Source organism: Thamnophis elegans, chromosome 1 (assembly GCF_009769535.1).
Source record: "Thamnophis elegans isolate rThaEle1 chromosome 1, rThaEle1.pri, whole genome shotgun sequence".
Classification (NCBI taxonomy): domain Eukaryota; kingdom Metazoa; phylum Chordata; class Lepidosauria; order Squamata; family Colubridae; genus Thamnophis; species Thamnophis elegans.
In genome coordinates, this window is record NC_045541.1 from 68695858 (window position 1) to 68840036 (window position 144179).

Here is a 144179-nt window from a genome sequence, read left to right on the forward strand (position 1 = left end):
TTGGCTTGGGGCCCCAGTGGTGGAACAGCACAGTGACGGTGGTTGATCAAGTAACAACAGATCCCACCTCTTCCCACACTGCCCCCACCCTCCCCACATTTCCTTTGGTATTAATGTTTGATTTTAATTTATTTATGCTTTAATTGTAGATGTATAAATATATTTTATGACTGTAAGCCATTGAAAGTTACCTTATACTGAGATGAGTGGCCAGTACATTTTAAAAATAAATAAATATGACAAGGCTGTCATCAGTTCATGGCCAGCCCAGAAGTTCAACCCTCCTTGAATTCTTTTGATTCTTATCTACTGCCAAGTTGTCTCGATCCTCATAGTGATCTAGCATGGATTTAACTTGTACTCATTTGAACAACCTTGGTTCCTGATTTCTTGCATCTCATATGGCAATGTGGAAAGAGGTGGCACAACTTTGCAATTCATGTCCTTAAGAGACTTAAATTTTATTTTTAAAGTTTTGAATAAAAATCAATATACTGTCAATTAAATGAAGAAATTTATCAAGTATTTTTCTTTTGGGTAAAGCAGGAATTGAAATTAGTCTCACTACAATCAGGAAGTGAATGTAAGAGAGTCAGAAGAACAAACTGCTTCAATTCAAATTCCAGTAAAATTCTTCTGCAAGAAATCCAATATACTTTTATAAAGACACATGAAATTCCAAATTAACTTATAACCTCTCAGCTTGTAATGCTTCCATTTTTAATTAGACATTATAGTAAAAAGAATGGAAGAGAAAATTAGTGCAGTTTGAACCATATATGTCTTATACTGTAGTCTTCAACCAAACTGAATGAGACAGAGTATTTGCCAGCATTTGGTGCCATAGGCAAAACCTATGCCATGGGCAAAATCAATTCCCCATACCAAATCCTAAAGTAAATATACTTTACATTTTAAAGTTGTAGATTACTTTTTGTGGAGTTCTTGATGCTCTCTGAACTTAATAGTTTGCTGTATCTATTATCTTACCCAGATAGGTAATATGATCAGTGCAAGTGAGTGTGTGATATTGGTTTCATCCAGTGGCGGGATCCTGCCGGTTTAACAACTGGTTCAGAAATTGTATGCATGCGCAGTTTTAGGAAAACTTTCCTTGCACGTTACTGCTGGGGAGTAACACAGCTGGAGTGCATCAATCCTCTGTGCTGCGCGAATCAGCCGAGAAGATATAGGTCAGTAAAGTGCAGGGGCAGGCAGGCAGGCCCACCTGATCATCAGAGCGAACTGGTTTGTTCCCAGCTGATCGTCGGAGCTACCAGTTTGCCCAAACTGGTCCAAACCAGTAGAATCCCACCCCTGGCTTCATCTTTATATGCAGTAACCTGCTCTGCCAGATTTGGTGGAGTGTAGTTTCCTCCTTGTTGTTCTATAATTAGAGTATTGTTTTTAGCCTGATTGTTTGCAATGGATGGAATTAATCAAGGAGAGAAACAATCTAGAACTAAAGAGAAATTTCCTGACAGAACAATTAATCAGTGGAACAACTTGTCTCTGAAAGTTGTGGGTGCTCTGCTCCAACACCATAGGTTTTAAAGAAGAGATTGGACAACCATTTGTCTGAACTATTATAGGTTTTGTACTTGAGCAGGGGGTTGGACTAGAAGACCTCCAAGGTCCCTTCCAACTCTGTTATTATCTTTGGTGCTGATCCTTGCTTATCTGAATGTGGATTGTTGTAGTTTTTTTTTATTGCCTCTTTTGAATGGTATGAAATCTAATCAGGGATCCACCAAAGAGAAACATACATTCCCACCAAAACTGGTGGGAGAAAGTAGTACATAGAAACAATGAGTAAACTTCACATTTGTTCATAATGATGATGTTACCTTCTTGAGTAAGGAAATGCCTGCAAGCAAACAATCAAGCTCACAGAGTACCAGAACTACACAGATCAACCACAAGATATGGATATTGTCTTCTATTGGAGATTTTATTTTTCTTGAAATTTGATAGCTCACTTAACTAGGCACCAAAGGTGATTGCCTGATTTGCCTATATAAACATACCACTGTATGATACGGATATGGACATTCATTTCTTCCAGGTACCAAATTAAATTATGAGGTGTTCTAAAGAATGCTGCAATAAGGCTTTTGTTTTGGTCTTCTCTGAAAGTTCATCCCACAATGTGAAGTGCGTTATTAAAAGATCTCAGGTTGACTGAGGTCAGTTATAGAATCCCACCACACTTTGTTAAGCAAATAAGGAGTTGATAACCTGTGACAAAATGCAACTCAGAACCCCAGGTAACATGGGCAACATTAAGAGATGCTGGGAGTTGTTCAGCAATTACCTGAAGGATTCAAAATTACTTCCTTCTGTGATAATGCTAATCCAAAAGTGGTTTTGAGTGTATAATAACGTTATAGATAAATTAAGATTCAAGTCCGAGATGAAACCATTTTTTTATGACCTTCCTTAAAGCCTGCTTGATATCCTTGTTCCTCAGGGTGTAGATCAAGGGGTTCAGGAAGGGAGTGACAAAGGTATATATAAGAGCAAGTTTCTTATCCTCATCCTCCAAAGTGCTGGACTTGGGACGTAGATACACAAGGCTGCAGACACCATACTGTAGGAATACAACTGTCAGGTGGGAGGAACAGGTGGAGAAGGCTTTGTGCCTCCCAGATGAGGACTTAATTCGAAGAATGGCAGCCACAATGTAGACATAGGAGATGCATATTAGAACAAATGGAATTGTTAAAACAATGAAGACAACACCATACAGTGCAGTTTGGTGGAGATGGGTGTCAGCACATGCCACCTGTAGAACAGGTGGTACATCACAAAAGAAATGATTGATCTTGGGTTTGTTACCACAGAAAGGCAAGGTGAAAACCAAGGCAGTTAGCTGCAGACACAGCACTATGGCAAGGATCAGGGAGCCAATCACTAGCCACATGCAAACCCGCCAGGTCATGAGGAGGGTGTAGTGAAGTGGGTGGCAGATGGCTACGTAGCGATCATACGCCATGACAGCCAACATAAAAGAGTCAGTGCTCCCTAGGGTTGTAAAAAAGAACATCTGGATGGCACAGTTCGCCAGTGGGATTGTTCTGTGGAAATCAGAAATGCTAGCAAGCATTTGAGGCACTATTACAGTGATATAACAGATCTCCAAAAGAGAGAGGCTAGCCAGGAAGAAATACATGGGGGTATGCAAGGAATTGACCATGCAGACAATTGAAAGGATGGAGATATTACCAGAAAGAATTATGAGGTAGAGCAAAAGAAAGAAAGTGAAAATAAGATGTTGTATCTCAGGAACAGTGGAGAATGCCTGGAAGATGAACTCATGGGCCATGGACTGATTATCCCAGATTGATCCTGCCAGATACATCTCATCTATAAACTGTAGAAAAAAGGCAAGAAGAAAAGCCAATTAAACAGTAATGTGTATTTCTATACATTTCAAAGTAAAATCCTGTGGACTGTATGATACTGAGGTCAGTCATTCGTGAAATCTCAGTGTTTAATCCTAAACTCTTCATTCCTCTTCATCTCCTAAATTAAACTGTACCCTAGCAAATCCCAACACTTCCAGCATCTTTAGATGCATTACAATATCAATTATCCAAAACTGTCCAAATAGATATGAAAGCTGGTATTTACAGAACTTGTATTATCAATAGGATACAAGCATCTCACCTGTGTTTTTCCTCCTGAAAAGAAGTTCCTACTACTATCAGGAAGGTGAAATCTTTGAATGTAAAAGAATCACTTAAAAGGCAGAAATGAGTTCTGGTCCTACAGATGAATGAGACCAGATATTCATTTAAGTTCAGTTGTGTGAGTTCCCAGGAGAGCATAGACATGGGTATATTTTCAGCTGCTTTGGTGTAAGAAGGTTTAAGACCCAAGAAAACAAAGAGTCGCTGAGTTGAAGGGAAGGCTGAAAATACCTGAACTTTGTCTGAGATGAGTGAAACAGCTGGCATTTCTGTGCTGAATAACATTACATTTCACAGCACTTGATAGTTCCAATGATGAGCCGTAGTGGTGCAGGGGTTTGAGTGCAGTACTGCAGGCTACTTCTGCTGAGGACCAGCTGCCTGCAACTTGGAAGTTTGAATCTCACCAGGCTCAAGGATGACTCAGCCTTCCATCCTTCCAAGATGGGTAGAAAGAGGACCCAGATTGTTGGAGGCAATATGCTGACCCTGTAAACTGCTTAGAGAGAGCTGTAAAGCCCTCTAAAATGGTATATAAGTCTAAGTGTTATTGCTATTGCTATTCAGGTCTGGTCAAACCTCTTAGTTCTACTGATAGTTTTAATATAATATTGCTTGTCTTGCCAAGGAAGCTCCTTTCTCACTTCCTGCTTTGGCCCCTTGTAGTGTTGCCCAATTTGAGTCTGTGACAAGGAAGCAAGTTGAGGAGCAACTACTGGCTTTCCTTCCTAGGCAATTCAGCTGTCCAGGCTGCAGTACTGATTATTGTTACTATCACTGATGCCATAGTAGAAACCTGCAAGGGATTGGCTAATGTTTTTTTTTTTTTGATAAATAGAACAGGGGTACATAAGATGGGACCAGGGAAAATGTATTTACACTTAGACAATTTTAGGGTTAAAATAAGAACGAATATGGATAAAGTGTACTATGGTTTGTCTTTGTCATTTAACAGACAAGTTGCCCTAAATCACAATATGCTTTACCTGTTATTTGTAGAATCAGCCTTAAGGGCTGCTTTCATATTTAGAAGTGCTCATATAGCACAAAAATAGTCTACTTTGAATGGAGCGGAGGTCCAGGTAATTTCATAGAAACAACCAGGTCATTTTCTCAGCAAGAGAAGAAAAGTGGTTTGCCACTGCCTTCTGGATGTTTATAACTTTTGACTCACCCTAGTTTCAGATCCTGACTTGATATATAGCATTCTATTCAGAAGTCCTTCATTGCAACCGTTCCATTCTGATTTTTGACTATGGCCAGAAAAATGAATACCATTCTGCAATTCCACTTTAAAACGCAGGTGGAATGATTCTGAATTGTTTTGATTCCTTGTGGCTTCTTGAAACTCCCCAGCCCCCAGGCGCACTAGTCTAGGCAGTGAGTGAGTCCTGAGGAGAAATTGGCAAGATTTCCATATCTTTTTTTATTCTGGGGGAGGAGTGGGGGGGGAATTCTCTGATGCAAAGGACCAAGTTGCTGCTAATTTATTTTTAAGATGCTGTCTTGTGGATGGCAGGAGGGAATGCTAACAGATTCTTGCTTGCTGAATAGGAATGCACAATTACGGTATCAGCTTTTTTCAGGACCACCTCTATTCCCTGCAACTCGAACCTACTTCCCTGACAACCTTCAAAATTCTGTTCCTGGTGATTGATTGTAGGCATTGTTTTAAATGTCTTTTCTTCCTTCCTCCACAGCAACCACACGGAGCTATGTTATGGTCTCCACTTGTATATTGTAGCATCTTGTAGAGCCATCATTGTTCCAAAATAACTGCAATATAGACAGTCTTTATATTGCCTCAGTAATGGCTGGATGGTAGTAGGCAGAAATAATTTGCCTATGTGTTCAGCTACTGAAAGAAACAATTGGTTGTAAAATTGGAGCATGATATATTTTCATCACCACAGCTAGCAATAGATCTTAAATGCAAGGAGGAATATTTAGGAACTCTAGCATTTCTTATGAAGTTGGGATGAGTTCACAGCCGAAACTATGAAGACCTGAAGTAGTGAAGACTTATTAGCACATGGAAAATGTCTTAATGTTCTTTTATTTTGCTTCCAACATTACACTGGAGCAGCTTTTCCCAATCTATTGCCCTCCAAATGTGTTAGAGGTCAAACCAGCAGGTTCAAGGGAGCTACAGAGATTAAAATCCAACAACTAGGAGTGCAACAGATACCGTATTGATAGTTATGTTTGCTTCAAAAGTACTGGATACACATGAAAATCTAGCAAAGGTGAATAGAAGGGTAACTTTCACCCTGGTTTGTATTCTCATCTCTCAGGCCATCTTACCATGCAAATGGCGATGACGTTGAATTTAAGGATGGGTGGCATAGAAATTTAATAAATAACAAATGAATAAAAATTAGAAAACAGAAGAACAGGGAATGGTGCAAAACGAGAAACTTACCAAGGATGATTAGTGGCAGCTTCACTGTTCTTGTTCTGATTTCTGTCTGTATTTGGACTGCGAAAAAGAGGAATGGAAGTTTTCCTCAAAAAAGAGCTGCATAGATAGGTTAAAACAGCCAAGGTCTTATTCCCTTGCTAAAGAAAGTGGACCTGCTTGAGAATAGGTGTGTTCCCTGCCTGTGAAGTGCTATCAATCTCTGGACACATTAGCCAGACTTTTCTGTCTTGTTCTTTGTGGAATCCCTAGAGTGCAGTTTCTTAATCCAGATGATTTATGATATGTGGCCCAGCTCATACACCTCCATGGAATATTTACAGATACTTCTCAGGGTGGTTGTATACTAGTTTGATTACTAGTACCAGGTAATATCTGCACCTGATGCAATTTTGCTAATTATGTTCTTCACATGTAACTGGGTGTTAAATTCAATGTAGAGTCTATTCTGGGAGGAATTTATACATCTTTTACAGCTATAATTAAGTACAGCTATAATTGGGTAATTGTGGGTCTTAAACATTATTCTTTATTTGCAAGACAAGAAAAAATGACAAATTGGACTCTGAAGAGCATGCCTGATCAAGGAAACCTTTCTTTTAATAAAATTAGTATTCATTTCTGAAAGTATGTAATGCATGGCCCTCATTCTGAGAAGGCCTATCAACAAATATGTCTTTGTTCTTTTCTCTTTATAAATATGGGTGGTCTGTGTGGTTTTTACATTTTATATGTTTTTATGGAGTTTTCAATTTGGTACACTGCCAAGAATCAATTATAAATTTGAATAAAAAATATGGGTGATGGGACATTTCCCCCCAATGTTTTTCATTTTCCTTGATTTGATTATTGTTTTCGCCTGATTGTTTATCTGGTGCTGATCATTTCCTATCTAAAGGTGGGCTGTTGTAGTCTTTTCATTTCCTCCTAGGTTTTTTTCCCTCTCTTTTGAATGGTGTGTAATGTTCAACACTGAGCTAAATATATTTTCCTGTGTTGGAGATTTTTCTAATAATAATTTGATACCTTCTTTAACCCGGTACCCTATGTGATTGCCTAATTTGCCTATGCTTTGAGCAATAATATATTAATTATTAAATTATTAAATGTGGTTAATAATATTAACAACAATAATAAACACTGCCCTTGGCTACAGATATGGAAATTCATTTCTTCCCAGTACAGATGGGGTCAGGACTGTCTCAAAGAATGCTTTTGTTTTGGTATCTTGTGTAAGATCATTCCTCAACCTGATGTCCATTTTAAAAAGATCTCTGGCTAACACATATCTATTAGATATCTATAAGGTAAAGGTAAAGGTTCCCCTCACATATATGTGCTAGTCGTTCTGGACTCTAGGGGGTGGTGCTCATTTCTGTTTCAAAGTCGAAGAGCCAGCGCTGTCCGAAGACGTCTCTGTGGTCATGTGGCCAGCATGACTAAACACTGAAGGCGCACAAAACGCTGTTACCTTCCTACCAAAGTGGTCCCAATTTTTCTACTTGCATTTTTACATGTTTTCAAATTGCTAGGTTGGCAGAAGCTGGGACAAGCAATGGAAGCTCACTCCATTACGCGGCACTAGGGATTCAAACACCGAACTGCTGACCTTTCTGATCGACAAGCTCTGCGTCTTAGCCACTGAGCCACCATGTCCCTCTCATTAGATATCTATACCATAGTGTAATTAATTAAGCAGATAAGAAGTAGAGAACCAGTGACAACCCAGAATGCCAGATAACATGGACAACATTAAGAGATGCTGGGAGATGTTCAGCAATCACTTGAAGAGTTCAAGGTTAGTTCCTTCTGTGATAATGTTAATCCAAAACTGGCTTAGAGGGTATAATAATGTTATAGATAAATTGAGACTCAAGTCTGAGATGTAACCATTTTCTTCAAGACCTTCCTTAAAGCCTGCTTGATATCTTTGTTCCTAAGGGTGTATATCAAGGGGTTCAGGAGGGGAGTGACAAAAATATATATAAGAGCTAATTTTCTATCCTCATCTTCTGAAGCGCTGGACTTGGGACGCAGATACACAAGGCTGCAGACTCCGTACTGTAGGATCACAACTGTCAGGTGGGAGGAGCAGGTGGAGAAGGCCTGGTGTCGCCCAGATGTGGACTTAATGCGGAGAATGGCAGCCACAATATAGACATATGAGATGCATATCAGAAGAAAGGGAATTGTTAAAACCATGATGCCAACACCGTAGAGCACAGTTTGGTGAATTTGCGTATCAGCACATGCCAGCTGTAGCACAGGTGGTACGTCACATAGGAAATGATTGATCTTGGGTTGGTAACCACAAAAAGGCAAGTTGAAAACCAAGACGGTTAGCTGCAGACACAGCACTATGGCAAGGATCAGGGAGCCAATCACTAGCCACATGCATACCTTCCAGGTCATGATGAGGGCATAGCGAAGTGGGTGGCAGATGGCTACGTAGCGATCATACGCCATGGCAGCCAACATAAAACAGTCAGTGCCACCTAGGGATGTAAAGAAGAACATCTGGATGGCACAGTTCACCAATGGGATTGTTCTGTGGAAATCAGAAATGCTAGCAAGCATTTGAGGTACTACCACAGTGGTATAACAAATTTCCAGAAAAGATAGGCTGGCCAGGAAGAAATACATTGGGGTGTGCAAGGAACGGAGAGTATAGATAATCCAAAGGATAGAGATATTACCAAAAAGAATTATGAGATAGAGCAAAAGAAAGAATGTGAAGATGAGATATTGTATCTCAGGATCAGTGGAGAATGTCTGGAAGAGGAACTCATAGGCAATGGATTGATTAGCCCAGTTTGTAATTGTCAGATACATCTCCTCTATCACTGCAAAAAAGAAAAAGAAAAAAAAACTTAAATAATTATGTACAGTATATTTCTATAAGTTTCAGAGTCAAAATTGTATGATATTGAGTTCTGATACGTGAAATTTCAATGGTTAATCCTAGGTTTTTTTTATTTCCCTGCATCTCACAATTAGGCTCGGCCCAAGCAAATTCTAACACTTCCAGGGTATTATTTTAGATGTATTACAATAGTAATGGTCCAAAACTGACCAAGTAGATACGAAAGCTGATATTTACAGAACTTCTGTTATCAATGGGATATAAGCACTTCACCCTTGTCCCTACTATGTCAGGAGAGGGCAACCTTTGAAAACAAGGAACTACATTAAAAGGCAAGAGATGAGTCCAGGTCCCACAGAAGATTGAGATTAGACTTTGGTTTAAATTCAGTTGTGTGAGTTTCCCATCTCCCAATAGAAGACAGAGAGAAATATATTTTCAGTTGCTCTGATGTAAGAAGGTTAAGACCTATGAAAACAAGGGGTTGAAGAGTTGAAGTTGATTGAGATTATTTAATAAAACAGCTGGCATTCCTGTACATGTATAGTTCTCATAAGACTTACTGCCATCAAAGAATCGGATTCTACTGATGTTCTTAGTATAATACTTCCTTGTCTTCCCCCCAAAAATTGCTTTCTCACTTCCAGTTTCCAGCTTTCACCCATTGCAGTATTGCCCACTTTCAACCTGTGGGCAAGGAAACAAAGTGGGGAAAATGAGAAGGCATCCCTCTGCATAAATATTTGGAGTGTGGGAAAAGGCCCAGAATGCCAAATGCAAATAGTAGGGCAATACATTAGTAGCATTCTTCTGGAACCAGCAACATTTATGAATTAAGTCATTATATAATGACAGCTGGTTTTAGTGGGAGGGGGAAGGGAAATTGCTGGGGGATGTATACTGGAATGGATTGGCCTTAAGGCCACAGTTTTATTCACTCTTTTTGAAAGACAGTTTCACTGAATAGAGAGAGTTATTTTTCTTACACAACGTTAGAGTTAGAATATCAACAAATATAGAAGTCTACTACGGTTTGTCTATCTTTGTCATTAAATGGGTTTACTTTATCTGCTATTTATCTGCTATTCTTTGAATAAACCTTAAGGCTGCTTTCATATTTAACAGTGCTCATGAAGCACAAAAATAAAGTCTCCTTTGAATAGAGCTCAAGTCCAGGTAATTTCATGGAAGTAATTTTCTCAGCAAGGGAGTAAAAGTGGTTTGCCACTGACTTCTAGATGTTTATAGCTTTCTCTAGTTGAGCCTTGATTCTGATTAGTGGAATCCCATTATAGTACTAATCAATTTAGCCTGCTTAGCTTCCCAAACCAAATAGGTTCATACATGTCAAAAGCAAAAAGCACAATTATAGAATACAGACCTAGCTTTTGTGTAAGTTTTCAGGAGTTTATAGATATTATCGATTGAAATCTTTCAAGAGCTGCCAATATTTGTTTTTCAAATAAAATTAGTTTTAAGTGCTGTGACATCTAAAATTTTAACTATTGTTTTAAAAAAATGATACATTTATTGATTACACAACAAATAGACCTAAAACCAGAATTATTCTTATCAGGCATACTATGGGGGAAATACAATAAAAGAATTATATATTTAATGTTACACATAATAACAGTGGCTAGAATTACATATGCACAAAATTGGAAAAATGGAAGCACATCTACAGATGAAATAGTAATAAAGAAAATATTAGAATGTGCCAAAATGGACATGGTAATGATGGATCTTAAAGATAGATAAATAAAATTTTAACTATTGTTTTAAAAAATGATACCTTTATTGTTGATTTCTATTGTTCAAGTTTCAGGGAAAAATGAAAAGTCTGATAGAGGAAAAAATTGTTTGAATGAACAGAAATGCAAAGCTGAAAAATATTTATAAGGCAAAGTATAGCATTTACTGAAAAGGGAGTAATTTCTGAATTAAAACAGTCTCCACTCCATCACTCTGCAAGATTAGATGGGATGCATTGTCATATTCTCAGTTAATCTTTGCAGCATTCTCGTTTTAAAGGTAAATTATTTGATGTAAAAATAGTATTGTTTCTAGGAAAATACAGTCTGTACGTTATCCCACATGTACAGTATTCCTAGATCACTTTCTCTCATAAACAAATAGCTACAGAAACTGATATCATCCATTCCAATTATCCCTTTCTCACTGTTATAACTGATTTTAACAGTGCCCAGAATGTCTTCAATAATCCCAACTATGGTCTTGAATTGGTGCATTTTCATTTGCATTCTGCAGTCCAAGACCGTAATTGTGAAAATTGTTCTGAATGTCAGCAGAATCAATCCTGATTTGGGGAAGAAAAACATTTAATCAATTGTCATCTGTTAAAATCTTTCAATTTTTGCTCACTGCCAACTGCAAACCCAATGCAGGAGAAGGAATAAAAGGGAAATGAACATGAGGCAAAAGACCCCCCCCATCTCTAAATAAAACTTGAAAAAAATCTCTGGCTGAAATCCAGAGGAGTGCCAAACAGTCCAGTCAACACCCCCCCCCCCATCATCATCAAAAAAATCAACATCAGACAAAGGATCTAACTAAGCTCACCAATGCACTCTTACCTTGTAAAATGCCTCTGATCCAGGATTACAAAACAAAAGGGGAGCTCTCTTCTTGGTGCTGTTTTCTGTCTCAAAAGATGAAAGGGGAATGAAACATCTATGAACAGGATGGTGAGTTTTCTTGGTGGATTATCTGTGAGTCCTTTTCTGAGATGAATCCAGTTTACAGTACTTGTTAGATTGAATATAGCCATTCACTGAATCAATACAGGAATGCAAACAAAGGTAGCCACTTACTCAGCTATCTTTTCTCCAGCCAATCAGGGTAGTCTTTATCTTCTTTGCAAGGATTTATATCCAGGAGACATGTCAAGTATTTATTATTTAAAAAGAAAAGGAATCCCAGTGTCATAAAATTTTTAAAAAGTAATTAAAACTTTAAAGGCCAAAAGCTTGCAATGTGTAGAACGTTTTGGACAAACTGTGGCCAAGTCAGATGGCAGGATTCAGCTAAAACTTTCAAAAACCTTGAATGCTCTAGAAGCTAATGCATTATGTTCAAAATTAATTTTGCAAAGCATTATAAAGAAGAAGCTATCAACTTCATTGATGAGTTATATCATTTCTGAACAATCATTTGGTCCTGGGGATGCTCTTCTCTCTCCTCATCCTTATTTATGATTATATTAATAGTCAGGAACTGCTATTGCCACATTGCAGATGCATTGAAAATGCACGTGGATATTCAGTGTGTCTATAAATAGCTTCAAGTCTCTAGTCATGGAAAAAGGTCTATTCTATTCTATTCTATTCTATTCTATTCTATTCTAGGTTTAGCTACTATGTTTCAGGCAACCATGCTCTAGTTTCTATTTTTAAATAGTTTGGGGTTCAAAGAATTCGACTTAGCCCCTTTCACATTTTTTAATGTGAATAGGAAAACACATTGAACAAAGATACCATTTGTTTGATGTCAGGTGGCATTGGTTTATGGGTCCAACTATTTTAATCTATGAATTATAGTTTGTGTTCAAAGATGGTATGCAAATTAGGCAATGATAATTTATTCAAGAAACTATAGTTAAAGATCCAATTTATTGTAATGGTTAGGGCATCATGCTAAAAAACCTGGAGACTGAATTCTAGTCCTGTGTTAGACCTAAAGCCAGCTGAGCATCTCTGTGCCAGTCCATTTTTGAAAACATTACCAAAGAAACTGCAGGGACTTGTCCAGGTATTTGCCAGGAGTCAAATCAGATTTGAAGATACTAATTTCCATTAAAAAAAAGTTAAAATGCAGCATAATGTGAGAACACTGGACTCTGTATAAATAAAATGAGCTCATTCCAGGGTTGTTATGAAATATCTCTGCCAATTTTCCTATCTGTTCTGCCATGATAAGGATGCATGCATGTAGCATGTCATAAAAAGAACACAACTGCATCCCTTTGAGGATTTTATTGAACTGTTCTTACTTGGTGGCAAACTCATTTCATGAAAACTGGCAAATATAAAACCTTTGCCATTTATTTTTACAGGGCGAATTCATTTTTACAATTACCATTTTTATACATGATTTGTAAGATAGAAAGATTGTTTAATAGAGCTTCTGCTCATCCACCCAGATTGACTAATTACATTTGAATAAACTTTGAAGGAAGCTTGAAATGAATGAATCACTCCAAACCATTTATTGCATGCTTATGCCTTGTTATTTTTATTTATTTGATTTTATTCTTCCTGCTTTTTATTGTTATTTACTGCACAGAATGATATACTCTGTTTTTAATTTTTATCTTATCTCTAAAATAAAACAAAAAAAATGCCTTTACTGCACCTCAGCAAAAAGATTGCTTTGTTCTGCTGCTGGGTAACAATTGATGGTTTCCTGCTGTCTTTTCCCTTCCTTATTTGCAACGGTATGCTTCAAAACTTTCAGCAAAAAACATTGTTATGTTTTTTCAGCAAATAACATAGCAATATCAATTATCCAAAACTGTCCAAATAGATATGAAAGCTGGTAATTACAGAACTTGTATTATCAATAGGATACAAGCATCTCACCTGTGTTTTTCCTCCTGAAAAGAAGTTCCTACTATTATCAGGAAGGTGAAATCTTTGAATGTAAAGGAATCACTTAAAAGGCAGAAATGAGTCCTGGTCCTACAGATGAATGAGACCAGATATTCATTTAAGTTCAGTTGTGTGAGTTCCCAAGAGAGCATGGACATGGGTATATTTTCAGCTGCTTTGGTGTAAGAAGGTTTAAGACCCAAGAAAACAAAGAGTCGCTGAGTTGAAGGGAAGGCTGAAAATACCTGAACTTTGTCTGAGATGAGTGAAACAGCTGGCATTTCTGTGCTGAATAACATTACATTTCACAGCACTTGATAGTTCCAATGATGAGCCGTAGTGGTGCAGTGGTTAGAGTGCAGTACTGCAGGCTACTTCTGCTGAGGACCAGCTGCCTGCAACTTGGAAGTTTGAATCTCACCAGGCTCAAGGTTGACTCAGCCTTCCATCCTTCCAAGGTGGGTAGAATGAGGACCCAGATTGTTGGAGACAATATGCTGACCCTGTAAACCACTTAGAGAGGGCTGTAAAGCCCTCTAAAATGGTATATAAGTCTAATTGTTATTGCTATTGCTATTCAGGTCTGGTCAGACCTCTTAGTTCTACTGATAGTTTTAATATAATATTGCTTGTCTTGCCAAGGAAGCTCCTTTCTCACTTCCTGCTTTGGCCCCTTGTAGTGTTGCCCAATTTGAGCCTGTGACAAGGAAGCAAGTTGAGGAGCAACTACTGGCTTTCCTTCCTAGGCAATTCAGCTGTCCAGGCTGCAGTACTGATTATTTTTACTATCACTGATGCCATAGTAGAAACCTGCAAGGGATTGGCTAATGTTTTTTTTTTAGATAAATATAACAGGGGCACATAAGAGGAGACCAGGGAAAATGTATTTACACTTAGACAATTTTAGGGTTAAAATAAGAATGACTATGGATAAAGTGTACTATGGCTAGTCTTTCTCTATCATTAAACTGACAAGTTGCCCTAAATCATAATATGCTTTACCAGTTATTTGTAGAATCAGCCTTAAGGGCTGCTTTCATATTTAGAAGTGCTCATATAGCACAAAAATAGTCTACTTTGAATGGAGCGGAGGTCCAGGTAATTTCATAGAAACAACCAGGTCATTTTCTCAGCAAGAGAAGAAAAGTGGTTTGCCACTGCCTTCTGGATGTTTATAACTTCCTTGATTCTATTTAGTGAAATCCCATACAAATACTGATCATGCTTAGCCCTGCTTACCTTCCCACAGTAGATAGGCTCATACATGCCAAAAAAAAAACCCCAAAACATGATTATAGAAAAAAATCTAGCTCGTGTGTTACATATTGTTTTAGGAGATTATAAATTAAATTTCTCAACATCTGTACTGCCAATTTTTGTCCTTAGGCTCAAAATCATTTTAAGATGTGTGTGAAATCAAAAACGTTTATCTACTTCTTTAAAAGATGATAGTTTTGATCTACGATTCTACTATTTTGTTTCAGGGAAAAATAAAAAAAATCTGGTAGAAGAAAGAAGTGATTGGATGTGAAGCTTAAAAATATTTCCACCCCATAATTCTGAAAGATTAAAGAATAACCATAGTCATATTATCAGCTAAACTTTGTAGCTTTGTCTTTTTAAAGATAAATTATTTATATAAACATAATATTGCTTCCAAATAAATATAACTGCAGACTCAATGCTGGGGAAAGAACAAAAAGGAATTGAAAATGAGTTAAAAGTTATACTCTTGCATCTCTGAATGAAGCTGGAAAATCTCTGGCTGAGATCCTGGGGACTCCTAGACATTCAGAATCCACTCAACTCTCCCAGAAAGAAAGGATCTAGCAAAGCTAAATAACTTCCTCTTCTTACCTTGTAAGATGCCTTTGATCCTGGACTAGAAAACAAAGAGAAATTCTCTTCTTCTTGACAATGTTTTCTGGCTTAAAAGATGAAAGAGGAATGAAATTTCATCAAATTATATGAACAGGTGAGTGATTTCTGGCACAGCTTTCTAGGTGAGTTATCTGTGAATAACTCATCCTTTTCTAGGATGAGTCTAGCTTACTTACTAGATTGAGTATAGTTGTCAGGTTCCTCCCAATTCACTGAATCAGAAATGGAAGGCAAGCAAAGGTAGCCATCTATTCATAGCCACTATCTTTTCTCCAACCAATCAGGGTAGTCTTTGTCTTGTTGCAAGATATTATCCCCAGTAGACATACTAAGTGTTTGTTATTTAAAAAAAAAAACAGTTTTCCTGTGGAATCCCAGTGTAGCAAAATTTTAAAGAAGCAATAAAAACTTCAGAGGTCAAAAGCTTGTAAGAAATTCATTTCAATGTTCTGTGTAGAAAGTTTTCGACCATCTGTGATCCAGAGGTAGAAGAACAATAGGATGCAGTTAATGTAGCTGCTTTACATCATTTCTTTGTTGTCCATCCTGTCCCCAATATTTTAAGTGTAGTAATTTTGATAGTGAAAAGCCTATTCTGTCTTTTCTCTGTCTCAAAGAGTCAATAGCCAGGGTCCATATAACTGGTTGAGATGCCTTGAGTACTTTAAAAGTTAGTAGTGCAACATGTTCAGAATTAGCTTTGCAAAGCATTATAATGAAGAAACTATCAATGTAAACAATATTTCTGAACTATCTTTTTGTGCTGAGAACCACCACGTGATATTGCTAAAGAATGAGAAAACAAAAAAATATTTGAACCATTGAATTGCACTACCATTGACATCTAAGTAACCTTGACAGCAGTCATGTGTGAAAACACCACTGTCATGTCCAAAAGGATGCAAGGCATTGATACGTGGCCACCAAAATATTCAGAATTCGTGGAAATGCTTTTGAATGGCTTGTACCAAATTCTGATTGATATGGGCATTATCATGCTGAATATCAGTACTGAATTAATTACTCTTACATTCAGTGGCTAGGCCAGCTCAATTCTATTACAAGTAGGGACCTATGAGTAGGTTATTCTACCTGGTTTTTTTTCTTTTTACATCTTTCCCCAGTTGAGGAAGGGAGAAATGGGGAGATGTAAATAATGGGTTTTAATGAAGAAATTATTCTAGGTGAGAGGAATTATATTGATTAAACAAAATTCAGAAAAGTATATGGCCAATAGATCAGAGCAAGAGAGGAAGCAATGGTATCTAAGCAGCAGGTTCTAAAATTGGGAGAATGTATACATATCCCAACCTCATCTTGTCCAGGGGAGGTTACTCCTGGTCTATCTGACCTACATGATTTGTGGCAACACAAGCTGGGAAACATAGACCGCTCTTTGCAGTTTGGGGAATTGACTGCCTTGTGAGGCCAACCCTAGTAAGAACTTATGTAAAGGCAAGTGCAATCCATTATCTAGGAAATTCCTCATGATGATTGTAGAAAAAGATGGCGTATCTTTGCAATTCAATGCTGTTAGAAACTTAAATTTTATTGTTTAAATGTAAGTATTTGAATAACAATCAACATACTGTGAATTAATTGAAGAAATTAATCAAATACTTTTTTCTTCTGGGTAAAGCAGAAATTGAAATTAGTCTTACTACAATCAGGGTATGAATATGACAAAGTCAGAAGTACAGATTGCTTCATTTCAAACTCCAGGAAAATTCTACTGCAAGACATCCCAACATTCCTCTAAGGCGTACATTTTACGTATTATTCTTGCCAAAAGCAAAAAAGCACACTCACACAATACAGACCTAGCCTATCTGTACAAAATAGTGTTCAGACGTTTAGGTGTAGTACAGATTTCAATCACTCAGCATCTGTGGTGGCAGCTTTTGTGTTTTGGGTAGAATTCATGTCAACATGTGTGAGACCTCTAAAATGTAACCATTCTTTAAAAGACGATAGCTTTATTATAGGTTTCTAACGTTCTTGTCTCAGAAAAAAATGAAAAATCTGGTAGAAGAAATAGCAATAGCAGTAGACTTATATACTGCTTCACAGGGCTTTCAGCCCTCTCTAAGCGGTTTACAGAGAGTCAGCATATTGCCCCCAACAATCTGGGTCCTCATTTTACCCACCTCGGAAGGATGGAAGGCTGAGTCAACCCTGAGCCGGTGAGATTTGAACCGCTGAACTGCTGATCTAGCAGTAGCCTGCAGTGCTGCATTTAACCAGTGCGCCACCTCGGTTGAACAGAAATGCAATGCTGAAAATTTTTTAAAAAGAAAAGGATAGCATTCCATTTACTGAAAAGGGAATAATTCCTGAATTAAAACAGATTCCACCCTTATCACTCTGAAAGATTAGACAGCACCTACTATCATATCGTCAGTTAATCTTTGTAGCTTTCTCCTTTTAAAGGTAAATTTGTTCTCATAAATGTATAGTTACAGAAACTGGTTATATTAACCATTTCAATTCTCCCTTTCTCAGAGTCATAACTGAATTTTGCAGGACTCAGAATGTCTTCAGTAATCACAACTAATTACTTGTGACTCGCTACCCTTTCCAGCCAAAACAAAGGATGATGCATTAATCATGCAGTCTTGCACATCCCATTACAGTCTTATCTTAGCTTCTGTGGTCATTTTGTGTATTTTTGCACCTTTTTTCATCAGTACAGGTAAAGTGAAGATTTTTATTTAATTTTATTTAAGTAAGTATTAATTTTTAGATTAATTTCTAGTGTAAAGTAATCTATCTTTTTACATATTGCCTTAAAAATGTGGATTGTCTTTGGAACACATGAAATGTATTTATATTATTCCTTATGGGGAAAAATAGTTTGATACTTGTCATTTTTGGTACTCATCATGCCTCCAGGAACCAATTAATGACGAGTACTGAGGTACCACTATAATAATGTGACTGATGGATTGAGACTCAAATCTGAGATGCAACCATTTAGTTTATGACCTTCCTTAAAGCCTGCTTAATATCCTTGTTCCTCAGGGTGTAGATCAAGGGGTTCAGGAAGGGAGTGACAAAGGTATATATAAGAGCAAGTTTCTTATCCTCATCCTCCAAAGTGCTGGACTTGGGACGTAGATACACAAGGCTGCAGACACCATACTGTAGGAATACAACTGTCAGGTGGGAGGAACAGGTGGAGAAAGCTTTGTGCCTCCCAGATGAGGACTTAATTCGAAGAATGGCAGCCACAATGTAGACATAGGAGATGTATATAAGAACAAATGGAACTGTTAAAATAATAGTGACAACACTGTACAGCACAGTTTGATGGAGATGGGTTTTGGCACATGCCACCTGTAGAACAGGTGATACATCACAAAAGAAATGATTGATCTTGGGTTTGTTACCACAGAAAGGCAAGCTGAAAACCAAGGCAGTTAGCTGCAGACACAGCACTATGGCAAGGATCAGGGAGCCAATCACTAGCCACATGCAAACCCGCCAGGTCATGACGAGGGTGTAGTGAAGTGGGTGGCAGATTGCTATGTAGCGATCATATTCCATGACAGCCAACATAAAACAGTCAGTGCTCCCTAGGGTTGTAAAAAAGAACATCTGGATGGCACAGTTCACCAGTGGGATTGTTCTGTGGAAATCAGAAATGCTAGCAAGCATTTGAGGCACTATTACAGTGATATAACAGATCTCCAAAAGAGAGAGGCTAGCCAGGAATAAATACATGGGGGTGTGCAAGGAATTGACAATGCAGACAATTGAAAGGATGGAGATATTAGCAGAAAAAATTATGAGGTAGAGCAAAAGAAAGAAAGTGAAAATAAGATGTTGTATCTCAGGAACAGTGGAGAATGCCTGGAAGATGAACTCATGGCCCATGGACTGATTGTCCCAGATTGATCCTGCCAGATGCATCTCATCTATCACTGTAGAAAAAAGGCAAGAAGAAAAGCCAATTAAATAGTAATGTGTATTTCTATACATTTCAAAGTAAAATCCTGTGGACTGTATGATACTGAGGTCAGTCGTTCGTGAAATCTCAGTGTTCTCAGTGTAAACTCTTCATTCCTCTTCATCTCCTAAATTAAACTGCACCCAAGCAAATCCCAACACTTCCAGCATCTTTAGATGCATTACAATATCAATTATCCAAAATGGTCCAAATAGATATAAAAGCTGGTATTTACAGAACATGTATTATCAATAGGATACAAGCATCTCACCTGTGTTTTTCCTCCTGAAAAGAAGTTCCTACTATTATCAGGAAGGTGAAAATGAGTCCTGGCCCCACAGATGGGTAAGACCAGACTTTGGTTTAAGCTCAGTTGTGTGAGTTCCCAAGAGAGCATGGACATGGGTATATTTTCAGCTGCTTTGGTATAAGAAGGTTTAAGACCCAAGAAAACAAAGGGTCACAAAGTTTAAGGGAAGGCTGAAAATACCTCAACTTTGTTTGAGATGAGTGAAACAGCTGGCATTTCTGTGCTGAAATCACAGCACTTTACAATTCCAATGATTCAGTTCTGGCCAGACGTCTTGGTTCTACTGATAGTTTTAATATAATATTGCTTGTCTTGCCAAGTATTTGTTCTGTGGAATCCCAGTGTAGCAAAAGAAGCAATAAAAACCTCAGAAGCCAAAAGCTTGCAAGAAATTCATTTCAGTATGCTGTGTAGAAAGTTTTAGACCATCTGTGATCAAGGTACAGAAGAACAATAAGATGCAGTTAACGTAGCTCCTTCACATCATTTCTTTGTTGTCGATCCTGTCCCCAATATTTTGAGAGCAATAATTTTGGAAGTCTAAAGTATATTCTAGCTGCCCTTTCTCTGTCTCAAAAAGTCAATTGCCAGGGTCTATATAACTAATAATGGTAACTAATTCAAAAGCCTACTCTAGAAGATAATGCAACATGTTCAGAATTAGCTTTGCAACTTACAAGTAGGAATATTTAAGTGGCTTCAGCCAGACGTGGGTTCCTACCGGTTCGGACAGGTTTGGCCGAACCGGTAGTGGTTTGGCGGCCTGGGTCATTGGAACCGGCAGTGACCTAGGCCTGCCACCCACTGAACCAGTTTTCCAGGTGGCGGCATAGGTGTTGCCATCTTGTTTTTTGCTTCTGCGCACACACAGACCAATTTTTATTGCACTGCGGATGCGCATGCAGCATACATGCACATGTAGCCTGCATCATGCAGGTGCAGTGCATGTCAAGTGCGCGTAGGTGGCATGGCCTCAAGCAAACCAGCAGTATTAGCTGCCGGAACCCACCCCAAACTTCAGCCCAGGTCAAACGTGGGAGATTGAGGCTCCACTATGAGAATATGCCCATGGCAAACAGGAAATGGAACATCTTTATATCATATTAAGCAAGCTAGGTGAATTGACTTTGGTTTTATTTTATTCATAATTTATATGAAACAAATAGAAGTTGTGTGAATTTAATATTTCAACAACTTCCTGAAGAATGCCATCATGCACTTTGTGACTGCTCTGATTTTATTAGAATATCTAGTGATTTATTCTGCTTTTATATTTAATTTTTACATTTGTTCTCTTATTAATACTAAATTATTGCATTTTTCTTTATCTTTCATTCCTATGTTTATTTTTTAGATAAATTTGTCCTGTTAAAGCCAACCTTAATAGTAACATAGTAGAAATCTTAACTTATTTTTATGCTAATCAACATCAACCAGATTTACATGTAAAATACTGTAGTTTAAAAAATCAAACACACAACATTTCATGACCAACGAGAAAATAAAATTTATTCTTCTTTATATATTGTTTAATTGTTTACAAGCAAGATAATGAAAACAAAGACATTTTTCATCATAGTGTGTATGAAACCTAAGAAGATAAAAATTCAAATAATCTGGCAAGGGATTTCAAAACATTTATATAAAAGATACCTTAATGGAACACTGCTGCCAGAGCCATTCAGAATGAGCAGGATTGGATGGCAAGATGTAAGTGGTGTAGCACAGGGAGAAGTACACCAATTCAATATCATTTACTTCACAGACTATATTTGCATCGAGGGTGCAATTTTGCACAAGTCTAACATTAAAAAGCCACTGATTTCAAGATGCATTGGCATATCTTTCCCTTGTCAACTAAATAAAATTTTAAATGAGATTATCCTACTCAGAACAGTTTTATCCACCCTGACCAGGAAGTAAGCTCAAGTGGCTTTTGAAAAGAAAATTCTGCAATTTGGAGCATATTTACTTAAAGACATCATAGATCTCTGTTATTCGTTACAAAAATTATTGAAATAATGAAAGATATTTCTGCAGATGAATATGTGTTAGTTAAAAAACTAACTTGTTCTTATCAGCTGAAATAAACACCTCAAAAACATTTACATATATATGCGCTTAATACCGGTATTTGTAAAAAAAACAACCAGATCTCCAGATAATGAATTCTAGCAAAGTTATTTAAATTCAACACAAAAGCTACATACATAACAGTTGGTTAATTTGAAAACATTAAAGTATAATAGTGTGTTACAATATTGGCCAAATTACCATATTTGTTATTATATTTAATGTTGCTTAATTTTGTGGGTTTTTTTACTCAAGAGAAAATCTCAGGAAGCTCTATACACCAAGGAAGTGTCCTGGATTGCAGTCTTATTTTTTGTTTTGCAATAACGTTCTTGGGGAAAGTAATGTTTCTCATACTTTTAAGTTAAACGAAGAGTTTTTTAAAGCAAGAGTGACAGTAGGTTTTACCATTTTGCTCCTGAAAAATACCATTGTGCAACTGAGTAAGGCAAAAGGCACAAACAAAGTGCTCTGGGTGAAATTTGTGCCCCATGGCACTGACACACCGTCCAACAATAGGTTTTCCACAACCATGGCACACTGTTCCCTGATGATGATGGTAGTGAAGCTCACAGTATGGCTGACCGTTCAGTTCAAAGAAAGAACCATCAGTAAAACTGCAGAAACAATCCTGAAAATAGAGGAAAGGCACCTGTGTCATGATACAAAAATATTTCTGAGATTGGCATATGGTTAGATTTTTCCCAGTGCTGCATTGGGCAAAAGTACCCTGGTCTAGTCCATTACTATTTAAAATAAATAACTTTGGCTGGTTTTTTCCTAATTCTTTATTTTGTTCTTGGGATTATGTTTGAAACATAAACCCATCCAGAATAGAATCTTACAAAAATAGCTAATCCGGCCCAAGGTTTTCCAATGCAGGTATCCAGGTCAACATAAGGACACTCAAGAATGGGCCCAGCTTTTGCTAATATGAGAGTTCAAACCGTGTTGCAATGTTGTCTTCCACTTTTAACAAAATTAACATGCTGCCATCAATATTTGGATAGTGTATTTATATGTGTGTATGTATGCATGTAGTGTACACACACACAAAAATAGACACATTGTTTATAGCACGGGTTTAATATCAGATTTTAATATTTTTAGTTTGGGATACTTCCCTATATCAAGATATAAATAACAAATTAATTAGCTGGCATTTAAGAAGTCTAATTATATGCAGGGTAATGACCAAAATCTATCTGGAGCCTCTTAAATATTGGCTGTACCACTAACCAAATCCCACCACATAAAAGCTCCATAACTGCCAGCTACCCAAACATGTACTAACTGGGTGATTCTACATACTTACTCTGCACACAAAACATTCAGGATGCCATACGGCATTCAGAGCTGACAAATATTGATTCATCACATGACGATCACAGCCTCTGCATTTGGGAGAAAAAATGTTCTGGAAATCTTTCTGGCAGTATGGCTTTCCATCTTTCACCTGGAAACCTACAGGAGGAGGTTTGGAAACATAATAATTAAAAACATTCAGTTCGTCCCACAAACACAAAGGCATGCTTTCTCTTTGCAGTAGGAAAGGAGAGGCTCTTTTATTAGGGTCCCTAATCTTCAGGCTAGTTCAACGTTGATCTGTTAAAGATCTTGGTTCTCAAAGCGAGAAATATTTGACGTGCATTTCTTTTATGAGTTCTTACAAATTCCAGGAGTGAATTTTTTGCCATAAAGGCAGGAAGAAACAGGGTGGAGACAGGAAGAGAAGGATAGGGAGATGGGGACTTAAGGGACTGGTAGAAAGGAATCTGTAATTAATGTTTTTCTGTAATTAATGGTTTTCTATTAGCTTCCATACAAGAAATGCAGTAGAAGATATTACGTCACTGCCATTTAACTCTAACTAGATTAGCATAAATGTTTCATAGTCATTCATCAAATTGTTATAGGGCTTGGAATCAGAAAGGATCATTGTTTTCAGTGTGGTAAACTTGTAAAAAGGTGGTGAATTATTGGAAGATGCTATTTAAAGTTAAAATAATAACTAAACAAAAAGTTGAATGCATTCAAGAGTTGTGATTATTACATATTTTTGAGGGTGATAACTCTAAATAAGTATTCTTACTCCTGGCGGCAGAATTGAAAATTGCTCAAAACTGAAATTTCTAGATAGCCTGTCATTGAATAATTGGCATGCAAAAAGCATGGCCAATTGTTCTTATGGAAAAAGTGACTGATAAAATTTTAATCCTGTCTTCTCTAAGTGATGCATCACATTTTTATTGGTTCTGGAAAGATTATATACAGTAAGTTGTGCTTCTAATAATAACTCTTCTACTGATAAATTGAATGTTATGTAACCTATGATTGAATGTTGACAGTTTAGCATTGTTATTTTATATTCTTGTTTCTTTTTGCTTTACAGACTATTAAACATTAAAAAATTAAAAATAGATTGTGGCATTATACAATATATAATAAAGGAAGCAATGCATGTTTAATGCATGCATGAATGACTTATACATTAAAACGTCTAGTTCTAAAAATAACACCTATAGTGGAATAGCTGTGTCTAGCAAAGATGAATTGAGACATGTGGGTAAAGAATTTGGTCATAGGTTGGATATAATATTGTGACTATGACCACATGTGCTCTATTTGTTTGCTGGAGGTTTTGAATCATGGTAGCTTGATGGCTTCCTGGGAAGAACATGTCAAAAATGGCCACATATGATTAGGACTGATAAGGACTGAGATTCTCAGCAAAAGGCAGCCAGGAATATCCAGCTAGAATCTACCTTGGATGTTACCCACTGTATACCAGAAATAGATAGATGATAGATAAATAGATAGATAGATGATAGATAGATAGATAGATAGATAGATAGATAGATAGATAGATAGATAGATAGATAGATAGATAGACTAAATATTTCTGTTGGTTTCTAAGGTTTAAAGACTTAATTATAATATTACATAACACAGAATAACAGAGTTGGAAAGGACCTTGGAAGTCTTCTAATCCAAGTCTTAAATGACGTTATTAATTATTGTTGATTAATAATAACAAATGATTTCTTAATAATTATTAATTATGTATTATTTTATTGCATAGTTTAATAAAAGAAATATTATTATAATCCAGTTCTCTGGAGTAGCTTTTACAATGCAACATAAAAGGTGGAATAAAATGGCAAAAAGTGACAGCCCAGATCTCTATGGAGCAATATAACTCAGGATGTTCTGAGATCTCATTTTTGCCAATCTATGTAGAATGTGTGTAATATACATAAACTCAGTGTGGAGGGATTTCTATACATTCTATGAATTGGTGACCAAGCTGGACAAAGAAAATGATGCCCATATGCTTTCCTGCACCCTTGTGAGTATGGTGGAGCTTTATATTTTCTACAAAAAAAAGCAGCCCCCCTTTTACAAGCCAATTCTGCTCTATATTAAAGTTTTACATTATACTAGAATGAAATACTTTGTTTGAACATAAAATGCAAGCATGCTGTGAATCTATTAATGCATATGTTAATATGCAAAAACTATAATAATGAAAGTGCATTCACAAGAAGTTATGTGACAAATATTTTCAACAGGGGGCTCTAAGATCAGAGTTGGTGCTTTTCATGAGCTGACTATATCAGAGAGTTTAAGAGGAAAGTTACTGGGCCAATAAGTAAAGACTAAAAGATTTGCTGTTATGACCACAAGAGGATTCCACGAAGTGAATCCAAAGAACAGATCTATTATCAGTGCAGATGAACCATTCTAGACAGAATTCTGGAACATTAAGTTCTTCCCCCTTATCTTTCACACAAAACAGATAAACATGAACATTTAGATTTTTAGATTTGCTCTGTTTCAAGAAAGCCTAAGATTCCCCACGTAGCTTAAAGAAAGAAAAAAATCACCCCAGGCACCACAGTAAAGTCAAATCGCTGTGATGTAGAAAAATGGAGGATTAAAAAAAAAACATTTTGAAGCAAAAATAAGGATGAGTTTCAAATGAGGTCATTAAAGATAGAGCTTGATATTGGGAACATGTGCAATTTGATTTCCTCTAAATTTTACTAGTGGTGAAGTGCAATGCCTGGCTGAACTTGTCTAACAAATATCAGTATGGTTAATATTTGAATGAGAAGCTACACAGATATCCCAGGCCTCAAAACTGCAAGAATACAGTCATCAAGAGTTCAACTCAATTTGCTAAATATTTACTTTTTAGATCAAATTGAGAAGTTGAAGGATATTCTAAGAGGCAGTGACAACTATATTTTGGTAATGACACTGTCAAGAAAAATGCATGGCTGTTTCCATGTAGATCAACTCAAGGATATATTTATCTAAACTTCCTTATATAGAATTTTATTAGATAATAAATCTATAAATCTATAATTTATAATATATATTGATTATATTAGTATCTATTTTATTAGATGATAAATCTATAAATTTATTAGTTTAGTTTTTTTTAGTTTTATTAAACATTTATAGGCCGCCCTTTTCCCTGAGGGGACTCAGGGCGGCTTACAATAATAGGGGAGGGGAGTGCAGGACAAAACACAAAAAGAAAATGTGAGTAAAAATAATTAGCGGTAAAAACACAACATTCATTCAACATTCGGGAGGGGCGAGAGTAAAGTCTTATCCCCAGGCCTGACGGGATAGCCAGATCTTGAGGGCTGTGCGGAAGGCCTGGACGGTGGTGAGGGTGTGGATCTCCACGGGGAGATTGTTCCATAGCGTCGGAGCTGCAGCTGAGAAGGCTCTCCTTCACGTAGTCGCCAGTCGGCACTGACTGGCGGATGGAATTCGGAGGAGGCCTACTCTATGCGATCTGATGGGACGGAGGGAGGTAATTGGCAGAAGGCGGTCTCTCAAATAGCCAGATCCACTACCATGGAGTGCTTTATGAATGGTAATTAGGACCTTGAAGTGCACCCGGAGATCAACAGGTAGCCAGCGCAGCTCATGGAGGATCGGTGTTATGTGGGCGAACCGTGGTGCGCCCACAATCACTCGCGCGGCTGCGTTCTGGACTAGCTGAAGTCGCCGGATGCTCTTCAAGGGCAGCCCCATGTAGAGCACATTGCAGTATTCCAGCCTAGGGATCACAAGGGCTCGAGTGACTGTTGTGAGGGCCTCCCGGTTCAGGTAGGGCCGCAACTGGCGCACCAGGCGGACCTGGGCAAATGCCCCCCTGGTGACAGCTGACAAGTGATGGTCGAAACTCAGCTGTGGGTCCAGGAGGACTCCCAAGTTGCAGACCCTGTCTGAGGGGTATAAATTTTGACCCCCCAGCCTGAGTGATGGAACGTCGGCCAAATTGTTGGGAGGAAAACACAACAGCCACTCGGTCTTGCCCGGGTTGAGTACCAGTTTGTTAGCTCTCATCCAGTCTTTAACAGCCTCAAGACCCCGGTTCATCACGTCCACCGCTTCATTGAGTTGGCACGGGGCGGACAGATACAACTGTGTATTGTCCGCATATTGGTGGTATTTTATCCCGTGCCTCCGAATGATCTCGCCCAGCGGTTTCATGTATATGTTAAATAGTAGGGGGGATAAGACCGAACCCTGCGGCACCCCATAAGTTAGGGGCCTCGGGGACGATCTCTGCCCCCCTACCAACACCGACTGCGACCTGTCCGAGAGGTAGGAGGAGAACCACTGCAGAACAGTGCCGCCCACCCCCACCTCCCGCAGTCGTCGCAGAAGGATACCATGGTCGATGGTATCGAAAGCCGCTGAGAGGTCAAGGAGAACCAGGATGGACCCATGGCCTCCATCTCTGGCTCTCCAGAGATCATTGGTCAATGCGACCAAAGCGGTTTCTGTGCTGTAACTGGGCCTGAAGCCGGACTGGAATGGGTCAAGGTAGTTAGCTTCCTCCAAGGTACGCTGAAGCTGGAAGGCCTCCACCTTCTCAACAACCTTCCCCACGAAGGGGAGGTTGGAGACTGGACGGTAGTTGTTAAGAACGGCTGGATCCAAGGATGGTTTCTTCAGGAGGGGGTCTCACCACCGCCACCTTGAGCGCAGTGGGGAAGTGCCCCTCCCGAAGAGAGGCGGTAACAACCGCCTGGATCCAGCCTCGTGTCACCTCGCTGCTGTTGGCAACCAGCCAGGAGGGACACGGGTCCAGTATACAGGTGGAGGCACTCACAGCTCGCATAGCCTTGTCCACATCCTCGGAGGCAACATCCTGAAACTCAACCCAGAGATGGTCTGCCAAGTCATTCCCTTGTGTCTCGGCTGGATCTGCGGGAGTGGAGTCCAGGTCCGACCGAAACCGAGCAACTTTGTCCGCCAAGAACTGAACATACTCCTCAGCCCTACCCTGTAAGGGGTCCCCCGTCTCCCTCCTATTTAGGAGGGAGCGGGTTATCCTAAACAGGGCGGCTGGGCGGGACTCGGCGGACGCTATCAAGGTGGCAATGTGTGTTCTTTTAGCTGTTCTTAATGCCCGGATGTATTCCTTGGTGCATGCTGTCAAAAGTGCCCGGTTCGGTTCGGACCTATCGGATCTCCACTGGTGCTCTAGGCATCTCCTCCGGCGCTTTATCTCCCGGAGCTCCTCGGTAAACCAAGGAGGCCTCCGGGAGCCGCTGACCCGGAGGGGCCGTAATAATTTATTAGATATATATTTATCTAAACTTCCTTAATAGAAGTGTAAGCTACAGGCTGCCGCTAACAAAAGGAAATTGTTTTGTTTATTACCAATCTTACCTACTTAAATGCTTGGGATATTTTATAGCACAAGTTATTTGCAGATACTATAACGTGGAATTTTTTTTTAGGTAGATAATAGTTAATAATGCTTCTTTTGGACTCCACATTCTCCAGAAAGGCATCTATACACTATTTCCAGTGAATTTGCTTAGTCTTCCTATACTGACCTCATCCTTGATAAATATTTTCTATTGTCTTCAGAAAAATTATAGAATATTTTTATAAGGTTAGAGTGAGCAAGTTTCCCTCAGTTACTAAGACTGTGCAGTGCAAATAACAACAACAACCTTGATTTCAGATGACTTTATGAATATGTGTACTGAGTTTTCTTGGCAGCACTATGGAAATGGATTGTCATTATCTTTTTCCAGGATTGATTGATTGATTGATTGGTCAGTTGATTACTTCTCTGTCTGGTCTATAGACCTCAGCTTTCCAGCTGGTCTTTTACAGAAGTACTAACCAGGTCTGAACATCCTTAGATGAGTAGTTTACTCAATTGCATTAGAAGTTATGACGGAGATATTCATGAAGGAAACAACGGGATATAAAATGTACTTGTTATGGCAAGAAAAGGTCTCTCTATTAGACTTTATAATGACTTGAGCAAAGCAACAAAATATGGTATAAGAACACTATCCAAAAAGACAATCATTCTGACTATTTTGTAGGCCATATGGGATGCCAAGATTTTTGCCAAATTAGATATTGCCAAGGGTTTTTGGTAATTACTGTAAATCTCCAAGCACCAAAATTCAGTTATCTGGCAATCTTTACCACATACTATCAATGTTATCCCTTGCAGTGTTTCTAGTACTTCTGAGGTTTTCAGCACTAATGGTGGAAGAAGAAACAGTATAGAATCCTCAGTTCTAAGGCTAAATGACATACGGTAGTTTTAACATTGTGGGTCTGATGTACATTGCTAACAGTGCTACATATAACAAACTTCAGGCTATGCATAGGAATAGAGAATATATTATTATTTAAACTTCGTTGAATTCTTCCTTTGTCAGGGTTATCTGGAGGAGAGGTAAAAAGAGGGATGGATCAGTTTACTTATGTAACCTCAAAACGAACTGTGTCCAGTCTGCTTTGATTGCAGTTGAACCTTATTTAGCTTTAACCAGGTGCAGACTGTTAGTTGAGAACATTTCAATGCATAGGCATCTAGCCATAAATCGGTTAAATTGAATGCTCATATGTGGACCTGGTTTCTTATGCCTGACAATTCCAATGTTGAAGACGGTACTTTTAATTTAGCAACTTTTCAAAAAATATAATGGAGCGTATATTTTAATTGACTACAGTATGGCATATCTATGTGGAATGAAAATTCAGCAGAATATCCAATTGTATTGGCTTTATTGGAAATTTTTTTGCTCATTTCCTTTCAGATCCTTTTAAATGCTGGGACAGATAATACAGTTGAAAGGTTGTTTTGTTTCTGGGACTGTGAGCTACTAGATATGTTGTAGCTCTGTTGGGTTGTAGTCTGGATTTTTATGTTGAGGCCCATTAATATTTAGAAAAATAGCATTATTTATGGAATGATTTTATTTCAAAAACGGGGTCCAAAAAAATCTATTGGACATTGTGAGCAGAAAGTGGAGAACAGATAAATTAAATCAATTATCGCAATGACTATTTTAAGGACTTTCCTTGACTTCAAATATAATTTTTTTGGACTAAAGTGTTTTTCTTTTTTATATTTTCTTTTCTTTTCTCCATTTTTCTGTACAGGTAATTTCTCAACTTACAACAATTCAGTTAGTGACTGTTTGAAGTTAAAGTGGCATTGGAAAAAGTGATTTATGATCATTCCCCACACTTACAGCCATTGTCGCATCCTCATAGTCATGTGATCAAAATCAGAGACTTGGCAACTGTTTAATATATTTATGACCGTTGCAGTGTCAAGCAAAGTCAATGGGGGAAGCTAGGTTTATTTAACAACTATGCTACAACTGTGGCAAGAAAGGTCGTAAAATGGGGCAAAACTCACTTAACAACTATCTCGCTTAACAACAGAACTTTTGAGCTCAATTATTGTCCTAAGTCAAGGACTACCTTATTTCTCTTTATAAAACATGTTACGATAAAGTAAATAGACTTGATTAATAAAAAGAATCAGAATTAACAATCTAGTCGAAGTGAGCTGCTAGAGCCACGAAGAGAAGGATAATGGTTTAGACAAATGAAGCCTGCTTATGCCACTAGCCAGCTTGCTACTGTTCATACTGAGTAAAAATATAAATCGGTTCACCGTAGGGTCAGCTAGTGCTTTGCTAAACTTCTGCAATTTTTACATGTTTCAAGAACAATCCATAATTGCACAAAGCGGTTATTGCATTGGAATCTGAGTCACCACACCAAAGAGGAAGAAACTGCTGTCAATGCAATAAAGTTCTGAAAGTTGCTTCTAAAAGCATGAAGCAATAACAGTGCTCAGTGCTCAGGGGAAATTCTCCCACATGGCCAAGAGAGAAAGAATAGTACCCTTGGGTTTGCCTAAAAGACTTAATTTAGTTAGAATCCAGCTCATCTTTAAATTGACCTGTAAAACTTTTTGCATTTTAGTTCTAATTAGGAGCTTGGGGACCCGAGTTTCCTCGATATGGGCTCAGAGATCCACTAGGAGCTAATTACTAGTCCTCAATTCCTGGTGTCCTATTAGTGCTCGCCTGTGATCAAATCCCACTGTGAATGTGCTGATGCTTTTCTGATTGTTGATTGTCAAGGAGAAAAAAAAAACCAATTATTTGTAGCATGCTACCCTGGAAAAATGAAATTGAAACACTTTAATCAATGCTCCCTTCTGATGCTCTGTGTATCAACTTACACTCGGGAGAGATAAAACACATTCAAAGAAAATTATGATACTGGCATTCATTAGAAGACAACTGCTATTACCAGAGTGACCATACATACATGCATACATGTCATGCTATTTCCTTAGAAAGTAGACAATATGGTGGAGTCCTTGGTATTCTCTGAGCTTGGTAGTTTTCTTGCAGACGTTTCATCATTCAATGAGGTAACGTCATCAGTGCTTTATCTAGTTTGATAATGAAATGTCTGCAAGAAAACAACCAAGCTCAGAGAGCACCTAGGACCTCACAGTTCAAGTCCAAGCTACAAATGTTCTCTTCTATCAGCAGACAACATGATATGACGTGAAGAAAAAGCACATGAAATAGTAAACAAATTAAATGCATGAGATAAATGAAAGGAAACAAGTTGCAGCCAATTTATACTGACATCATTTATGAAGCCTTCACACTTTCTAGTCTTGTGAACTTTCTGTCCTTCCATCAAGTCTATGCTCAACTTCAGCCATTACTTTTTGTTCTTCAAGGATTCTGTCTCCTCTTCAGAAATACTTATTAACTCCATTCAACCACACCTTTTTCTTACTTCTCCTTTTCTCAGTGCAGTCACTCTTTCCGAGGTGGTGCAGTGGTTAGGGTGCAGTATTGAAGGCCACTACAGCTGACTGTTATCTGCAGTTCAGCGGTTCTAATCTCACCGGCTCAAGGTTAACTCAGCCTTCCATCCTTCCGAGGTGGGTGAAATGAGGACCCAGACTGTGGGGGTGATATGCTCACTCTGTAAACCGCTTAGAGAGGGCTGAAAGCCCTATGAAGCGGTATATAAGTCTAACTGCTATTGCTATTGCTATTTCTTCACATATTTGCTTTACAGTTCAGCTCCCATTCTATCTCCCTGTATAACTGAACCACCTAAGGTACTGCTTTAGTCCTCTCATTTTTGAACCCAATTCACATTCATTAAGCACCCAATGGCTCATTCATTCATTCTTCCTTCATCCTACCTTTTCTTGATTTCTTGTAGATGTAAATACCCCCTTTTCTCTGCATCCATCATTTATATATTTCTCCTGATATACCAAATACCGATTTCTATATAACAAATGCAGCCAGAAGCATACATTTATCCACAGCTGTTTCTGCATTTTTCAACAAGATTCCTTACTCCATCCTACTGATGGAAAATGCCTTTTTAATGGCATTTTCCATCTTTAAAAATTATCCATCCATTTTCTCATTTGTAAATTCATATACAGCACCTCCTTGAATTTTTCTTTGCTTGTGTATAATATTGAATCACTTCCCACAGAGTTGGAATGAGACATTTGGGGCTAAGAATACTTCCACTTGGAAATGTTTCATATTCATCTACCTAGATTATATTCATACCAATAGATAAAGACATTAAACAAGCTTGTAAAAGCTAAGCCAGGAACTTTGAGAAATAATGACTCACCATCATCGCCAAAAACAGTCCCACAATGTGTACAAAAGAAATGCTCAGGGTGCCAAGTCTGATCCATAGCTGTTAGGATTTTCTGCAAAGAAAACAAGAAGCTTTACTGGAATAATCTTATATATGATGAATATATCTTTGGTACATGGAACAGGAAGGGTGGCATCATTTTGTCTTTAGCCTCAGATAGCTAATGTTTGGGACCAGTTATGAAGGCAGTTGATTACCAGAAGGCAGAAACAGTGATACATACCTCCTGGATGGGTGCAGTACAGTAAGCACAACGAGGAGAGAAGAGCTGATGGTAGTCTTCTTGGCAGTAAGCTTGGTTGTCCCGCTCAAAGAATGGCCTAGAACCTACTTCTTTTCCACAATGGGCGCATGTGAAGTGTTCAGGATGCCATATCTTTCCCAGAGCTGTAACCACCTAGAATTCATTAAAAGATTAGTTGAAGCCATTGGATAAAGATGAACCACTCTCTACAGTGAAGACTCTCTCAAACAGAAGCTACATATTCTCAAAGATGCTCTGTTTCACATCAAGCTCCCCTCATTGGCTAAGTGAGCAACGGAAGCTCTTTAGGCTAAGACATAAAGATTCTCAGTGATAAAATTGCAAAAGAAGAATTTGGATTTGGATTTTGGATTTTATTTCATTTATTTATATTATAAGAAACTCTAATTTGCCTTCTTAATTATAGATGCCATGTAGTTTAAATGTGTGACAAATATGCAATTGATCGTAGCAACCTCGATGAGACTGAGAATGGTAGAAAGAGCAGATAGCTAGATCCACAGTTCCCATCCCCCATGCTTACCTTTCCAGCAATAGGTTTCTGGCAAGAGGCACAGTTACCCTTAGGCACAGTAGCAACGCCAAGGTCCTGCATATCATGAGTCAAACTCTTCAACATGCTGTCTAGGTTGTCAGTGGTGTTCCCTTCTGCTGATGTTGACTTGCCAGAAGTGGCCAAGTCATCTGCGACCTACCAGAGAATAAATAATTTGCAATCTCTATCATTTTGTGTAGCTTTCTCTGCTTCCAGGACAGGTATTTATTGATCTATTAATCTGCAAGATTTTCCCACTTTTGTAAAACATTTCCAATGACATATTACTCTCACATACATCCCCCATATATTTTCTTTCCTGAAAAAAAAAATGTTTGGAACAAACAGAATCATGCTTTTCTATTTGAATGGCAAATTTAAGAACCCTTAATTATGTAATACTGTAAGGACATGGTTCTTAACCATGTTCTTTTTTATTTTATACATTCATCTGCACAAGGCTTTTATCTCCCCTAACTTCCTATGCTCAAACTACATCCCCAAACGATATTATGAAAACCTTGTCCCACAGCTTGTTTCCACTTCTGAAACATAGGCAGTCAGGGAGGCTGCAGAGTGATCAAAGATGGAGGACCAAGAAAAAAGAAAGAGCCAAGAACCACATGCAATCATAAAATAAAGTAGATAAACACAGAAGCATATGATAATATAATATACACAACCACTGTGAGAAATAATAAGACATCCAGAACAATAGTATTCATGATAGCCTCCATTCTTAATTCCTAAGTATTTTTAAACCCCATACTCTCCCTTTATGTTTTTTTCCTGTCAATGTGGGTGCTTTGCAAATGGTGTGTCTGTGTCTGTGTGTGTGTGTGTGTGTGTGTGTGAGAGAGAGAGAGAGAGAGAGAGAGAGAGAGAGAGAGACTTTAATGTAGACAAGCTCCATCTTTCCTTAATTTATTTATCAGTGTTTTTCAACCTTGGCAACTTCAGTATGTGTGGACTTCAACTCCTAGAATTGGAAGTTTATTATACTCTGTATAAACAATCCGTTTTCATTTCAAAAGGTATTTAAGTTACAATCCGAATAGAATAGAATAACAGAGTTGGAAGGGACCTTGAAGGTCTTCTAGTCCAACCCTTGCTTAGGCAGGAAACCCTACACCATTTCAGACAAACGGCTATCCAATATCTTCTTAAAAACATCTAGTGTTGGAGCTTTGACAACTTCTGGAGGCAAGTTGTTCCACTGTTTTAACTGTCAGGAAATTTCTCTTTAGTTCTAAGTTGCTTCTCTGCTTGATTAGTTTCCACCCATTGCTTCCTGTCCTACCCTCAAATGCTTTGGAGAATAGTTTGACTCCCTCTTTATTCACCTTGGACTGGATTGTTCCTAAGCAAGCCAAAATATCATCCAGTTCCTGAGCAACTGAGGTAGTAGATGAGGAGGACACCGTCGGCTGTGGAGGTAAAATTTTGCTACAAAAAATAAAAATATTATGATCAACTGAATGAAAGGAATGAAGAAGTAAATCTTTAAATTCTTGCATATACTATTGTTCTATCTATCACTATGTATAATACCTTCTCAAAAAAAGAACCCACTATTTCAGTTATTTACAATACCTTATTGGTCTCAAAAGTTCAACTTGGAATATGACTCAAATTTATGAATGGCAAAACCTGTGATTTATTTGCAGTTCTATTGTATTAGTATTAGGCAAGCAATAATTCTGCCTGTCCTCTTACTGACTTCCCATTTTCCATACAGTACTGATAGATTGCATGCATGTATAAAACAACCCAATTTGTGCTGTAGAAATTTAATGCAATATGTGGAGGCCACACATTTTCATGTCATTTAATTCATCTGTCCTTTGCTCATCATCCTTAAGTAATGAACTGGCAAATCAAAATATTCCTTTCATAAAGCAGTTGAAACTTTTACTATGAAGAAAAAAATTACTGAGTTGTAACACTCAATTTTTATGCTAATGTCTGAGCTAATTTATTAATTTTAAGTCACCCTAAAATTTTCTGGATAGATGGTACAAGTGTATGTTATACGGATAATAAAATATTTTTCCAATACAATTTTCACCCACTCTGCAAACCAAAAATTATATTATATATTAAATTACCCAGGGTTCTTGGAAATAAGGATGAATAATTTCCAGTGCTTTATATTTCTGACTCAGGATATATTTACATTCAGCCTTGAGTACCGTACAGATAAATATTCTTCCTGTTTAAATGTTATTTAAAATACCAACTTGAGTCCCTGTTTTGAAAATTAGTGACATTATTATAACCATTTGTGATGTTAACAGAAATTAAAATGAAGTGACTTGATCCTAGTAGAAGACGATTGTGAGTAACTTGGAATTAATGGCTAGGGAGAATTGATAAACTTTTATGTATATACAGTAACAGTGTAACAGGCTACATACACCCTAGCACATATTTTTTGATTGGGCAAGCTCCATCTCATTCCATTAAGGTACCACAATGCTCTTATCAAAATGCAAAATATGCCATGGTAACTCCAACCTATAGATAGTGACCCATCTATTGGATAATAAAACAGCCATACTTATGTTGGTAAATGTCCTTAGAAACCTTTATTTAGTTCATGGGAAACTGCTTAAAATGTCATATTACAGTTTGGAAATGAGCTTTTATAATGAAATTGATCTTTCTAATTTCTTTACTCAATCATAGACAAGCAAGAACAGTGATACAGCTTTAGAAGACATGAAATGCAAAACAGTAGTATAATTTGAGGTATGTTTATCATTTTTTCTGTAATAATAGATACCTGTAAATATTAGCTGCATCTTCTTTATGAGTTTGAACATTGCATGCTGGTTCTACCTGGAAATATATATATAGCAGATACATGTAAGAATACTGCCTATTCCCAAAGTCACTGAAGAAAACGCTCAGTTTCTGGTTATTATGCTGATAATAGGGTCAAATTAGTGAGCACTTCCTTTCACAACTTGTAGCTTCCTAAGACTTATATAGCTTAAGAAAAATACCTTTTGGGCTTCTTGAGGTGTTAATTTGTGGTGTTGAGTTAAATGGCTTTCTGTTGTTGCTACTGGTTTTGGTTTGTTGTCGCGCTCCAGAAGAAAGCAAACAGTTGGGTCTGAGTCATTCACAGTCAGACTCTCCGTGGTTTGTTCCAGTTCTGCTAACAAAGCATCTAAACAAAACCATTATAGTTCAAATATATCTGTCTTTTTGTCTTAGTTTTCTACAAGCCTTTTGGTGTGTGCATCCCATTTCACTGTGAGTTATTTAGCAGCAAAAGAACTCTATTGCATTTGTAAAATTACAATACTGCTATCGAATGTCTCCTTGATCTATGATGGCCTAGGCTGGGGCAAGCAGGAGTGGAGAAGAAGACCTCTTTCTATTCCAGACTGCTACCACTATAGAGAACACCAAACTATATCTTGTAACAGATAGGCGAAAAAGAATTGCTCATCAATTTAGGGATTATTCTATCCTTCCCAGAATGAATGTATTCACAGAAAAAGGTGGGTCCAAAAGCTAAGTATGACCAAGAGATGGAAATCCCAAATTACTATAATCCTGTAGAAAAATATGAGAAAGGGAGGCAATAACCATCCGCACAGAGTTCCTTCTGGGGCAAGTCTTGCCAATATAGTCATTAAAACTATGTAAAAGATACAATCCATGAAAAAATTAAAATAATTCAGTGAGAGAATTATCTAGTGATAGCACTGCTTTAGCCAAAAATATAAAAAGTAAATGTGCTTGTTTACAACGTTTTCTCAGAAAAGAACACTATAGTCACAGAACATTTCCATTCTCAGTAACAGAATGCATGCTCTTTTTAAAAAAGATTTTTATCTCATCCTATCTTAAGGTCTGAGTGAGATTGTAGCTTCTCCTCCCACAGGCAACACACTTTCCTTCTCAATGGCTAATTTCTTTAAAAGTCTCTTCATCATTTCTGCTTTCTCAAGATATGTTTTGATCACTGTTTTCTTATCAAATCACGCATACCATTTCCCTCACACTTTAAAATATGGCTTTCTCATATCATATGAGGCTTTCCCCTTCACAATGACATAGAAACAGACATCATAAAATAATCTCTTGCCCTTCTACTGTCTTGGACACACCCTTCTAAGACAAGTCTCCAAGACCAAGCCAAAGTTGGCCTTATTTTTATTGACAGTTAATTCCATGTGCCAGCCTCACGACGACTGGCATTAAAAATTAGGATAACCATTAAACATCTCACTATCTGCTGCATATTCATGATATTTAAAATCTGACACCTCTTTCTAATCATAAGACTGCTATTTACATATATTCCTAACAACTTTAAAGTTAACGTCATCCTTTCCTGTGTGAACACACAATGAAAAGCTAGAAACAGGAAAAATATATAAACTACATACTTGCAAATTTAACCTATTTGTCTGTTTTAGATTGCAAGACTCTTTTAAACACCTTATATACTGGTGGCTTGAGTGTTGATATATTGATTGAGACACATATGTGGACATTATCAAACCACTTTCATGTTTCAATAAATCCCTGACTGACAAGTTCTTCTTTTCAGTTATTTCTGATTACTTCAAATGAGGACTTCCAGATATTTTTTAGACTGAAGAAATCTTCTGATAATATATCCTCACATCTGAAGACAGTAAAATTTTGATCTGGCTTGTAAATGCTGGCTAAGGAGCAACTACACCCTCTTGTGTAAGTGATGATTAATCGTATAAATCCATATATATTATAGGATCAAAATATTTTAAAATAATACTATCTATATTATTATTGTACTACACAACTCAACAGTTCTGGATGTCTCACAACAATTAAAGAAATTACATACAAAAAAAATCAGTAAAAGATAAAGATAAAACATGGCAAGTATGATAAAGACCTGGGTGAAGGGCCAAGTATTCATGACTTTGGTAAAGAACAGCAGAATGGGGGCCATCCAAAACCCGGGAGGAACCACTACAGAGGTGGTACACTTCCAGAGCTCAATAAATGTTTAATTGAAAGAACCCAGAGAGTGCCAACTCTGGGCATTACCCAGAGTTACAATTTGCAAAATTGGTGGTTATAGAAATCAATATCATAAGTAAATAACCAGTTCTAAGCTGGCTTCTTTGATTTTTGTTTATCCTCCTCAACCTCTCTATAGTTTTTACTACCGTGACCATTGTATTGATCTCAATTAGCATGGAGCACTTTATTTCTTGACTGGAGATCAAGTTTCAGAAAAGAGTGCAGAGCTTATAGGAACTGTTTTGCTTCTCTATCCCACATTATTAACAATGGTATAAATAATTGTACCAGATCTGGATTCCTTGATGCAACAAAGATCTGCTACTACTGTATTGCTCTCATCAAATTGAAGTGTAAAAAAATCCTCCTGAAAAGAATTGCATTAATGAAGACTGCTTGTTTCATCTTCATATCATATGCTCCTTGCCCAGCAATAACATCATGCAGCTGATTGCTAACTTCAAAATGATTTTGATGGAATAAAAGTAGGATGAATGGCACTTTCTTCTTTACTAAACCTCTTTAATATAATAATTGCATTTTAAAATACTGTTAAGTCATTGTTAGTGGTATTTATATTCACTTTCCATCTTTTTAATATATATAGTACAGAGGACTACCAGCATGTAAGGCGTAAGGGCAAGTAAATGTAACATACAAAATGATAGAAATTATGATGGAATCATTTTATTGTTTCATGTTGAAAACATGTGTAGTAAAATGTTATAGTCTTCAAGAGAAATAGCTAGAGGGGCTCCAATCTCTGTGATCTCTAGTGGCAATAGCTGATGAGCCAGAGGAAGTGAGGGCTAGCCCAGCAGGATGAAATTTAAAACACAATTTTCATTTTCCTAGTTCTACTTTAATTATGAAATATTTGTTATTTTAACAATTTACATAATGTGTTTTTCCCTGCTGAAATAATCTTCTATTTATTGTGTCACATATCATCACATTTCAAAATCCTGATTAAAAAAATAAAGATAAACCTATTTATTTTATTTAGTTTGTCACTCCTGTACAAGATAACAGAGATAAGAATAAACATGAAGAAGAACAAAGGAAATAGGTACAAATAAATTGGGACAGTAGGACAGGGACGTTAGGCACTCTGGTGCGCTTATGCATGCCCCTACAACTTCATCAGTTTCTACTCCTAATTTAGGTTCTTGGTTCTTCCAACATTCTGTTTCAGTGTGAATTCAATTTTTCCTATACCAGCAAACCAGTTAGGTTTCTGTGGTTTACAGAAATCCAACCATTATGGTTTGAGGAGGGAACTATATTAATGTATACCCATCAAGCAGCAGCTAAAGGCACAAAACCTCTGCCTTTTGTTCAAGATCTCCTTGCCCTCTTCAGTTTTCTCTGTTTCTGCATAAGATGAAACTCTTTGCAGTACATTATAAACCCATCACTGCAGTCCTTATTCTTTTGCTATACTACAAAAAGAATCACTTACCTAAATCATCCATGACCTATTTTCACTGGGTCTTCTTGCCTGAGTCTCTGGTAGAGAAGCAGGTTTATTGAGTAAGAAAGGGGAAATGAGCAAGATGGTGAGTGTGTAGAGCAGTACTTTGCACAGACTTTTTCAGTTCCTCACTCTAACAGCACTTCCTCTCTTTAGAAGTTAATGTTTCTTTCCCCTACTGTGGGTTGCCTCTTAAGCAGATTTTTCAAAAATTGTGCTCAAATTGTACAACAGAAAGAGATGTGTATTTGATGTGACCATTGTGCATTTTTTTTTCTACAGATAGAAATTATTTATCTTCACAGACATTAAAACTAAAACACAGATAACAGAAACAAAGCATATGTAGGCATATGTCCAGCATCTTCTAAAGCTATTGCTACAGCACAAAATTTGCTCACTTTTTGGGAAGCTTCATAATACTGATCATTTAACAGGAAATGTACAATTGCCTGTTGGAACAAGTCCAAATAATTCATGATTAATTTGGTCCTCCACGAATGATAAATAGCTCATTTCAGGAGCGTGCGTGTGCACGCATGGGCACACACCCACACACACACAACCTGTCTTAATTTCAATGTCTGAAAATATGCAGAAGGACCATAATAGCAAGCTGCATTAAATTATCTCATCAATATCAGCTGAAGGCATCCAGACACACTAATGTAAGCATTGTTCCAGGGGTGGGTTTCAACCAGTTCGCGGCAGTCCCTGCGAACCGGTTGGTCGGCGAACCCGGAAGTAAGTAACTTCCAGGAACGGCGAAGGGCCCACCCGCCTGCCCGCACTCCTTACCCGGTTTTGACGAGTTCTGCGCTTCCACGCATGCGCAGGACGCATACAGCGCCTGCGCGATCCTCCAGGAGCAGCTGGAGCATCGCACAGATGCTAGTACGCATGCGTGCACCGCGCGCGTGCACGAGGACGCCACCAGCCCCGTTCCAACCGAACCGGTTGGAACGGGGCGAGAAACCCACCCCTGCATGTTAGATCCTGAGGATACACTAAAAATACTTGGGGATCTTAAAAAGCAGGTGTGTGAGCTCATTATAATACTGATGTGAAATGTTAACGCTATCCCCTTGCATATCAAGATTTATTTATTTTTCTGCTTGACCTCAGTCTATGCTCTACCCAAACCAAGCATAGAAAAAGACTGGGGGATAAGTCCACAGTAAACCAGATCAGTAAACTAGGTCAAATATAATTTGATTCCTCCATAGGAAACTATGATTATCTATCAATATATGCTGGGCTACGGACTCACCCCCATATATTGGTTTGAGTCAGTATTTTAACTATAAGAACCTCAAACAGGCCTCAACAGAGACATAGTCATTTGTTCTAATGGGAAATGCATATTTGCAACTGAGCAAGGGGTTTGGAGTACAGATCTCAGGAATTTAGATTAGACTCATTCTGGGGCAGCAATAGTTTTATCCTATACGCATACTATTTTTCACATATAGTAAAGGACTTGTGTTTTAGCATTCAGTAGTTTAATTGCTATAATTATAGAAATATTCCTTGTGCAGCTCCATATCTGGTTATTGCACTGGAAATTTTTTGTGCCTACAGCATAAGGTTTCCAGATGGAAATTTCCAGGAGGCAGAGGGGTGAAAATAAATACCTAGATATTTGAAAGGTTTCATGGCTACTCTCGTAAAATCCTGCTGGTTGGCATGTCAAACAGGCAGCTTATGCTTTAATTCTATCTTTGAAGTTATTTACAATCCCTAACTCATGAAGTTAAACAAGTATTATTTTCCTCTAAATTTTGTGTGACTCATTCCACTCTTGTATTTTGTTTCGATCCACTTGCACTGCCTATCAAGCTAAACATTGCTGTTTTAAATCTGTAATTAATATATATCAGGGATGGGGGGTGTCCACACGTACTGTACATGTTTCACATACAATGACATCTGGAACAATTTTGAAGGCTGGGTGCTTGAACTGACCACTCAGTGTCCAAACTCAGAAATGTCCAAACATTTGGATGCCTTAGATAAGCTCCATATATACAACTAAAAGCTTTTCTCTCTCTCTCACTGTCCGGTGCATAAGGGACATATGAGGATGGATATTGACTCAAAATGTCATTAAATTTAGGCTCCTAATATTAAATAATGCAACTACAGGAGACTTAGAGGGAGGGGTTACTTTCTCTCCTTTGTTAGTTGCTAATCATTGTTTCTTGTCTTGCCTTTTGGTGCTTTGGAAACTAGCTTGACCCCCTCATCTTTGCAGGAGCCCCTCAAATATTGGAACAGTGCTATCATACACCCCCTAGTCATTATTTTCATTAGCCTAGACTAGGGGTGTCAAACTCAAGGCCCGGGGACCAGATATGTCCTGTGAAATGCTTAGATCTGGCCCACAGGCCACCCTGGAAACAGTGAAGGACTGGCCCACAGTACCTCTGTGGCCTGCCCAAGGTCCGTTTTTGCTGGCAGAGGGTTTCAGGAGGCTGTAGCAGCCCAAAACAGAGCTTGAGAGCTTGTTTTCTCTGGTGGAGTGCTTGGACCACCACAGGCACTGCCGACATGAGGGATGTCAAGCTGGCCAAACCCACAATGGCCACACCTATTCCAGACCCCCAAGGTCAAACACAACCCTGATGCGGCCCTCAATGAAATCAAATTTGACACCCCTGGCCTAGACATACACAATTACCATAACCATTTTTCATACATTTTAGCCTCCAGTCCCCTAATCACTTTTATTGTTCTTCTTTAATGCAGTATCCCAAATGTGGTATTACTAAGGCTTTGTAAAGCAGTACTATAACTTCATCTGATCTTGATTCTATCCCTCTATTAATGCAGCCCAGGACTGCATTGGCTTTTTTGGCTGTTGCAAAATTCTGTTGGCTCATATTTAAGTGATTGTCCAAACTCCCTCGTAACAAATGTAGGAAAATTGTTAATGTATGCTAGTACTTTTTAATTGACACAAGGAAGATCTAGACTACTCTAGATATTTTTCAGAATATTCTCACCTCAATATAGAAATATCTAAAGCCTGATGCAGACTGTTCAGAATGTCCATAATGAACCCAAGAATGGTGAAAATTGATAGCATCCTACATTTATCTTTTTTTTTCAACTAGCAATGATATTTCATAAAAACACAATAAAAGTTAGATGTACTAATGGTAAGGAGTTCATTGAGGCTATCTCAATGTCCAAAGGAGCCAAACAGATATATCCTGGGTCCCTGCAATATGAATTAATGATTCACCTTTTGTCTCTAGCTCATAATCTAATCCCCAATATATGTTGATGTTAGTGCTACCCTTTCTGCAAACCCAAGTGAATACCTTTTGTAGAGAAATTAATAAATTTAATATGTATATAAAGTTGTCCAGAAATTAAGCAAGGATGTATTTAAATTATAGTGACCAGACGTCCCGCTTTTGGCGGGACAGTCCTGCTTTTGAACAATTTGTCCCACGTCCCATGGTGTTTTTAAAAAGTCCCGATTTTTCGGTCGGCCGTGCACGTGGCAAGAAAACACTGCGTGGCAGTTTGCAACTGCCGCGCAGTGATTTCTACTGTCACAGGCTCCGGAAGCTGGGGAGGTCCTTTGCAGGTGGCTAGAACTGGCCGCCTGCAAAGGATCTTCCCGGATTTGTTTTGATGAGCGCGGGGCGACTAAGGGTAGTTCAGCAAAATCCCGGAGAGGTCCTTCGTGGGCGGCCAGTCCTAGCCGCTTGCGCCTGGTGCTGCGGCTGAAGTGAACCCCCAAAGCCCCCACCGCCACTAGAATAACTGCTGCCACCTCCTCCTCCTCCTCCATGAGGCCATGGGAGGAAGGCAGCGGAGGGGGCGGGAGCAGGAAAAAAAAGGCCCCATGGCTTCTCAAAAGCCTGGCGGAGGAGGAGGGGGCAGGGGTAATGCGGTGCCCAGCTCAAGTGCTTCGAGCAGAGGGGGAGGCACCACTGCCATGGGCCGGGGGCACCAGCAGGAGCTTTGGCAGCTTCACCTCAGCCGCAGCTTCAGGCGGCAAATGTGGTGGTTCTGTTGGAGGAGGAGGCGGCATATAGACTAAATTTTTAATCAAGACCCCCCACCTCCCCTGTCAATGGTGTCCCGCTTTACCAATGTTAAAATCTGGTCACCTTAATTTAAATATAAAAAAGAAAAATGCTGAAAAGATCAATTAGACAAAAATTGAAGAAATACACCACACATTGAGCAATCTTTGAGATAATATAGCTTATTTAAAACTGTAGAGAAAAGAAAATGAAGGAAGTTGGAAACAATCTATGATGGGGAATAAAGTATATTAATTTGTAGTTTTTTTAAAAAAAGATAATGCAAAATAAATAATACGTTCTAATTGAAAAATGTATTAGCAATAATTTAATGTATAAAAGATGGGAATTAAAATTTAAAAATATGTTAATACAAGAATTATTAAAGAGCTGGAAATGCTTAATCAAAATTGCTTAGAAACTAGTACTTTTGAATTCCTTCCTTTTCTGAAGTCTATCTATCCTGCATCTATTCTTGGACATATTAAAATTTAGTCTCATTTAGTCTAGTTATTTACTACTAAATTCTAAAAAAGACAAAAGCCTTGTTAATGCAACATTTTATTATTTTCATTCAGTGAACTTGTTATCAGCATACCTCAGCCTTCAATAATATAAAACAATCTGTATTATTTAAATGAGCCACTGGGTGTCAGAACAGCACTGCAAGTGTAATAAGCAGAGTTTATGAATATGTCATGCCTGACTTAAGCATCCATATAAATCCATCTCTAACTATATTACATTCTGAATAATTTATCAATCTGGTACTTCTACAACACCATAATTTCTACTCCCTAATCCTTTCTAATCAGTTCAAACACTAATTTTTAATGCTACAATTTTAGATTATTGAAAACAGCATGAATTCTTTCTTCCAACTGTCCAACAGGAGGGCAAAACCAGCATTCAGTAAGTATCCATATTTAGGCTCATATTGTGCATATTTGTCCATAAATGAACCATTACTATGAGAGGGGAGTTAAAAAACAACATAACACAATTTGTTTCAAATAGCAGCAAAATTTCGGGGGGGGGGGGGGGGGGGGGGGGAGGTAGAAGAGAGGCTGGGCTGAGACATGCTGAAACATGTGCTAACAAATGGGTTCATGACCCACTGGTAAGATATATAAGCTTTAACACTGCAAATAGCAACATCATCTTTCCTGCAATTGTAAATACTCTGCAGCTGAGTCAGAAATAAATCAGCTCAGCTGGTGAAATAAGGCAATGGCTTGAGATCACACAGGTGCAGAGTTACTTCTGGAGTGGAGTATGTGAAAATCTTTTTACTCATTAAATGAGGATTTTTTTTAAAAAAATGTATCTGTTATTAAACAGTAAAGGAATTTGCTGCTGCTTTTCATTCATTTTTACTGCATGTAGCTTTAAAGCATTGTAAAGAATTTTCTTTGCCTTTAAATGCAGATTGTATTGAACCGAAATAGATGCTTCATCAGATTTTGCATTCAAATAAGAAAACAAAATGCAGAAAGGAGGGGTTATAGCTTGATATTATTGGGTATGCTTTATGCACAAAGTATCATAAATTCAGTGTTCACTTAGGGCCAAAAGAATCTTGGGAAGAACTGCTATCTGTGAATAGGCAAGCTTTTCCTAACACAGTGGCATCCAAATGTAGACATGTGTTTTATATTCTGGCATTATGGCCACTAGCCCCAGGGCATGAAGACAGCAATATTCCTACAATTTTTCACATTAGTCAATATAATTTTTAAAAATAGAAAATAAATGTGAGCAAGTCTGTACTATTTTTTTTACATATACTACAGTGTGTCGTCACTATTTCCCTTGTAATCCAAATAGAACTGAGAAAGTAATTTAGTTTTTAAACGTTTTTATTAGCAAATGAGAGACAACAACAGAAATCAGGTTAATATCCTGTGTTATTTTATATGTCCCGGGAAAACAGTAAAACCGCAACTGTAATTTGTCCAATTTCTTCATAATCTCACCAAACGGAAATTACAGTACCACCATTAATATGTACTAAATCACTTTTTTTTACTTTTTAAAAAAGGACAGTGGTTAAATTTCATTTCAAAGCAATATAGTGAAAAACAGTATCAGACACTTTATTTTAATACTATGTTCCGTAATACTTGCTTCTCATATATTAAATTCCCCAAATGCATTTTGGAACCAATCAGTCTCCTCAAAGAAAACAACAGAAACTGCACGTTGAGGCTTCCAATCGCCTATCGATTTTTTTAAAAAAAACTATAACTCCCATAATGCTTTCTTAGACATGCGCTGACACGTGCAAGACGAGAACGGAAATGCGTGCGTAACTCCATAAGACCCGCCTCTCGCCATCGGACGCCATTTTGTTGCCGACTTTCACCCGCCGTACGACGGTGCTTTTTTTCTTAAAGGAGAAGCGACAATGTTTTTTTTTTTTAAATCCCCTGCAAGTATGAAACACAGGAAACTGCGGTCGATGTGAAAAGGAGGAAACAAGTTTCTGGAAGGTACCTCCACTCTATCCCTTTTACTCTTGAAAATAGAACCTCGGGGATAGAAGACCGCGGGGCGTGTTGTGAGGAAGAGGAGGAGGAAGAGAAGAAGGGGGGGGGGTGCGACGGCAATAAGACGAGCGATACTTCTAGTTTTATTGCGGTCACTGCAGAGCAATAAATGTTCTGGAGTTCAGGATAAAGCGCGTGGTACATATTTACAAACGCTTTCTCGGTGGGCCAACGGAGGGCATTTAATTTGGCGCCCAGGAGGTAACTGTTAAAACGGCTCAGTTATGCGAAGCGCGCGCCACGGCCAGAATTCCGACAGCGCACCCGCGCGTCCCCGGTGAACCTCGCCCGCTGATTGGCCCGGAGAGAACCAGCCCGGCTTGCCCGCTGTTATTGGCTCGACTGGGAGAGAGGTGGGTGAGGTGTGTGTCTTTGCATTTCTCTCCTGATTGGATGACACGGAGAGCTCTTACATCCTGCTTGAACTCCGAACCTGCTCTTGATTGGCCGAAATCACGCGAGGGGCGGGAGCTCCATATAGAGGCGGAGTGAACGGCGGGTGCTGCTGTCAGAACCGGGGGGGTGAGCCGCTGTTGGGGCCTCCTCCGCTAGCTGCTCTAATGCCGGGGGCGCCCGAGCAGGCGGAGACCCAGGAGGAAGAACCAGAGCAGCAGCAGCAAGAGAGAGAAGAGGAACGGACTCCGCCTCTTAGCGGTCGCCGGCGTCCCCTGCCCCCTCCCATAGTCTCCGCCGAGCAGGGGGCGGAGTCTAGCGGCAGTCGGGTGCTCCGTGGATGTCGGGAGCGCGGACGAGCGGCAGCTGCCGCCGCGGCCGCCTCCCGCCGAAGAAAGGCCGAATATCCGCGCCGGCGCCGAAGCAGCCCCGGCGCTCGGCAGAACCAAGAGCCGGAGGAGTTGCCGCCTGAAACTGGAGCGCCGCCCTCAGCCGCTGCACCTTCTGGGACTACCGGTCGGAAGGGAACGCCACGCAGCTCGTAAGTATCGAAGCCGTCTAGTGCTTTTGGAAGGTTTTTGCTTTTAGTGGGCCCCGGTCGCAGTCTTTGACTTTCGACTTCAGAAACTTGCAAAAGTAGGATTTAATACTGACTTTTCTCCGGTTATACAGTAGAGATAGCCGTTGCCTTCCACGTTTGTTGTAGGTTGGGTTGTTTAGAAGGGTGTTGATTGGCGGGTACCTTTAACTGAATTATTGCACCCTAAGTAAATTTCTTGTTTTCTTAATTTTTTCCATAGACGTGTATGGTACATATAACATCGGTGTTTTACCTTTTATCTACTGTAGTAAGTTGTAGAAAAGTGTTGGTGCCTGTTTGTGTAGCTCTAACCAATTTGCAATATACCTATATACATCTTTATTTGAAATAAGTTCCATATATCTAGTAAAAGTCAGAGTGAATAATCCTACATTTAGATTTTAGATTAGAGATAATGTAACTTTTGGGTGGGGAATACTTTTTTTATTAATTTATAATATAAAATACAAAAGAAAATAGGAAAGATAGGGGAAGGAAAAAGTTTAGGAAAAAGAAAGAAAAGGCATTGACTTTTGACTCCCTTTGCTGCAGTAGAATAAGATAACAAAATTCAGCTTTTTACTTTTACATAATAGTATAAACTAGCCATTTCTATACAACAATCCTATTTAATCGGTAAAAGCCAAAAAATCTTTTTCCTCCTCAAGTACAAAGTCCAGAAGCGGTTTCCAAGTAGAAACAAAAGTAATTGTGTTTTTTTCTTTAATCAAAGCGGTCAGTTTAGCCATCTCTGTTAATTCTAACTTCTGCAGCCATTCATCCATTGTGGGTAGAGGGAATATTAGAAAAAAGATTTATGTACCTATTATCATATTTTAATTTTGTTGTATTATAAGACAGGTAAGCATCACTGCAGGCCTGGCTACTAGGTGTATAAGGTAAAAAGTATGAGTGAGATGACTAGAAAAATACACATTTAGGAACTTCTATAAGCATCTACATCTTAGAATTGGGCATTATGTTAATTCACATTGTATGTTTAATTTCTATTTCAGGTGCTTGGATAAAGCAACAGTGAAAGGTAAGATTTAAATTATGGATAATGATTGTTAAGATACATTGTCAATGGTCAGGAATTCTGAACTTGAGATAATTGGATGTGAGCACTTTTATATTAGATTGGGGTGTAGAGACAAACTTGTGATATTTGCCATGCTTCTGATTGAATCCCTCTCTGAGCTTGAGGTAGCAGAGATTTTCATCATCCGTTGCCATGGTCAAATCCTTCATCCCGTTACAATTCAGTTTCACTCTTGGCCTCTCGGGACAGTAGATTCCATTTGAATGGTCTGTCTCAGGCAACTAATTGATTTCTAGCAGATCCTGGGAAGTTTCCTAACACTCTGGAAAGCTGTTCCATCCCCTGCTTGATACATAACTGGCAATAGGAGTCACTCCAAGCTTGGACAGTGTTGCTCTGAGCTTGGTCGCCACCATCCCTCTAGCAACTGATTTCAGTTGGCGGCTAAATATTCTGCTGCTCTTTAGGAAGTGAAATGACATATGGAGGAAAACAAGAAGCTAATCAGATTGAGCCTGGGTATGTGCCCATGTTCAAGCCTACACTGTTTCAGTAAGGAAGGCAAAACATGCTTATTTGTCCTCCATTATTTCATCAATGGTCTCATTCAGAAGCGTTATTTAAAATAATTCTTTTCTGGGAAGAAACAAGATGAACATCTCACATCTGACTGCTGTGAATAATTTGTGTAGCACTTTGCTGATAAATTGAATCTAAATCTTTTAATAACGAGTATGGCACCATGTTATGAAGTTTGGGACTCTTTTTAGTCCGTGACACTCAAGAAAGTAGAATATTATCTAGCTTTTCATCTATGCCTACTTCTTGCCCCTTGCCCATCCTGACTGTTGTAAGGTGTGGAGTAACCTGAATCCAGAAAATTGTCAATGCTGTTTCTGAGGGGGAGATTTCTGTCCATGTTGAGGTAGACTAACTGAACCCCTTTCAGTCTAACTTCAAGCCTGGACATGGGACAAGCACGTTCTTGTCGTTGGAATTTAGATGAGATTAATGCATCTGTCTTCATTCTTTTGGATCTCCTGGTAATCTTTGTTGTTGTCAACCATGGTATTTTAGTGGAGTACCTACGGAGTTTTGTGATTACAATCGGAAGTAGTTTTGTAGTGGTTCTCCTTTATTTGTTATAAGTAATTTCAATTGGGGAGGGGATGAGAGGTTGGTCTTGTGCCTCTGTTTTATGGTATATCATAGATGTTGGTCCTTTCTCATACTTTGTAAGATCTACAAAAGTCTACAGGGTTAGGTCATCTCAGTGATTCAGGATATGGTGATGACATCAGCACCATTACTATAGGTTAGTGATTCTCAAACAGTTTGGTCTTGGGACACCTTTACATCTTTAGAGATGAGGATGCATTTTTTTTTGTTACGTAGTTTATATCTATCATTATTAACCTGATGAGAAATTAAAATATTTTTTAAAATATTTACTTACTAAACTTTGTGAACCCCTAAGGTACCCAAACCCTACACTGTTGTGAGGGAAATGCCATTGACACCTTGTCCAGTGCTAGGAGGCAGTAAAAGTCTGGATAGGAAAGAACAGATTAAAGCTGAATCATAGCAAAACAGAATGACTGTTTTTGCATTCTCTGCTCTGGATTCTCTGTTGATGCTAATATTGTCTCTAGCAGGACAGACATCAGCCTTGAAAGAGTAATTTGCAGTTTGGAGTGTCTCCTTGATTCATGACTTCTCAAATAGCAGATATACTGTAGACTGTGACTAGAGAAAACTATCTGGGTTTGTATGGGTTTGCACTCCTACCTGGTTATAAAGGACAGAAGTACAATGATTTCCTGATATTATTGCAATTACTTTAACGTAGTTGCTCTTTGAAAACTACAACTGGTCCTAGTCAACACAGAGAGAACATTTTGCAAGTCCTTCACTGATTACTAATGATCTTCCAGGTACAATTTAAGATGCTGATATTGATCTATAGACAGCCAACTTGGTCTAGTGATTAAGGCATGAGGCTAGGAATCAGGAGGGTTGTGAGTTTCAATCATGCCTTAGGCATTAGGTCAGCTGGGTGACTTTGGGCCAGTCCCCCTCTCTCAGCTCTAGAAAAGCAATGGCAAACTACTTCTGAAAAACCTTGTGAAGAAAACTGCCGGGACTTATGCAGGGAGTCATCAGTTATTCGGAAAAAAACCTGACTTCTTAGCTTGGCATTTGGGTATCTACAGGAGTGCTTTTCCAACTCCAGTGGCCCAACTTGTTGTCTTAACAGCAGCCTAATCTGGTTGTCATAAAATTGTATTGACAGTATGGGCACTCCTCACTTTCCAGCTACTCATTTAGCAGCTATTTAAAGTTATGAAGGTGCTGAAAAAAGTAGATTTATGACCAGTACTCACACTTGTGACCACTGTATCATCTCCATGGTCAACTGATTACAGTTTGGTATTTAGCAATTACTGCACATTTGGGATGGTTGCAGCATCTAATAGGTGCCCTTTCTTACCTTCATAGCCAGCTTCCTCAAAGGCAAATCAGTGGGAAGTTGCAAGTTGCAGCCAAGGATATCCTCCTTAATGACTGGTGATTTGCTTAAGATCATAGCTGGAACAGTAATTTGAAATTAAATGCCTCTATAGTAGTTGATTTCAGGAAGACTTTAGTTTTATAGTCCTCAGTTAATGACCCGTTATTTAGAAACTGTTCAAAGTTATGACACTGAATAAAAGTAACTTTCATTCAGCAACTAGCACTCATTGTCACTGTCACAGTATCATTGCAGTCATGTGATCACAATTGAGTGCTGGAAACCAGTTTCCTCTTACAACAGTTGCAATGTCCTGCAGTCATATGATTGCATTTGTGACCTTCCCAGCCAGTTCCCAACAAGCAAAATCAGGTCACAAGTCACGGTTAAGTTAATCCTTATATCCTAACCATAGCAAAAATCAGGCCCAATCACTTAATTGCTATACTGCTTAACAATTAATTTTCCAGCCCCTATTGCAATCATAAGTTAAGGACTACTTATAAATACTAATTTGCTCTTGTTTATATTAGTAAAGAAGGGTAATTAGCAAATTGAAAGTCCTATTTTTCTGGAAAGCAAACATTCAGGAAACCAATATAGAAATTAAACATATTTTACCTAAAAAAAAACCTTGCCTTTTTATGACCCTGTAATCCCTTACTTCGGGATAGACTGTGACTGAATGCAGCTATTTGATGCCCTTCCTGACCATGCGGAGTTTGCAACAAATACTTCTTCTTTGGGCACTAAGAGAGAAACAGCTGCTGCTACCTAGAATTCAACTCTTAACTTTTGAGTGGGAGGCAAGCATCTTCACTACAAAAGGCCTCCACGCAGCTCTTTTTATCTCAAAGAAAGTGAATAAAAATATCAAAAACTTTTTGTGGAGATTTTTTTATTGTCTGCAGTAGCTAAACCAGTGATGGCGAACCCTTTTCGTACCCACATGTCGACCTGTGTGCTGGAAATGGCACGCAAAACCATCTCGCAAGGAACGTGCAGCCTGCCTGGTGTTCACACGCGCAGGAGCGCCAAAACCCAAAAGAGCAGCATTCCATCGCGTATAGGCAGACCGGCATCCAAATTTCCAGTTTCTGTCATGGGCGTGGGCCTGATAAACAGCTGGCTGTTGCACATGCACGCAATGGAAACTCTGAAGTTCGGGTGCTGATGTGCACATGCACGCTGGAACGCTGCCCTTCTGGACTTTAGCACTCCACGCATGAAGGCCAGTTGGCTGATGCGCATGTGTGCACAAGAACACAGAAGAAGAGACTGTGAAGCTGCACGTTCCTCACAGGATGGTTTTGCGTGCTGTTTCCAGCACACATACCATAGGTTCGCCACCACTGCCACCAAGCTGCAGTAGTATTCAGAGTCAATTTTTAATTTGTTTTTTGTAATACTGTTGAGATGCATGCCTTCATTAGAGTGAGTACAATTGACAAAGTTGTATTAGAATACTATGTCCGGTCTTGCTTAGATTTAGGTTAAAAAAAAAAAAGGTGCATAAAAGGTGTATTGTTGATCCAAGTGCATTTTATTTATATTTATATCATAGATCCCAAAGAAGAGACAGAAGAGAAGGAAATTTCCACTACTGCAGCAGCTGGCGCCTCAGTCACTACAACTAAACCTAGTCGGGGTTGGCGTAGCAACAGGGCAACTACGACTGTTCAGCAACATGATGTAGAGAATTCCCGGAGTTCCAGATCAAAGACTGGGTCCCTGCAACTCATTTGCAAATCAGAACCAAATGCAGATCAGCTAGAATTTGGTACGGTGTTTTTTGTTACTGGGAAATAAAACAACAGTACTTTCAATAAGTCTCTGTAAAACTTAAAATAAATAAATATAAATAAAGTCACACATGTTCTGTTGTACCACAAAGAAGACTGTTAATAAAAATATAATTTTGGTTAATCACATGCAACAGAATATACTCCAGCACTTTAAAAGCAAAATTATTCACTGAGTAGTTTATGCTTTATTTTACTATTATATTTGTCTTGATCTTGAGCAAGAATTTCCTGTATTTCAGTTTAGACTTTAGAGGCTTAACATTCATCACTTTTACACAGTAGCATATCCATAGATGTTTATAAGTATTGATATATAGGTTGATCAGATTTCTACATCTAAATATGTTTCTTTTTTAGAAGTTACTGAAGAGCATTCATCTCCAACTAGAATCAGGTAAGGAATTATACAGTGGCTGAAAGATTAGGATAGAAAATATCCTGATTCATAAGCGGTAATTTTTAAACTATAAAATTATCCTTGAGTTGAACTTAATTCTTGGTGACTGATTGGAGGCAGCCATGTAGTTTTTTGAACAATATTGCAGAAGTGTCTTAGGATTGCTATCTTCTAAGACAAGCCTGTCAAACTTGCAGCCTGCAGGCCAGATGCATCATGCACTGGCCCCGTTCACACCTGGTTTAGTGAAGGGGGGAGAAAGTCCCCATATGTCAGGTAATGCAGCCATGACAATGCAAGTTTGATACCCCTGATCTAAGATGTTATTTAATTTTTGAGTATAGTTTATGGTATTTAGTTATCTACCTAAGTAGTAACCAGACCTGATTCCTGTTTTGCTTCCAAGTCCAGACACAGCAGGTGTTAGGAGGAATAGAAGTTCAGTGAAACTGTTTTAATATTTTGAGGGGAACTGGTGTTTGTCCCTAAATGATTATTAAATGCAAAAGTATATAATTGCTGCAATTTAGGGAATGTTATCATTATGCAATTAATATAAAACGACATCATTTGTGGCAAAATGTCTATATGGAGATTTTCATTCATCCAGGACATGAAAAATGTCCCAAAGGTGTTTTTTCAAAAGGCAAGTGCACTTTCTTGGCTTTTTTGTTTGAAACCGTTTTGTTCCTCATCCAAGAAGCATTGGGAAAAAAGCACCCTTGGGATCAAATGTGGCAATTTTTGTCATAAATTGATGAAATGCAAATTGTCACAGAAATCAATTTCATGGAATGCTTCATTCAAAATACTTTGCATTCAAGAACTTTTTGGAGGCTGTCAAGACTATAATTTGGTCAGTTGCATTTGAGGAATGCTAAATGAGGTTTCATTAAATTGAGTCTTCACTTATATAATAAACATCTGTTAAAGTAGTGAATAGATTCATTGTATGGGAAAGAACTTGTTTTCAGCATATACAGCCCAGGAATTTAACTTGTTGAGGTGATTTAAAATAGTAGTTTTATTTTTCTCTTGGCTGTGTCATTTTAACAAGAGGTGTGCTGTAGCTTGTCTTGAATAACCAGGTAAACACTTCCTGATTTAGAAGAATGGATGTTTTTAGCTCCAAGATTTACCTCCATTTGTGTGTGGGAGGGAGGGAGGGAGTGTATCTGAGAAAGCATTCTCTGGAGTCCTTGGTGCTCTCTGAGTTTGGTAGTTTTCATGCAGACCGTGCATTATCCATCTCAGTAACATATCTATTGCTAGAAGAGAGTGGGGTTTGCAGCAGAGCGGACTCTGTAGGAGTACAGTTCAGCCCTGAGCTATATATATTCTTTTGTATTTAAATCTTATTCCATTATACCTGAATCTTGTTTCTTTATATCTGTTGGAAAAATGTCCAGAAAGATTCAGGTTTGTGTCCTAGTGACATTTTCTAGTTAAAAAGTAAGGCCTAAATGTTTTACTTGTATTTAGTATAAGCAGAACATTTTATATTAATTGAATTGTTGCTACTGTTCCTTAGTAGATGAATATGTTAACATGCCCTTTCTAGCACATGTTCTAGAAGAGATTTGTTTGCATTAATAGAGAACTGGAGATCCATACAGTATTGCCTCTTATGCAGTGTATGTAATTGAAAAAATTGTAAGGCAGACATTATAAGAATACACAAGTAAGAGCTCCTAACTGTTTTCTGTCTGCAAGTGTTCATGGAAAAATTGTATTCAGTATTTTCCCTTTTCTTTCTCATTGTCCAGTGATGAAGAAGAAATGCTCATCAGTGAAGAAGAGGTTCCCTTCAAAGATGATCCCAGAGATGAAACTTACAAGCCTCATTTAGACAGGTGCTCGATTTTATTTTGGTGCAGAAAGCAGTTGTATGGTCACTTCAGAATAGGATGGGCAGCAAATAAATAAACTATTGTCAGTCTAGCCTGTTGTAATAAATTATCTCACTGCTAGATCTCTTAGTATTCTGTTATGTTTTTGCTACTATGGGCAAATATACTGTGTTTAAATAATCAAGACCAGGACTATGCATATTTAAAATTGCAGATATGACACACCAAAAAGAAATCCATGTTGAGGAACTGTCTAAAAACTTCGGCATGACATTTAACTGGTATATTTATCTAGAAACTATCTAGAAACTATTGACGTTCTTGGATATGTAATATATAATGGTTATCCGCAGAGATGCTCCAAAGCAAAGAAAAAAAACTGGGAAGGGAAAAGAAGAAAAAGAGAAACAGAAGGAGATTAAAGTGGAGGTGGAAGTGGAACTTAAAGAAGAAAGTGAGTTTCGAGAAGATGAAGATCCACCTAGGAAGTGAGTATCCAAGTTTTAGATGCTGTGAATTAGAGTGTAGCCAGTCCTGTAACTCTTAGTAATACCAAGATTTTGAAAGAAACTAAATATAGGAGATGATCCTTGTTGGGCAAAATACTCTTCAGTTCTGAGATTGGCTAGGGAGCCAAGCTGTTCTGAATTGTAAAGATATTGTACTGCTACAATGAATCTCCACTATGTAGGGAGTGATATACCCGGTTGCTTGAGAATTAGATTCATTAGAAGAGTTCGTACATATTTACAGAAATAAAAATGAATCATGTAGAAACTAATTTGCTATCCTTGTGTTTTCTTTAGTGCTGGATTTTGTACAGTTGTGCATTGTATAACTTAAAATTTCAGTTACATATCTGCAGTTATGCCTTCTTTTTCACATTTCACTTTGTCTTGATGTTTCAGGAGAGGAAGGCGGAGAAAAGATGACAAAAGCCCACGACTTCCTAAAAGAAGGTAAGTTGTTTTTGTATGGCTTAAAAAGATAATCTAGTACAAACCATTTATCTAATTCCATGATGGAGAACCTAGGTCATGTTTGCCACAAGTGGCATGTGAAGCCATATTTGCTGTCATGCGAGCTCAGCATTTTTGCCCTCCCCCAGGCTTCAGGAAAGCCTAGATGTCTAGTTCAAATGGCCTAAATGTCTAGTTCATCAGCTATTTGCAAAAACTGCACTGCAATCCTACATCTATAGATCTTTCAATGTTATGAATATAGTATAATTTCAGGAATTATTAAATTCCAACCTCCTATATATTTGTTAGACATGCTCATCTAAATTTAAAAAAATTCCATAAAGTTGATAGCAAGCTAGCAATTTAAAGGGATAATAACATTCCTAGAAGTTCTGATTTTTACAGGTTGTTGTGCCCAACAACTATATTAAGCTCTGTTTGACAATTTAATCTTCTATAGAAAGGGCTGAGAAATGTGTGAAACAAAACATAAGAAAAATACAATATTTCTTACAGTGGATTTTAAAGACTACACTTATTTTAAATTACTTGTATTTAACATATATACTAATGATGAAATTAAACCATTTAATATGGTTTTTAACACTACTGAGCTCTCACAGTACACAAAATTATCAGGCATGTACATTAGAAAAGATACTGTGTAATAGGTAGTCCTTGCATAATGACCAGTTGCTTAGTGACAGTTCAGAGTTATGATGAACCCTCTAAAAGCTACTTATGACTTGGTTCTGGAGTTGTGACAGCTGCACACTACCCATTGTAGTGGGGGATTACAAAATGACTACATTTTAGGCATATGACAACTGGCTCACCTTTATGGCTGGTTGCAGGTGACTGTGATTTAAGAATATTTTGCTGGTTTCTATATAACAACTGCCACAAAAAAAGTAATAAATCAATAAAATCTGGATGCCTCGATTTACAACTGTCATTCCTAATGATCGAAATTCTGGGCTTCTTTATGGTCTCAGATTTAGAAAAACCTGTACATTTATAACATTTGTCATAGTTGTGCTATTTTCTCTTTGTTACTCACCTGTGTGCATTTTAGGAAGAAGCCTCCAATACAATATGTACGTTGTGAAATGGAAGGATGTGGCACAGTTCTTGCACACCCTCGCTACTTACAGGTAAGAGATGCTCTTCTTTGCTCTCTGTGGACTAGCCTAAAAAACATTGCAACAATTCTCTGATGCTCCAAATTCTAAATGCTCAAAATCCCAAAGGCTTGTTTCATACCATGGCATGACTTAACTTTTCAACCCTGTTCATGATTCTTTCTCCTGAAATACTGAATTGTAACTTATTTATTCTGGCTATGCTCAAGGTTGACTCAGCCTTCCATCTTTCCAAAATCAGTAAAATGAGGACCCAGATTATTGGGGGCAATATGCTGACTCTGTAAACTGCTTAAAGAGGGCTGTAAAAGCACTGTGAAGCAGTATATAAGTCTAAGGGTTATTGCTATTGCTGCTTTTTTCATAACCTTTTGCCTTTTTTCCCTCTCCACTGTTACATTTTATTAATTTTATTATCAAAACTCCCATTATGCTATGCAGGATTCCTTGCTCTTCTGTTTTCACATTAGTCATAGCCTAACCTTTCATTATCCACCCTGTTCATTGTGAACTATTCCTTTTTCTTCATCTGTTTTTCTTTAGCCTTTGAATACCCCAATGTCAGCGTTCCAAATATCACGCAGAATTAAATCAGAGTCCAAGGCATAGCTATCCTTAAAGTTCCAATTTAATAAGATAGACATGTTGACACATCTGTGGAAGATCCCGAATCTGAAAACTTCCTGGGATTTCACCCAGTTGAAAGTTCATGATCTTATCCCCACACTCATAAATCCATCACATGGTCCAATCTTCTTCAGCCATGCTGGCATTTCCACTCATCTAGTTCAGGTCAGATGCAGAGGTGCGGAGACAAAATATGACCTTGGGCTTCTAGAAAAGAATGACAACAACACATTCCACAATTCTACTCCTTTCTATTCCCCCCTCCCAACTACTACACTAATGAAACAGCATAGTGAAATAAGAGAGAGTGTGGCAGGCCAAAGATCCTAAAAAGGAATATAACTGCAGGCCTGACACCCATAGTTTTTCTTGGGCTTAAATATATATTTCTTTTGCAATTATTACTTAATGTCTCTTCCTCTGAATTCTAGACTATTGGAAAGTACTTTTTATTCTCATAGTTTCAGTATTCTCACATCTAAATCTTATTGCGGAATCTAGACTCAAAAAAATTTCACAGGGACAAAAACGTGAAGCATATTTTAATGACCTTGTTAGGTGTTTTTTTTTTAAATCATTCAAATTTTATTTTGCTATTTTCAGTGCAGTTGAATACTCTTTCCAAATCAGTTTCTTTCGTGTCCTACATTTCTGTTATTTTACTTTATTGAGTTCCCTTCATTTCTATTTAAGGATTTGAATTTTTAATTTTCTTTCTATATTCATTTTCTTAGTAGCTTTACTCATTTTCTGTATCCATTGAAAACTTTGCCACTACTGCAACTAATAAACAGAGCCTTGGATTTATTGATTCCTCTGTCTTCTTCTCTCCCCCCTCCCCCAAACTCTTGTTGCTTCTCCCTGAACAGCATTCATTCATTCATTCATTCATTTCATTTATTATATTTATATGCTGCCCTTTCCCCCCGAAGGGGACTCAGGGCGGCTAACAAATCAAATCAGGGAAGGGGGGGGGGGGTACAGACAAAAAATAAAAACGATACATAACAATACATAATTTAAAAACACACAACAGTCATACCATTCAAGACGGGGGCAACAGCTCTTTAGCCCCAGGCCTGTCAGAACAGCCAGGTTTTAACGGCTTTGCGGAAGGCCTGGAGGGTGGTGAGGGTTCGAATCTCCACGGGGAGTTCGTTCCAAAGGGTTGGAGCAGCCACAGAGAAGGCTCTCCTCCGGGTAGTCGCCAGTCGACACTGGCCGGCGGATGGAATTCAGAGGAGGCCTAATCTGTGGGATCTAATCGGTCTAGTGGAGGTGATTGGCAGCAGGCGGTCTCTCAAGTACCCAGGTCCAATACCATGAAGGGCTTTATAAGTGACGACTAGCGCCTTGAAGCGTATCCGGAGACCAATAGGCAGCCAGTGCAGCTTGCGGAGGATAGGTGTTACGTGGGTGAACCGAGGTGCACCCACGATCGCTCACGCGGCTGCATTCTGGACAAGCTGAAGTCTCCGAATGCTCTTCAAGGGCTGCCCCATGTAGAGCACATTGCATTAAACAAAAAATTAAAAAACCAGCTCTTCCATTCTTTTCTTTCAGTAAAATTCCTTTCTATGTCACAATAATCTTTTACCTTGACTATTGCAATCTTTTTGGTCTTTTATCACAACTTCATTCACTCATACACATCCCACACACAGCACTGAGTCAGTTTGGTTTAATGGTGAAGGCACTGGCTTAGAATTGAACAAATATTTATATTTTTAAAAGTGAGATAATAATCACAAATACAAGGACCTGCAAAAAAGTAGAATACCTATAGTGAAAGACACTAGTGCCAATAGTAATCGGTGCATTGGGTTTAATTCTCAAAATGTCCAAAGCACCATTTGAACACCATTGGCATTGACAAAAATCACCATCAAAAGTTAGCTTTACTTATAACAGCTTACATTCAGTGATGATACGTTTAAAATTCTTAAACAACATATGCCTGTCTCAAGTCCTTGGGAAAGGCTCAGCTGGATATAAACACCAAATCCAGTTTAAACATCTGGTTTACTGTGACCAAGCATAATGGAATTCTCATTATTTTGAATAACTTCAATTCTTACATCCCTATATTGCTACTGATCCTCTCACAGACCCTGCAATCAACTTTTTGTCCTAATCTTTAAAGACTATTGCAATTTTACCCTTTTTTTCTCTTTTGGCACCTACAATATTTACCTTAAGGGGAAATTGTCCCTTCCCCTCTCCAACAAGGCGGCAATGGTAAATGATTATTCAATTAAGAAAATGGTAATGAATATATTGGGACATAGTGCATTTACAGTAATAAAGTATTGATGTTATATTTTACAATTTTGTATTGTGCCTAGTATTAGGTACATGGAAAATAAAGCCATTGCTTTTGTTACCTCTGCAGCCTTGAGCTCTACACTTCATTGGCTATTAGGGAGCAAATTACTGGTCTCAAATTTTCCCAGAAGCCTTTGAATCACTTATTTCATCCTATAACTTTTTGCAATATTTCCAACTATTTAGGATGTTAGGCACTGGAATTTTGGGAAATCATGTGGACGCTACAAAATTGGTGAAATTGGGATGTACCCCTTCACAAAATGGCTATTATAGACACAATCAATTAGAAAACAATCATGTTATAGTCATGGGACTAAAGGAAAATAATTCCAAAATTGGGATATTTAGTAGAGATGATATCTAAACCTTAAAACTTCAGTTCTCTATATTTCTTAGGCATTTTCCAAATTATCTGTGATGTATTCCTATTAAAAGAACCAGTTTGGTGGTGTGATTATGGCATCAGGCTAGAAACCTTAAGACTGAATTGTAGTTCTGCTTTAGACATGAAGACAAGTAGATGATCTTGAACCAGTCACATTCTTTCACCCTTAGAAAACAGGCAATGGCAAACCACTTGTGAAGCCAAGAAAATTCCTGGTCAGGAAATTGCCAGGATACAACATTAACTCAAAGAGGCCAAAAAAGAGGGAAAGTGTTCGTATTCTACAAAATCTGTACACATAACATTTCCAGCATATGTTCTTTAAGTTCTTCATGTCTCAATGTGTATATTTATATTGAAATATAAGGTGGCTATTAGAATATTAAATGTGTTTACCACTTTTTTTCTATTAAGATCGCAAGTAATAAAAATACGGTGTTTTCTTTGTTTTCAGCATCATATCAAATATCAACATCTGCTGAAAAAGAAATATGTATGTCCTCATCCCTCTTGCGGAAGACTTTTTCGGCTCCAGAAGCAACTGTTGCGGCATGCCAAACATCACACAGGTAATATGAGTTGCAAAGAAAATCCCCATATTGTCCCTTTAAGGAGGAACATAAATTTCTTCTTTAATAGTCTTTAAGATAGATATGAAATGCAAAGTTGATGCAAATTGCTTGATGACAGATACACAGGTGTTGTTTTGTGACTATATTTAAAATGAGAATGACTCAAACTGAAGGATTCAGTTAGGATATTACTGCTTCCAGTCTTTTAATATTTCCTTTCCTCATTTTTTAGCTCTGACATAGATAAGAATAAGTTACACTGATTCTGATATTATGCGATGAATTATTATTTGCAATTGATACAACTAAGAATACCATATATGAAATCAGGTAATTGGAGTAGACTGCTTGTCAGAAGTCACTTTTGACCAAAAAAAAAAAAGAGATCAGTTTTGACAAGGTTGGGACCATACTGTCTACCTTCCTTGTTTTTTAATCTCCCTATGTCAAAATCTGAAGTTCCTTAAATAATATATGAAGAGTTTGAAGGAATGTGAGCAAAAAGCAACATATTTCCATTAAGATATGTACAGCTGCTTTTACCAAAAAGGTGATCTCTTGGTGTAAGCTTCAACTCCCATAATTCCATTGATATATGGAAAGCAATGGTCCCACTGTCATTAAACAATGAGCATTATGATGTTCTGTACCTTCATAGACTATGAATGAATGAATATGTGCTTTTGTTGGCACAATGTGGTAGAATCACTGGCTAAAGGAGAGGGAGGAGTAAAGATGCATGTCAATGTGGAGTTGCTCCATGGGAGGAAGTATTATAAATCAGGTTAGTAATACCTTATCTTCTGGTTCTCAAGGGAAAATGGCCAGTCTGGCAAGACTCTTGTAATATAGATGACCTACAATACAGACCAATAACGGAGAATATTTGTAGCTCAGAGTTGAAATGAGGGAGTGGTCCTTGATGCTATCTGAGCTTCATTATTTTCTGGCAGACATTTCATTACCCAAAATCGATATAACAACCAAGCTCAGAGAAGTATCAAGGATGGCTCACTACACTAAAAGAGCTGTGTTGACCTATTCACAGAGTTGTTCTGGTTCCTTGTGCCTGACACACAGAATGAATAGTATATATGATCTTTCAGATATAATAAAAATATTTTAATTTATTTCCCCTTCCTTGGAAAATGAAAACAAACTAGAATATATAAATCTCAGAGTAAGAATGGGACTGTTTCCATAAGATTCTGTTTGTATTTGAGAAATACTTCCTCATCACTATTGGAAAATATTTATCCTTTTAAACCATTATCCTTAAATTGTGATTAGGAATATGGCAGATTCTTTATGAATAGCTATGGATCTGGATTAGATTCAGATTTTGATGTAAAATACTATGTTCCACTTTACAGATCAAAGGGATTACATTTGTGAATACTGTGCCCGTGCTTTCAAAAGTTCCCACAATCTGGCAGTTCACCGAATGATCCACACAGGCGAGAAGCCATTACAGTGAGTAGTGTCCTTGATCTTGCCTATTTTATTCATGAGGGATTAAACCAGCTGCATCAATATTTTTTTCCCTTTGTATTTCTCAGATAGTATTCTGATGAATTATGAATTGCTTCTGCTCCCTCTCATTTTTCTGTAGATGTGAGATCTGCGGATTCACCTGCCGGCAGAAGGCCTCACTAAACTGGCACATGAAAAAACATGATGCAGATACCTTTTACCAGTTTTCATGCAATATATGTGGAAAGAAGTTTGAGAAAAAAGACAGCGTTGTAGCACATAAAGCCAAGAGTCACCCAGAAGTGCTTATTGCTGAAGCACTGGCAGCCAACGCAGGGGCTCTCATTACCAGCACTGACATCTTGGGTCCTGATACAGAGTCTGTTGTCCAACCCACGGATGGCCAGGGCCTTCCCCTTCTTCCAGATCCCATTGGAAACACCACTCCTGCAGAATGCCTATTGCTGAACTCTGATGGGATGCCTAAGGCCTACTGCAGTGGGGGTGACCGGGTCAACCTGATGGCTGATGGAAAAATATTTGTTGGCAGTGCTAGTAGTGAGAATACAGAAGGGCTGGTAATCAATACAGAGATTCTTGGAGCTACCACTGAAGTTCTAATTGAGGATTCTGATTCTGCAGGACCATAGTGGGAGCAGAGCCACACACGTGCATTGGGACAACTTGAACTTGTATTTAAAACAGAATAAATGGGGAGAAGCAACTTATTCAACATAGAGAAACTAAACATAAATAAATTACTAGTCAGATAACTAAAGGACCTCCCCCCCCCCCTTTCTGACCCAGCTCACCCCTTTCTTGCAGAGTGGATCACTACACTACATATTTTTCACTGTTTCCTTCTTGGAGAGGAATGTTGCCTTTACACAGAGATTGACAAAGCAAAAGAATTCTTGCAATGCAGGAAAGGGAAGCAACTAAGCCTATCCCTTTCCCAGCCCTCCCAAAGTAAGCAAACGTCCAGCTTCTTGACCATATTGCAAGATTGAAAATGCTTATACTCTGGACCAATATTTCATTCTTGAAACTCTATTCTGTTCCTCCAGTTGTATCAACCTGTTCTATGCATTACTAAATTCTGACCCTTGCAAGCTCTTATTTTTCATTTTAGAGCTTGGGGATATAGCTTGGCACTTTAGAACCCCTCCTTAGGATGAGCTGTAAAACAGTATATTTTCCCCATATTTTGTATCTTCCCATCCATAAGAAAAGAGAAGGGATCTTGAAATGTTGGTGCTTGCTTTTTGAAAGAGGAGTGCCATCTTTCTATATAATTGCTCTGGTGCAAAACACCTGTGGGAGAATCAGAATGGGTGCTAGGCTTATAAAAGAAAACTTGCACTTTGTACATGTCTTTTTTTTTAAGTTGTGATGAATTCCTTATTTATTTGCCTTCTTAAAAGGGGTCTATTTTTGTTGCTATCTAGAGAAAGTTTTTGTTTCAAAACTGAACATCCTGTGTAAGGGATATAAAACAGAACGGGCTTCTTCAACAATCTATGTTTAGGAATTCTTATTCAGTCTGAGTGAAGGAAATACTTGTGGAGCAGGATAGGTATTTAGCACCCTCTCTAGTGAACTGTGAGGTTTCAGCATTTATTGTTTAAGGATGTAATGGCTGTTCAAGAAAGTTGTGTCATATATTCTCTCACTAACCATCCTACTATTTGCTCACTTACTCTGTGGTGCTTTTCTTTTCTCTCTGACGTTGATGGTCTAATGCCATTAACAGGAAGCTTTGTCTTGAAGAAGTTATATTAACTGCTTTAAAAAGCTTTGGCTGCTAACATGCTCTGCCTCATGAGACTTTGATATAACTCTTCAAACTTCATATAGGGACATTATTTGATTTAGAGTGGCTGCAGCACCAGCTTTACTCAGCATAATATCCACTATTCTCAAATATATGCAATTATTTCTGTGGAATTTGACTATCACCAGACAGGTCTAGATCTGGAGGGGATAGAGTTAAAAAAACATGGAAATATCTTAAATTTATTTATCACATGTTTTACATAAATTCTTCACTGTTACCTGAGAGCTTATGATGGTACAATATCCTGATAGTACTTCTCTATTAATGACCTGACATATTTATGTGATCAAGAAGTAAAATGAATTTGCAATTTAGACTTTATTTTGGAGCTGTATCCTGTATAGTTCTAATCCCTGCTGTATAGTGCTGGCTGGCATTAACTGCAATTATTCCCAGCGGATCTTTTTACAATGCTAATTATCTGGAAGGAAGACTTATAGTTTGTTTGTTACGTTGAAGCCAAGAATCAACAGGGTCTAAAGTGAAGCAGTTACTGCAGTTCATTACATATTTTCTGTGATTCCTGCCTGCCTGGCTGGACGCTTGACAGCCATTCAGATATATAATGTGTAGGTGGCATTGCATGCAGCTCAGGACTGCATGTTCCACAAGACTGCTACTGCTACAAATTGTATGATTAACATTGATGCGAGAAAAGTATTTGGAGCTGAAAATGTGTGCATACTACTGAGGAAACTGACGTCTATCTTGATTACAGTATGCAGTATTTTGCTAGGGTAATGACAAATTACAATATGAGCCCTATTTGGCAAATTACTTGAAGTATTTATTCTGTTTGGCTATCTATCTCTTGCCTGTTTCTAGCCCCCGCCCCTTCATTGGGTGCAAGTGTGGTTTTATTACAATAATAATTATATTTAGCCAGGATAGCCATCTGCACTCTAGATGAAAACTTCTGATTTAGATTTGTGATGACTGTCTATCAACTAATAATAATTCCTTTAATTTTGTTCCCGTCACAACCATATGATTTTGATTCAATCACAGCTGCAGCAAATTATTTCTATTTTCTTCTGGTAACACCTTCCCCCCTCCCCTTCTTTTGTTCCTTCACGGGAAGAAGCATGGTGCTGGGAATTGAACTTGTATAATTTTCTCTCTACCAAATGGATAGTTTACAGTAACTAATGTAACATTGTTCCACTCCATATACAGTTGCGTAGTCTAGTAATATCTAGTAAGCTCACTCTGGTTCTCTAAGAGTTGGACCCCCTTCTTGTTAATATTAAAGGATAGTTCATATCACTTTTTGTCAGAAGTTGACAAAAGAACTTTTTTTTGTCACCTGAATAAGAATTCCCTTTTTCAGCCTTTATTTTACTACAACCAATATAACTGGTGAGAACACGAGGGTTTGGTGTTTTTCAAGGACTAGTCTTCTATTGTGTGAAAAGTACTCTTCCTACTTCAAATAGTTTCTGAAAAATGGCACAATGCTGAAATCGTTGCAGCTGGAGAGAATTGTCAGATCTCTGGTAATATGGTAGTGAAGACCAGGGAGAACTGCACTAGCATTGTGAATCCTACCAGAGAGGACAGGATTTGCAATTTTTAGCAGAACTACCTGAAGTAGTAGCCACTGAGTGGCAACAGACCTGTGTTGCATTGTGGCACACCCCTATTTTTTAGAGTTAAATAACAGATGGTTGAGTTAACAAGTCTTTGATTCCTTAAAAGCCTTGTTGGCGTACAAAATTTTCAGAAAGTGATAGTGGAGATTTAGATGAGGTGCCAAGATGGAGGGGCAGTGATCCATGTTCATAAAAGTTTGTGTATACAGAAGTAAATAAAACAATTAAAAGGGATGCTTTGTTTTTTCATGTCATGTCTTTAAATTCAGGAAGCCATAACCAAAATAAATACTTAAAGGGAAAAGCAGTCTGTGTCATGTTACATGCCAACTACCGGTGCATGGCAAATGTTCACAAATGAAATAGCTTCCCACACATCGCTGTAATGCAGGTCTTTCTGCAATGTCCTGCTGCTGAAGATTGCCTATGAAGGAAGCAACAATGGGAACATGTGGCTAAATGGAGCACTGGAATCAACTACCACTGTCACAAAGGAATGCATTTTTAAAAAATGTGTCTGACTCTTATTTGAATGGTTAACTAATTACATAATGCCTGTGAAATTACCTCTTAATATATTGTGAAGCTATCCAAAAAAAGTGTGCATTACTTTTGGAAGTATTCCCTATTACAGAATTAATAAGAGTATTGTTTATGATTCAGTATGTTATTTTAAAGATCACAGCTTGAAGAGAAATAATCATGGCTGAATAATTCTTTTGGAGCTGTTGGGAAAAATGGGATGTTCCTTATCCGACAAACAGAATTTATACATGCCCTGTAAATTCAGTTCAGAAGAGAGGAAGTTGCCATTTTCTTCTGAGATTCCTGAATATTCTGGATAATAAATTTCTTCCCCTTTTTACCCAATGTGGGGGATTATGTGCATCAGCTCCAGAGATGACATTTCTGAGGAATGGAATGTATTTGATCATGCATTGGCTATGTCAGTGACATTGGTTCTGTAACAATTGAATTTGGACTATCTGTCCAAATATGTCATAAATCAATATAATTCTAAAATATCCTTCAAAGAGTCAGAACATAAAGTTCATCATAAAGACAACAATATTGTACTCAGCATTTCTGATATCTATTAGAAAAAGGAAACCAAATTGGAAACATCTTCCCAACTTAAATTTTTTTGAAAGTATTCTGTATAGAATTCTGTCACGCTGAGTCACTTGTTGAGATGGATAATTATCAAATTGGTTAAATAAATTTCATTATAGTAGAATGTTGAAGGAAATTGAAGCAACCTACTTCATTTATGTTTCTGTTAAGATGTAATAGGGTACTAAATGTCTAAAAGATTGCTAGCATATAAAGACTTGTTTCAAAGTATGTCAAACGTAGTGGTGTTAGTATGTTTTTTTAAAAAAAAAAAAAACAATTGTACCATATAGGAATGTGATAAATTAGAGAGGAGGGAGCTAAAAAGAAATGTTTGGTGAAAACCAGTGAGTTCAAGCCAGATTCTTGAAGTCTGCTATATTACGCAATAACATTGGTGGATAGGATTTTTTTTCATACTGATGGAGTTATACATTTAGTACTTGAAACAATTGACAAGAACATGATGCAGAAATCAACTTAGAATAGGAACACTTCAATGCCATCTTAAAACAGATTAGCATACTCTTATTAGGAAAGCAGAATAATATAGCTTGTTTTGCTAATTGGAAATGAATTATGAAGCAATTATGAGACTGAAAGCCAGCTGGGTGACTTTGGAGCCAGTCATACTCTCAGTCCAACCCAAATCACAAGGTGATTGTTGGGGGGGAAATAGGAAGAGGAAGGAGTATTTTGTTTTTTAACTACCTTGAATTACTTCTAAAATAATAAAGCCAGGATAAAAATCAAATTTTCACTCACAAATCCAGTATAGTGTAATGGGAGCTCTGATAGTTCCTCTTGAAAAGTTCATGACTTCATAAGTGCTGGCTGGAGAGTTGTAGTTCCTTTGGGAATTAAAGTTTGAATTGTGCAGAATACATTATAAACAGTTTTTTGATGGATCATTACAAGGCTTAAAATTCAGTATCCGATTGTTTGATTTGTTTTGGATTACTAAAACAAGAAAACTTACAGCTTTATAGAGGTTGGATCCTGATTATCTTCTATTTTGATTTTACTAAAATATGCAGTCTGAGCTATGAAAACAAGTGCCAGAGCTGACCAAACTGACAAACCCCATGACATGCCTAATACAATCATGCAAAACAATAGTTTGATGGTAATTTTTTGCTACAAAACTACTTTGAGGACATTTTGCAGTTAATATTGTTATATTTCATCTTTTATATGTCATTTCATTTTCCTACAATGTTAATTTCATTTAAATTATTTAGTAGCTTACCCTTTATGTTTGAATGGCAGCTTTTATGACAATTATGAAAGCAGCAACAATAACATCAAACATACAGCATTAAAAAAAACTTTAAAATAGGGGAAGTTATCTGAATTATACAATTTGGGATTAGCGCTGTCCATAGTACTAACCAATGTAAAGGTTCTTGTAGCAAGTCAATCACAACTGTTGGGCAATTCTTATTACTGAATGGAACTTTCCTCAGATCAGCTTATTTTAAACTAAGAGTTTGAAATTTATTAATGGTATCTCAAAGTCTGCAGTCAAAGAAACCTGTAGAGAATAAAATATCTTCACAATGACTAATGCCTTCATGTTTCATACTGCCACAATTTGCACACATTTTTGGCTGTTTAAATCTTAGGGTGCATTGTACCAAACTGTCTTGACTAGCCAAGCAAATGTTTCAGAAAATATAAGTAATTGATAAAAACTAGATGATGCTGACACTTGTGCTTCCATAAAAAAAATGTAAATTCCAGAGGCTCATATATCTAGTGTTTTAGGCAAGGGATGATGGGAGTTGCAGCATAGAAGACTAGAAAAGATTACACAAGATTTTTAGTATCATCTATGATGTTAAAAAAAGGAATTGATTAAAGCATTATTTTCCATTACATTTTATAAATTGATTGTAAATGGTACTAAATATATGAATTGATTGCATATTTTATCCATTTCTGGATAAACTTTGTTGAAGCGTTAGGGTTCTGCAAAAATGGCTCTCTCTTCACACAAGTGTATAAACAACGAAGAACAACAGTATCTTAGGAGCAACTGAAGCAGCGGTGGGATTCAAATTTTTTACTACCGGTTCTGTGGGTGTGACTTTGTGGGCGTGGCAGGGGAAGGATACTGCAAAATCCCCATTCCCTCCCCACTCAAAATTTCTGCTACCAGTTCTCCAGAACCTGTCAGAACTGACAATACCACCTCTGAACTGAAGCCATTCAAAAGGCATGGGTGCTTTAAAAAAGGCTGCACTGATAAACCTCTTTTAAATAACTTGTACATTCTTAGTTTCAATACAATATTTGGTCTTGCATTTGCTGAGTGCTCAAAAACTCATTTTTCATTAAATTAAACTGAAGAAAAAGTAAGAAGCTAAACATTTATGAAACATGTTCAGGTTCTTGGAAAATACTTAAGAATAGTTGAATTAAACCACCAAATATTTCCTGAATAAAAATATCTCTGCTTAACTCTTACAAAGGCAATAGAATTGTTAGCTTGGCACTGAGTTCCAGCTAGTCACATCTGAAAACAGTCACCAAAACCTGGTATCTTTTATTTTCACCAAACATGCTCCCAGCAGTGGTAGGACAAGAAGTTGGTCTGTCTGGAAAACAAGTGAATGAAAACCTCCCCTAACATTTTCTGGTGGCCCAATATCTGCAACTGATGAGATATTGGTGCAAAGTGGGAATATTTTTATGGGTGGATGCAGCTGGGGTTTTCCATGTCTATCTTATGAGAGTTGGGGTTTTTCCTTGCTAAATGCCATTAGCCTGCATTGTAGTTATGTATCTCAAAAATAGCCGGGACAAGATGTCACCGATTTTTAGCATTCAAGGTCAGAAGGTACTTCAAGAAGTGCACAAGCAGGGCTCGGGAGGCATACATTGCTCACTTCACGTCTAGAAGATGCTAGATTGATAAATGTCATATTTCAAATCACCTGATCCTAAGAAATGTATGGCACTGTAAATTATCAACTGCATCGGATTGTTCTTGAAATGGCTCAATAGCCAGCAAAGTGCTGGAGTTGCACAATATGCTTGCCAATAACAAAGAACAATGGCTGTGTTCCTTCCAGCAACATGTTAAGCTAAAATAAATGACAGTGTGGTTTATCATAGAACAAACCTCACAGAATATCTAGGCATAATCTATTCAATTTAGAATAGCCATTGTGATCTATAAACACAGGGCTTGTAGTGGGCTGTAATAAAGGAATCAGGTGTTCTGGTTCTTCTCTACTGTACTTGAATGCTACATTTGTGCCAGTTAGTTTGTAAGGCAGCCTCATGTCCAAATGTGTGTGACCCAGTGGCCGAACTGATCTTGCATGGGGCTGACATTCCCAAGGCTCAATTTCCATTCTCAAAACCAGTAGCTCAATGGGCTAGGGTTTGGTGGTTGTTTTTATAGGTTGGGTTGGTCAATGGTGGGAAGCTGAGGGGACTTCGGTAGCGATAGTGTTTTACATTGATTTGGCAAAACAGAAATGTCTGAATCGAACGAAGCATTTTTCCTGCAAACTCCACACCTGAGCACCGTGGTTTCATGTTGGCTGGAAGGAGGGGAAAGTGCTAGCTCCTCTGTTTAATACCTGCCGAGATGAATTAATTGTCTTGAGAGCCAAGAAGCGGGAAACCGAAGAAGACTGTAAGCCAATACAGTATTGCAACAACAGCATCAATTCTCAGGCTGCACCCAAACGGCCGAGATTCATATGACCGATCTTTTCCAAACACCAAGGTTGCGGATGGGTCCGCTGACACGAAGCAGTTTCGTTTCACAACGGGAAAATAAATCCTGCTTAGAAGGGAGTCCAAAGGTAGGTCTGAACTCCTTTTGATGTCTCCTGCTCTTGGAAGGGTTAGATCTCCCCGGGTTGCAAGGATTAGCGGGGCCGCCGACGGGGCTCTATCCACCAATCAAACTCAAACCCGGAGCAAAGCGTTACAAAGTAGACAGCAGAGAAAGAGAGCCAATCGCCGGGGCCAAAAGGTGACCCAAACGGCCGCGTTGCTGCTCTCCGAGGGTTAAGCTCCCGCGCCTGGAATGTGCAGTTTCTCCTCAGGCCGCGGGGGACGGAGCGAGCGAGCGGGCGGGTGAGCGCATCAGGCGCACCCGTCAGGAATTCTCTCGCTCGGGCTGGAATGTAGGAGCTGAGCGAGGCTTTTCCGGGGCTCCAGATCGCTTTCCTGACGCGGGCGGCGCCTGGTTTCTCTCCTGCTTTCTCCCCTGCGGGCGATGGCTACCTCGGAGCGGCAGCCCGGCACCTCTCCATACCGGGACTCGTGGCGTCAGACCGTTCTTCTCCTGAGGAAGATGCGCTCCGATGTCAGCAGCCTCCTGGAATGCTACGTGAGTTTCTCTACTGCGCGCCTTCCTCTGTAGGTGTTTGCGTGCGCGCAAGAGAGATGTGTGTTTTAGGGCCGGCATTCAGGTTTGGTGAGAATAGGATATAATTGGAGGGAAGAGAGCCTTGTGCTGTTGCTTCCATCACTATTTTAAAAAAAATCCCAAATGGAGTTTTGTTAATGCTATCAATTAATGAACACCGTGTACTTGTTAGAAAATTGTATAATATCTAAACCACACATTCTGTGATTTATACACAAGTGTGATGATACCTGAGTAAGATTTTTCATCACCCCACTGAGGCCTGAAGGAAATATGTGCCGGTGGTAACTGCAGCTTCCAAACCAAGCCTGAGGTGCTGAATTGGGTGTGGGGTGCTTAAATCTGAAGACTGCCATCAGCTCTTTACACCAACTCCCTTTAAAAAGCTATCTAATATTAGGGGATGAATTATTAGTATACTGAATCATATCACTGGAATGGACAAACGTTATGCATACTGGCTCTTCCTGCCCACGGGCAGAGTCATCCACCCCCATCTAGATGCTGAACTGCAGAAAACAAATAGCTCAAGTAAAAGGTTGTATTGTTAAACAATAACTAACAAATTAAAGACATTTCAAATGTCCTAGAATTCATGCCCATAAAGCGCTCTCCTCCCTCCCTCCCTCTCTCTCTCTCCCTCTCCCTCTCTCTCCCTCCCTCTCTCCCTCCCTCTCCCTCTCCTTCTCTCTCTCTCTCTCCCCCACCCCCCTCTCTCTCTTTGTGTGTGTGCATGTGTGTACCCATGTGGCATGTGTGAAAAAATCATAAAGTGCTTCTTCTAAAAGGAATGTTTTACAGTTTGTTGCCTTAGGGATGGAGGACCTACTTTTTATTAGAGATCAAGATATAAATGAATTAAGGGCTTGCTTTTATTTATTTTAAGGTGGGTCTGTTTTGTCAGGAAAGAAATGGGGGGGGGTGAGATTATGTGATAGAATGCCACCTTGTGGGAGACTATATGTATAACTTGACATGGTTTTTTAAAACCATGACCACATAATATTTATTTTAAGGAGTCTAACAGTCACACAGATTACTGTCTTGACCAAACTAATTTCACATGATAGTTTGTAGGATGATAACCATCATCCCCCAAAAGATGGGTGGCATGGTAATGAAAAGAGATCTCCATATACCTGCATTGTAACTCCTAGAGGATGGATGAGTTGGTTTTAGTTAGATTTGGTCTACTTCTTTTGCTACAGTGATCAGCTGATCAATTTCTTTGCATGATCATTTAGCAAGTTTGAATTCTTATCAATAAATGTCTATTGCACTCTTGAAGACACACAGGATGAGGATGAGTTCTTTCCTCACTTATATCAGGGTTAGAGTTAGGGTATCAGGTGCCCATCCTCAAGGGCTCATCTGAAAAATAAATGATAAGATATCATGAAATAATCCCATCTGCAGCAATAAATTAATTATTCCAAATGCTTCCTTGTTTCTTTAGGGAACAACAGTGACATTTCTGTTTGCCTGATTTCAATATTGGGATGACAGAAAATTAAAATTAATATTACCAAATATACTCCACTTGACCCATTCTTTAAGAAAAATCTATCATTGTATGTCACGGTATTGGATTCTTCAGATGCTAGGCGGGATGTGAGCAATTGGCTCTGGGAGATTATCAATGCTTTTTCAAGGGAAGGAATAACACTGCCTCACTTGAAGGAAGCAGCAGGGACCGACTTGTGTTTGACAAAGTTCAACTTGCAATTTTGGGGGAAATTTGTCAAGAATTTGGTGGGTAATCAGCTATAGAAGATTATTGAGGACATTGGTGATTTGGAACCTTTTCAATCAGGATTCAGGCCTAGTATAGGTTAGAAATAGCATTGGTTCCTCTAGTAGGTAGCTATTTCAGAACTTATATGTAGCTAGTACAACTTTCTGGGTCCTTTTAAAGCTTTCTGTGGCTTTCCATAGGACTAACTTTATCCTTTTGGAACATCTAAGGTTTGAGAGTAGGAAGATCCATTTTACAATGGTTCTGCTCTTATTTGAGTTGGCATTTCCCTTGAGTGGCCATGTGGGGGAACCAAGGATGGGTTTCAATTTTTTTTACTACCGGTTCAATGGGCATGGCTAGATGGGGGGCATGTGACTGAATGGGCATGGCCAACTTGACATCACTCACACACACCCGGTCACATGACCACCTCACCAAGCCATGCCCACCGAAATGGTTGCAAAAAGTTGGGGGGGGGGGGCTCCAGCTTCACCGGAGCTAAGAGAGCACCTGCAAACTACCCGGTGAGAAAAAAAAGGTTTTTGTCCTCCCTGGCCTCCAGGAATACTCTGTAGGCTTCAGCAAGGCTGGGCCAGTTTTTGCGAAAAATGGGCGGAAAACAGGCCCATTTTTGCCTTCCCTCAGCCCTGCTGAAGCCTGCAGAGTGCTTCTGGTGACTGAAGGAAGGCAAAAACACCTCCGTTTTTGCAAAAAAACGGCCGAAAAACAGGCCATTTTTCACAAAAACAGGTGTTTTAGAACCGGTCACGTGTCCAGCCGAGTTACTACCTATTTGGCTGAACTGGTCCAAACCAGTAGGAACCAACCTCTGGGGGAATACTCCAGTTCATGGAAATTTCAACAAGTGTTTTGCCCCTAGTGGTTCAAAATGGGATGGTGGAACATCTGTATTTAATATTGCTATTTTATTAGTTAGACTTCAATTTAGTTCCATCTGTGTTGTCCAGCATATTGGGCAACAATTGCTCTCCATCTCTTGTGATCAGACCTTATTTAATTGCATTTGTCATTTCAGTAACAGGGAAAAAATGCATTTTAGTTTGCTAGACCTTATAAAGATTTAGGACTGCCAGTGATGGAGTTTGGGGTTTTATGGTTATGTATTTATATTTTCACTTTATGCTGTTTAGATTTTTCCAGGATTGGGGCAGATTACAAATATTACAAATAAATAATAAATGAAACAACGTTTTCCTTCAGAATATAGCCTCATCAGGAGGCAGCGCTTAGCTGACTCAGCTAATTTTGGAAGCTAAGCTGGTTCAGCTCTAATTAATCCTTGGATGGTTAACCATCACTGAATGATAAAGCTGCTGGCTCTACAGTAAAACATAATGGCTTGGCTTATGCAACTTTACAGACCAACTGCCCCAAACTTTATGGCTTAGAGCAGGGGTGTCAAACTCATGGCCCACCGGCGGGATGCGTCACATGCTAGTCCCACCTCCGCCCGGTTTAGCAAAGGGGAGAAAAGTCCCGATACATCACGTGATGATGCCATGATGATGTGAGTTTGACACCCCTGGCTTAGAGGATCATGAAGCCATTTTTAACTTGGACGCAGGAGGTAGTAGGTATGTCTTTCACTAGCAGAGTTAAAAATTTAGGACCCATTTTCTTTGGACTTTGGGAATACTGAGAATGAGGCCTTCATTCCCATTTGTATTTTACATTTTTTCATCCATAAATCAGGCAACCTACAATTATTGTTGTAAATCACCCAGAGACATTTAGGGGAGATGGGCTCTATATTAATTCAAAAATTTAAAATAATAAAATAAATTAAATTAAAATAAAATATTTTCTTAAAATAATAAAGTAGTAATAATAAGCAAGCAAGCAATTTTGCCGCCAAATCTTAGTGCTGCAATTTTAGGGTGTTTGGAGATAGTCTTCAAATTGTTGATATTTTTTCAACCATTATTTTTTAAAGTCTTTATACTTGTATTTAAAACTTACTTTGCTAAACTCAGCCTATGTTGTAAAATCTGTTGATTCAAAGGTTCCTTATGGCTGAAAAGCAGTTAACAAGACATTTATAAAAGTGATTTTAAAAAGGAACTGTATCCTTTCAAAGATCCAACTGTGGTTTCAGCTAGATTTCCTTACCTCCTAGTGATAAAATCCCACCAGAGACTACTGTCTTGCAAGTCTCTTCATGAGGATCAACTGTGCAGAGCACCTGTGGGTGATCTCAAGTCCTCTCCTTGTCCAGAGAGGAATTATCAAAGATCCTGTCCACTTGCTGGCTCTTCATTCCACTGCAACTGTCAGTACACGGTTTCTTCCTTGGATGTCCTGTCTTTTGTTTTCTTTGTTTATTTATTTTTTTAGTTTGTATTTTTTATCATTATTGCAATTGTAATTTTTAATACAATTACTATTTAAAACCATTCTCTCCTCCTATCTCACGCTCACTACTCCCCATCGTTTCAGGCTGCGAAGCAAAATCTGGTAGAACCCTTCAACTTTGATCTGATCGATGTTGATTTGATCGATGGAGTACCTCTAGCTGATGTTGAAGAATGGAGTGAGATTGCAGATGCTGAGCGTCTGGGGAGCAACTTACAAGCTTATTGGGCATTTCAGATTCTGTTGGATCAAATCTTGGAAGAGCAGAGAACTGATTTAACCCCTGAGGATGTAGCTTTCCATGAATCTATCCAATCAGTTTTGCTGCAAGTTTCTGCTTTAGCTTACCAACTGGAGGAGCTGATGGTAACGCTGAAGCACAATGTGCCAGCTAAAGAGGTAAAAAATACAAAAAATCCCGATGAAAACAGCTTATTTGAAAGGAAAATAAGGGGCATGAAGGTGCTACAGGAGCTTGCCCAATGGACCGTGAGGTCAGTCCGAGACCTTCACAAAATCTCTATGTCTGTTCAGGCATCACCCACCACTGAGAGTGACAACGTGACTCAGGCCCAGGAAAAATAAGGATTCTGTTGGATTCTTAAGCTTCTTTAAAACAGCATCTCTCCCTCGTTTGTGGTACTTAGATTGAAGCAGTATGGCCAGCATGAGCATGTGGAGAAGATTGGAATGAGTTCCCCTCCCATCCATATTAGTCTATACAGGATGCAGCCCATTCCTGAGGAGTGAAGAATTCCAAGAATACCAGTACTGCTTGGTGACTCTAGGCTTGTAGTCTTGTTGTGCTATAAGGTTTATTTGCAAATATATGCAGCTGAGCACCCGATGAGTATTCATAATATTAACACTCAAATGGATTCCTGTTTCCTGGGAGTTCTGCCAGGAAACTCTCTTTGCCTCTGTCTAGTTCCAACCTAGACTAATTCTGTGCTCCGTACATACCATCCACTAATCTCCTCCCCGTGATTCTTCAAGGAGGAAAGACTCATCCTCAAAGTTATTGCCAGTGTGTTTCTGGTTGCCTTCTTCTTTGCTGAGAACTTAACCATGACTAGCAAAAGCCCCTATGTTAGCTTTTAAGGAACACTGCCTTGGGGCAGTGATTTTCCAAGTATGGCTCACAGAGGCTCATGTGATAGTGTGTTGCAATCTCCCAGTGCCACTTCAGCCCAGTGGTGTACTTAGCATGTCTGATGCCCAAAGCAGATCATTTTATCACCTCTCTCCTTTGTCACCAAGAACTACTTTGGTGTAGGGTCCTGTCATAGGCATGAAGCCGGCTGGGTCACTCACTCTCTCGTACCCGTAGGGAGAAAGCAGTGGCAAACCACTTCTGAAAATGTTGGCAACACAACTGCAAACGGAACTTGTCAAAATCTGACTTTAAGGCACACCCTTTTTCTTCATCACTACTGCACCTGCCAATTGTTATTTATCAGATTAGCATGTTGGAACAGTAACCAAGATCCACACCTGTAGCTGGCCTCCTTGTCATCTTTGGCAGCCCTCCCCTTGTGTCTTACCTGGGGGAGGGGGTGGATTGCTCTCCCACCCCTTCCATAGTATTGTTTCAGTTGGGCGTCTGTCTATTTTTCAGTAGTTGGGTGGCCTAAATCAATGTGTGGATGGGTGGGGAATGTCAAGGATGGAAAATGTCAAATCTGCCCTGGCAAGCCACTTTCCGGAGTCAACTCTCTACTTAGCTACTGCCTCAAGTGATAAAGAAATACCTGATTTTGGATTACATTTTTGGTACAAATTTGACATTTACAGCAAAAATCTAGGGGATGGGAAGACATACAGAAATACAAGTATATAACCATATTTTTATTTGCCAAAAAAGGCAAGATTCCATGTTCTTAAGGACAAAAGCATAAGGTGTCTGTTTAACTGGATGGTCATCACATTTTCTCTGAATTGTTTCTTCAGATGGCCATGATTTCAGAAAGTCTGAGAAACACAGCACTGGGGCAACCATACCGAGGCCCTACTTAAAGAAAGTGTTTCCTCCCTCAGAAGTTACAGGCAGAATTCAAACATGCACAGTGATGACCCACAGTGGTTAGAGTGCCGTACTGCAGGCTACTTCTGCTACCTGGCTGCCTGCAATTTGGCAATTCAAATCTCACCAGGCTCAAGCCTTCCATTCTCCCCAGGCTGGTAAAATGAGGAGCCAGATTGTTGGGGGCAATATGCTGACTTAGAGAGGGCTGTAAAGCACTGTGAAGTGGTATAGGTATGAGTTTAAGTGCTATCCTGCGAAACCTTAATGTGGTTCATTAGATTTTGGTTTAGCATATTGTGTAAATAAGCCATTGTAGTTTATAAGCTTTTCCCAATGACATTTGAACCCACCAATTGTGGACTAGTTAGTAAACCATGATTAAACAAACTGTGATTAAATAGGAAGTAATTGTATTCAGATTAACCTTCTTTTGTTTTCATTACATAATTTCTTTTTTTGAAACTTTGAGAGTAGGTAAATTTAATTTAGTTTACTTTATTGTCATTGCACTTCATAGAACGAAATTAAATGCCATCTTCAGTGTACACCATACATAAGAAAACTATAAAAATAAAACAAAAACACACATCCTTCACATTCCATACATTGAATTGAAACCCATGATATTGCATTGATATTACACTATACAGTAGAATTCAGTATAGTTACTGCTCTGGGGTAGAAGCTGTTTTTTAGCCTATTTGACCTTGTTTTTATTGTAAAGAACAAAAAGTAAAGTCCTTTTCTTAAGGCAGAACAGAACAGATTGATGCTATTATTGAAGCCAACACAATCAAAGTATATGGTTACATTTCTTTTTTTTTTCATTTAGCTATTCTAAATGTATAACACAATACTGCCAAGGTTGGCATTCAGGAATGTTCCTTTGGGCCTCTCCTTTCTATTTTCATCAGCATTAGGCTATGGTGCTCGGATGGGGCACAAAAGAAATACCGGTAGGTGTATTTTTAAGGATGTTAAATCATTCCAAGTTATAGTATTTAGTATGAAGGAATTTAGCCAAAAAATCATTTCTGTAAGTTTATATGCAGATATATAGTTTCAGACAACTATAAAAAAAAAAACAAATAGGATTCTATTGTATTTACATGCTTAAATCTTAAAAAACTAAGTATGTAGGATTGAGGGTTGTTTTTCTCTTTGGGACAGAAATCTCTATTTGATGACCTTTGACAAATATAGGGTATTTAGAGTATTTAGTGCATAAAATAAATTGGGAAGGAACTCCATCTCTTTGTCTCCATCTCTTCCCAAAAGGAAGATTATTGAAATGGATTTATGCATGTAGTAGAAGGTAGGACGGATTTGTGATAATCTCTCAGGATTTTGTACCAGAGTAATCCAAAGATTGCTTTCCAGAGTAAGAGTAAATAGATTTAAGTATCAACACTGATGCATTGCAAAAAACGATGGACGTTATTTTGTATGGAGAAACAAATTATTTTTAGGCTGTTCTATAATATAATATATTTGTGGCTATGTTTTTTTTTCATATATAAAATAAATAAGCAAAAAGAAATCATTAAGCAAAAAGAAAGCAAATTATTAAGCATAAAAATCCAGTTCTATGAACATAATCAACCTTAATTTGGAGAAATTAAGCATTTTTGGTGACAAAACTAAAGACAGAAAAAGAGAGGAAGAATAGAAAGAATGTGAATAGGGAGCTGTAATAAAGGCTATGGCAGTTCTGCATTTGTATTGTTCTTCGAGGCAACCATCTATTTCATTGCCCAAGTCTTCTGATTTCCAGATTAAAATGAAAAAGCAGGGATTGGCCTGTACTGACCGTACAGGAATGTGCTGGTTATTTTAGGACACAATGAGCAGGCTTATGTCATGGCAAGTTTGCAGCACTAACACTCAATTGATGGCAAACAGAAAGGTGTCCTTCCTGGCAACAGGATGAGCATCGAGATGACTCAGCTGATCAGGGTTAATTTGCTGGCCAGCAAGAAGTGCACTGTCTGTGCACTCAATTATGGGTTTTTTGGGGGGTGGGGGAAGAATCTTCTTTCTCTGGAAAATGTACTTTAAAAAAACCCCTGTATTTAATCTCATGACGGTGGAAAGCTTTTTATGCTGCCATCTTTAACCACTCTACAGATTGGGAAGTAAGGCATCTCCTCCATAATGTCTACTTGGAATGCCCTATACCATAATGCTCAGCAACATTGGAAATGGGAGCTCCTTCTTTGACAAGACCTGTCAGTTTGCAGCAGAAGATTCCAGAATATAGAACTGTAGTAAGGCTCTGGAAAGACACAGAATGACTGCTGGAGAAAGGGGTAACTATTTTATCTAAGATGGTGATGGTGTCTGCTTCCCCCTCCCCACAAAAAAATTTGGAAGAACATTTAGTTTTCTTGGAAGTGTAATTCCCTTAAATTTTGTGAGTTGTTTGCTACTATGAATAATGATTATGAAGAAAAGCCAAATTGCACGAAAGGCCACTCTCTGAATAGTTGTCCCTTATTGCAAATACTAGTTTACATTTACATTATCCTCATTGTCATGAAGATGAACATCCAAAATCAGTACAATGGAATAGATTTTGTACAAAATTTGTCAAAAGTAAGACTCCTCACTACCACATGGCTAGGTATGTAGGATAGGGGGGAAGGAGCAAACAATTCTATTTATTTTTCCATAAAAGCTCTGGTCATCTAAACTATGGACTCCTGCGGGAGGGGATCACAGCTTCTTACTTACAATTTATATTTAATTTTCTTTCATTGGATCGAATCCAGACTTGCTCTTCTGGTAATGAAAGGCTCTTTGGCTCAGATTCTGCTGAAGCTCCCACTAAAAAAAGGAGAGAAAATAAAAAAAAATAGTTCCCCTTTTGCAGTCTTCAAAGCTGCCTCCCATATGATTTTGAAATGATTCCACAATCTTCCAGAAGAGATTTCCAGCCAACCTAGAGAGGAAGATGGATAAGGAACTGATGATAAGTACTCCTCCCTCTTCTGCCAGGTGGAATACCCAGTTTCAAAACAGTGAAATTTGGGCATATCTAGAACTTGTACATTGAAGAAACATGAGAAATAATATTTTTTTTTCATAATGGTGTCTGCCTTATCTCTATACTAACTTGAATGTTTATTTGTCCTCTTTTAAAACAATGTGAAGTGCTTCATTTGGCATGCTTGTTCAGCTACTGAAATATGCAAAATATGTGAAATGTAATCATTATGAGTGATTGTTTATTTTTGTACTGTGAGCTAAATTTCTGATGGAAGAAAATGTCTAATAAATGTCAAATGTGATGTTTTTGATTAATGGAAATAATACTGACAAATTTCACTTGTAACATAAAGGTACAGCTAGCTTGATTAGTTACAATTAATACTGATATTTTATTAAAATATTAAAGAGGATGTTGTATAATCAAGTAACACATTATTTTAAACTAATTATATTCAGCTCTATCAATAATTGCCTGTAGAACAAATTCCTTCACTCTCTTCAGCAAATCTGTGGTGATTCCAGAGAAGAGGAGAGGATGGAGAAATTCCTTTCCCCAAAAGGAAATTAATGTTTGGATACTGCTGAATGCATTTCTTTTCATTTGGGTATTCTAAAAATTGTGGAAAGCAAATGACACCTTAGAAGAGGCATTCTGCTTTTACATGCACTGAAAGGAATGCCTCTTCTCAGACTATGCTAGCTGTGGCACATTTGTGTGTCAGTTAATGACTACCAATGGATGTTTTGTTTTGTCTCGGAGTTATAGTTTTATAGACATGGAAATTTACTTTGTGATTAACTCATATTATCAAAAAGGTTTTATTTGGACAAATCAGAGAGCTATTTATTGAATTGTATTGAAAATTGTTCAGAGATTTAAAGAAAATAAAGCGTGTTATTTTAAAACAAAGCATTTTCTTCAATTTTTTGTAGTAATTTTTCAAATGGTAAAATAAATTCAAAACATGGAATATTTCAATTATAAGCATTGGGAGAAGGAAACAGGAATGCAGATAATGCTGCTACCACCAGAGAGCAGTGATAACAAAAACTTTCAAGCTCACCTTTTTTACTTTTAGAATTTCATCCTTCCTGAACAGCTATAACGCTGGATAATATTTCCTGTACATTATAGTCCAAATCAAAAATTACTCAAGGAATCATTGGTGAGCTTTTGGACCAAATGACAGTGATCTGTTGCCATTTCATCAGCAGTTGCACCTGGCATCTTCAGAGGCGACAGTAAGGAACTGATTGGTTGCCTGGCAAGCAGATCTATGGTTGATCCACGCCATAGGAATCCAAAAAAGCTAGTTCCTGATTGGTTCAAAATAGACCAAATAGTAATGGATCAGTCAGAGGAGGAATCAGGGATCAATTTATTAGATTCTAATATAAAAGCTGGGTCAACCCATTTCAGTTGCCTGTGAGAGATATACCACAAAACAGCTCACTTTTGTCTCTGAAGATACTAGACTTTGAAAGTGTGAAAGTAAGTAAGAATGGGGTGAGGCTCCTGCTTAGGTGGAAATATCTGTACTTGCAAAACATTGCTTAGGAGAGGGGTTTCTATAGCTGCAATTATGTTTCCTAAGAATTTAGAACAATTACAAAAGAAGCTGAATCCTCTCCTACTATAGTCAAGTTATCCTGTTTCCGATCTTCTATTACTAAGCTACAAAACTTCAGATGACCACCAGATGGCAGCAAAGAGGTTAATAGTTTCATCTTCGGTTACCCCAAAACAGGGTTTCTTAATCTTGGCAATTTTAAGATGGGTGGACTTCAACATGCTGGCTGGGGAATTCTGACGATTGAAGTCCATACTTCTTAAAGTTGCCAAGGTTGAAAAACACTGTTGTAGAAAATATTCAATTGGGGAAGTGTGCAGCAAAAAAAAAATGCAAATCAGGCAAAAAGAACAGGGAGAACAAAAAGGTCAAAAATTTATGGTTAGAAGATTATTCAATATGGGAAATTCCAATGTTGATTTGTTTCTGACTGTGCTTGAATCTTCAGTGTTTTTGAGCTATTGCCATTCTGTAAATTATCCATCCTATCCAAAATCTTCATAATGTTGTTTCAGACAAAAGTCATTTTCAGTAAAGGGCATCCACAATTTTAACTGGAAATCTCTGCCACAGTATTACTATTCGTTCGTTCATTCATTCATTCATTCATTCATTCATTCATTCATTATCTATCTATCTATCTATCTATCTATCTATCTATCATCTATCTATCTCAGATAGCATTAAATATGATTTCCTTTCAATATTTTTTTTAAATTAAGAAATAATTCTATTTTGTAATTTAAAATTTTCACTGGAGAAAATTTTATAACACTCATAAGGTTCCCACAAGCAGCATGTGTGTGTGTGAGAGAGAGAGGGGGGGAGGGAGGGGGGAGGGAGAGAGAGAAGGACAGGGCTGGGGAAAATAAATATCAAAGCTCTGTTGTAATGTTGTTGTTCATGGCTCATACTTTTAAAAACTTTTCTACATCATTCAATTTTCATTCTTATGGCTTCTGAAAAGGCTTCACTGAAAACTCACCTCTTAATTAGCTTACATCCCCTGCATGGAAATTGCTTGAAATGGTCTATAGCAGATCTGATTATTCACAAAACAAAAATGAATTACAGTAGCATTTCTTAGCAAAATTCCTCCATAAGTAATTGTGTGTGTGTGTGTGTGTGTACAAGTTAATAGGGATAGGCACTTGGCATGCAATTTCTTACACATTAATAGTAGTTTGTAGTAGAGAATAATGTCTGGAATAACATGTTGAAGACGGAGAAGAAAACAGTGAAACTGAGCTTTCTTGTGCTTTATCCACTGCCCACTTTATGTGTATTCAGTTCCCATCCATCTCTCTTTAGCAACTGGAGCACAAGATAGTCTTGATTGATTAAAAAATGAGTTGAAATAAGCATTGAGTCAGAGCCAAGTACATGGTGAACTTTGCCGAGAAACCTGATAAAACAATGAATGACTATCTGGCTTGTGAAGTAGACAATTTGGGAAATAACATAGCATTGACCTAAATCTGATTAACTCTGTAAATGTTCCCATGGTAAGGAATCTGATTCAATTAAATAGGTCATTTCCTCATTCAACTTTGTGCTTCATTCTTGCTCAGTTGTGACTGTGCAGCAGGATCAGGGGAAAGTTTTGTGGCTGAAGACTGCACTTAATTCTGGGGATGGGCTTGAGAGCCATAAATGATGAGTTCGTGATGCAGACTAGGAGCGGTTGCAAACTGTCAGATCTGGAATTTTCAATTTCTTGTCCCAGGTTGATGTGTGTACTAGAGACTGCAATATGCTTTTCATTAGGCTGCACAGTACACATTTTACCTATTTTACCCTTACAAAAGGGCAGGGTTAATTCCTAGCATCATATCCCTCAATTATGGGTTGTGCAAAGAGAGGCCTTAGGGGCTATCTGAAGTCCTGAGACCTTGGCTTTCCTATCACTGCTTTATTGCTGAGTTTCCTTCAAAAAAAGTATTACAGGTCAACTTACGACCACAGTTGATTTATGTTGTTAAGTGAGACATTTCCTAAGTGAGTTTTGTCCCATTTTGTGACTTTTCTCATCACTTTTGTCAAGTGAATCGCTGAAGTTCTTCAATTAGTAACACGATTGTTAAATGAATATGGTTTCCCATTGACTTTGTTGCAAACTTGTTGTGACTCTGGGACATTGCAATTGTCATAAATGTGAGCCAGTTGTCAAGCATCCCAGTGAAAATCACATGACCCTGGGCAGCGGTGGGATTCACTTACCTTCCCTACCGGTTCGCAAATGTGACCACGCGCCGTGTCTGCACATGCGTAGTGCTCGCACATTGCTTCAGGGTGGGTGGGCGGAGCCTCCCGCAGCTGCTGCTGCTGGTTCACCCAAACCAAAGAGAACCGCCTGAATACCACCTCTGACATGGGGATGCTGCAATGGTCATAAATGTGAAAAATGGTCATAAGTCCCTTTTTAAAGTACCATTATAACTTTGGACAGTCATTAAAGTGAACTGTTGTAAGTCGGGGACTACCTGTGTCTGTGCTTCTCACCTCATGTTAAACACATCTGGTGTCCCTAATCCAGTGTTTCTCAACCTTGGTGACTTTACGTCCTGTGGACTTCAACTCTCAGAATCCCCCAGCCAGCACAGCACAGCTGGCTGGGGGATTCTGGGAGTTGAAGTCCACAGGACTTAAAGTCACCAAGGTTGAGAAACACTGCCCTAACCCATCACAAACATCTTTCAATTTAGCTGCTTACAATTTTCAACTAATCTAGTACCAATTTTCTAAGATATTAGTAAGCTAAACTAATATCGACATGAGACAGAATTGTTCCTCTCTCATGAAAAGCACTTCTTCCTTCTGTCTTTTCAGAAGCAAAATTCGAGAGACAAAAGTATAGTAGTACAGTAACCTATTATTATTATTATTTTTTAAGTCATTATTTTTTAAAAAATACACTGATATTCCAACATTTCACCTTTTCCCTGGAATTGCCTTTTTATTCATTGGTTTGAATTGAATTGAATTGGTTTCATTGGAAATCTTGTGGTGTGACACCACCCAGAATCAGCTTGTGTGAACTGGGCAGCCATGTAAATTTGTCTAACTAAGTAAAGTTTTTGCATCTTGTCCAACAATTGCCTCAGACAGCTTTAGCCTTGGTTTCCGCATTATTTCCCTAGATTCATTGCAATGGGAGAACATTTGGGGTGTTTTAATTTTACTTCATCATTTATTTTTGGACAGAAAATGCTGTTGCAGTGTCAAGCTAAGGACTTATAAAGGAGTAATAGCAATAGCGATAGCAGTTAGACTTATATACCGCTTCATAGGGCTTTCAGCCCTCTCTAAGTGGTTTACAGAGTCAGCATATTGCTCCCAACAACAATCCGGGTCCTCATTTTACCCACCTCAGAAGGATGGAAGGCTGAGTCAACCCTGAGCCGGTGAGATTTGAACAGCCGAACTGCAGAACTGCAGTCAGCTGAAGTAGCCTGCAGTGCTGCATTTAACCACTGCGCCACCTCGGCTCTTTTAAAGTAAGTAAAGTAAAGTAAAGTAAAGTAAAGAGTAAAGTAAAGTAAAGTAAAGTAAAGTAAAGTAAAGTAAAGTAAAGTAAAGTAAAGTAAAGTAAAGTAAAGTAAAGTAAAGTAAAGTAAAGTAAAGTAAAGTAAAGTAAAGTAAAGTAAAGTAAGTAAAGTAAAGACCAAGATTCCTTTGCAATGAGCTTAGCCTTTTAATTTCTTGGCAACCATGGAGGTAGTTTGCCATTGTCCTCTTTCAGGGCCCTTTTTCAACTTCCTTATGCAAATTACAGCTCTGAGATTTCCTGGGGGGGGGGGGGGGGGGGGGGGCTCCAAAAACTAACCTAGCCTGACCCTGCTTAGCTTTTTTAAAAATAGCTGCAGTCAGCTCATTGTTGCTATCTGCTGCACTATCTCCTATTTAATAGATAATGTTTCTCATTTGAAAGTCCACTTAACTTTTATTATAATCGAGGCTAAGTAAGTAATTAAAGCATTTGGACTAGCTGTATGTGTTGAACACACAGCAAAATCTTAGGGAAAGAAGAATAGTCATATTTAGTCTTGTGCTGAGTAGAATGTTTTCATATTCTGATCAGAGGTGACTGTTTCAGCCAGCCTGTAACTATGAATAAATGCCTGATTGGGTGCAAAACACTTAAATTAACTCATCTTCCTCTTTCGATTTGAGTTCACGTCTGTCTATACCTCAGCTACTAGACTGTAAAATGAATTGTAACTCCTCTCTATTCATAATTCTATTTGTGTCTCAATTTGCCACATTGAAATGCAAAGGTCTTCACAAATTGGAGGGGTAAAGCTAAATCCCCCCCCCCCGGCAATTCACTTAAAGCTTAGGGTATATCAGCCGATTGCAGAGTTGCAAGAATGATAAATTTTATCATTAATATGCTTTTGGCTTTATATGTGTAATAGAATTAATCTGCAATGATGTTATCTTCCACTATAAATCTATATTGTTTTAGATTTAAGTCATACTGCCTGAAGGAAATGAGAAGCTCGGCTCTTTTTTTTTTTTAAAAAAAATCCTACTTATATACAATTCAAGGCAGCAAACATAATCTAATACTCTTTCCTCCTCCTATTTTCCCCACAACAACAATCCTCAAAGGTGGGTTGGCCTGAGAGAAAGAGACTGGCCCAAGTTACCCAGCTGGCTTTCATGCTTAATGGAGGCCTAGAACTGTCTCCTGGTTTGTAGGCCAACATCTTAACTGAGAGGTGAAATTCAGCAGGTTCTGACAGGTTCTGGAGAACTGGTAGTGGACATTTTGAGTAGTTCGGGGAACTGGCAAATGCCACCTCTGGCTGGCCCCAGAGTGGGTTGGGAATGGAGATTTTGCAGTATCCTTCCCCTGTCACGCCCCCAAGCCACGCCCACAGAACTGGTAGTAAAGAAATTCAGATTTTACCACTGCCTTAATGGGCTATTTTTTTAAAAAAATGTGAGGCATTCAATGGATCCAATTATTTCAAGTGTCATACATGGAAGCACCATCTAAAGTATGTTTATTTGCAGAACTTTCGACACCACCCTTGAAAGTCAAAGATAAATTGATTGGAACAAGCCAAGGACAAAGTTATTATGTCAGAGGCATCCTAAGCAAAAAGGTGCGAAGATATTTCTGTTTGGACTTGCTTATAAAAACATTTGGGGAATTTGTTTTAGGAATGGTAAGAGGACTAAGGAAGTTTTGCTATTGGAGAGACATAGGCTGATAGACTGAAGAATACAATTGAAAATTAGCTAAATCTAATTACTCTTTTTTGTAATAGATATAGCTGAATAATAATTGATATTGATAGTAATGTATATAATGTGGAGTTGATATGATAAATAACAATTGGATATGAGAAAACATTTTTGGATTATACATAAAGGGTATTAATTACAATAATTATCACTATTAAAAAACTAAATAAAATATATACAGCTAAATGCTAATTAATATGGGGAAAATGTTATGATATATGATATCATTAAATATTATGGATGTTCAGCTAAAATAGGATATGAGGATTTGATGTTAATAGAGGATTTTACAAACAAGTAAATGAAATGTCAGCATGTGTTATGGATTAATTCTTTGGCATAGTTAAGGATGAAGGATGTTTAAATAAATATAGTTAACTAAAAGTGGAGGTATAATGATGTTAATATGGTAAACATTTGAGTTAAGATATTTGAATTAATATGAGTTAATGGAAGAGATGCACCAAAGCATGTTGTAACCAGTTGATATACTTTTTCTTTTTTTATAATAGATACCTGTGTTCTTTTTTTTTTCCTTTTTTTGTTTTTTGTTTTTTCTTTCCTGCCTTGTCTTTTGTCCTTTTTGTCTTTTTTTGTTTTATTTTTGCTTTTTTTTTTTTTCTTTTTCTTTTTGATTTTTTCTTTTCCCACTGGTGTGGGCATGTATTGTTCAAGATTATTACTTTTATTAATATTTTTAAATAATAATTACAGTCAAATGAAAATGGATATATGACGATGGTGATATGTATGAATACCTGAGTTAAAATGCTCGAGTTAATATGAGTTATGTTTAGAATGTTTAGAATGTTTATTATAATTTATAGGCCGCCCTTTTCCCTGAGGGGACTCAGGGCGGCTTACAAAACACGGGGAAGGGGGTAAAAAGACAAAAAACATAAGACAATACATAATATTAAAAATAGAGCACAACATTCATTCATCATTCGGGAGGGGACAAACTATCATTTTTCATCCCCAGGCCTGACGGGATAGCCAGATCTTAAGGGCCGTGCGGAAGGCCTGGGCGGTGGTGAGGGTGCGGATCTCCACGGGGAGATTGTTCCATAGCGTCGGAGCTGCAACTGAGAAGGCTCTCCTCCGCGTAGTCGCCAGTCGGCACTGACTGGCGGATGGAATTCGGAGGAGGCCTACCCTGTGCGATCTGATGGGACGCAGGGAGGTAATTGGCAGAAGGCGGTCTCTCAAATAGCCAGATCCACTACCATGGAGCGCTTTGTGAGTGGTAAGTAGGACCTTGAAGTGCACCCGGAGATCAACAGGTAGCCAGCGCAGCTCACGGAGGATCGGTGTTATGTGGGCGAACCGTGGTGCGCCCACGATCACTCGCGCGGCCGCATTCTGGACTAGCTGAAGTCGCCGGATGCTCTTCAAGGGCAGCCCCATGTAGAGCACATTGCAGTATTCCAGCCTGGAGATCACAAGGGCTTGAGTGACTGTTGTGAGTGCCTCCCGGTTCAGGTAGGGCCGCAACTGGCGCACCAGGCGAACCTGAGCAAATGCCCCCCTGGTCACAGCTGACAAGTGATGGTCAAAACTCAGCTGTGGATCCAGGAGGACTCCCAAGTTGCGGACCCTGTCTGAGGGGTATAAATTTTGTCCCCCCAGCCTGATTGATGGAACATTAACCAAATTATTGGGAGGAAAACACAACAGCCACTCGGTCTTTTCCGGGTTGAGCACCAGTTTGTTAGCTCTCATCCAGTCTTTGACAGCCTCAAGGCCCTGGTTCATCACTTCCACCGCTTCATTGAGTTGGCACGGGGCGGACAGATACAGCTGTGTATCGTCCGCATACTGATGGTATTTTATCCCGTGCCTCCGAATGATCTCGCCCAGCGGTTTCATGTATATGTTAAATAGCAGGGGGGATAAGACCGAGCCCTGCGGCACCCCACAAGTAAGGGGCCTCGGGGACGATCTCTGCCCCCCCACCAACACCGACTGCGACCTGTCCGAGAGGTAGGAGGAGAACCACTGCAAAACAGTGCCGCCCACCCCCACCTCCCGCAGTCGTCGCAGAAGGATACCATGGTCGATGGTATCGAAAGCCGCTGAGAGGTCAAGGAGAACCAGGATGGACGCTTGGCCTCCATCTCTGGCTCTCCAGAGATCATCGGTCAATGCGACCAAAGCGGTTTCTGTGCTGTAACCGGGCCTGAAGCCAGACTGGAAGGGGTCAAGATAGTTAGCTTCCTCCAAGGTACGCTGAAGCTGGAAGGCCACCACCTTCTCAACAACCTTCCCCACAAAGGGGAGGTTGGAGACTGGACGGTAGTTGTTAAGAACTGCTGGATCCAAAGACGGTTTCTTCAGGAGGGGTCTCACCACCGCCGCCTTCAGCGCGGTGGGGAGATGGCCCTCCCGAAGAGAGGTGGTAACAACCGCCTGGATCCAGCCTCGTGTCACCTCACTGCTGTTGGCAACCAGCCAGGAGGGACACGGGTCCAGTATACAGGTGGAGGCACTCACAGCTCGCATAGCCTTGTCCACATCCCCGGAGACAACATCCTGAAACTCAACCCAGAGATGGTCTGCCAGATCATTCCCCTGTGTCTCGGCTGGATCTGCGGAAGTGGAGTCCAGGTCCGATCGAAACCGAGCAACTTTGTCCGCCAAGAACTGTACATACTCCTCAGCCTTACCCTGTAAGGGGTTCTCCGTCTCCCTCCTATTTAGGAGGGAGCGGGTTATCCTAAACAGGGCGGCTGGGCGGGACTCGGCGGACGCTACCAAGGAGGCAATGTGTGATCTTTTGGCTGTTCTTAGAGCCCAAACATACTCCTTGGTGCAAGATGTCAACAGTGCCCGGCTCGACTCGGACCTATCGGACCTCCACAGGTGCTCTAGGCGTCTCCTCCGGCGCTTTAACTCACGGAGCTCCTCGGTGAACCAAGGAGGCCTCCGTGGGCCGCTGACCCGGAGGGGCCGTAGTGGCGCAATCCGGTCCAGAGACTCTGATGCTGCCGAGTGCCAGGCAGCAGCAAGAGTCTCCGCCGAACTGTGGGCGAGAGCATCTGGAATAACCCCAAGCTCCGTCTGGAACCTTACTGGGTCCATAAGTCGCCTGGGGCGGAACCACCTGGTCGGTTCCTCCTCCCTACGGTGGGGGTTTGGCCTCCGGAAGTCTAGCCTCAGTAGGCAGTGGTCTGACCACGACAGGGGAATGATCTCATTTCCCCTCAGACCAAGATCATAACTCCACTGCTCCGAGAGGAATACGAGGTCGAGTGTGTGGCCCGCTGAGTGGGTTGGGCCTCGAATTACCTGGGTCAAGCCCATGGCTGTCATGGAAGCCATGAACTCCTGCGCTCCATCAGAGTGTTCACCGAGCGAAGGCAAATTGAAGTCCCCCAGAACCATAAGCCTAGGGAACTCAACTGCCAGCTCGGCTACTGACTCGAGGAGCGAGGGGAGGGCTGCTGCAACGCAGTTGGGAGGCAGGTACGTAAGCAGCAGACCCACTTGACCCTTGAGGTCCAGCGTCACCAGTAGGGACTCACACCCGGCAAGCTCCGGAGCAGGGATCCTACGAGGTACTAAAGACTCCCGGATTACAATAGCCACACCACCACCCCTTCCCTGGGCTCTCGGCTGATGAAGCACCTGAAATCCGTCTGGGCACATCTCTACGAGGGGGACTCCTCCCTCCGTGCCCAGCCATGTTTGTTGACTGTGGAGGAGATGTACCAAAGTTTATTTGTGATCGACTGATACATTTTCCATAGATGTAAAGAAAGATGTTGTATTTGTTTCAAATTAAAATTTAAAAACTTTCTAATAATAAAGTATGTTTCAGTATTCAAAATGCATTGACAGACTTTCAATTCAAGATGATAAGCCACATTCGTGAAAATAAAACTTCAACAATTATTTCAGTATTTTGTAGACTTTCATATATTAGGCTACTGATGTCAGTGGATCAAAAACAGCAGAAGAAAAAAAATGCACTCACATGAGATACAGAAGCAAGAAAATTGGAAGGGCTGGGAAAAGAGGAATCACTTCTTATGCAGTAGAAAATAACCACTTGCCACTAAATCATCATCACTGCTGAAAAGATGGCATCTTGCACTGTAAAGGGATTCTTTACAGCAGGCCATTTGGCATATATATTGCTGTGCCGTCCAACAATGTAATGCTGGCATCAACTTTACCACTGGCATCCTTGGGTTTTAATCTTCTATCTAGTGTAAAGTGGTTTCTGGCACAAGATAACAGTTTCTGTGTAAAAGGTAAGCTTGGTGCCATTTAAAAGTTGCTATGATCTCTCTTCAATAAGCCCAATAAGAATAGTTGAGTTATAAGTTCTCTGTGTAGTAATATGTTTTTTTTCTCTCCTTAGGGCCATAAAATGTCAGATATATTTATGTTTATATCAGAGGTGGATTGATCCCAGTTCGGCCCAGATTGGGCAAACTGGTAGTAGCGACAGCAGGAGGCTCTGCCCACCTGCCCGGATGCTTCTGTGCATGTGCAGAAGCATTGCGCACGTGTGCAAGCATTGCATGTATGAGTAAACTGGTAGTAAAAAAAAATTGGAAACCCACAGCTGGTTTATATTGAATAGGCACAGACATTCATGGGTGTAGGCTGAAGCCAATAGTAAACAGCCCAACCAAAGAATGTCTAAGACCATCCCCACCAAAACTGACAGAGCAAGAATATAAACTGACAGCAAACTGCACTCCTTACTAGCACTGATAATGTTACCTAGTTTGGGTAATGAAACGTCTGCAAGAAAAGAAGCAAACTCAGAGAGCACCAAGGATCCCAGATAAGTTGAAGTGTGTAATTGAATCTCTGTAAACGGGATGTGTCAGTTTCCCCATGTATGGTTGGCACAGAATGTATGTTGCAGATAAAAATGAAGACTCAAATATAGTGTTTCCCCACATCAGTCCAAAGAAATTGGAGTCTTCTGCTTGAGGTGTTGAACACCTAACTTCTTTTCCTCCTGCCGCTTTGAATTAATAGACATTTGTTGGGTCACTTGATGGTCATGGTTGAGCTGTGGTTATATAATGACCATCGCTGGACCAGAAATTGCTGGTTGCCACCTCACCAGTTTCTGTCCATCTTAGGTACTTGCATTTCTAAATACATGATGAAAAACTACACATGTCAAGGGATTTAAAGCTTTGAATCTGGGATTATGTAATATTCTCAGCATAACTGAGGTTCATTTCAAACAATACTTTAAAAGAAAGCTCTATGCTTCGGAAGCTATGTTGTTGTTAGTTGCAAAGTCGTGTCTGACCCATCGCGACACCATGGACAACATTCCTACAGGCCTTCCTGTCCTCTCCCATCCTCTAGAGTCCATTTAAGCTCACTCCTATTGCTTCAGTGACTCCATCCAGCCACCACATTCTCTGTCATCCCCTTCTTCTTTTGCCCTCAATCTTTCACAACATTAGGCTCTTCTCATTAGATGGCCAAAATATTTGAGTTTTATCTTCTTTAGAAGGCCAGATCAGAAGCTATACAAGTATCATTTTACCACTTTATACTCTGGACAAGTTGAGGAAAACCAAGGACCTTCCAATAAAACAGAGATACCTACTATCTACTTATACTACTTTTGTAAGGATTGCTCAAAGAGTGTAAATGAAGTGTTGAATTTACTGACAGAAGATAATATTTGTAACTCAGGGCTGAACTGTGTAATCTTTGGTGTTCTTCAGACAAGTGTGATTGTTTGCTTGCACATGTTTCATTACCAAACTAGATAATAGGCCAATGATTGGACAGATGTTTTTCCTCTGTCTACTGATCCTAAAGACCCTACTGATTTGTGTTCAACCATTCTATTATTGGAATACCAATGGCAAAGAAATAGAGTGGCAGATCATTCAGCCACTGCTATGGGGAGGTTACCTTTCTAACCAGCAATTGAGAGATCAGTTATATCTCTATGGAGCCTGGAATACTACCCCTACAGGAGTGGTGCCTAGGACCATCAGTCGTCTAGAATTGTTGTTATTGTCTCTGGATAATCCTTCAAATAGATGTTTGCCAATCACCTCTTTTAGCTAAAAGCTATTTGAGCGTACAACAATTTTTACAAGTCTCATAAAAATCAAATCGGGATCTTTTTTAAATTTCAAAATAATAATATAAAGTATTTTTTAAACAATACTGGGGGTCTTTTAGGCTAAAGCTAAAGATGGATTTCAATCTCAAAAAACATATAAATGAAATTATATTTGCGGACGCTGGAAAGAGAGAATGCTATCTTATTTCTGACCCAGTTCTTGCCAGGACTCAAGTTGCAAATAAATGAGGTATGAATACAATTCTGGATGGTTCCAATATCAAGACAAGCTCATTTGTGATTTTGGCTTTAAGTGAGGTATGTGTGTATTTGTTTTGCCTTGAGCAAGTACAGCTGAATCAAACAACAAGTTAATTACTTCGCTAAAAGTGTCATGAATCTAGAAACACTCTGCTTTCATAGTTGGATAATTCAACCTCCTCCCATTGTCTAGCTGTTAAAATAAAGGAACAACTCCATTATTTTCTGATCTGAAGAGGCCAAATAAGTTTTGCGTAAGATGCATGAGATGTGGAAGATGGAGTAGAGCAATGATGGTGAACATTTTGGCACCAAGTGCCAAAATGGGAACATGCAGATGCACGCAGGAGCCTGGAAACCCAAAGACCAGCTGGCTGGTGTGAATGCACATGCTGGCCAGCTGGTCTTCTGGTTTCCAGTGCGCGCATGCACACCGGCTAGCTAGTCTTTGGATTTCTGGCACTCCAGCACGCGCAAAGACCAGCTGGCGTGCTGGAAACTGGAAGAGCAGCTGGCGATGGCCGTGTGCCCACAGAGAGGGCTGTGCGTGCCACCTCTGGCATACGTGCCATAGGTTCGCCATCGTGGGAGTAGAGCAGTGTTTCTCAACCTTGGCAACTTGAAGATGTCCGGACTTCAACTCCCAGAATTCCCCAGCCAGCATTCGCTGGCTGGGGAATTCTGGGAGTTGAAGTCCGGACATCTTCAAGTTGCCAAGATTGAGAAACACTGGAGTAGAGTATGAGAGATTCTGTCAAAGTCAATTTTTGCACAAGAAGAGTGCTTGTAAAGCCTTAAATTCCAACATTACACTGCAGAGCATACCTAATAGGCCCAAAGAGAAGAAATATATGCTAGTTGCGGATGATGGGACTTTTAGTTCAGCACATCCAAGAGGAAAATGGTGGCATAATACAGATAGTCCTGGATTTACAACCACTCATATAGTCACCGTTCAAAGTTACAATGGGCACTGAGAAAAGGAAGTCAAATTCATTTAACGGCCTTGTTACTAATATTAAAACTGCAGCAATTCACTTATCAACTGTGGCAAGAAAGATTGTAGAATGAAGCAAAACTCAGCAATGTAAAATTTGGGCCCAATTGTGGTCATAAATCCAGAATTACCTGTACTAAATTTAATGATCCAGTTATAGGATTTGCTATAAAGAACTTCTTTTATGTCAATTCAGAAACAATGTGTAAGTAAGCCTGCATGAGTCATAGCATTGAATTCTATTCTACTTTGTTAAGAAAAATATCAGAAGAGCTGGAATGAGGAACTTTTACAAAGAAAATACTTGATGGGAGTTTTCTCAATTGTGAAATCTGGTAGGTAGTCCTGAACAATTCATTGTTGCCAGCCCTCTCCTGTTCACTTATTTTACCTGAACTGGGCATATCAATAGGTGCTAAGACTCATATGGTTCTACAGGCACAGCCACCCTAGTGGTGGGTTTCAAATTTTTTAGAACCTCTTCTGTAGGTGTGGCCTGCTTTGTGGGAGTGGCTTGCTGGCCATGTGACTGGGTGGGAGTGGCTTACCAACCATGTGACTGGGTGGGCATGGCCAACTTGTAAAATGTGGTGAAACTCACTTAACAACGTTCTTGCTTAGCAACCAAAATGTTGACTCAGAAATGTTGGCATTTGAAGCACACAAAGTCTTAAAGCTATCAAGTTACAAGACCCTTGCAGCCCTAACCCTTTAGAAAAAAACCCCCAGGGGTGTTCAAACTTGACAGCTTTAAGACTTGTGGACTTCAACTCCCAGAATTCCTCCTCTCGCTCTTCATCTTGATGATGTGCGGATGGGTGGGGGGAGGGAGCTGGAACCGGTTCTAAACAGCACTGTAGATTTGTGGAACCTCTTCTATAGAAGAGGTTAGAACTGGCAGGAACCCACCCCTGAGCCACCCCAACATTTCAATGCACCCAAATTAAGGAGATTATTATTTTTAATGAACCAAATTCCATTCCTGCTCTTCAAGTCTGCCTGCTCAATGGGCAATGTGTGGGGCTTGAGTGGGGGCCAGTGTGTAGCGTCCCATCCCTCTGTATGTACATTGAAATACTTCCTTCAGTCCAAATAGCAGAACATGATAATTCTTAGCATAATATAATGTCTGAGCTGTTCATCTAAGAGTCTTTTTACAGCAGAGACCCAGAACGGAACTAGAGAAGAAATGCTGCCATCCTGATGAATTGCCATGACTCTGGTTGGTGTTTTGGAACTGTTGTCTTTTTGCAAGGTGGAAAATGGAAGATGACAGGACTTTGGCCATGGCCCAAAGAAGAAAAAAGGTTAGTGTCTAGAGGAAGGAAGTTTGAATTCGCTGGCAGAAAAGAGAGAAGCATAACTAACCATTAAAAAACCTCCCTTAACTCAGGCTAGAGTTGAGGTGATGGATGGAGTTGAGCATTTACTGGCCGATGCCCTTCCTGACGCCATGTGAGTTTGCATCAGATTTTTTTCGCAGCATGGAGTTCTCAGCTCGTATTTTTTCTTTGTGCCCTAGGAAACATCTGCCGCTACCTAGGATTGAACTCCTAACCTTCCGGGTGGGAAGCAAGCGTCTTCACCGCTAGGCCACAATGCCACTTATAGAAGAATAATTAACCATAAACATCGAAATATATCAATTTATTGTGATAAACAAAGGGAATAAACCAAAGCATTCAGCAATAAAGCATTTCAAAATATTGTCACATATATTTAAGGCAAAATTGATCTCTATTTCCAATACGTTGAGTTTTGTCATACTTTAATATGTTGACAAACCAATTCGTTTCCAGGAATTAAAGCAGTTATCTTCATCTTACTGATTAGGGCTAATTTCATAAGGCAGTGATGAAAAATCATCACCTAAGTGGTCAAAATCTTTTTTCTAAACAAAAACAACACAGAATTTATTAGACTGACAAAGAATTATTGAGCAACTGCCAAAGGAAGCTTGCTTCTACTTGGTATTGTTGCTCATCTGTTTTTTAAAAATGTATCAAGTGATGGCTGTCAAGGTGCAATAAAAGTAAAATAAATCCCCTTACATATAAATGAATTCTCAGTACACTACAGAAAGAGCTGTTCTTGCTCTAAATCATGTCTCAGTCTGCTAAAATTACTTTTAAGTTCTTTCCTATCTTGTCTTGTAGTGTAATCTATTCTCTTTCAGCTACAGAACTACAGTCGCTCAAACAAAAAGCTATAATGTTACATCTGAATTAATTTCCTTTCATTGCGGTAATTTGACATTCCGGATAAAGTCTAGATCTTTCAACTCATTTCTCTCAGATTGCTTATTTTACCTGTATTCAGGTAAGTGAATTATTAATTACCGGTATTCACTCAATTCAAAGCGAATTATTTTTGCTTTGGAAGAGGGTTATCATCAATTGGTCCAACATTTTTATGTACACCCATAGTTAATGCTTACTTCCCCTACCCCTGCGCAGCTTTCCATTATTATTCTGCCTCTCCGGCTTTCCAGATTCAGCTCCCCACAACTGGAATTAGACTTTAAAGAATAGATGAAAAGATGTTTTTAGGCAGCATTAAGTTCTGGAGGTATTTCTGTGGTTCTATAGTTTCTGTCATCATTGATTAGGCATTCATTTGTCACCTCTTGGTAGCCTCTCATCTTGTAGCGCCGAATTCTGAACACAATAAAAACACAGATAACCAAGACTACCATCACTGCGATGCAAATCCCCGCAATGGCCCCACTTGATAGTGCCAAACTGTCGTTTCCCTGGAAAAGAAGAGCTATTTCCTTCCCATCTGTGCCATTGGCCAACCTCCAGCTCCCACTCTGCCGTATTTTGACCCAGGCTTGGCTACCTTCGGTGCTCACCAGGATCGTTTCAGAAAAGCTGCCATTGGGGGACGGTGTGCGCAGAAAAGGGGGGAGCTTGATGGGAGCCAATTGCTGAGCAAAAAGTGTCCCCGCTTGCAAGCAATAGAGAATTTCACAGCCGTCACTCAGATACGCCTTATGTTGACTATGTCCAGGGGGACATTTCATGGGGTATTTAGTAGGAGAATCTTGGTAGAAAAAATCCTGGAGGATACCAGGGCTTTGCCCCTTCCGTAAGCCTGCCAGAGGATTGCCAGACTGACAGCTGAAGAAGCCACCAAAGGGCACCGCATAGCGGGAGCCCATCTCATAGTCATTGCTGATGCACACCTTCAGATTATCAAACAGGACCAAGGGGAAGAAGTAGGCCGGACAGGTATATGTCCTAGTCACTGGGTTCTCATTCCCAGGACTGTAAAGTCCTCCAAAGAGAAATCCTGAGCTCTGAGCTATTGGACCTGTGGCAGCACACCAATAAGTAAAGAACTTCACTGTGCTGGGGTAGTAGCGGATGCCGCACATATTCTTACAGCACTTAAGCACAAGCCAGCACTTATGGCACTGCTCATGACACTCCATCTTGGGCTGGTTGGCTGTACGTTGCTCTTCATGCAGCAGAACAGCAGAATAGTTCTGTGGGCAAGAGTAGCTGCCAGTCAAAGGGTTCTGGACACGGTAAGCCTGGCAAAGCTCTTCTGTGTCCTGGCCCGAAACCCCGTGGCACTCCTGAAAGATTCCGCCAAAGGTATAATTAGTGCTGGGATTTTGGCACGAGCCATCATCAACATTGGCCTGGAAGTTGAAATTCTTTGAGCTGGGCTCAACGCAGCCCGGGTGGGTGTTGATTGCATAGTAGAGGCGGATAGCGTTTTCCACTGTAGTGGCCACTCGATGAACGGTAGGCTCTGGCAATTCAGGTAAGGCATCAGGGGTGATGAAAAATGGCAGAGGAAGCCCTGACTTGCCTATTGCCACTAAACCATTGGGGATGCTCTCCTGCCATTTCTGGAGGGTGATGCCAGGATAGAAGGGCTCACTGCCCCGACTCTCCAATTTGGAATTTATTGTATTCAGCAGATAGGCCTTAGTCATATTACTCAAAGCTTCCATGGAGGCCCCAATTCCCACATTGACTTTGTGGAAAAAAGTAGCGGAGGCGGATGCAGTGATGCTTGCTTTCTGAGCATCGTTGTCCAGCAAAAACTTCTTTTTCACCTGATCTTCTTGTATGAGGGATGCTCCAGCCTCCACACCTGTGAGGACATGCGTGCCATAGCTTAATACCAGCATTTCTGCCATATACTCAGCAATCCGACTCTGGTTATTCTCTAGCTGGTTGCCTATGCTCACAAGCTGATGACGGAAATCCTGGTGGAAAGTGAAGGACGGTTGAGCTTTCACAGAGTAAACGTGATGCCGTACTTGCACTCTTGTGGTGACTGTGTCATCATAGACATTGTGGGTCTTTGTTTCTTGGGAACCAGTGGAGAACCTGCCATTGAGCACGGTGAGGTAGGAAGCCTCAGCATTGATGGATTCGGAAAATGCGTCAGTGTAGGACAGCCAGTCTTTAATAATTTCAGAGTGGATCTCCACTGTGCTCTTCTTGAGGGGCACCACAAAGACATCATTGGGAATGAGGTACTCGCCATCTTCAGTGGTCTGGCACTGGGAGTAGTTGAGGGTCATGACCTTGCCCATCTCCACATTGCGCAAGTTGTCCCAGCCACCTCCAGGTAGGACTTCTAATACCTTTTCACTGAGACCTTGAAGTCTACAAGCTTTGAATCCTGGATCTTCAGCTCTTGCCCTTTCTGTACTCAGCAACACCAAGAGAGGCCAAAGCCAAAACGCCATGGTCAGGGAAGGGAAAAGGCCACTTTACTTGCACAGTCCTGAAAAAAGAGAAAAGTTTCATTATTTAAGAGACTATTTATTATCACTTAAACCAACCTTTTTTAAGCTGATGTCTCCAAATATCAGAACTCATAACCAGCATCATCAAAGCCAAAGCTGCTAGAGGGGGAGAAAACAAGATAAGATAGCAATCAAATGTTACAAGTACAATTCCTGGCAATTCAGTGAAAAGAGAAATGTGTTTAAATGGGTCTACCCATGGTAGACATAACCGAATGATTTTAAAAACTGGTTTAGTATTGCTGTAAAAGTTAATATATAATCCAATCCTTTCAAATAACATTTTGCTACACATACAATTCACACACAAAATGACTGCAATGCACATAGACCACCACTTGTGCTTTTACAATATATAATCAGCCAGGTTGCTTCTTTGAGTTGAAAAACTCCGATGAACCCAAGTTACAACCTCATTCTGCCTTTCTGCTGAGAATTAGCCCCCTTCTTTACATGGCATAGGCAGAGTGGGGATGGAATAGCAGCAAAGAGGAAGCAGCTGTAACCACAACAGCTCTCTTCCAGTACTTGAGGGGCAGAATGAAATCATAACATACAGAGATAATATGAAACAGTTGCAGAAAGTCACTAAGATAAGGGGAGGGGGGTTATTCTCCAAAGCTCCTGAGGGTAAGAGAAAAAGCAATGGGTGGAAGCTCATTAAAAAGCGATCCAACCTAGAACAAAGGAGAAACTTCCTGACAACGAGAACAATTAATCAGTGGAACAGCTTTGCCTTCTCAAATGCTGGAGCATTTGAGAAGGCAAAAGACAGACTGGACAACCATTTGATCTGGATAGTGAAAGCTCCTCCTCTGCCTTGACCAGGTAGTTGGACTCGATAAACTCCAGCCCTGGTTCTATATTTTTTGATTAGTAGAATATCTTTAGCTACTTGACCTCCAAGGGCCATGCATAAGCGCACCAATGTGCCTGCCATCCCTGCCCTAACAACCCCATTTATTCGTATCCATTTTCATGTATTCATAATCTTGTATAAACCTATATCTATTATCCTATACATGCTTGAATTCTTACATCTATTATCCTATACACGCTTGAATTATTCGCCAAGTGTGATTGGACACCCAAGGAATTTGTCTTTGGTGAATATGCTCTCAGTGTACATAAAAAGAAATGATACATTCATCAAGAATCAGAAGGTACAACACTTAATCGTAGTCAAAGGATATAAATAAGCAACCAAAATGACAAAACAAACAAACTAACAAACAAAGGTTGGACACATTTAAAACTCTGCAAACCTTCTGAATTCTTTGGCCCAAGTAGGGCTGCCTCTGAACTTTGGAAAAGTCATCTGAATGCATTGCTTACCTTGCTTGATTCTCCAGGATACCACGGCTTCTTTCTGTCCACCAAAGGGACTCTCAGCTATTTTGCTCAGTTTATCACTGATTTTAAAAAAAACAGAAAAGAGTCGATGAAAAAAGACTAAAGATGAACTTTGATTTTCCCAAGCAATAGGATTGGACAATTGAAACATGAGGGGAGTGTCCCTGCTGAGGAAGAGTCATGCATCATATGATTTTTCAGGCAGCAGTTTTCAAGCAAAATCAAAACAGAAACTTTCTTGGGAAAGTCCCTTCTCTCCCTTCACCTCCTTACCCCCCCTTCTTTTGGGTACTTTCCTTTTAATTATTGCTTTCAGTGTAAATATTTTCTGCCTTGGGGACAAAATTCATCCATCTGTGATAAGAAGGAATTATTAACCAAAAGAATCTCTTGCTCTACAGAAATGTTATATGTTGCAAAGTATACATTTTCTCTTTTTCTCCCTTTTTCTTCCCCCAGAGTTTATGAACCATATTTATGTATAGGTAGTCCTTGACTTACAATGGTTCATTTAGTGACCATTCAAAGTTACAACAGCACTGAAAAAAGGAACTTAGGACTGTTTTTCACAGTTACAATATTTGCAGCATCCCCATGAACATGTGATCAAAATGCAAATGCTTGACACTCATACTTAAGACTGTTGCAGTGTCCCAGGGACACGTGCTCCTCTTTCTGCAACCTTCTGTCAATGGGGAGGCCACATTCACTTAACAACCAGGTTACTAACTTATTGATCACAGTGATTCACTTAACAACTGTAGCAAGAAACGTTGTAAAATGGGACAAAACTCACTTAACAAATGCTCACTCGACAACATACCGTAAATTTTTGGGCTCAGTCGTGGTCATAAGTCAAGGACTACCTGTACTTAATAAGACATCCAAGAAAGGGCTAGAATTGGAGATGAACAAAAGCATGAGCAGAGATAAGCTCTGTTTAAGATATTGGAAAAATGACCGAGTTCCCAGCAGTAATTAAATAGATGTTTGGATTTATTTTTACATTAATGGGATCCAAACCATCCTGAAGAGACTAGAAGAATAAAAACCTAGAGAGTAAAAGCTACCCAGGACAAGTATAGATGCCCAAAAGAACTTGGCAAGTAGGGTCCCTTTTCTGGAAAGCTGGCATGTGATACCTCCTTGTGCTTATCTGAAAAAAAATCTGCCAAGTTGCCCCTGGAAATCAGTCAGTTCAGCTTCAGAGGTTTGTTTAGTAAATATTTGCTCCTTTGTTTTATCTGCCCTTTGATACCTTCCCAGGTCATACTGTGGTAGTCAGCATTAAGTAAGCCAATGACTCACCTACTTTTTAGGCTGCTCTTCAGTTGTTCTTCCTTTGCTCCCCGCCTCTATCTACAGCTCTGCAAACTTTGGAGATCAGGCTGACACAGTTGACTTGTGGGTATGAAGGGCCACTTCAGCTACTTATGGAAATAATGAGATTCCCATCTATATTGTTCTCATTCAGAACTGTTGCCCACTAAGAACTGATGTCGGAAGGGTTTGAACTTCAAAACTGTTGCCCACTCAGATTTAGATACAGGTACAGCTAGTCCTCGACTTACAACAGTTCGCTTAGTGACTATTACAACGTCACTGAAAAATGTGACATGACCTTTTTTCACAGTTACAACCTTTGCAGCATGCCTATGATCATGTGATCAAATTTCAATGCTTGGCAGCTGATTCATATTTATGACCATTGCTGTGTCCCAAGGTCACGTGATCACCTTTTCCAACCATTTGACAAGCAAACTCAATGTGGAAACCACATTCTCTTAACAACAAGGTTCATGGATTTCCAACTGCAGTGATTCACTTAACAACTGTGGCAAGAAAAGTTGTAAAATGGGGCAAAAGTCACTTAACATAAATGTTGGGCTTCATTGTGGTTGTAAATTGAGGACTACCTGTGGTGAATTCATTTGGGAAGCCTTTGTTTATTTCAGAGAATTGGGGCCATCCCACTGCATGATCTATCTGTAGATTTTGGAATATGGAGTCCTTTACCATGCACTGAGAGGTTCAGAAGCAGACACCCACACATTCCTTGGCCAAAAAGTGCTGCTAGAATTGGATTTCTGAAGGAAATCACCATCCTGAGATTTAATGTTCATATAAATCTGTCAAGAGATTTGCTTCAAAACATCACATACATTATTCAATCATTCTCCAATAAAACTGCGCATTTACTTACAAAAAAAAATATCTAAAAAAACATTGTTCTTCAAACTAAGCATAATTAATGTCTTGAATTCACAGCCACAATGTTCAAAGACGTTAGCTGACCAAACAGCTTTATACAAAACCTGCGAGAATGAAGTTAGGGGATTTTACACAAAAGTCAGAGCTAACATTAATGGTATCCAATATGCCAGGGCTGTCAAACTCGCCGCCCATGGGCCAGATGCGCCCTGCATTGGCCACGCCCACCCAGTTTAGCAAAGGAGGGGGGAAAGTTGCGATACGTCACGTGACAACACCATGACGATGTGAGTTTGACACCCTTTGAATAACAAATGTTTGGGAAAGACAACAGTGGGACAGAGATGAGGACTTTCTTACCTTTCTTTGGAACTTCCTAGAACTATCTGTTAGGTATAGTAAGAAATGAAAATGATGAATTAAAGGGCATAATCAAGGTTCTTACTATGCTCATAGGCAGATTCTACAAAACTAAATATTTTATTTTAAAATCCAGTTTAATTATCTGCACAAAATTCCTTCCTTAGTACAGAGGGAATATTCCCTGCGATTGAGAATTGTTCTCTATTACAGTTTTCCCTAACCTTTGAATATGTTGGACATCATCATGGGCATTCAAAAAGGTTTTTTTTTTAAAATCCCATCTAACTTTATATATAACTCAAGTGTGAAACATATTAATATGGCTTCCTCCTTCTATTTTTCTGACAACAAAGTTAAGTCCATTAAATGAAAGCTGAAATCCAACATGTCTAGAAAAGAACAGGTAGGGCAGAACAGTTTTATCACATGGTTAGAAGTTCCAACTGAAATTGGGCTAGATTAATTTAAATTGGAATTGCATAATATAATAATTCTTGTATATTTTAATCCCACTTTATTACTTTATAAGAAAAGATGGTACATGTACTTTAATACTCCTCTGTCTTCCAAGTTTTCTCACAACAACTCTGTGAGGTGGGTTGACTGAGAGAGTGTGATTGGCCAATAATCACCCAGCTGGCTTTCATGCCTAAAGTGAGATTAGAACTCAGCATCCTCTGATTTCTAGGCCAGCATCCTAACTACTACACCAAACAGCTTTCTATGTTAACCAGCAGGAATAGGAAATATAACTACTCCTCGACTTATGACCATAATTTAGCCCAAAATTTCTGTTGCTAAATAAGATGTTTGTTAAGTGAGTTTTGTCCCTTTATGAATTTTCTTGCAAAGTTTTTTTGTTAAGTTAGTAACCTGGTTGTTAAGTGAATCTGGCTTCCCCATTGACTTTGCTTGTCAGAAGGTTGTAAAAGGGGATCACATGACCACGGGACACTGCAACCGTCATAAATATGAGCCAGTTGCTATGCATCCATATTTTGATCATATGACCATGGGGATATTGCAAGGGTCGTAAGTGTAAAAAACAGTAATATGTCACTTTTATCAATGTCATTGTAATTTCAAATGGTCACTAAATGAACAGTTGTAAGTCGAGGACTACCTGTAAATGCATTGGATTGGTTTATTAGCATTGAAATGGAAATCCCAAGCAGTTATTGTCACATACGCTTATATTAGAAAAGTCAATTGAAAAATAAGGAATGGTTCTCGAGTCATAACAGTGAAGATGTGATTTATGCTTGAACAGTCTGACATTTTGGTTCCTGATTCTGCATTGGCTGTGGATACCTGCATTGTAATAATAGGTAAGTCTGCTTTTCAGTATCATTTTATTCTTGGCCCTTTCCCCCCATAGATTCTTGGCTTGGCCTTTTGACTTCTGGATCAGAAACCACTCACTATGCCCCCTATGAGAGGAGGTTATTATTTCCAAAAGACCTGACATCATGGGACAGTAACATTTTTGTTTGAAAGTGTAAGACCCGATTATGTAACTCTTCTGCTTGTATATGTACTGGATTTTCCATTGTAGCCGATTTCTCCTGGAAAAATAAAAAAGTAGGTGTTGACATGCACCATTCAAAGAAATACTTTACTGAAGCTCTCTATTGCACTTTCAGATCCAGAGCTACCAAGTCATGCTGCTGGACTTCCCAAAAGTGGTTAATTTGCCCACACAAAAGGCAGAATGTTAAGTTGGAATCTGTGGATGAAGGCAACCTCTGTGTCTCAAGTTGACCTTCTCAAGAGCTGCATCCTTGGTACCCATCCGATGTTCTTGCAGATTGTTACCAGATACGAAGACAGGCTGTTCTGCTGCCCACAAGCTCATGGAACAATCAGAGTGTTGTCTAATGTCTAGCTTGCAATTTGAAATGGATGGGTTGTTTTGATGAAAGTATGTTGCCACGGCCATAAAAGCATCTCTTAATACAGCAAAGCATAAATGTTGTGTAAAGAGTGAAATTGAAAATAAATACCTAATAACACAAACAATGAATGTATATTGTTTTAAATTGATAATGCTATAGACTAGACCCGTGATGGCGAACCTATGGCATGTGTCCCACAAGTGGCATGCGGAGCCATATCTGTTCGCACGCAAACTGTCAGCACCAGCGCACATGCACATACTGGCCAGCTGATTTTTGGCCTTCCAGAGGGCCGGGGAAGGCCATTTTCACCCTCCCCAAGCTTCAGGAAAGCTTCTGGAGGTTGGAGAGGGCAGAAAACGGGCCCACTGGAGGTTTGGGAACAATCTATTTCCGGCTTCCGGAGGGTCTCCGGAAGGCCCGGGGAGGCCATTTTTGCCCTCCCCGAGCTTCAGGAAAGCCTCAGGAGCCTGGGGAGGGTGAAAAATGGACCAACCAGAAGTTCAGAAACAAACTTCTAGTTGGCCCATTAGGACTGTTTTTCACAAACCTCCCCAGGCTCCGGAGGTTTTTCTGAAGCCTGGGGAGGGCGAAAATGGCCTCCCCCAGTTCCCCAGAAGCTGGAAACGGATTGTTTTCTAACTTCCAGTTGGCCTGATGGGCCTATTTTTTGCCCTCCCCACGCTCTGGAGGCTTTCTTGAAGCCTGGGGATGGCAAAAACTCCCCCCACTATACTGGGGTGGGTGGGGCGCATTGCATTGTGGGGTGCATGAATGATTTTGGCATGTCTTTACAAAAATGTTCGCCATTACTGGACTAGACCAAGGTCTCCAACCTTGGGAACTTTAAGCCTGATGGACTTCAATTGAAGTCCCCAGGCTTAAAGTTTCCAAGGTTGGAGACCCCTGGACTAGACTATTAGTATGGAAGTAGCCTTAGGCAAACCAGTCTAACTTCCCACTGCAAGCATTGACATCTCATTGAACATCTAATGGGCAATGTAATCAAGAATAGACATCCAAACCAGAAATTCCTTGTGATTTTTATTAATCCCACATAAATTCTATCTACAACAACAGAGCCAACAGTAATGGCTCACCATGCATAATTATCCACCTTTAGTAAATAGGAATAGGGTTCCTCTAATCTTTGGAAATGAGACCTGGATTTTTTTTCTGATTGATTCAGTGGAAAGCTTTGTTGATCGGATGGACAGATTATCTTGGAAATGTTACTAAAATCATGTTCATAGTTTAACCTTTTTTCCAGCAACACTATTACACAATCACACTATCTACACTGCAGTTTTACCATTTTTCAACATTTCTCAGAGCACTTGTTGCTTACTTTTCAGCAACTTTTCTCATACAGTAACATTTCTATCCTTGGTTTCAATTCCAGCCTTTAATTTATCACTATCATTCCATGCCAATATACCAGTTCAAGCATTTCTTTTTTTCAGTTTTTAACTCCTTTCATGCTGCGGGAGACTTCTCATTTAGCCCTTTTCATCCACATCCAGAACAATTTTTCTTTTCATCAGAATCATTATGTCTTTTTCTTGACTCCTTTAATATTTTTAACAAAATATTTATTAGTTGTATACTGACGGAGTGACTCCAGGTACCTAGCAAAAGAGGATTAAAAGAAGTTAAAAAATAGTAAAATGCTTTTTTAAATCTCAAACAACAGTTAAATGCAAGGTGTATATTATGGAACGATAACTAAACAAACAGTTTAATTGTAGTTTTTTCAATCAAGCAGCATCTGATTTTAAAAAGGAGATAATAATCCTAATTATTACAGGTCCAATACATATGCCTAGGGTACTTAATATACATTATAGCACTTTACTCCAGGCTGATATGATTTTGTGATTTTATGATATATTTGCAAGTTGAGTTTCAAAGGTTGTTTAAAAGACCTGGCTTCTACTTCATGATAATTCTTTAATTCTTTAAAAGTTAAAGTCAAAGGCACCAGATGGCTATTAGAAGGTACATTAATACAGCAAATTAACACCTTCCCTTATTTAGAGGTAGCCTTCTCTAACCTGGATCTTAGTTTCATCTGCATTGTAAGACCTCATTTACTTCACACACATATGAATTTGCTATTAAAATTAGTGCACTACTAAATTACTGTTCTTTGGCCCTAATTATTGAGATGTATACAAGTAGTGCTCGATTTACAACTTTCATTTAGTGACTGTTCCAACTTACAACAGCACTGAAAAAAGACAATTATGACCATTTTTCAACTTAACAACTGTTGCAGCATCCCCATGGTCATATGATCAACATTCAGATGCTTGGCAACTAGCATGTATTTATGATAGTTACAGTGTCTCGTGATCATGTGATTACCTTTTGGAAAATTCGGCTAAGCAAAGTCAACGAGGAAGCCAAAATTGGGTGCGATTCAAGGTACTAATTATGACCTTTAAAGCGCTCCATGGCTTAGGCCCAGGGTACCTGCGAGACCACCTACTGCCACCAGTAGCCCCCCACCGTCCAGTGCGATCCTACAGAGTCGGCTTCCTCAGGGTGCCGTCAGCCAGACAGTGTTGGCTAGTGATCCCCAGAGAGAGAGCCTTCTCTGTGGGAGTGCCTTCCCTCTGGAATGAGCTGACCCCAGAGCTTTGCATAATCTCCGATCTCCAGGCCTTCCGACGCGCCCTAAAAAGTTGGCTTTTCCAGCAAACCAGCCTGGCCTCAACAGAATAAAATAAATGATTAATTTGGGTGTTAATTTTAATTTAATTTTAAAAATTTTATTGTAAATATCAACTGGGCTTTTTTGGATACTTTATTTAATGTCCCTTTTAATTTTTGTAATATGTGTTTTCTTTTATGTTGTACGCCGCCCTGAGTCCTTGGGAGAAGGGCGGCTTATAAATCCAAACCTCAAAACTATTGTGTTATACTAACTTAACAACTGCGGTGATTCATGTAACCACTGTGGCAAGAAAGGTTGTAAAATGGGCAAAACTCACTTAAAAACCACCTTGCTTAGCAACAAAAATGTTGGGCTGAGTTGTGGTCATAAGTCAAGGACTACATATATGACATGGCTAATTTTTTCATGATTCAATGAAAAAACTTGCGACTTTTTTACTTAATTTTTTAAAATTAGATTATTGGATTTTGTATTGGGACTAATTCTACAGGTGTTATTTGTCATGGTAAAAGCAAATACAAACAGATTTAATTTTTATTTTGTTCCATTCCACTATAGAATCAGAAATAGATAATCCAATACTCAATGTTGGGTATAGATATACAGTTGTCATTAGAAATTGTGATATATGTATTTGAGTCATTAGAAATTGTCTAATATATGTGCTATGTCGCCTACAAATAAATCGTATTTAAATGCAAGGACTTCTGAGAAAAATTGAATGAGATTTTATTGTGCATTTGCTTTTTAGACCTCCCTCGGTGAAATATTTGTGCTGATAGATAGGTATTATTGAGGTCAAGTTTTAGCTGAGCAATTATTTGGTTCAGGTTTTACACTTGTCTAAAAAAATACTCTGAACTATCTTTACGTTGGCACTTGTGTTAATGCTTCCAGTGCTCTTTCAAAGCTCACCAGCTGTCTCTGATGGTGAGAAATAAACAGAAAACATTGTTAAGTAAACTTCTTATGTGATACTGTTGTCACAACGGCACTGTTTCCTCTCAGCTACCATATATAAAGCCACCTTGAGACCACAGACACATTTTCATTTCTTTCCTTCTGCTTTTTTCTTCTTCTGACCATTAAATGACTTGCGTTGCTTAGTGGAAAAATTAGGAGCAGAACAGGGAAGGAATAAAAGTCAATTTTTTACCCTACAGTAATAAGATCCACTGAGCCATGAATTTCCATTGCATCTATTTTTCAAACTGTCTTCTGGGGAAAAAAAGTAAAAAATAGAAAACTACCCTCTTCCAAAGATACTGCAAAGTCCTTGATGAGGTGGTGTTTCCAGCAAGTATTTTTTAATTGATCAGTCCTCGTACCATTCCAGAATAACAGTTGGAAGGGATCTTGGAGGTCTTCTAGTCCAACCCCCTGCTCAGGAAGAACCCCTATAACATTTCAGACAAAGAGTTGTCCAATCTCTTCTTAAAAACTTCCAGTCTTGGAGCACCCACAACTTCTGGAGGCAAATTGTTCCACTGATTGTTATACTGTAACTGTCAGGAAATGTCTTAATTCCAGGTTGATTCTCTCCTTGATTAGTTTCCATCCATTGCTTAAATGATATTCCAGTGGGGGAAAAATAAAGTAACTTTCCCATCAAAGAAAGAATATACTATTCCCCACAATCCAATCCATTGAAAGGGATTGAAGGGAATTATCTTCTTTCTTGGAAAAGTCTTTTAAGGTGACCTTTTTAGTGTGCCATTGCTATGCCTCTTTCAGAAACTTTTATGAAGCTCTTCAGATGACGCTACTACATAACAACTACCTGTATTTCTACTTTTTTTTGCCCTTCATTTCCTTACTTCAGTAAATTTATATAAGACAAGAATAGTGGAACAATTAGGAGGAGGCAAAAAAGAAAACACAGTGTAGAGACACCATAGATCTTCTAGATGTTCTGTTGGATTAGAAGATCTCCGATGTCTTTCCAATTGTTATTCTCTACAGTATTCCATATTCTTGGAAAATGTGAATGTCTTATGGTTGCCTTTCTTATCTCACTGCTTTCCCTTTTCAAAAACACATATTATGCTTATCTTATGCTTCTGGGAAAGAGTGCTGAGGCAAAAAGAGAAAATTGAATTCCTCATTCTGGAGTTAAAGGGGGGGGGGGAACATTGAAAGTTCCTGCCTTTTATTTTGACAATGCGAAATTATTACAGCAATGAGTAGGTGAGGAGGAAATATTTAACTTTCCTTGTTCTATGCAGAATAATTCTCATTGGAACATTTTGCACTTTCTTGGAAATTGAAATTGTCACCATCATCCTGGCTGGTTCGATCTGGCAGGGTTGGCACCAGGGGTGAAATTCCATTTTTTTTACTACCAGTTCTGTGGGTGCGACTTGGTGGGCGTGGCAGGGGAAGGATACTGCAAAACCTCCATTCCCACCCCACTCCAGAGGAAGGATACTGCAAAATCTCCATTCCCACCCTATTCCAAGGGAAAGACATTGCAAAATCTCAATTCCCACCCCACTCCAGGGGAAGGATACTGCAAAATCTCCATTCCCCCTTCTCTGGGGTCAACCAGAGGTGGCATTTGCTGGTTTTCCAGACTACTCGAAATTTCTGCTACCGGATTCCCCAGAACCTGAAGAATTTCATCCCTGGCTGGCACACTTTTAAGTTTCTTTGGTTAAATCAGTGTTGCCCAACCTTGCAAATTTTAAGATGTGTGGACTTCAACTCCAACATACTGGCTGGGGAATTCTTGGAATTTTAGAAGGCCACATGTCTTAAAATCCCAAGGTTGGGAAACATCAGTCTAAGAGGTGAGCCCTTCACTGCATCTAAATACTTTGAACTGGAGTAGGGCTTTGCTGGCTTGGAATTTCTGGGAGTTTAAGTCCACACACCTTAGATACAAATTAACAGAGTTGGAAGGGACCTTGCAGGTCATCTAGCCCAACCCCCCCACACCCAGCAGATCATACACCATTTTTGACAGATGACAATCCAGTATCTTCTTGAAAGCCTACAGTGATAAAACTGCCAGGACATCTGAAGGCAAACTGTTTCACTGGTTGATTGTTCTCAGTCAGAAAATTTCTCCTTATTTCCAAACTGAATCTCTCCTTGTTCAGTTTCCATCCATCATTCCTTGTCTGGCCTTCAGGTGTCTTGGAAAATAGCCTGACCCCTTCCTCTCTGTGCAAACTCTTTGAAAGGGGAGGGGGTTGGACTAGATGACCTACAAGGTCTCTTCCAATTGTTAACCTGTATCTATATTTGGATCTTCGCCCACATTTGGGCCAAGGTTAAGTGATTGCATTGGGGTGAACTCGGTCCCCCCCCCCGCCCCGGTCCCCATTTTTCACATAAGGGCTGGGACGCGAACGGGGCTTAAATTCGTGATCTTTGAATCACGCCGATGACAGTCCTCCCATCCAGCCGCCGGTGGTCCTTTTCCGTTTTCCAGTGAGAGGGAAACGATCCCGATGGTATCCCTGCCCGGGCGACACTTTCCGTGGAGGCTGGAATCTACTTCTGCACCTCCCAGGGGATCGATCCAGAGCGCCCCAAGAGGCCATAATAAAAGCCCAGGAATTTATCGGCACTTTCGTTTCTGGGCTGGCGGCTGCTTTCCATTTCCCGTCAACCAAAAGGAAAAGGGCGGGGACCGCGCTGGTATCTTTCAAGGCCCAAATCACCGCCCCGGAAAAGAAGTTTGAGGAAGCAAATCACTTTGTCTAAGCCGTCCCCGCCTTTCGCACAGCCTGCGCCACAACTTGCGGAGTCGTTTCTCCCTTGTTTTGGGGGTCCTGGGAGGTTTGCTGAGGTCTCCCCGTTGTCATCGTCCCTTTCCAACCCTCGGCTGATAGAAAGCTCCCTGTAAAGGTAAAGAGTTCTTGGATGTACTCGCGAACGCCAAAGGGTGGAGAAAATGATCGGGATCTCCTTTATTACAGTACTTTCTCTGCCGACAATGGGATACTACATGCCGCCCCTTCCGCGAATTTAATCTCATTTCACTCGGCGGGGACGCCAGAAACCATAGTTGGCTGATCCAGCACAGGCAACGCACAAGCTAGATATTTTGATCATGGTTTAGTGTGAGTTGCTGAGCTAATTTTGGTTTATTCAATAAACGGGGATAATAAGCGAAAAGCTTAGTACTCAAAGCAGCCAAAGTGCCCTAGCCTAGCTGAAAATGAGTAAGGGAGTGGGTTAAAAAAAAGAAAGGTCAAAATAGCAGGAGAAATTCAGTACAGGTAGTCTTCAATTTACAACAGTTCATTTAGTGACTGTTCAAAGTTACAACATCACTGAGAAAAGTGACTTAACGACCATTTTCCACACTTACAACCGTTGTAACATCCCCCATGTGGTCACATGATTTATATTGCGATGCTTGACAACTGTCTCACATTTATGACCGTTGGCAGTGTCCAGGAGTCATGTAATCCCCTTTTGTGATCTTCCTGACAAGCAGAGTCAGATTCACTTAACAACCGTGTTATTAATTTAACAACTGCAGTGATTCACTTAGCAAATGTGGCAAGAAAATGGGGCAAAAGTCCCTTAACAAATGTCTCACTCAACAACATACATTATAGGCGCCATTGTGGTTTTAAATCAAGGACTAGCTGTATAATCCTCTTGTTTGGGTTTTCACCTCTTTTTTCCCCCCTTCACTTTAGCAGCAATAAGGATGGACCAGTTGAAAGATGATCCCATTGCTGGAACCGGTGATGAAAAGCCAAAGGTAGAGTTCTTGCTTATTCTGAACTGATTGCTGTTCTCATAGTCTGTGTGTGGTGAGGTGTGCTTTTCATGGACATGTCGTGACATGCCTTTCGTTGCTCTCTTCTTGACTCCAAGCTTGTTGCTTAAACTTTGTTAAATGCACTGTGTGATGGTGAAGCAAATTTGACTTCTCCAAAAGTCTTTGCTTATTGGAAGTGGGCTGGGATGGCTACAAATGGTAAATCACATGACATCATCAATGAATGTCAGTTGCCAAGTGCCTGAATTTGGATCATGTGACCATGGAAATGCTGCAATTGTTGCAAGTGAGAAATGATCATATGTAGCTTTTTCAGTGCTATTGTAAATGAATGGTTGTACGTTGAACGCCTCTCTTATTATTAGACACTTGATCCAAAAAAAAGCAAAAAATACAAAACAATTCAGTCCAGATTCAAACAACCACAACAGGATCCTCATAGATACATTAAGCCCATCCTTTGAACCATAGTGAGGTCCTGAGAGCTTTCCTGTATCCCAGCAGAGTAGGTGCTGTCCTTATCTCTGATGGGATGCGAGTTCAGAAGGTGGGGGACTGTTTCAGAAAGCCTTGGATTTCCTTGGATTTCCAAGATGGCAATGTTTAATAGAGAGGACCTAAATGTTCTGCTTATCTCCTGGGTGGGCAGCAAAAAATGGAGATAAGCAGTTCCTTAGGTAACTAGGCCCTGTGCCAGCGATGGCTAACCTTTCTGTCCTCACGTGCCAAAAATCAGCTGGCCGACGGGAGGTTCCTGCGCAGTGGAGCTCCGCTGGTGCGACAGCTCACGTTCCCACAGAGAGGGCTCCGCGTACCACCCTGGCACACGTGCCATAGGTTAATCATCACAGCCCTATGCCATACTGGCCTTTATTGGTGACAACCAGCACTTGAAAGGCAGCTGGAAACCACCTGGCAGCCAACGCAGCACACCTGGCAGCAGTGACACAGTGGTTAGAGTGAAAAGCATCCATTATTGCTTGTGCTGCTGCTGTTTGAACCAGCTGTAGTTTCCAAACTGTAACTTAGAGCAGCCCCAGGTAGAATACATTGCAAAGTCCAATTACGAGGTCATCAGGGCACGAGTAACCATTCAAAGGCCTCCGGTTGAGGAAGGAGCACGATTGATGTGCAAGTTGAACCTGTGAAATGGCACTCCTGCCATAGCTACCAGCTGCTGTCTCAGTACTAGCTGCCAATCCAGGAGTAATTAGTAATTAGTAATTTAATAGATTTGTATGCCGCCCAATCCCGTAGGACTCCGGGCGGCTTACAGAAACAAGATAAAAGTTAAAAAAATAGAAAGATAAACAATTAGGACCCTCAGGTTGTATTCCTCGGTGGCGCAGTGGTTAGAGTGCAGTTCTGAGGCTATTTCTGCTGTCTGCCGGCTCCCTGCAATTTGGCAGTTCAAATCCCACCAGGCTCAAGGTTGACCCAGCCTTCCATCTGTCTGAGGGGAGTAAAACGAAGACCCAGATAGTTGGGGGCAATATGCTGATTCTGTAAACTACTTAGAGAGGGCTGGAAAACACTGGAAAGTGGTATATAAGTCTAAGTTCCATTGCTATTCCAGTATCAAATGGGGAAATATTACCCTAGCCAAGACGGACAATGAAAACTTCACCAACCTGGGTAGTGGGAGGGGGCTAAACAGCCACAGCCATGGCTGTAGCTGAACAGCCTCTAGACCTTGGGTCCAATCATACTCTAGTAATAGAAAGTTGGCTGAGTTTGAGTCTATTGTTTTTTGTCCTTAGTCTTTGAGGGCTGCTCCTCAAGTTCTCTGTAGAATACAGTTTGAAAACCCTGGTCCATCCCACAAGTAGCCACTGATCTAGCATTCTATCCAAATTCGGTAAAGAACAGGGCTGTCAAACTCCCATCTCATGGGCCGGATGCATCACATGCTGGCCATGTCCATGTCTGGTTTAGCAAAGAGGAAAAATTCCTGATATGTCGCCTGATGCTGCCATGACGACATGAGTTTGACACCCTTGATATAGAACATCTAATTGCGTTGCTGCTGGCTAAGGGCGCCCTCCTAATTTGGCTTTCACCTGCTCCACAGGAAGAAACCCAAATCCCATACAAAATTTTGTTTCACATCTAACCCTGTTACTGTTAAGTTAAAGTGCTAGGCACTACATGGCCTTTTTACTGTTGTTTTAATGAAAAACAAAATAACAAACCAAATGCATATTGTTCCCTTTTATTAGATCAAAGAAGAAGTTGACAATGAATATGATTTTCCTGAAGAAAATCCAACAAGTTGCAAGGATGCAAGCGAAGAAAAACGAACATTCCTGGTGACATTAAATAGTAAAGATGGGAGGAAGCATGAAGTGAGAGGCAGACTTACTGACAGTCTCCTTAGTGCCCTCAAGTCTAATACATCTATTTGTGACTGGATGGAGAGAAAGGAGGGGGAAGAGTTCCACTTAATAGAGAAGGAAGAGAAGTCGAATATCTTTGTCAATATGGGAATGCCTTTAAAGTATGTACCTAATGGCTCACAATTTGAATTGAAGTTCCACCCAGCAACTAATGAAATATGGTATCGCCAATATGATGATGTAAAAGAAGAATGTATAGTGTTCTGTGTCCATAAAAAAGTTTCTATAATGAAAACCCGTAGAGCACAGCAACGTAGGTTAGTCAAAAGCCTCCAGCTACATAAAGAACATTGCGTATTTCGTATCTGTGCCCCTAAAGGAGAATCCATAAAAGATGCCGTGTGCAAAGATGGCCGCTTTATGCAATTCCTGAAAGAAGAGAATTGGACTCTGGATGATGGTTCAATAAGCAAAAATATTGATTTTCCAGTTGAAAGCTTATCAGACCAGGTTATTTATGAGATTGGGGTGGAGTCTAAGAAAAAGACTGCCAGACATAGTGATGATCTAAACAAGAAACAGAATGATTCAGATTTGGGGGAGAGACAGCTTAGTAATCTTGCAAAGCCAAAGCCACGGCCGGACTTAGAGGAGGGACAGCCCAGTACTTCTAAAAGACAACAGAGAGAGCTGGATTGTGAGCAGGGACAGCCCAGTACTTCTAAAAGACAAAAGCCAGAGTCGGATTGTGAGCAAGGACAGCTCAGTACTTCTAAAAGACAACAGCAGGAGGACTCTGAATTGCGGGTCCTACACTTGTATCCTAAGCTGAAGGAAGAAAAAGAAAACATTGCCAAATTTTTGAGAGGTAAAAATAATCTTGAAGTTTATAAAAGAAACTTTGGCAAGGAGATGAATGACTCTCTTTCATGCAAGTTGGTTAGGATTCTTGCTAAAAATATGGATTCAGTTGGATATATAGGGAGACAAACCCCAAAAGGTTTTGAAGGGGTTGGAACTTGCTTCGTTCTCCGTGGTAGATGTATATTAACGTGTCACCATGTAATAAGGGACATAGTTGGAGAAGGAATTGAACCAAAGGACTGGGGAAATAGAATTAAGCAGTTAGCCCGTGTAACTTTCTGTTACGAAACTTTCTCTTATGAAGAACCTCATCGTATGGAACCATGGTTCTCATTGGAGAACTGGTTTGAAGTAACAGATGTGGATCTTGATTTTGCTGTGCTGAAATTGGAAGAAAATGGAAGTAATAGTCATCCTCCACCAGGACTGTTGCATTTACTTTCCCCACCACAACTAAATGGTCCCATTTTTATCATAGGTCACCCCAAAGGAGAAGTCAAGTCTATGGATGTTTGTCTTGTTGTCAGTATACCTGAACGTGACAAGGCAATTGGGGATCATTTGCAGAAACATAAAGATATCTGTGTGTGTAGTTACAGGCCAGAGAAATGCATCCATAGGTATAATCCAGAAAATTTTAAGAGATATAGAAATGATCGTAACATTGTCACTTATGATACCTGTTTTTTCGGGGGGTCATCGGGTTCACCGGTGTTTAATCAAAATGGGGAGCTTGTTGCTTTGCACGCTGCTGGATTTCTTTATGAAAAGAATCACAAAGAATGCAGCATAATTGAATTGGGCTATTTAATTGACTCAATTATTTTAAAAATTAAATCCACATTTAAACCTTGGTATGATGCTATAATTGCTCCTGATGAGGATGCATTTGTGAGTGAAGCAGGGGAGGAAATGGATTGCAATTAATATTATATTGCTAAAGTTCAGGCGACTTCTCCAAAAAATGAAATTGCTTGAGCGAAAGTTATCTGCAAAGGTTCTGCTTTCTTTGCTTTTCTTTGGATTTATAACAGTTTCTGACATTTATTTTCAAATATACAGACTGAACATTGCTGCCACTCTACGTTAAATCTTTCAAACAATGCCTCAAAGTTTAGTGTCCATTGCATTTTTAGAACTCACGGTAGCATACATTATTTTGTAGTTGTCTATTTGTACTTCTGTTATGCAAACACTGTCTTATATTATTTGGGAGAGAAGAAGAGTGGAACTAAAATGAGATCACAGTTAGTGGCTTACAACATTTTCTAGTATCATCCAGTCATTAATGTGGTGATGCAAAGGTGGTCCTTTTCACTGTTGTTTAGGCAGAACAATGGTTTGGTGATTATAAAAGATACTAGAAAGGTATGTTCCTCACTGCTGAGTCAGGGCATTATCCACCCATCCTTGAATTGGGAGAAAATTGAATTGCCATCTTATTTTATTTCCTGCCTTTGCTTTCAGTCACAGTCAGTTGCTTGCCTTCTCTTCAAGGTAACAGTCTTAGATTTTACAGTGTTGAAGCTGCAGTTTGATGGTGTTTGAATAAGGGAAGAAATGCAGCTAAGGATGACTTCAACCTTACCCTACTTGTGAGTAAAGGACAGAGACTGAGAAAAAGGCTATTTCAAGAAAAAAGAAGAAGATGATGCCAGGACATGGTGCCATAATTAGATGCAATTAGGAAAAAACCCAAAGTTACCAGTAAGGCTGCCTAAGACCTTCAGGAAAAAAAAACAGAAATAAGCTGTGCCAGTTTGGAATCTGGAAAGTGGGCAGTGTGAATAATCTATATAATAGTAATATGTCCTTATGGTATCTCCTATCACATTCTATTATTACAATTCAAGATTATGATAATTGTATCCATTGATAGGACACGTCCCAGATCTTATAAAATTGTTCATCATCTTGTTCTCTAATTTCAAATGTCAATTTCCTCATTTCAGAACATTCCATTGTTTTTCAAATAACTTCCTCCTGCGTTGGTATTTTCTCATTTTTCCATTTTTTTGCAAATACAATTCTAGCTGCTGTTAAGATATTTACGATAAAATATTTCAAGTCTTTATTGTATGTATCTGGTATGATACCCAATAAAAAAGTCTGGTTTAAAGTCTGCGTTTCTGTGTCATTTTCTCAAACCACATGTGGATTTTAGTCCAATACCTTTTAGCTTCTATACAAGTCCACCACATGTGGTAATATGATCCCGGTATCTGATGACATTTCCAACATTTTTCCAATTTATTATTGGACATTCTTACTATTCTCATTGGGGGTAGGTGCCACCTGTAAAACATACAAATTTCCTTATAAGCTGTTGACGTCATTTTATAATTTTGAGACCACAGTTTCTCCCATTTCTCTAGTTCAATTCCATGTTCAAACATTTTTCCCCAAGCTATCAGGTTCTTTAACTTGGTCTTCTTTAAGTTTAACCTGTAGTTAATGTCCATATAGTTTTTAAATTACTTTTTCATCAGTACCTGTCAAAATTTTATCTAACACAGTCTTTTTATCATAAAAATCTTCCATTTTGCAATCTTTGTCATATCTAGATTGTATTTGCACATATGAAAACCAATTCATTTCTATACCTTCCTGTTTCAGCTCTTGCACAGATTTGAGTTTACCCTCTGCATTCAATATTTCACCATATCTAACTGTTTGTTTCTTTTTGTATATTATTGGACATGAAAAAGCTTCGATAGTTGATAGCCAGACTGATAGTGATTGGCAACTTTTCCAGTTGGGACAAATTTCACCTGTAAGGGCAACAAGAGTTTTATTGCAGGATAGGTTGTGATGGTATTGTTTTTAAATGGGAGATACTGGTGTTACTTTTCAGTTTACTGGGCTTAACATTGTTTTTAATTGCTCTCAGGAAGTTTCGCTTCAAAATTTAATCAGCCCAATCTTGAATGATTTCAGATATCTAAAAAATGGAGCCATATGCCACCCTCAGTTGACAAACTGCTTATTCTATACACTAAAGTATTTTGCTCCCTTATTTCAAAATGATTGATAAATCTGATTAGCCAAAATGCTAAGTGAAGGGGTGGGTGGGTTAGATTATTAAATCACAACTTTACTGTCTTGTATAGTTTAAATATAATAGTTTTTCAGTGAGAACAGCGTAGTCTAGATGTTGAATTGCAGTTCCCAACAATGTTGACATCATTTTGATTCTGGGATCTGCAGTCAGCATCTGGAGGGATAATGTGATTCTCTAATAGTTTCCAAGTTGCTTAGGCCCATGCTACTTGTCTAACTGTAATTTCCTAACTTTGATCTTATATTTAATATTTATGACTTATTATTACCTTATTCTATCATGGTATGTAATCAAATGATTTTGTATTCCTCAAGCCATTGTGTTGTTTCCATTTCTGTTTCTTGCAACTTAATATTTATAAGAAACTTTAAACCAGGAAACCAGTGAGACAGCATTGTGTGTATTGTAATTTGCTGCAAATACCAGCTGGTGGCAACAAGATCTATCAAGGTATAGTTTGGGCAACCATTTGGGTTTAGAAAAATTAAAGACGACAATTTAATATTATTGAATGCAGACATTCCTATATAAAATTTGAACAGCAAGTAATATAAGGTCTGAATTGATGCAAAAAGCTTTCAAGAATTGGTGCTGAGGGAAAAGCAATACAGTGAAAATTCCCAAACTATTACCGGTAAATCGCTATCAAGAATATCCTGTCTTTGGGGAGGAGGAGCCAATGTCGCAACAATATGGACGTGCAGTTTCTATGCTCCAAGACTGCAGTTAATGCTTTTGCCACTGGGTGGTCCAATCGGACCTAAACTGTCCCGTAGAGATGGTGAACAGGAAGAATACATTTGCTGATCTCAGGGACATCGCAAAGTCCCTGATTGATACAAGAGAAGTTCTTCAAGCCGGCGACAAAAAATCCTGCCATTAGGCTGATGAAGTCGGAGCGGCTCCAAAACGGAAGGATACGGAAAGAGAAAGTGTTTCCAGCTGGTGAGGAATTTTCACCATTTTAAAAGAGACTGCCTATAAAAAAATTAAAAGTTAATTTAAATTTGAGAACAGAAGAAATTTCATTTCATTTATTTATTATATTTGTATGCCGCCCTATCCCGAGGGACTCAGGATAAGCAGCGGAATTAAGCTTTGAATGGTTTTGGACAATCGGTTATCTTACCTTTTAAATGCTATGTTCATGGATGGATTGTATGCAAGCCTTTTAAAATGAATTCTTCTATTTCTTCTTCTATTTTTTTTCTTTTATTATTATTCTTTGCAACCTATGGACTAAAATTCTCCTTCATTACTGTAGGGTAGGCGTTTCCCCCCCTTTCATAACACATCTAAGAATCTGACATTTTTTAACTTGGAATATAAATAGGATACAAAAGGAAACAAAGAAAATTGACAACAACACTGCTACTCAGAGGCTGGAGGTTTGTGTATTGGAAACAAAACACTCTTACTTTTCTTGCTGATTGTCCTGGCTTGGCGCTCCAAGGTCTCACTGCTTGTTTATAGAGAGTGATAAGAGGAAGAGCATGCAGATGTCCCTTTGAAGTATATCTTCAACCAGTGAAAATTGAAAATAAAAATTTATTGTGAATCTATGCTTAATCTTGTAAAAACTTTCCAAGCTAGAGCAACAGTGTTTGTTAGCTGGAGATAATGTCACAATTTCAATAGCAGAAAGAAACTTTAAGCTTGCAAAAGATATTCTTAGAAATTCAGAAATTATCAAATACATTTGAGAGGATGAAGAAGAAATTGGAAGTCTTACAGCATCTAAAAGCAAAATATGAAGAAGTTGGAGATCTTTATCGTGGAAAAAGTGGAGGCTAGAATCCTAAAAACCGAAGCGGAAAATGACCATAAAGAAATTAAATTTGCTGATATTTATGGTGATTGGTTTGTTTCTAGAAACGGAAAGAGTGGAATACTGAAAGAGGAATTAAATGGAGGGGAACTCTATCCCAGATGGCAAGACATAGAGGAAGAAAAAACAAAAGAATTTATGGATTTAAAGAAAGAATTTTTATTAGCAACATCATTGATAACACTACTGACAATCAAAGATAAGTTGATTAAGGAAACAGAAGAAGGGCATTGAAACTAAATGAGAGATTTTATAAGCAAGGAGTTGCTAAGAGGAGTCCCTACAAATTTGATTAAGGAGATGATTAGAAGATTGACACCACAAATGGCAGAAGACATGAGACTATTTCACTACAGGAAAGATACAGGTTGATAGATGGAAGTGTATAGTCTAAAACTAGTTAAACTTAGTGAAATTTAGTGACAATAGATATAGTTAAATAAATAATTTGATAATGATAATAATGTATACAACGTGTAGTGTTATGATAGGTAATAATTGGATATGAATATTGAATGGTACCCATGAAAGGAAGATTAGAAATCCTCTTGGCTTATATATAAAAGTTAATAAAAAAGAACTAAGTTAGATTCAGTTAAGTCTTGATTATTAGGGGGGAAAATGTTATGATACAGGATATAGTCAAATAAAGGAGGGATAATGATAACGTGTGTGTGTGTGTGTGTGTGTGTGTGTGTGTGTATGGGTACAACATAAGAAAACTGGATATAAATTGTAAACAGTGATTTGTAACGGATTAGAAAATTTTGCTACTAAATATTATGGATGTTTAGCTAGAATAGGACATAAGGATTCAGTGTTATTGGAGGATTTTAGAAATAACAAATGAAATGCGGTTATGTATTAATATTGATATATTTTATGATGAAGGACATTTAAACAATTATGGTCAAGTGAAAAGAGGTATGATGATGGTAAAATGTATAAATATCTGAGTTAAAATACTTGAGTTAATATGAATTATGCTTGATGACTGTGGAAGAGAAGCACGAAAGCCTTTTGTAACCAACTGATACACTTTCTATAACATGTAAAGAAGGAAGATTTTATGTGTTGTTTTTGTTTTTAAAATAAAAAATAAAAAAAATAAAAAAGAATGTCCTGTCTTTGATGGATACATGTGAATTCTTGGCAACTTTGTACCTTCAGGAAGACTTTGTCTTAGATTATCGGTTGTTTTTGATGGAGTGGCAGAACTGAGTCGGAGGTGGTCATTCATCCTCGTGATTCTTCCTTCTCTGCAGCTTTTGATATCACTTCCAGGAGTTGGGGCTTGGGGGGCATGCTTTCATGTTTCTACTCCATTAGTGTTGGTTTTGGAGAGAGATCAGTCCCTAGACCCCTCCTGTGTTGCTATGTTGCCCTATTGCTGTGATGGAGAACCTATTGCACGCGTGCCACCGGTGGCACACAGAGGCATATTTGCTGGCATGCCAGCCATCAGCTCCAGTGTGCCGGTCAGCTGATTTTCGGCCTTTCGAAGGGCTTGGGAAGGCGGTTTTTGCCCTCCCCAAGCTTCAGGAAAGCCTCCGGAGACTGGAGAAGGCGATATATTTGCAAGTTGAGTTTCAAAGGTTTTTTAAAAGACCTGGCTTCTACTTCATGATAATTCTTTAAAAGTTAAAGTCAAAGGCCTCAGATGGCTATTAGAAGGTACATTAATACAGCAAATTAACACTTTCCCTTATTTAGAGGTAGCCTTCTCTAACCTGGATCTTAGTTTCATCCGCATTGTAAGAGCTCATTTACTTCACACACATATTAGTGCACTACTAAATTACTGTTCTTTGGCCCTAATTATTGAGATGTATACAAGTAGTGCTCGACTTACAACTTTCATTTAGTGACTGTTCCAACTTACAACAGCACTGAAAAAGGCAATTATGACCATTTTTCAACTTAACAACTGTTGCAGCATCCCCATGGCCATATGATCAACATTCAGATGCTTGGCAACTAGCATGGATTTATGATGGTTACAGTGTCTGTATAAATCCTTAGCTCCATTTGCAAAGAATTTCTTCTGCTGATTACTTGTTGAAAGTTCTATAAAAAAATGGCGCCGAGCTGTGTAGGAGGGGCGTGACTCGGATAGAATTTTTGCGAAGCCTAAAAGTGATGTATTACCAAGAAGTGATTTATTATCAAAGCAAATAGCAATTACTGCATAATTGGACTGCTTGGACTTTTTAACGGAGTAAAGAAGATTAAACTTGAGATGGCTTCTAAGCAAAAATCCCCCCCTACTCCCCCCGCATCAAAAAGTGCTGGAAATTCACCAGCGCCTTCTGCTAAATTACAATCATTACTCCCTTCTACTTCTGCAGGGGACCCCCTGACAAGGGAAATTCTGCAGAAGGAATTAATCGATGCGTTAAAAAATCATGCTGTTACGATGGAAGCAAAACTTAAGGAAGAGATAGTTGCTTCTAACAAACAGATGTCTGAAGAATTTACGACATGTAACCAAATGATTAGAGGGGACTTTCTGATGGCTCTGAATTCGTTAGCTGGTTATGCATTTGGACTTGAAGAAAAGTTAGAAGATCTTAGTGACTCTAATATGAACTTGGTAATGAAGATGGAGGCGGTCCAGCAAAAGGTCAGCGATGCAGAAAATGAAATCATAATGCTGCGGTATAGGCAAATGGAATTTGCTTTAAGGATAAGGGGCCTCCCTTGAAAATACACAAGAGAACCTGAAACAGACTCTCTCTGAAGCCTTCGACCTGATGGCGGGAAGGTCAGGAGGGAATCTTGATTGGCAAATCGAAAAGGTTTACCACGTTAATTCCGGGCTGGCAAAACAAAAACAATTACCAAGAGATATAGTGGTCTACTTCGCCACTAGAGATGTGAGAAACACGATATTGCAGGAATCCTACAAAAATAAGCTTCAAATCCGGGGTCGGGAGGTGACTGTCTTGAAGGAGATACCACCTAAAATGCTGAGATCTAGGAAAGACTATGCCTTTTTAGTTGAAGAGCTTAAAAATCGCCAGATACAGTTTAGATGGGACGCACCAGCCGGCATCGCATTTAGTTACCTTGGAAAAAGACATCGCCTCAATACAATAGGGAAGGCACAAGATTTCTACACCAATGTACTGAAGGGTGGACAACCCCCTTCCTCTAGATCTAGACAAAAAGAACAAGAAGGATATGATGGAAAGCAAACCACTCAAGTATTAACAAGGGGGGATCAACTTGTTCTCCAAGAGGTACAAGAAGCTAAAGAACAAAGACAAGACCGCCTGGTTACTAGACCAATGGAACAGGAATTAAGAAAGCAACGTACACAAGCCACCGTTCAGGAGCATACAGGTGTAACATCAGAAGCAGTGGGAGGAGCTAGGCCAAAGGTTAAATTCCAAGATGTTCAGATGGCTCTTAAAAAGTTTCAGGGGGCTAATGATGGTAACTAAGTCTCTAATATGGAATGTTAAGCGATTGGATCAATTTAACAGAGGATAGAATACTCAATATTGAAGGGTATGATTTGGTATATGGTTGCTTATTTGCTATATAATAAAAAGGTGGATAAGAATTTTAAAAGTCATATTCTAAGGAATGCCTTACTGTGGGTTGGGGAAAAAAACATCAATATAAATTAAATGACATGGTAGACTTAACTTATAAAAAGGTTAAGATATTCTGGACAAAAATATGATGGATTATGTAAAATGTTCTTTAAAAAAAAGGATAAAGTTTACCACCCACCTATTTTTTGCTATGTATAATTACTGACTGTACATCAGTAGAGATTAACTTGACTTTGCATTTGATAACTCCAGCTAGATTGTTGGTGGCGCAATACTGGAAGAAGGAAGATTTGTCTACTATCCAAGAATGGACATTGAAAATCACAAACTTAGCAGAGATGTCTAAAATTTTTGCATATCTCAAGGATAATTCAAACGAGAGATATAAACAAGACTGGGAAAAATGGATTGACTATATTCAAAATAACTATGGGTCTAGGAAATTTCAGATAGCTTATGATTAAGATCAGAAATGATACAAATTGTTTATAGTTAGCCTAGCAAGGAGGAGCTAAGCTCAATTCAAAGATGTTATTAACTCTCTACTTTTTCTTTAAGTATATTTTAAACTGTTTTTGTTAAAGATTTATACCTTGTATTGGTTCTGGGAAGTCAGGGTGGGGGAAGGTTGGGGGGGTTGGGGGGGAAGAGGGGGAGAGAGTGGAGCTTACTAAGTTGGAGGAGGGGTGTTCGATGATTGTACATGTATACTGCTATTTTTTCTTTTTTATGTATATTGAAATGGAATTATAAATACCATCAACACAAAAGGGACTTTGCTCAGACACACCAAGTGAATTAGAGGAAGAGTGGGAAGCAGAGGAGAGAAGAAAGATAGGAAGAGAGGGATAGGAGAGAGGGTGAAGGGGGAAGATGAGGTGTATAAGGAGGAGTGGTAAGGGGAGAGAGGAGAAGGAGAAAGGAAGGGGAAGTAAAGTAGAAAATGATGGAGGGAAGACAGGATGTAGAAAGGGGGAAGAAAGTGTCAGATAAGGTATAAATATGGTGCATGGAGAGCAGAAGAGCCAATAACTGGGTTTTTCTTTTTTTTTCTTTGGTAGTTGATGGTAAGATGAATTGATGTAATTACTTAATAATACAACATGATATTGACTATGTAATAGTATACATGTGATTATATGCTATGAAAATGGAAAATAAAAACTTTCTATGTAATAACAATTATAGTTGAACATATGATGTACAATGATAACAATGTACCTATGTGTACTCGATGGACAATCTGTGATTCTATATACAACTGAAAGTAGTGATGCACAAATATAAAATATTGGAGAACTCTTTCATATTGCAAAAATAATATAATGAGATAGGTGATTCTATAAAGACATATTATTATTAAATAAACAAATAAGGATGCAATGGAATATTGGTATATATGTGAATCTAGTTTCTAGAATATTTGTTTAAAATGAAGGAATATCAGTTATAACTGAACAATATGATGTACAATGATAATAATGTATCTATGTATGCTTGTGGATAATCTGTGATCTTGTATACAATTGAAAGTGGTGACGCAAAAACACACATCATTCTTATCTTATACTCCTGGGAAAGAGTGCTGAGGCGAAAAGAGAAATTTGAATTCCTTATTCTGGAATTAAAGGGAGGAAAAATATTGAAAGTTCCTGTCTTTTATTTTGAGAATGCGAAATTCTTACAGCAATGAGTAGGTGAGGAGGAAATATTTAACTTTCTTTGTTCTATGCAGAATAATTCCCATTGGAATATTTTGCACTTTCTTGGAAATTGAAATTGTCATCATCACCCTGGCTGGTTCGATCTGGCAGGGTTGGCACCAGGGGTGAAATTCCAATTTTTTTACTACCAGTTCTGTGGGCGTGGCTTGGTGGGTGTGGCAGGGGAAGGATACTGCAAAATCTCCATTCCCCCTTCTCTGGGTTCAGCCAGAGGTGGCATTTGCTGGTTCTCTGAACTACTCAAATTTTGAGATGCCTTCCACGATAATAGGAGGGGAGAGCCAGCCTGGAGACAGCAATCACAAGGCAGGAAGTAGCTGAGAGAAGGGGTGTGGGGGTTGGGAGAAGGCATGGGACCGGCTCCCAGCAGCGGCTGCTCGGATTTGCCATTTGAGAGAGAGAGAGGAAGGGAGGGAGGAGGAGGAGGAGAAGGAAGAGGAGGGGAGTGAGTGAGTGAGTGAGAGCGTGAGCGTGTGTATCCCTCCTTCCTTCAGCCCAACACTCTCGCTGGCATCCCGGCCAGACAAGAAGGACTGCAGAGGGTCTCCTCGAGTCTAGGGCAGCGAGTCATTCGATGGGAAACGTGCCTCTTGGAAGGAATGACCTGGCTTGGCTCTCGCTTCGTCTCTCCTGTCTCTTCGCTTCTCCGTTCGGTCGTTGGACGGCAGATTGAAAGTGGGAGCCAAGCCGGGTCATTCCTTCCAAGAGGAAGAGAGAGGGGGGGGAGAGGGAGAGAGTGTTAGTTAGTTGGTGGGCAGACTTAGCACTTTGTTAAGTTTGTTTCTCTGTGTGTTGTGTATATATACATGTCTCAATGGGTGCAATTGTGCAAGCATTTTTTTCCCTCTTTAAAAGAATTTTTGGATTTCTTCTCACCAAACCTTTAAGACTGAAAGAGTTAGAGTTGAAATATAAAAAGATTGTCAATCACCATACTGTTAGATTGATAGGCAATTATGGACTATCTTGATTATATCCTCCTTAGAAAGAATATGCTACTGTATGGTTGAGAAAAAGATCAAACTTCATTCCATGGAAACCCAACAAAGTTCATAGGGGGGGGGGGGTTTCTTTCTATGATGGGCTTCTTGGGTCAACGTGAATATCAGTTATCAAAAATGTAGGTAGAAAATTAAGCAGGCAATAGGCAATTACAAAAAGGAAAGCCAACTTTCTGAATCTGTTTCTTTGCACTTAGTGACTTATAAATAGACTAATGTTCTGAAAACCTGACTTAAATTACTATATATTTTAAATAGCTGTAAAGCTATGCTGAAAAAGTTGTTCTCACGTTATTGTGATAAATTCAATAAAAAGAAGGGAATTCTTGATGAACTTAAGGAGAAATGCGAGTATTGTATAGTAAATGGACAAATAAAATTACCAATCAAAGAGAATATTTACACCTCAGGGTTGAAATGAGATGTTTTCTCTTACTCTTTCCTCTTCCTCTCTTCTCTCTCTGTCTCTCTCATCCTCTTTCTCTTTCTCTCTTCTCTTTCTCTCTCCCTCTTTTCCATTCTTCTGTCACTTTCTCTCTCCTTCTCCCTTCTCTCTCCTCTTTGTCTCTTTCTGTCTCTTTCACCCACTTTCTTTGTCTCTCTTTCTCTCTCCTTCTTTCCCACTCTTCTGTCACTTTCTCTGTCCTTCTCTGTCTCTTTCTGTCTCTCTTCCCTCTTTTTTTCTTCCTCTCTCCCACTCTTTTATCACTTTCTCTCTACTGCCCAACCTGTCCCCATACTTATCTTCGATTGATCATGTTTGCAATAATTTACCTTCTTTCCTAAATAGGCGCAGTTCCCTTACCGGATCCCTCGCTCACTCAAACACACACACACACACACACACACACACACACACACTCACTCACGCACAAAACCATTTTTCTCCATTCCAATTCGGATCCTATAAATCAATTGCTCTGTGAAACATCTATGAAAAAAATTCAGGTGCTCAGGCATGAAAATGTGCTGCTCAAATACTATACTTTTCCCGCACACACTGAAAAAAAATTAGAGGGAACATTGCAGGTGGATTGTTCTCTGTCAGAAAATTTGTCCTTACTTCTAGGCTGAATCTCTCCTTGTTCTCTCCATCCATCATTCCTTGTCTGGCCTTCAGGTGTCTTGGAAAATAGCCAGACCCCTTCCTCTCTGTGACAACTCTTTGAAAGGGGAGGGGGTTGGAGTAGACGACCTACAAGGTCTCTTCCAATTCTGTTTACCTGTATCTATATCTGGCTCTTCGCCCAAATTTGGGCCAAGGTTAAGTGATTGCATTGTGTGAACTCGGTCCCCCCCACCCCAGCCGCCGCCCCGGTCCCCATTTTTCACATAAGGGCTGGGACGCGAACGGGGCTTAAATTCATGATCTTTGAATCACGCCGATGACAGTCCTCCCATCCAGCCGCCGGTGGTCCTTTTCCGTTTTCCAGTGAGAGGGAAACGATCCCGATGCTATCCCTGCCCGGGCTCGGCGACACTTTCTGTGGGGGCTGGAATCTACTTCTGCACCTCCCAGGGGATCGATCCAGAGCGCCCCAAAAGGCCATAATAAAAGCCCAGGAATTTATCAGCACCTTCGTTTCTGGCCTGACGGCTGCTTTCCATTTCCCGTCAACCAAAAGGAAAAGGGCGGTGACCGCTTTTCGAGTTCGCGCTTTTGCCGAGCTGAGTCCGTTATGGGCATCTTTCAAGACCCGAATCACCGCCCCGGAAAAGAAGTTTGAGGAAGCAAATCACTTTGTCTAAGCCGTCCCCGCCTTTCGCACAGCCTGCGCCACAACTTGCGGAGTCGTTTCTCCCTTGTTTTGGGGGTCCTGGGAGGTTTTCTGAGGTCTCCCCGTTGTCATCGTCCCTTTCCAACCCTCGGCTGATAGAAAGCTCCCTGTAAAGGTAAAGAGTTCTTGGATGTACTCGCGAACGCCAAAGGGTGGAGAAAATGATCGGGATCTCCTTTATTACAGTACTTTCTCTGCCGACAAGGGATACTACAGGGCGGGGCATAACCTTTTCCTAGGGGGTCACAGCAACACTTGTAATAACAACACAAATAATTCATACACCATTCGAAAGCCCATCAAAAACTGAGTTTATTGACACGATTTAATAGTCAGTATGACCACCATTAGCCCTTCGAACAGCATTCAAACGAGGTGGATAAGAACACAACAAATCTTCAAACAGTTCCGTTCGATTTTCCAGATTTTTCAACACAGTTTCCAAATTCATTCTCAAAGTTTCAACCGAATATCGATTTTGACCTTGCTCCTGAATCATCAGAGCTTCCACTTCATCCTTAATTATGGCCCCAATGTTCTCTGCCGGATTGAGATCTGGCGAATTGAGATCTGGCTCCAGCATCGCGAGCCTCTCGAAAGGCAATGCATTTTATTCTGTCAATGATCCTTTGTTCTTCCGAATCGAATTTTCCAGCCATTCTTAAAGCAAATTTAACATTTAATAGCTCATTCAATTCAGTTTTTTATGGGCTTTAAAATGAGGTGTCGCGGAAGTTGTAAACTGCTGTCGATCTTGCTGTGACCCCCTAGGAAAAGGTTATGCCCCGCCCTGTACATGCCCCCCCTTCCGCGAATTTAATCTCATTTCACTCGGCGGGGACGCCAGAAACCATAGTTGGCTGATCCAGCACAGGCAACGCACAAGCTAGATATTTTGATCATGGTTTAGTGTGAGTTGCTGAGCTAATTTTGGTTTATTCCAATAAGCGAAAAGCGTAGTACTCAAAGCAGCCAAAGTGCCCTAGCCTAGCTGAAAATGAGTAAGGGAGTGGGTTGAAAAAAAAAGTTCAAAATAGCAGGAGAAATTCAGTACAGATAGTCTTCAACTTACAACAGTTCATTTAGTGACTGTTCAAAGTTACAACATCCCTGAGAAAAGTGACTTAACAACCATTTTCCAACCATTGTAACATCCACATGTGGTCACATGATTTATATTGCGATGCTTGAAAACTGTCTCACATTTATGACCGTTGGCAGTGTCCAGGAGTCACGTAATCCCCTTTTGTGATCTTCCTGACAAGCAGAGTCAGATTCAATTAACAATCATGTTATTAATTTAACAACTGCAGTGATTCCCATAGCAAATGTGGCAAGAAAATGGGGCAAAAGTCCCTTAACAAATATCTCACTTAATAACATACATTATAGGCGCCATTGTGGTTGTAAGTCAAGGACTAGCTGTATAATCCTCTTGTTTGGGTTTTCACCTCTCTCCCCCCCCCCTTCACTTTAGCAGCAATAAGGATGGACCAGTTGAAAGATGATCCCATTGCTGGAACCAGTGATGAAAAGCCAAAGGTAGAGTTCTTGCTTATTCTGAACTGATTGCTGTTCTCATAGTCTGTGTGTGGTGAAGTGTGCTTTTCATGGACATGTCATGACATGCCTTTCGTTGCTCTCTTCTTGACTCCAAGCTTGTTGCTTAAACTTTATCATTCCTATTATATACACAACTGTGGGATCACAGCTGCCGATTCTTCAGCTGGGGTTGGCCTTCATTCACATCAAGTTCTTAGAGAACCTAGGATGCTCTAAAGTATCAGCATAGTAAATGTGTGGATCCAAGCAGCATAGGCCTCTTGTAAGTGATGGACGTTTTGTCGATGTGCAGATTCTCTAAGTGCCATTGATGCGGATGGGCCCAAGGGTCCTAATTTAATATCGAACCTTAAACACATAGACCCTTATTTGCTTCTATCTCTGTTGCAATATTAGGAATGTATTGAACTTCTTGCCTAATGCACTTGTCTGTTTATTGAACTATGTACTATGATATGTTGTAACGCAAGGGTGAGACACGTGAAGAGTTCCTGAAACTAGCAGATGGTGTAAGATATGTTAACCCTAACCTTATATTGAATATTATAATATAACTTCTTCTTTTTGTATCTGTTTTGATGTATTGTATCTCGATGCGTGTAAAGGAAGTTGAAATTTCAAAACCTATAAAAGATAGACCCCGGGTGTTGCCTGGGGTTCAGACTTTGTCAAGTTATTGCTCTGAACCATTGCTAGCAATAAACCTGTTCTGCACTCTCGTGGTTCTGTCTCCTGACTTTGGGAAGCGGGTTTTCCCCCCAACACCATTAAAGTTTTTTTGGTATGGCACCCATTACCAGCTATCCTTGACTTACGACCGCAGTTGAGCCCATAATTTCCATTGATAAGTGAGGCTGTCAAGTGAGTTGCTCCTCATTTTATGATCTTTTTTGCCACAGTTGTTAAATGCACCGTGTGGTGGTGAAGCAAATTTGACTTCTCCAAAAGTCTTTGCTTATTGGAAGTGGGCTGGGATGGCTACAAAAGGTAGGTCACATGACATCATCAATGCATGCCAGTTGCCAAGTGCCTGAATTTGGATCATGTGACCATGGAAATGCTGCAAGTGAAAAATGATCATATGTAGCTTTTTCAGTGCTGTTGTAAATGAATGGTTGTACGTTGAGGTGTTCTGACCCACCTCGTCCTACACCAAAGCAGCCGAGACAAAGATACTTCCAGGATTTATTGATACACAGACAGGCCCTTGGCAGCAATCCAGCACAGTCCAGGCTTTGGCAGCAATCCAGCACAGACAAGACAGTGGCAGCAATCCAGCACAGACTAACCTTGGCAGCAATCCAGCCTGCCAAGCTAGCCTTCTCCAACTTTAGTGAATATGTTGACTCCAGCAAAAGGGCGTGTGCACAATCATTCCTTTTATAGTCTTGAGAGGAGCCTAATTACCACCAGCTGAGTGCAATTATATCTTGTAATTGCGCAACTGTTCCTTACGCCTATTAGCTCTTCGGTGCTGGGCATCCAGGAACAACTCCCTTGTCTCCGCCCCACTGGTCCAAGGCTCTGGTGCCTCCTGGTGGCCAACCAGCCTCTCTGCGCCCTGCTCAGAGTCAGAACCCTGTCCAAGTCCTCCACATCCTCCAGAGCCGACTCATAGGGCCCCTCGCTGTCAGAGTCTGGTGGCAGCTCCAACAGCTCCTATTGGGCCACAACATGAGGACTGCCTCTCTTATTAGACACTCGGTCCAAAAAAAGCAAAAAATACCAAACAATTCAGTCCAGATTCAAACAACCACAAGCGTAACAGGAGACCACAACGGGATCCTCGTAGATACATTAAGCCCATCCTTTGAACCATAGTGAGGTCCTGAGAGCTTTCCTGTATCCCAGCAGAGTAGGTGCTGTCCTTATCTCTGATGGGATATGAGTTCAGAAGGTGGGGGACTCTTTCAGAAAGCCTTGGATTTCCTTGGATTTCCAAGATGGCAATGTTTAATAGAGAGGACCTAAATGTTCTGCTTATCTCCTGGGTGGGCAGCAAAAAAATGGAGAAAGGCAGTTCCTTAGGTAACTAGGCCCTGTGCCAGCGATGGCTAACCTTTCCGTCTTCACGTGCCGAAAGTGCGCCCACACCCATAATGCAATGCCCCTCACGCTCCACGCCCCCCTGTGCATGTGTGCGCAATTCCACATGCTCTTCCGCACAGGCATCCTCAAACCCCGTGCTCCTCCTACACATGTGCTCGCAACACCCCCATGGCCCATTTTGGGCCTAGCAATAGCAATAGCAGTTAGACTTATATACCACTTCATAGGGCTTTCAGCCCTCTCTAAGCGGTTTACAGAGTCAGCATATTGCCCCCACAGTCTGGGTCCTCATTTTATCCATCTCGGAAGGATGGAAGGCTGAGTCAACCCTGAGCCGGTGAGATTTGAACCGCCGAACTGCAGATAACAGTCAGCTGAAGTGGCTGCAGTACTGCACTCTAACCACTGCGCCACCTCGGCTCTTTTTGCAGGCCTCCCTGAAGCCTCCTGGGACCAAAAATGAAGCCCTGGGGGCTGGGACTGCCCCCACCCCTGCACTGCCCCCTGCCTCCTTTACATACATCCGTGTCTCCCGCTGCAGAGACCCAAAAATCAGCTGGCTGATGTGAGGTGCCTGCGCAGTGGAGCTGCGCTGGCGCGACGGCTCACGTTCCCACAGAGAGGGCTTCGCGTGCCACCCTGGCACACGTGCCATAGGTTAATCATCACAGCCCTATGCCATACAGGGCTTTATTGATGACAACCAGCACTTGAAAGGCAGCTGGAAACCACCTGGCAGCCAACGCAGCACACCTGGCAGCAGTGACACAGTGGTTAGAGTGAAAAGCATCAAGTTGTATTCCTTGGTGGTGCAGTAGTTAGAGTGCAGTTCCGAGGCTATTTCTGCTGATGCCAGCTCCCTGCAATTTGGCAGTTCAAATCCCACAAGGCTCAAGGTTGACTCAGCCTTCCATCTGTCTTGGGGGAGTAAAATGAGGACCCAGATAGTTGGGGGCAATATGCTGATTCTGTAAACCACTTAGAGAGGCCTGGAAAACACTGGAAAGCTGTATATAAGTCTAAGTGCCATTGCTATTCCAGTATCAAATGGGGAAATATTACCCTAGCCAAGACGGACAATGAAAACTTCACCAACCTGGGTAGTGGGAGGGGGCTAAACAGCCACAGCCATGGCTGTAGCTGAACAGCCTCTAGACCTTGGGTCAAATCATACTCTAGTAATAGAAAGTTGGCTGAGTTTGAGTCTATTGTTTTTTGTCCTTAGTCTTTGAGGGCTGCTCCTCAAGTTCTCTGTAGAATATAGTTTGAAAATCCTGGTCCATCCCACAAGTAGCCTCTGATCTATCCAAATTCGGTAAAGAACAGGGCTGTCAAACTCCCGTCTCATGGGCCGGATGCATCACATGCTGGCCATGTCCATGTCTGGTTTAGCAAAGAGGAAAAAAGTCCTGATATTTCACCTGATGCTGCCATGACGATGGGAGTTTGACACCCCTGATATAGAACATCTAATTGTGTTGCTGCTGGCTAAGGGCGCCCTCCTAATTTGGCTTTCACCTGTTCCACAGGAAGAAACCGAATCCCTGAAAGACAAACATGGAGTCTGTCGTCTTCCTATTTTTAAATATCACACAAGAGAAGCCAATTCTCCTGATTGGATCCTTGGTGCTTGGTTTTTGAAAGTGTTAGTTGACTCTGCTATTACTGGGCATGATGAATCAAGCTAACTTTCCTTTATTCTTTTCCTGTTGGGATGTCATGGTGCAATTTCCCCACAGTCTCCATGCCTCTTCTTAGTACATTATGTACATTAGTACATTATGGAATCACATGCACTTGGAGATATGGGTAGAGCAGAACATGTTTTAAATTACCATATTTTTCGGAGTATAAGACGCACTGGAGTACAAGATGCACCAAGATTTTGAAGAAGCAAATTTTTAAAAAAGTAGGTAGGTAGAGGGATAAAGAGATAGAGAAATACACTAGGGAGGGAGGGAGGAGAGGGGAGAGAGAGAGTAGGTAGGTAGGTAGATAGATAGAGGGATAGAGAGAGATATATAGAAAGAGATAGAGAGAGAAATATAGCAGATAGATAGGTGTTTTTGCTGGCACAGCACTTGATCAATGTAATTCTCATCAATCAATTAAAGAGCTTTCCAAAAGGGGGTGGGGAGTATTTTCACTCTGCAAACCTCCCAATAATGCCCCGCTTTTCCAAATAAAAGGCATAAATAGCCTGGGGGGGGGGGCTTGCACAGTGCTCTGGGGGGGGGGGCAGAAACCAGCAAAAAATGGCCCATTTTTTGTCAAAAAAAATCAAATGCATAGCCTTATGGAGGCTTATAGAGTCCTGCTGGGGGCTGGAGGGGGGGGAAATGGCCATTTTGGTGAAGGGGGAGGGGCTTCAGGAGGGGAAAAATGCTGTATTTAGTGTATAAGACTTTGAGGAGGGGCAGCTCAGTACTTCTAAAAGACAATTTTCAGCCTCTTTTTTGAGGAAAAAAAGGTGCGTCTTATACTCTGAAAAATACGGTAATCCATAATTGAGAATCCCAGGTCTGCAGTGTGCCTGGTTACAGAGAAGATTCAGCTTGAAAATAATTATGTTCTTTCTTTCTTAAGTAGCTTAATTATATTCAATTCAGGAAATGCCTGAATTGGGCTAAAAGCACCTATGAAAATATCCCATACAAAATTTTGTTTCACATCCAACTGTGTTACTGTTAAGTGAAGGTGCTAGGCACTACATGGTCTTTTTACTATTGTTTTAGTGAAAAACAAAATAAACCAAATGCATATTTAATTGTTCCCTTTTATTAGATCAAAGAAGAAGTTAACAATGAATATGATTTTCCCGAAAAAAATCCAACAAGTTGCAAGGATGCAAGCGAAGAAAAACGAACATTCCTGGTGACATTAAATAGAGATGAGAGGAAGCATGAAGTGAGAGGCAGACTTACCGACAGTCTGATTAGTGCCCTCAAGTCTAGTACATATATTTGTGACTGGATGGAGAGAAAAAAGGGGGTAGAGTTCCACTTAATAGAGAAGAAAGAGCCTTGGAATGTCTGTGTCAATATGGGAATGCCTTTAAAGTATGTACCTGATCGCTCACAATTTGAATTGAAGTCCTACAATGCAACTAATGAAAGGTGGTATCGCCAATATGATGATGTAAAAGACGAATGTATAGTGTTCTGTGTCCATAAAATAGTTTCTAGAATGAAAAGCCGTAGAGCACAGAGAATTAGGTTAATCAAAAACCGCGACCTACTTAAAGAATATTGCATACTTTGTATCTGTGCCCCTAAAGGAGAATCCATAAAAGATGCCATGTGCAATGATGGCCGCTTTCTGCCATTCCTGAAAGAAGAGAATTGGACTCTGGAGGACGGTGCAACAATCATAGATAACAATTTTCCAGTTGACAACTTATCAGGTCAGGTTTATAATATTGGGGTGGAGCCTAAGCCAGAGCCGGATTGTGAGATGGGACAGGTCAGCGCTAAAAGACAAAAGCTGCAGGACTCTGAATTGGGGGTCCTACACTTGTATCCTAAGCTGAAGGAAGAAAGAGAAAACATTGCCAAATTTTTGAGATATAAAAAGGATAAACTTGAAGCTTATAAAAGAAACTATGGCAAGGAGATGAATGGCTCTCTTTCCTGCAAGTTGGTTAGGATTCTTGCTAAAAATATGGATTCAGTTGGATTTATAGGGAGGAGAATCTCAGGATACTTTCAATGGGTTGGAACTTGCTTCGTTCTCCATGGTAGATATATATTAACGTGTCACCATGTAATAAGGAAGATAGTTGGAGAAGGAATTGAAGCAAAGGACTGGGGAAATAGAATTAAGCAGTTGGCCCGTGTAACTTTCTCTTATGAAGAACTTCATCGTATGGAAACATGGTTCTCATTGGAGAACTGGTTTGAAATAGCAGATGAGGATCTTGATTTTGCTGTGCTGAAATTGGAAGAAAATGGAAGTAATAGTCATCCTCCACCAGGACTGTTGCATTTAAATTCCCCACCACCACCAAATGGTCCCATTTTTATCATAGGTCACCCAAAAGCAGGAGTCAAGTCTATAGATGTTTGTCTTGTTGTCAGTGTACCTGAACGTGACAAGGCAATTGGGGATCATTTGCAGAAATGCCTGAAAATTGAACATTGTATCTGTGTGTGTGGTTACAGGCCAGAGAAATCCATCCATAGGTATAATCCAGAATATTTTGTGTTAGATACAAGTAATGCTAATGTTGTCACTTATGATGCCTGTTTTTTCGAGGGGTCATCGGGTTCACCGGTGTTTAACAAACATGGGCAGCTTGTTGCTTTGCACGCTGCTGGACTTGCTTATGAAATGAAAGACAAAGACTGCAGCATAATTGAATGGGGCTATTCAATTGACTCAATTATTTTAAAAATTAAATCCACATTTAAATCTTGGCATGATGCTATAATTGCTCCTGATGCAAGGGAAGATAGCTCACATGTGGATGCATTTGTGAGTGAGGCAGGGGAGGAAATGAATTGTCATTAATATTATATTGTTAAAATTCAGGCCACTTCTCCAAAAAATGAAATTGCTTGAGGAAAAGTTATCTGCAAAGGTTCTGCTTTCTTTAGATTTATAACAGTTTGTGACAGATACAGTATATTTATTTTCAAATATACAGGCTGAACATTGCTGCCATTGGTTAAATCTTTCAACCAATGTGTCAGGCCCACTCCATTCCATAATTAGGAAAGAAAACTAAGAGACTCCATGGGTTGGAAATCAAAGTACTTTTATTAATTATAAATGGTAAGCGAGCAGTAGCAAAGCAAAGTCTGATTAATATGGCGCGAAAGCAATTGATATATATGATAGCCCGTTCCCCCCCCCCTTAGGATCAAAGCTGCAGTCCAATCATAAGTCCTTCAAATGTCAGGTGTGAGATAACTTCAAAAAGACAGGCCAACGATGGAATGTGTAGGCCGTTGATGCAGGCGGGAAACACATACGCATGCGCAGTCCCAACGACTGGTACATCCTAGAACATTCCCAGCACATTAATTAACCCCTCCCAAATACACGCCCCCCCTTCCCGTTTCATGGCAGCTGAAGCAACAGCAAGGCAGAAGCTGACATCCGGCCGTCCCCTGGAGAAACGGCTGTCAGGCCTGGAAGAAAACAAACAAAACAGACAAATAACAAACACAAACAGAAGAGGGAGGGGAGAAAAGTCAAGGCTTGTCGGGATAAGAAGCATAAAATTTCTGAAGCAGGCGGGGAGCACGAACGTGGGACTTATCAACCCATTCCGTGTGGGATGGGGGAAAGTGTTTCCAAGCCACAAGGTATTGGATGCGATTACGGTGCCTGCGGGAATCAAGAATTTCACGAACTTCAAAATGACGTTCCCCATCAATCAGCAACGGAGCAGGTGGAGGGTCATCGGGGGGCCGAAGGTGGGAGACCCGAACCGGTTTGATGAGGTTGATATGGAACACCGGGTGGATACGGTTGAGGTGTTTGGGCAATTGTAAACGAACAGAAACAGGATTGATAACTTTCACAATTGGGAAAGGGCCAACATACTTGGGGCCTAACTTCTTTGACTTCTGTGTAGTGTGCAAAAATTTTGTGGACAAATAAACTAAGTCCCCAACGTGGTACTCGTAGGGCTGAGAGCGTTTCCTATCGGCTTGCTTCTTATGGGCCCTATGGGCAGCGTCCAAGGTGGAAAGAGTCAGAGGCCAAATGCGACTGAGACGGTCACTCCAGTCGGCAACTGAAGGAACCTGAGGCTGGGCCGTAGGCAGTTCGGGAATAGGAACAAAATCCTGGCCGTAAATGACCCGAAAAGGGGTGAACCCCGTGCTGGAGTGAACCGAGTTGTTATAGGCCACCTCAGCATGCGGTAACAAGTCAACCCAATCGTCCTGTTGATAATTGATGAAACAACGTAAATATTGTTCAAGGACGGAATTAGTACGTTCACAGCCGCCATTAGTCTGAGGATGGTAGGCGGAGCTAAGGCCCTGGGTGGCTCCAAGGCGTTTGAGAAACTCTTTCCAAAAAGTAGATGTGAATTGGACCCCACGATCGGAGATAATTCGGTCGGGAACCCCATGCAAACGGTAGATGTGGGAGAGGAACAGTTTAGCCAACGCCTTGGCGGAAGGAATCTTGTGACAAGGCACGAAATGAACTTGCTTGGAAAACAAATCAGTGACCACCCAGATGACGGTATGCCCCTGGCTCTCGGGAAGTTCAACAATAAAGTCCATAGAAATCTCCTTCCAAGGAGCGACTGGGCGAGCGACGGACTGTAGAAAGCCCTGCGGTTTCCCCGGTGGTTTTTTGGCGGTCGCGCAAACTGGGCAACTGGCGACATACAGTTCAATGTCCTTTTTTAAAGACGGCCACCAGAATTGTCTCTTCACGAGGTGCAAAGTTTTCACGAACCCAAAATGACCCGCCATTCTGGAGTCATGAGCGCGACGAAGGACGACAAGTCGTAGGGAAGCGGGGATGTATAATTTAGCACCAATCCACGGTAGATCGTCCCTCATGGTACACTCGTCCCGATGGTTGAGAAACCAATCGTCTTGAGGAAGAGCCGCTTTGAGGTCAGAAAGTAGATCTTGAGGTACCTCCTTCTGAGCGTGGGTCTGTTGACGTGTGAGTACCGGAGCTTCCAGGAGCGGTTGAACGATGCTCAGTTTAGAACAATTGTATTGAGGTAATCGGGACAAAGCATCCGCCATGAAGTTCTTTCCCCCCGGGATATACTTTAGAGTGAAATTGAAACGGTTGAAATATTGGGCCCATCGCATCTGCTTGGGGGAGAGACGACGAGGCGTTCGCAACGCCTCCAAGTTCTTGTGGTCAGTCCAAACCTCAAATGGGTGTTTAGAGCCTTCTAGGAAATGGCGCCAAGTAGCGAGGGCCCAACGGACCGCAAAAGCCTCCTTCTCCCAAACCGCCCAGCGCCGCTCCGTGTCAGTGAGTTTACGGGAGGTGTAAGCGCAAGGCTGTAAGTTACCTTGGTCGTTGGCTTGCAGCAGAACGGCCCCTACGGCGACATCACTGGCATCAGCCTGGACAACGAAAGGCTGGGTGAGATCAGGATGTTTAAGAATCGGTTCAGCGGCAAAAAGGCGTTTAAGCTTTTCAAATGCCATCTGGCATTCCATGGTCCAGTCCAAAGGTTTATTGGGTTTAGGCTTCGGGTCGCCTTTCGTCTTGAGCAAATTAGTAATAGGGAGAGCAATGTCGGCAAAAGAGGGAATAAATTGACGGTAGAAATTAGCGAAACCCAAAAACTTTTGCAATTGTTTACGAGTTTTGGGCCCGTCCCATTCAGTGACCGCCTTCACCTTCCCAGGGTCCATCTCAATGCCATCAGGGGAGATGCGGTAGCCCAGATAGTCAATTGTAGTTTGGTGAAACTCGCACTTAGACAATTTGGCATAAAGGTTAGCGGCACGGAGCTTTTTCAAAACAGTGCGCACCAGATTGACGTGGTGGTCATAAGTGCGGGTATAAATGAGGATATCGTCCAGGTATACGATAACGCCCTTGTACAGATGATCGTGCAGGATCTGATTAATAAATTGCATGAACACAGCAGGAGCCCCCTGCAGGCCAAAAGGCATAACCCGGAACTGGAAACATCCAAGAGGGCAGTTGAACGCGGTTTTCCATTCGTCCCCTTCCTTAATGCGGACCCTATAGTAAGCCTCTCGCAGGTCCAATTTTGTGAAGATGCGGCCCTTCCCCAGTTGGGCTAACAAGTCCTTCATCAACGGGAGTGGGTAGAGGTTTTGAGTAGAGATAGCGTTAAGGTTTCGAAAGTCACAGCATAAGCGAAGAGAACCATCTTTCTTTTCACGAAACAGTACAGGAGCAGCCACTTTGGGGCGGGCTGGTTCAATGAAACCACGTTTCAAATTTTTGTCAATGAAAGAACGCATCTCCTCCATTTCTCTGGGTGACATGGAGTAAATGCGGGGTTTAGGGAGCTTAACCCCGGGTAAAATGTCTATGGAGCAATCAGTCGGTCTGTGGGGGGGCAGAATGTCCGAAGATTGTTCGCTGAAAACTTCCTTAAGGTCTAGATATTCTTTCGGAATTTTCTCCTCCCCTGCAATACGCTCCTGCCCTCTAGCGGCAACTTCAGGAATGTCAGTGACGGCAGGCAGGTCCGGAGAGCCCTCCCCCACTGGAGGCACCTTCGAGCGGATGCGTAAGCGGCCTGTCCGCCAGTTTATGTGAGGGTTCCACTTCCGAAGCCATGGGATGCCCAAAATGAGTGGCCTGTCCATGCCAGGTGCGACCACAAAAGAGATTAATTCAGTATGGGTACCCATTGTCATCTCCAAAGGCTCAGTAAAAAAATGGGCGGGTCCCCCCCCGCAATGGAACCGTCTATTTGGCAAAACACAATTGGGGTTTTCAACGTGCGCAATTTGAGGCCCAATTTTTCTACCATGGCTGGATTGATCATGGATCGGGAACAGCCGGAATCAAGTAAAGCGAGGAGGGTGGCAGGTGTCCCCTCAGGAGGAACTTTTAATTCAATAGGGATTAGAAGGGGCCCCTTGTTTGAACTCACCCAGTGAGGCGATGTGTCGTCATCGGAGTCCTCCGAAGAAGAGGAGTTAGCATCTGTGTCACCCTCTAATGGCTGGGCAACAGGAGGGGGGGTGGAATCCCCAGCGAAAGCCGTTTCCTTCTTCTTCTTGTCAGGGCCCCTGGCAGACTTTTCCTCACGTCTGGGAGGGGGTTGGGCCGAGAGAGGCAATTTAGCCCGACATTCGGGGGCGGTGTGCCCAAGCTTGCCACAACGAAAGCATGTTAAAGGTCTGGAGAAGCCAGAAGGGGGCCCTCTCGCTTCACCTCGTCTTTTGGAAAGCGATTGAGTTGCAGGAGTGGGGAGGGACTTGGCCGCCCTCTCTTTCCGCTTCCTTCTTTCTTCTTTGGCATAGCGGAGGCGGGTTAAGTCGAGTTCAGCGTCGGCAGCATGCTCAAACCAAGTGATTAAACGTCTCGGCAGGTTACGATTGACACATTGCTGATAAATGTCTTCATTTAACCCTTCAGCAAACCTGTCCAGAAGAGCGTCCTCCCCCCATCCTCTCATATATTGGGAAAGACACTGAAATTCCTGGATGTATTGGGCAACAGGTCTATCGTCTTGTGCAAAGGTTAAAAACTTCAATTTGTTTCGCTTCTCAGTTAATGGGTCATCAAAACGTTGGCGGAAAGCCTCCATAAAACGGTTGAAATTCCCCAAGAGGGGAGAGCCCGACATATGCAACGCAGTCGACCATGTAGCCGCCTCACCATCTAAGGACAAAAGAATCATCCTGACTCTCATGGTGTCAGTTTCAAAGTCCCGGCCATAAATCTCCATGTAGTTAAACACTTGCATAAGAAAGGAGGGCAGGCTAGCAGAACCACCATTAAAACGTACAGGCAAGGGAGGGATTTTAGCCATCCGATGTCTTCGGGGGGGAGGCTGGGGGGGAGGTCTTCCTTGATCTGCAAAACCTGTAGCCGCAGGGGGTGACGCGGGCCGAGGGGGGGGGGGAGATGCCTGGCGTGGGTAACGTTGCCAATTTCTCCAGTCTCTTTCCTCCTCCCCCCTTCTCTCCTCCAAATATGTTTGACCCCAATAATCAGGTAATTCACTCCGCTGGGGTTTTCTCACGTGCCCCTGGTGCTCATAACTTCTCCATTCTCCTTCATCGCCCCCTCTTCTCTCCCCAAAGTACCTTTGGCTCCAATAGTCAGGGAACTCACTCGCCTGGGGTTTTCTCACGGCACCCGGCTCCAGCGAAGTTTGTCGGGGTGGTCTTTGGGTGAGGCCAGCATTCCAGCTTGTCTCTATCTCTTTTTGTCCCACCGAAGTTGACCATCGGGGTGGGGGGGAAGGTTCAGGTTGGCTGGAAATTTGCAGTTGAAATAAATCTTCGTGCAAGGGTCGGTCAGGCGGGCTGGGCTCGTGTAAAGAAAGGTCGGGAGGTCCTAGTTCACTGGAATCCGCTCCTCCAACGGCGCCCTCCTCCTCTCTGATCGGAGAAGACATTATTTCCCTTCTCGGAAGACGTAAATCTCCTGGAAAGGGATATTAATCAGACTTTGCTTCTTGTCAGGCCCACTCCATTCCATAATTAGGAAAGAAAACTAAGAGACTCCATGGGTTGGAAATCAAAGTACTTTTACTAATTATAAATGGTAAGCGAGCAGTAGCAAAGCAAAGTCTGATTAATATGGCGCGAAAGCAATTGATATATATGATAGCCCGTTCCCCCCCCCCTTAGGATCAAAGCTGCAGTCCAATCATAAGTCCTTCAAATGTCAGGTATGAGATAACTTCAAAAAGACAGGCCAACGATGGAATGTGTAGGCCGTTGATGCAGGCGGGAAACACATACGCATGCGCAGTCCCAACGACTGGTACATCCTAGAACATTCCCAGCACATTAATTAACCCCTCCCAAATAGACGCCCCCCCCTTCCCGTTTCATGGCAGCTGAAGCAACAGCAAGGCAGAAGCTGACACAATGCCTCAAAGTTTAGTGTCCATTGCATTTTTAGAACTCCCGGTAGCATAGATTCTTTTGTAGTTGTCTATTTGTACTTCTTTTATGCAAACACTGTCTTATATTATTTGGGAGAGAAGAGTGGAACTAAAAGGAGATAGCAGCAAGTGGCTTACAACATTTTCTAGTATCATCCAGTCATTAATGTGGTGATGTAAAGGCTGTCCTTTTTACTGTTGTTTTGGCAGAACAATGGTTTGGTGATTATAAAAGATACTAGAAAGGTATGTTCCTCACTGCTGAGTCAGGGCATTATCCACCCATCCTTGAATTGGGAGAAAATTGAATTGCCATCTTATTTTACTTCTTGCCTTTGCTTTCAGTCACAGTCAGTTGCTTGCCTTCTCTTCAAGGTAACAGTCTTAGATTTTACAGTGTTGAAGCTGCAGTTTGATGGTTTTTGAATAAGGGAAGAAATCCAGCTAAGGATGACTTCAACCTTACCCTAATTGTGAGTAAAGGACAGAGACTGAGAAAAAGGCTATTTCAAGAAAAAAGAAGATGATGATGCCAGGACATGGTGCCATAATTAGATGCAATTAGGAAAAGACCCAAAGTTACCAGTAAGGCTGCCTAAGACCTTCAGGAAAAAAAACAGAAATAAGTTGTGACAGTTTGGAATCTGGAAAGTGGCAGTGTAAATAATCTGTGTTCCTGACACAGGGATTGGAAAAGGACTTTTACAGGTTATTCTGGTCAAAGCAACTTTTCCAGTTGGGACAAATTTCACCTGTAAGGGCAACAAGAGTTTTATTGCAGGATAGGTTGTGATGGTATTGTTTTTAAATGGGAGATACTGGTGTTACTTTTAGTTTACTGGATTTAACATTGTTT

At 39.9% G+C, this 144179-nt stretch overlaps 9 protein-coding genes across 11 annotated transcripts; 4 read left to right on the forward strand and 5 right to left on the reverse strand.

Moving 5' to 3' along the window:
• Positions 1-2395: 2395 nt before the first annotated feature.
• Positions 2396-3959, reverse strand: LOC116505105 (olfactory receptor 10Q1-like). Its single transcript, XM_032212427.1, has 2 exons — positions 3924-3959; positions 2396-3373 (listed from the first exon to the last, which is right to left on the reverse strand). Exons 1-2 carry the CDS (start codon positions 3957-3959, stop codon positions 2396-2398), a joined length of 1014 nt encoding a protein of 337 aa, XP_032068318.1.
• Positions 3960-7983: 4024 nt separating this feature from the next.
• Positions 7984-11226, reverse strand: LOC116505121 (olfactory receptor 10Q1-like). The gene is made up of 2 exons (XM_032212428.1): positions 11157-11226; positions 7984-8954 (listed from the first exon to the last, which is right to left on the reverse strand). The coding sequence occupies exons 1-2, from the start codon at positions 11224-11226 to the stop codon at positions 7984-7986; spliced, it is 1041 nt and encodes a 346-aa protein (XP_032068319.1).
• A 7212-nt stretch (positions 11227-18438) lies between these two features.
• On the reverse strand, positions 18439-19377 carry LOC116505137 (olfactory receptor 10Q1-like). Its single transcript, XM_032212429.1, has one exon. The coding sequence runs from the start codon at positions 19375-19377 to the stop codon at positions 18439-18441; it is 939 nt and encodes a 312-aa protein (XP_032068320.1).
• A 1849-nt stretch (positions 19378-21226) lies between these two features.
• On the reverse strand, positions 21227-40195 carry LPXN (leupaxin). Its single transcript, XM_032222982.1, has 9 exons — positions 40116-40195; positions 36631-36797; positions 36408-36463; positions 34966-35068; positions 33611-33778; positions 33046-33219; positions 32793-32874; positions 23113-23261; positions 21227-22428 (listed from the first exon to the last, which is right to left on the reverse strand). The coding sequence occupies exons 1-9, from the start codon at positions 40126-40128 to the stop codon at positions 22162-22164; spliced, it is 1179 nt and encodes a 392-aa protein (XP_032078873.1). The 5' UTR covers positions 40129-40195; the 3' UTR covers positions 21227-22161.
• Positions 40196-46360: 6165 nt separating this feature from the next.
• Positions 46361-68639, forward strand: ZFP91 (ZFP91 zinc finger protein). The gene is made up of 11 exons (XM_032219275.1): positions 46361-47653; positions 48709-48734; positions 52811-53026; positions 53409-53445; positions 55215-55301; positions 55652-55786; positions 56207-56257; positions 57336-57414; positions 61197-61311; positions 62688-62787; positions 62927-68639. Exons 1-11 carry the CDS (start codon positions 47280-47282, stop codon positions 63435-63437), a joined length of 1731 nt encoding a protein of 576 aa, XP_032075166.1. The 5' UTR covers positions 46361-47279; the 3' UTR covers positions 63438-68639.
• Positions 68640-71545: 2906 nt separating this feature from the next.
• CNTF (ciliary neurotrophic factor) lies at positions 71546-77947 on the forward strand. Its single transcript, XM_032230312.1, has 2 exons — positions 71546-71683; positions 75918-77947. The coding sequence occupies exons 1-2, from the start codon at positions 71570-71572 to the stop codon at positions 76416-76418; spliced, it is 615 nt and encodes a 204-aa protein (XP_032086203.1). The 5' UTR covers positions 71546-71569; the 3' UTR covers positions 76419-77947.
• Positions 77948-96979: 19032 nt separating this feature from the next.
• On the reverse strand, positions 96980-101209 carry LOC116514818 (macrophage-expressed gene 1 protein-like). The gene is made up of 2 exons (XM_032226587.1): positions 101103-101209; positions 96980-99745 (listed from the first exon to the last, which is right to left on the reverse strand). The coding sequence occupies exon 2, from the start codon at positions 99705-99707 to the stop codon at positions 97539-97541; it is 2169 nt and encodes a 722-aa protein (XP_032082478.1). The 5' UTR covers positions 99708-99745; positions 101103-101209; the 3' UTR covers positions 96980-97538.
• Positions 101210-111900: 10691 nt separating this feature from the next.
• LOC116520281 (protein FAM111A-like) lies at positions 111901-118332 on the forward strand. 2 transcript variants are annotated; one of them, XM_032234445.1, is made up of 3 exons: positions 111901-112124; positions 112928-112992; positions 115233-118332. In XM_032234445.1, exons 2-3 carry the CDS (start codon positions 112939-112941, stop codon positions 117138-117140), a joined length of 1962 nt encoding a protein of 653 aa, XP_032090336.1. In that variant the 5' UTR covers positions 111901-112124; positions 112928-112938; the 3' UTR covers positions 117141-118332. The 2 variants fall into 2 exon arrangements, with proteins under 2 accessions (XP_032090336.1, XP_032090344.1); XM_032234453.1 differs by having other exon boundaries at positions 112931-112992.
• A 10887-nt stretch (positions 118333-129219) lies between these two features.
• LOC116516020 (protein FAM111A-like) lies at positions 129220-137438 on the forward strand. Of its 2 annotated transcripts, none has more exons than XM_032228370.1 (3): positions 129220-129283; positions 130646-130710; positions 135565-137438. In XM_032228370.1, exons 2-3 carry the CDS (start codon positions 130657-130659, stop codon positions 137287-137289), a joined length of 1779 nt encoding a protein of 592 aa, XP_032084261.1. In that variant the 5' UTR covers positions 129220-129283; positions 130646-130656; the 3' UTR covers positions 137290-137438. The 2 variants fall into 2 exon arrangements, with proteins under 2 accessions (XP_032084261.1, XP_032084270.1); XM_032228379.1 differs by having other exon boundaries at positions 130649-130710.
• Positions 137439-144179: the final 6741 nt, after the last annotated feature.

Coding starts and splice junctions, on each gene's coding strand:
- LOC116505105 (XM_032212427.1), bottom strand. CDS start 3,959: ATGCCAGCTGTTTCACTCATCTCAGACAAAGTTCAG. Junction 3,374..3,923: donor TCATCTCAGACAAAGTTCAG/GTATTTTCAGCC, acceptor TTTTTTCTACAG/TTTATAGATGAGATGTATCT.
- LOC116505121 (XM_032212428.1), bottom strand. CDS start 11,226: ATGCACCAATTCAAGACCATAGTTGGGATTATTGAAGACATTCTGGGC. Junction 8,955..11,156: donor TGTTAAAATCAGTTATAACA/GTGAGAAAGGGA, acceptor TCTTTTTTGCAG/TGATAGAGGAGATGTATCTG.
- LOC116505137 (XM_032212429.1), bottom strand. CDS start 19,377: ATGCATCTGGCAGGATCAATCTGGGACAATCAGTCCATGGGCCATGAG.
- LPXN (XM_032222982.1), bottom strand. Junction 33,220..33,610: donor AGAAACCTATTGCTGGAAAG/GTAAGCATGGGG, acceptor AATGAATTCTAG/GTGGTTACAGCTCTGGGAAA. Junction 32,875..33,045: donor GTACTGCACCCATCCAGGAG/GTATGTATCACT, acceptor TTTTCTTTGCAG/AAAATCCTAACAGCTATGGA.
- ZFP91 (XM_032219275.1), top strand. CDS start 47,280: ATGCCGGGGGCGCCCGAGCAGGCGGAGACCCAGGAGGAAGAACCAGAG. Junction 48,735..52,810: donor GGATAAAGCAACAGTGAAAG/GTAAGATTTAAA, acceptor TTTATATCATAG/ATCCCAAAGAAGAGACAGAA. Junction 53,027..53,408: donor TGCAGATCAGCTAGAATTTG/GTACGGTGTTTT, acceptor TTTCTTTTTTAG/AAGTTACTGAAGAGCATTCA.
- CNTF (XM_032230312.1), top strand. CDS start 71,570: ATGGCTACCTCGGAGCGGCAGCCCGGCACCTCTCCATACCGGGACTCG. Junction 71,684..75,917: donor GCAGCCTCCTGGAATGCTAC/GTGAGTTTCTCT, acceptor CCATCGTTTCAG/GCTGCGAAGCAAAATCTGGT.
- LOC116514818 (XM_032226587.1), bottom strand. CDS start 99,707: ATGGCGTTTTGGCTTTGGCCTCTCTTGGTGTTGCTGAGTACAGAAAGG.
- LOC116520281 (XM_032234445.1), top strand. CDS start 112,939: ATGGACCAGTTGAAAGATGATCCCATTGCTGGAACCGGTGATGAAAAG. Junction 112,993..115,232: donor CCGGTGATGAAAAGCCAAAG/GTAGAGTTCTTG, acceptor CCCTTTTATTAG/ATCAAAGAAGAAGTTGACAA.
- LOC116516020 (XM_032228370.1), top strand. CDS start 130,657: ATGGACCAGTTGAAAGATGATCCCATTGCTGGAACCAGTGATGAAAAG. Junction 130,711..135,564: donor CCAGTGATGAAAAGCCAAAG/GTAGAGTTCTTG, acceptor CCCTTTTATTAG/ATCAAAGAAGAAGTTAACAA.